A 144,179-nucleotide genomic window follows, 5' to 3' on the forward strand; every position below is an offset into this window, starting at 1 on the left:
TCGGCGAAGGAGGAAAGAGGCGAAGCAGTGACGACACATACTGGTGCTGCGTCGATAAGCATGGCAACAGTGGACCCCTCCAGCAGCAGAAGTGGCTCTGACGTCGTGTTGTAGGCGGTCAGACTGGCGCAGCCGCGTGAGAAGCGCACTAGACAAGAAGCGATGGCGATTCTCCGAAAAATGCAGCGCTGAGAAGGGGAAACCACTGCGTCGCCGTCGATATTGTCGCTAGATCTAATGGTGAGAATACAGGCTTGGCCGGGTGGAAGAACAAAATCTGCCGCTGTGACAAGGTGGGGCGGCGAGGAAGCGGCAGCATCACGGAGCTCGGTGTCCGTAATATGTATAAGTGGTTGTCCGCACGAAATGACAGCAGATGCAGCTGACAGGAAATCCCAGCCTAAGATGATCGGATGAGCTCACGACGGAAGCACAGCAAACTGTATATGATGGCGAATTCCGTCGATGAGGACACGTGCAGTACACTGTTTGGTAGGGCAAATCAGACTGTCATTGGCGCCACATAAGACCGGACCAACATACGGAGTTTGCACTTTTCGTAGACGGTAGCATAATGCGCGATGAATAACAGAAATGGCGGCGCCAGTGTCAATAAGAGCGTCGACAGAAACACCTTCCACATAACAGCGAGTAAATTAGCAGGGCGAACAGGAGGAATTGGGACAGTTCGCAAACAAGCAGTTTCTCCTCCAAAAACTGCAGCGTCTAGTTTTCCGGATGGTTGTCGAAAGTGGAGGCAGGACGCAGAGGCGAGGAAGTACGGCGGAACGGAGACGGGGAACGACGACGGGGTGAGCGAGAAGACCGGGACATGTTTTGGGACAACGGAGGTTAGGGCGAGCGACGTGACGAGGATATATAGGGTCCTGGAACGTAGGCGTCCGATCTGGGCACATAGTCTCTCTCATAGGCGGAATAGCCACGTCGTTCATCATGCTGGCGCCGGCGGCAGAAACGAGAGATGTGACCACGTATGCCACAGTAGAAACATACTGGGCGGGAAGGGCGCCAGGTAGAGTCGCATGGTTGCATGGGGGCCTTCGCTGCCATCGAGGCCAGGTGGTCGCAGACAACTGTGGCAGGTGCAGACGCAACTGGGACCGCAGGCCGCGAAGGAATCTCGGCGTAAGTAGGTGCACAAACAGGCGCAGGGGACCGGGCATGTGTGACACTTGGCATGGATACCAGTTCTTTGATGATCTCGCGCAAATTGGGCGGATGAGCGCGCTGAGACGCAATGGCGGTGTTGGCTGGGCTATGGCCGTGAAGCTCCCCTCGCACAATGATGCGGATGAGCGCTCGCAACTCGTCGTTGTCGGTAAGGTGAGCGTCGCAAGAGGCGCGTGGAAGACGAAAGGCGCAGATCGTGGCAAGGCGTTGTCATGTCGTGATGATCTCAGTAACCGAAGTGGGGCTCTAGACTACAAGAGCGTTAAAGGCAACGGAGTTGATGCCCTTCAGGATATGGCGAATACGTTCCCCTTCGGGCATGTCACTCCGAGCGCGACGGCAGAGAGCCAGAACGTCTTCAATGTAAGAGGTATAGGACTCCTCGCCTCCCTGGATGCGGGTAGCGAGCTCCTTTTTCGCTACTTCGGAGCGCCCAGCAGATGTGCCAAATATCTGTCGCAGCTGCGCAGTAAATGCTGGCCAATCAGGGAAGTCACGCTCATGGTTGAAAAACCAAGTTTGGGCGACCTGCCTGAGGTAGAAGGCAACGTTGCGGAGCTTGTTTGACTCTTCCCAATGGTTGCAAGCGCTCACCCTGTCGTACTGGTCAAGCCAGTCTTCCACGTCTTCCCTGGGAAGGCCAGAAAAAACCTGAGGGTCGCGTTGCGGTGCGGTGACGGACCAAATAGGCCCAGCAGGCGGAGCTGAGGTGGTAGCAGCAGTGGATGCGGTGGTTTGTGCCATGACTTGTGTTGGCGAGCACAACCGTCGCCCAGAGCGGAGCTCCAGGGGTGACCGGTAGAGCAAGAGGACGGGGATATCAACGCACGCTCCACCCCTTGTGAGACGACGCCCGGGACGAAGGCAGAGCTCTTATGACACGCAGCGCAAGACAGCCCACGAACACCAACCAACCCGACAAAATGATGATTATGAGGATGGGTATATACACATGAAGACGATGATGAACTGCACAGTTAGCGCTCACAATATTTATATATATAATTATAAGATATATAATCAGTCGCCCTTCTCCATGCGCCCTTGTTTAATGGTCTGTAAGGGTTATCACAATCAAACATGCAGATCCAGCATAGTGTTGAAATCTAAATGCGGCGAAGGTTGTCCGAGTTGGTGAGGTTGCACACTAGAAAACCACACGAGCACTGCATCATTGCTTGTAGCGGTTAGCTCTCTGGGTCAAAGATGAAGGCAACGTGTGATGTGTGTCAAGAAAAAAAATGTTGCTGAGAGGATGAGATGAGAGGTTTTGGAGGAAATAGCAGCTCCGTGCAGTGCTGCTGTGAAGTCTTCACCGTGTGTCACTGGGTAGCGGTCGGGGACGATGGCGTCAAACACTGGTAGTTATCGTTCAAGTGCTAGTCACCTGCAGTCTTCTTGAGTAACATGTGCAATGGACGTGCTCATGGGCTGGAAAATGGATGCACGATTCCTAGTAGGAGCACGTGCTCAAATTCATAGCAGGCAATCTTGAGCTGGTCCGTAGCTAGGCAACATGAGTGAGCATATGTAGAAGCTACAGTAGTGGCAGGCGTATGCACAGAGAAATACATAACATAACATTCATACTGCTTGTGTCACAGTGGCGCGTCCATTCTGGGACATTAGCCAAGAATGAGTGCATACCCTTCATCACATACCCTTCGCTGAAGTTGTCTACTATGCCAGACAATAGCCAGCAGCAGATTGTCTATTTGTGTATATACCCAGTGACCCATGTTTTCATGAATATATATTGCAAGAACACGACGACAAATGTCATGCCCCGGGGAAGCGGCAAAGAAAGTGTCATCAAAAAAACTCGAAACAATGAAAGAGGATGATGAGTAGGGAGCTAATGGTGCAATTAATACGTTTTTGACTGGTACAGTCAAAAACGTATTCAAGCAAAGGAAAAACAAGAGTTGTGAAAAATTTGGCAGAGGTTGAAAACCCACATTACTTATAATTTTTATACAAACAGTGGGTTCACTTATATGGAAAACTATAACAGCGATCTATAGCTATCATGCCTTGTGTAAACCAGCTCCATATTATGCCTGCAGATTTCTTAATAGTACTATGCTACTATGGCCTCTGCTGCCCTCGACTACATTCTCCTCCCCTTGGCACACATTCTGTTAAAATAAGAGTGCCAATTATCTGCTCTTTCCATTGCATGACCTGTCCAACTCCACTTCTGTTACTCTCAACCAGTATGTTGGCTACACTCATTTGCTATCTAATATTGCCGCATCGGTATTCGTGTACAAGTGCGCCCTGGCGCCGACAAAGACGACGACCAGGCTGCTCGAGATTCCGGAAGGCATCTAGAGAAGAAGAAGAGATTCTTGTTGTTGGCGCCTCTCTGGTTACTTCTCCCGTGTACGGGAGAAGTAACACAATTCGGCGATCGCCCCCAGAGCAAGCTGGTGATTCCTGTGCTGTGCCTCGGCTGCTGGCTGCGATCCCCTGTGCCCCTGTGCCCGTGCTGTTCGAGTCGTGTTGCGGGGAATTGGTCAAGTATCGGGCGGCTTTTTTTCTTTAGCTTTGTTTAGTACTTTTCTCTTATTGTGTAATTAATCTGATTGTGAGTTCCTAATGTCTCTTTCTTCTCCCGGCCAGAGGTCTTTCCTTTGGACGGCTTCACTTCCCAATAATGATATTCCCATAGAGGCTTTCTTGCGAAGTGGTATTCACAGCGTTCCAGTGGCCCTAGTGCCGACCAATGGGGGATACATCCGCGTGAAAAATCCAAAGGTGACTCAAGAAGAGCTGCGGAAAGCAACCCCGCACTTATAAAGCATAACCGATGTTCGACAGTTTGGCAGAGGGGGCATTCTATGCGGTTCGCCGGACCAGACCTGTGTCTCCGACCTTCTGCAGTGTCAAATGTTTGCGAATCACCCGGTGAGGCATTTTATTCCTCCTCATCTAGCTTGCGTTAAGGGGCTAGTTCGTGGAGTCGATGCGAGTCTGTGTGCTTCCGAGGTCCTGGAGATGTTCTCCCCGGCAGGTGCCGTATCAGTCTACCGATGTTCACGCGTTTCTGATAACCAAAGAGTCCCCACAGAGTCGGTCATTGTCACCTTTGCAGGCACAACTAGGCCATCAGAGATCAAGGCGTGGCCCTTATACAGGGTGGAAGCACTTTCTCCCCGCCCAGTGCAATGCGTTCAGTGTTGACCATATGGCCACAGTATTAAGGGATGTAGATCTGATGTTCGGTGCCGCATTTGCGGAGAAGGCTACGATGGAAAAACGTGTTCCTCTCAGAGTGAACGATGCTGTTTGTGTGAAGGTTCCCACCCTGCGGACTGTACGAAATGCCCTGCGAGAGACCAAGAGCTTGAAATTATGCAAATTATAGAAAGGAAACGGTGTTCGCGTCGTGAAGCTCATGCTCTTGCCTTAGAGAAATCATGTGGTTATGCTGAAGCTGCTGCTCGTCACTCCAAAGCTATGGATGCATCTCTTGGTGATGTTGTAACTGCAGCTGTAGAGAAGGCTATGGCAAAAGCCCTTGACAGTTTATTTACGAATCTTTCAGAGACAATTGGGCAAGTTTTCACTTCTCAGTTGTCGCAACTTTTGCATGTTAATGCGCATCCAAATGTTCCTTCTGAAATCGCAGTTTCTGATGAAAATATAAAGAAACACCAATCAGCAGAGGCCTCGCCTCGCAGTACTGATGACACCGCAGCTCCCGCAACTCCTGTCGAACCTGAGGGCTTTAACACTCACGAGACTGGTTCAGATACCACTGAGAGCATGGATTTAGATGCTCGAACGTGTAAAAGTCGTGCTTCTCCAAACTCCCCGAGAGCAACTACCCTCCATAAACTAAAAGCTAAGAAGAGTCAAAATGACAGGTTAACAAAGGATGATTTCCTAAAGGATAACATTCTACAGACGGCAGTAAATACTGCCGGAATATCGTCAACATAGGAAGCTTGAAAGTGCTGCAGTGGAACTGTCGTTCCATTTTTACTGCAGCCGCTGATCTGTTATATCTCTGTGAAGAACTTTCTCCTGATTTGATTATTTTGCAAGAAACTTGGTTATCCACAGAAAAGAGTTTTCATTTAAAGAATTATCGCAGTTTTCGTCTAGATCGCCCTTCTCGTAGAGGGGGATTAGCATTTTTCATCTCAACAAAAATTTGTCATAGAGCTAAGATTATTCACCAGTCATTCTCTGCTGAAAGTGAGATTCTAGCATTGGATTGAACGCTTCCTGGATGCGCTCCATTTTCGATAGTCAATGTTTATTTTCCTACAGGAGTTCTCAATGCCGTGCTTGCAGCCTGCAGAAAGGATCTAATCATAGCTGGTGACCACGTATCATGGAGTTATCGGTCCGACTCTTGTGGTAAGAGATTGTTGGATTGGCTTTCGCCAAATAATCTTAACTGTGTAAATTCGAGAACCCCAACTTATGTATCCGGCAAATCACGTTCGGTGTTAGACCTAACTTTTTCCAGTTCGGGTTGTGCAATTTTCTCCTGGTCTACTATCACGTCGGCCACAAATAGCGACCATCTTCCAATAATTTTTGAGGTCATGCGACCAATTAATTTAGTCGAAAAGCATGTCCGCACCTTTGTTAACTATAGTAAATTTCAAGATTCACTGCGATCAGCTTTAAATAAACAGGTTGGTCTAAATGATGAAGTTAAGGCAGTTAATTTGTGTCAAGTGATAAGTGACAGTTACAAAAAATCCAGCTTCAGTATGCAGTCAACTAAAGGGGGTACTTATTCACCATGGTGGAATCCGGACTGTGAACGCGAATATAGAAGAAGAAAGGCAGCCTGGAGAAAGTTACTGTATAATCAATGTCCACGTAATTGGAATGACTATAAATTTGTTGCAACTACATTCAGACAAACAGTTGACCAACCGAAAGAAAATTATAACACTTCTTCTTCTTTCTGGGGTTTTACGTGACAAAACCAGTTCTGATTATGAGGCACGCCGTAGTGGAGGGCTCCGGGTTAATTTTGACCACCTGGGGTTCTTTAACGTGCACTACAACCCAAGCACACGGGCGTTTTTGCATTTCGCCTCCATCGAAATGCGGCCGCCGGGGCCGGGATTCGATCCCGCAACCTTGTGCTCAGCAGCGCAACGCCTTAGCTGACTGAAAAATTATAACACTAAACATTACAGTTACCTATCGCAGTCTAGTAATAAAAAAGCCCTATTTGGGTTTCTACGGTCTAAAAAGATTGTTTCAGCCTAAATAAATGTAGAGTCTGTTAGCTTAACTTCCAGTGAATTGGTACAATCACTGGATGAGATTGCAAAAGGCTTAGAGCGTCGATTCACATCACTTCGCCCCTATCATATACCGGCGCCTGAAACAGCTAATGATTACATAGCAGTCACATTAGAAGAATTAATGAGAGTGGTAAACATGCCCAGGTCCTGATGGCATAACTACAGCAATGATAAAACTATTATTCGAATTATCACCCCAGGATTTGCTTAATCTTATAAATTTCTCGATTAAAAATGCATGGATTCATCCAGACTGGAAGGTTGCCAAAATAATTCCACTACTCAAAAAACCGGGTGATGGATATACAATAGATAAGATTAGACCTATTTCTCTGACCTCAAATCTCGTAAAGTTAATCGAGAGAGTTCTGTATGGTCACATCGATAGGTGGATAGGCGAGAACCAAATATTAAGTGATTCTTAAATAGGATTCAGGCCCGGCTGCTCAATTTGGTGTGCTCATGTTGACTTGGAGAGTCGAATTCAACTCGCTCGCCGCAACAACCAGTACGCTGCCTTAGTCACAATAGACATTGCGAAGGCGTACGACAGTGTCGATCACAGTATCTTAATCAACAGACTCGAAAGTGTGAGTCTCCCACAGTACATAATTGCATGGATTCAAAATTTCCTAAGCGGACGCACATTTTATTGCTATCAAAACGGTGTGTCTTCTCGCATTTACAAACAGACAAGGGGCGTTCCTCAAGGTGTAGTACTTTCCCCCGTATTATTTAATATTTTACTAAATCACATCCTGACACATCATGACGTACAGGTATACGTACACGCTGATGATATCGCATTTTTCTCAGTATCAAATGATATTCATAGCTTATATAAAACTTTGCAATTTTATTTGAATCAGATTGAAATTTGGCTAAAAGGAATACAAATGTCGCTAAATGTCAGCAAAAGTGCAATCATTGTTTTCCCTTAACTTTTCCTATCCGAATAACACTGTCGTATGGCCAGGAGATTATTCCACAGGTGCAATCTTTAAAATATCTGGGAATTATTTACACAGAAAAGCTTAATTGGAAGACACACATAGAATACTTTGCATCTAAAGGAGCACGCGCAGTTGGTTTATTACGACGAGTCAGCAGCAATCGTTTTGGAATGCGCAGAGAGACCTTGCTGATGATTTACTGTATGTATGTCCGCCCCATTCTAGAGTTTGGATGCGTGTTATTTTCTGGAGGTCCTATTTATAAATTACGCCCTCTGGTTCTTTCAGAACGCGAATCACTACGTCTATGTCTCGGCCTTCCAAAATATGTAGCGAATAATATTCTTTATCATGAAACTCACCTGCCTTCTCTTCAAACTCGTTTTCGTATACTGACAGTCCAAACGTTACTGAACATATATGCTTCTCCCCAGAGACGCTCCCTCTATATGTTTATTAGAGAACCTGCTGCATTCTTTGAGAATCAATGGTCCAGACTGCATTGTCCCCAGGTAGTTTTTGTGCAGAAACTATTAGAGCCATTAGAAATATCAATCCGTGATGTGGATTTTCAAAATTTCCCTACTGCGACAGTAAGCGTTGAATTCGATGATATATTTCCTAATAACGCTAAACTCCTGCCTATTCGATACCTAAAAAGTTTGCTAGATGACCACCTCGAGAACCTCCAAATAAATGCAGTAATAGCCACAGATGCTTCTGTCAGTGAAGAGAAGGCAGGTGTGGGTATTTTTTCGGCATCCTTAAATTGGTCTTTCTCCCTTCGACTACCCGACTTTACGCCAATATTTCAGGCGGAGTTATTAGCGATCATCCTAGCTCTGCGAAAACTTCCTACATCTATTACTTCAGCCGTAATCTTAACCGACTCCTTGTCTGTTTGCTCCGCGTTATCATTGCCCAATTCATCTATCATTCTCCGTGAATTTCATTCATCCATCCCCCAACATTTACGCCTTATCCATCTGGTATGGGTGCCTGGGCACGTGGGGCTCACTTTAAACGAATCTGCAGACGCACTAGCAGCGGCATCTCTTAACGGCCCGGTACTGAGGATCCTAAGACCTTCGGCATACGTCACTTCTGCGAGATTTAAAAAATTTCTGTCCAAGAAGAACAGGCCAAATCATGTGTACTCAATAACACCGATTTTCAGCACCTTAGGTTTCGTTGGCACAGCAGATGGTGTTCAACAAGAAAACTTGAGGTGTCGTTTACTAGAATGCGTTGCCGAATACCAAGGTTTAATTTCTATACCCATAGGTCTGGTTTGGCGCCTTCCCCTCAATGCTTTTATTGCAATGAATCCGAAACTATGGATCATTTCTTTATAGAGTGTCGTAGGTTCACCCTGCATAGAAAACGACTTCTAGAAGGTCCCCTTCGCCAACTTGGATTGAACATTACGTTACCTATCATTCTATCTCTGGGGGCGTCGGCACTAGGACAGTGTAATAGGAACGTATGCGATGCCATATTTAATTTTGTAATGGAAACAAAGAGACTGCCATGCTAATTTTTTTTTCACAAGACAACAAAAATATTTGCTTCAAATTTTAAGATGCTATGGCATGAAAATTAATATTAACGATTATAATTCATTGATTATCTCATTCTTAAGTAATAAAATCCCATTTAGGTATCCTTCATTTTTCTTCCCACTGCCGCCCGATTCATGGCCAATCTCCCGTAGTGGGTTGTGCTATATCTACAGGCACCAAACCAAACCAAACCAAACCGAGTACGGCGCGGTGCTTCTATAATAAAGCTCCTGAGCTTTGTGGATCGCGACACTGGTGGAGGTGCTGGGTACCGTCGCCTCATGATCGACACTCCTACGAGCAGCCCTGCATCTAGCCCCACAAGACACCCACGCGTCGAGACGCCTGTTCACCGTACGAGTCGCCACCTGCAAGGTTTGAGCCCCGAATTTGGCGTCTTGCAAACATCGTCTTCATCAACGGCCGCCACCCCAGCTCCAGCAATGGCACTTCCAAGCAGCCCAACTCAGGTAACAGTTCAAAACCTTCGGATTCCTGAACCATTTCACGGTGATGCGCATGAAGATGCGGTGAACTGGCTGGAGAAATATGAACGGGTAGCGCGATCGAATCACTGGCGCCCCGACCAGAAGCTTTTCAATGTCTATTTCGCACTCGAAGACGTGGTTTGAAAACCGTGAGGGAAGTCTGACAACGTGGGAGGACTTTTCGCGTCAGTTTCTCGACACATTCGGGGACACAAATTGACGTGAAAACGCACTGCGCCTTCTCGATACGCGCATCCAAAAGCCAAACGAAGGTGTCGCCATGTTTGCCGAAGACATGGTGCGTGGTACATCACGTGGTATCAACAGTACGATCGTCTGATTGCCGGGGCACCGACAGGAGCCGCAGCACTGGTTACGGACGATGAAACCTGCTTGCGCCAGTTGATACGCCAGATTGTGCGCGAGGAAATTGCGAAGGAGAACGCTAGGCTCGCACCGCCGCACGAGTTCCCGGTTGCCTCCGTCGCTGAAGTGGTACGACAGGAACTCCGACAGGTGCTTGCCCCTTCCAAGCCTCGTATCGAGCTGTCATACCAGACGAATCGATACAGCTACACAAACGCGGTCCGCCGTCCGTCGCCGTCTGAGCCACCGTACCAGCCGAATACATACAGCCATACAGACGCTGTCTACCGTCCCTTGTCTTCCCTGCCGGCGCCACAATACCGTCAACGGCCTCCGGTCACAGCCTGGGCCCAACGGGAACCTGTCAGACGGCCCCAGCTCCGTAGGACCGATATATGACGCACTGAAGATCGGCGACCATAGTGCTACAATTGTGGAGAACCAGGACACATCTATCGTTTCTTCCCTCATCGCCCAGTTGGCTACCAGTGTGGCCCATATGCCACTACGCGTCTCCTGGCTGATGAAAACCGTGCCCCCTTCGACGACAGCCGCACTGGCCGGCAAGTGAGCTCTTCGAATCTCCGGTCGCGCTCACCGTTTCCAGCACGTTTCGCCTCGCCGAACAGCCGCACCTTTGCTGACGTCGTGAGAGGTCGTTCTTCCAGCCCATGGCGGGTAAACTGAAGGCAGCGACCCCAAAGGGGGAAGGTTTCAGGTCCTCAAATTGCCGAAAATCCCCCCTTGTTGCGAGAAAGGAAGACGCCGATCAAAACGTAAATAATGCCGACAAAACTGTGACTGGCGACCTCGCTGTTACGATTGACGGGCACGAAGTGACGGCCTTAGTAGACACTGGCGCGGACTTTTCAATTATGAGCGAGAAGCTGGCAGACAAACTCAAGAAAGTCAGGACAAAATGGACGGGCTCTTATATTCGGAATGCTGGCGGCCAGATTATGACTCCTACAGGCAAATGTACTACAAGGCTCACGAGCGGGAAAGCAGCTTTTGTCGCCACATTCGTGATTCTGCCGGACTTCTTAAGGCAGTATGGCGCCGTTGTCAACATACGCGATGGCGTAGTAACGTTTTCCCCTGCTAACGACACGATCAATGGAACAGAGCGACAGCGCCGCACCTTACGTATTATCGACGAGGACGTCTGCATACCGCCACTGTCTTGCAGCCTCGTTTCCGTCAGTTGTGGCATACAGCTCACCGAAGAAGCGGTCGCGGAACATGCAACCGCCCTTCTCTTCCGCCAAGGAGTCACCATCGCCCGTGGCATCATCTCCTTAGTCAACGGGCGTACAGAGGTTCTATTATCAAATTTCACAAACGAATGTCGGTATATCAGTAAAGGCACCGCTGTCGCGTATCTCGATGAAATCGACCACACTGAAGAATGTTTTGCTATGCAAGGAGAAGCCAAGGCTCCTACAACGCCATGCACACCCGCCGTCGACATTGGACTGAGCTTAACACCTGCAGATCGCCACTGGCTTATGGAACTGCTTGAACAGTTTAAGGACTGCTTCTCGTCTACGTCGCGAGTTGGTCAAACGCCGCTGACAAAGCATCGCATCATCACGGAGGAGACAGCAAGACCTATCCGACAGAACCCGTATCGTGTAGCTCAGAAAGAACGCGAGGCGATACAGCAACAGGTTGAAAAGATGCTACAGGATGATGTCATCCAGCCGTCGAACAGCCCATGGGCATCACCTGTGGTGCTTGTCAAAAACAAAGATGGTCGCTTGCGGTTCTGCATTGATTATCACAAGCTGAATCATGTTACAAAGAAAGATGTGTAACCGCTGCCGCGGATTGACGACTCTTTATTCAGGCTACGGCATGCGCGCTACTTCTCTATGGACCTTAACAGTGGATGCTGGCAAATAGAGGTAGACGAGCGTGATCGAGAGAAGACAGCATTCGTGACGCCTGATGGGCTTTATGAATTCAAGGTTCTGCCTTTTGGCTTATGCTCGGCCCCAGCCACGTTTCAAAGGCTCATGGTACTGTCTTATCCGGTCTGAAGTGGAAGACATGCCTGGTGTACCTCGACGATGTGATTGTTTTTTCCGCCACGTTCGAAGAACATCTAAAGCGGCTGCTGTCAGTTCTTCAAGCCATACGGTCCGCGGGGCTCACATTGAAACCTGAAAAATGTCACTTCGGGTTTGAAGAGCTTCAGTTTCTAGGTCATGGGGTTAGTCAAGAAGGAGTTAAGCCTGACCCCGATAAAACTGCAGCAGTCGCAAAGTTCCCTCGGCCTACGGATAAGAAGCCGGTCAGACTCTTCATGGGTCTCTGCGCTTATTACCGACGATTTATTGCCAATTTTGCGCATCTCGCCTCTCCACTCACCCGCCCCACAAAAGGCGACGTTGCGTTTGTATGGGGAGAGGAGCAAGAAGCGGCATTCAACGAGTTACGGCAGCGTCTACAAACTCCGCCAGTACTCGCTCACTTTGACGAGGATGCGTCAACAGCGACCCACACCGATGCCAGCAACGTGGGCCTTGGAGCTGTCCTTGTTCAGTGGCAAGACGGTGCCGAGAGAGTAGTTGCTTATGCAAGTCGAACATTGTCACGTGCCGAGTCCAACTACTCAACCACGGAGAAGGAATGTCTGGCCGTCGTATGGGCAGTCACGAAGTTTCGCCCGTATTTATACGGTCGGGCCTTTCAAGTAGTAAGCGACCATCATTCGCTTTGCTGGATGACCAGTACGGACGTTTGGCACGCTGGAGCTTACGGCTTCAAGAGTACGATATGACGTGGTGTACAAATCGGGAAGACAGCACCTCGATGCCGACTGCCTCTCCAGATCCCCTATTGAATCACCGAGCGCAGATGCGGATGAATGCGCAGGCTTTTTAGAGATTGTTGATGCGGCCGCCATCTCTCGGCAACAGCAAGCCGACCGAGAGCTCAACACCTTGATCGAGTTCTTGGAAGGGCGAGCTACGAAGGTGTCGAGATTATTTTAACGGAGTCTATCTTCATTCTGTTTGCGCGATGGCATTCTTGATAGGAAGAACTTCTCTCCAACAGGGAAGAGCCATCTGCTAGTAGTTCCCGAAGTTCTCCGCCGCGAAATCTTGCAAGCCTGCCACAACGAAGCCACCTCGGGCCACCTTGGTTACACGCGAACACTAGCACGAATCAAACAAAACTACTACTGGCTTAGGCTCGCAGAAGAGGTGAAGCACTACGTGAGGACATGCCTTGAGTGTCAGCAACGCAAAGCACCACCGACTAAACCCGCTGGGCTATTGCACCCCGTTCCAATACCGGAAACGCCGTTTGCTCAAATTGGCATAGACCTCCTGGGCCCCTTTCCACTATCTGACAGCGGCAACAGATGGGTCATAGTCGCGACGGACTATCTAACCCGATATGCGGAAACCAAGGCAACTCCGAGCGGCACGGCAGCTGAAGTAGCACGATTCTTTATCGAGAACATTGTCCTCAGACACGGTGCTCCAGCGATCATCATAACCGACAAAGGAGCCGCATTCACAGCTGAGCTTCTGCGCATTGTGCTCACGCTGAGTGGCACAGCCCATAGGAAGACGACGGCCTATCATCCACAAACAAATGGGCTTACCGAGCGCCTCAACAAGACCATCGCAGACATGCTTTGCATGTATGTCGATGTGGAGCACAAGAACTGGGACACAATCTTGCCATACGTCACATTCGCATACAATACAACATACCAAGAAACAACGAAAATGACGCCGTTCGCTCTGGTCCATGGTCGAGAAGTCACTACAATGCTTGTCGCTATGCTGCCTCATGACTGCAATGGTTCAGATGCAGATGCCGCAAATTTCAATGAACGCGCCGAGGAAGCACGACAGCTCGCCCGCGTCAGGATAACTAGTCAGCAAGAACGCGACGCACGACGCTACAATCTCCGCCACCAATTTGCCGCTTATACGCCCGGGGAAAGAGTGTGGATTTGGTCTCCCGTCCGACGCCGAGGGCTCTCGGAGAAACTTCAACGCCGGTACTCCGGACCATACAAGGTTCTACGCCGTATTAGCGACGTGACCTACGAGGTGGTTGGTGATGGTTCATGCTGCTCGAAACGCCGTCAACGGGTGCCTGAGGTAGTGCACGTAGTGCGCATGAAGCCATATCATTCAGAGTGAAGTGGACACCGCCAAGCTGTCAACTACGAGTCTTTCCGCCACGATCTGATCAGCATCGGGACGATGCTCGCTCTGGAGGGAGGGTAATGCCGCGTCGGTATTCGTGCACAAGTGCGCCCTGGCGCTGACAAAGACGACGACCAGGCTGCTCAAGATTCCGGAAGGCATCTAGAGAAGAAGAAGAGATTCTTGTTGGCGCCTCTCTGGTTCCTTCTCCCGAGTACGGCGCGGTGCTTCTATAATAAAGCTCCCGAGCTTTGTGCATCGCGACAATATGTACTGTACAGTTCTTTTGTCAATGTTATACGTGCCACAGTCTAATCCACCATGCATTGCACGGTCCTCTTCGTTTTCAAGTTTCTTTGTTATCCACCAAGTTTCAGCCCTGCAGCTTAGTGCTGGTAGAATGCACTGATTGTATAGTTTTCTCTTCTAGGATAACCGTAAACTGAGCTAGGCATTCCAACTCGGTCTTATTTGGTGTTGTCCTCATAATCCAGGTCCCATTGACTACTCGGCCCAGGCAAGCATACTTCTGCAACAGGTTGGGGAGGCTGTTTACCAACCAAAAAAGGCCAATAAAGGATTATGGCACCAAAAATTGAAAGATGGCCATTTGAAAAAGCACATGGCTGCATGAGACGCACAAGCAGACAGGCTTCCGAACATCAGATGTGTCAGCAACTGTGTCCAGCAACATCAAAAGATGCTTTGATGTGCTGGTCTGGGTCCCACCTTCATAGTTGACGTCACCAGAGGACGCCACTTGGCAAGGAGGCACCACTGTTGACAACAAGGACTAGCACCGGGCTTCCCATCTGGCCTTGTCTATAGCAGACGGATAAGCCGCAGGAGTACACAAGACATATCGGAAAGCATGGCATGTTAAACATCGCAGATTCCTCCGGGTGAATATGGCCAATTCAATTTAACAGTACTCGTACTGTAACCATATTCACTATAGCATGCTCTGTTCCAGCTATCAGTTTTGAAGATTCATATAATAGTGCTGCTCCTGTAACCATTTATAACATAATGTAAAAATAATTATTTATTGTGTTTCCTCTGTATACATGAGTGTGCCTCTTGTGTCACGCAGAACTTGGGCAAGGGTGTCAAGCAGAAGGCAACAGTTGCTGCTACTAGTTTTAGGGGATGCCACTGTTGCGGGATAGCTCTATGGGAAGGCGCTGACCAGCATTGTGGAATGGATTCTTTAGGTGTGTTCGATTAAGTTTGTCTCATGCTTGCGCTTGGTTTTAATCATCTATAATATTTTGGTACAGTATAAAAACTGTTGAGGCCTTCGTAAGAATGTGTTATATAATGGTGCTATGGCTGCTGTGTGGCCCAAGTGCAACATAACGGCCATTCGTCTGGTACCACTGGTTTCTTTGCGACTTAATTAGAACAGCACAGTGCAGCCCAGTTAAAAAATTCTCAGCATGCTACATGTGGCAAAGGATCCAGATAAAGGCTGTGTGAAAAGTTTTTGACATGTTGGCCTCACTTTACCGATGAAGATCACGAAAAGACGATGAAGCTAATAATAGTGCTTTCAGCTGCTCTTATGTCTTCACGACCTATCCACAGTACTCTTGAAAGTAAATAACAAACAAAAGTACGCAAAGCCAGGAAAGTGGCGTCACCTTTTACGTTGTAACAAAAATAGAAGCAGATAAATGCAAAGGATTACAGGAACCTCCAAAAGTAAGGTCACCGCATTTGTGTGATGGCGGCGAGCCGCAACACATTGTTGTGTGCTCTGAAGGCCTTCGAAACAACGCTGAACCTAGTGTAAGAGTTAAATAAGATGAAAATGGAGCACTGGCCCTGCACAATGCTGGGACAGGTGCAAATAATGAAGTGATTTCCATTTTTTGTTTCCCACTTGAGCTTTCCCAAGGCTGCTCTGCACTTCTGATATGTATCGTTCTATACACGTTGCGCACAAAATTCGTGCAGTGACAAAATTCATCATGAGTGAAGGGTGCCCTTCAGAATTAGACTTTATTACTCCCTACAAAAAGCTACACTAGGTAACTTGACTGAGTCTGGGGCTTCCGGCTACATGGTATATATAGTGAAAGTACAATCCACGACCGTAAACCTCGGTTACCCCGTCTGCCAGTAACGTTGTCCGTAGACGGCCGACGCGTCATGTGCCGCAAATTCGCGAAAGTGATCGTGAATGCTGCTCATTCCTTCGCAGCGTATAACCACGTCCACCATCGCGCGCGTTTTCTGGCATCTTTTGCCGGCAGTTAGTTTAAGCACTACCTTCTCTTAAAGCGTACGTTCATCAACCCTTCAAGCGCGGCGGATATTTTCCGTGTGGCTTGTTATCGGGAGGCGCCAATTATGTGTTGAGTAAAAGCACGGACGTAATCTGGCAAATATCCGCGCACCCACAGACATGCCCTCAGTCGTCAGCGGATGAAACACCATATTGCGAGTGCTGTTTCTCCGCAGCACATATTCTCAAGCTGCAATGCGTACTACAGAGAGTAACTGAAAGCACACGAGTTGCACATGAATCCGAACACCTGTTACCTTAATCCCGCCACCATGTTTCAGCGATTCCCGGTACAAGATTTGCGTACAGTCCTCACCGGATGAAATACAATATTGCGAGTGCAGTTTATCCACGGCGCATATTCTGACGCGGCAAAACGTACGACGGTGAGTAACTGAAACCACGCGAGTTGCACATGAATCTGAACCCCTGTTATCTTAATCACGCCACCATGTTTCAACGATTCCCGGTACACCAAAGTTGAGCGAGAATATATTTAAGGGCTCACGCTCGCGTTGTCGCATTTCATTCGTTGATGACTGTAGGAAGAACTCGCGTACGCAGCCCAACAAGCTAATCACCGCGACACGAACATGCCGGACGCCATTTGCGAGCCGGATGTTTACATCACGTGGCTTACATGATGATGATGATTTATTGGCATCCCCTTTGAAACGGGGCGGCGACAAATAGTCACCTAGTCTCCTTGATTTAATCAGGTATACTATACATGTTCTTTATCTAGCATTTTTGTATACCTCTCATTATTTTTCTTTTTCAAAAATTTACCTTGTACCGCTGCCTATGATTTTAAGAGATCAGGTCGTATCCATCTTTTCCCTGCTTTTTTTCCACCAGTACTCTAATCGTCTCTTGCTGATCTCTACGGCTGATCTGTTTATGTTTCCTTCCACTTTAAACCCAAACGCTTCTGGGAGTTGCACGTTACCTACGGTTCTCGCTGGGTGGATCCCGTCGCATTCCATTAGGATGTGCTGAGTGGTCTCTGGATCTTTACTGCAGCATACACATATCTCATCTAGTTCCGAATATTTGTTCCGATATGTTTTCGTCCTTAGGCAACCGACTCGAGCCTCAAATAGCAAGGCACTGCCCTTTGTGTTATCGTACAGATTTTACCTTCTAATTTCTTTCTTCTCATTGTTGTAAATCTCCATTCTTTGCATCCAATTCACGGTCTCTATTTCTCTCACTTTCTTTCTGATGACCCCTGGTTGTCTATTTACAGTTTCGATTATCCTGTACTTGGTTGCCAACTTCCTTGACCTCTTCCTCCATTCTGTGTCCACGCTTTTCATGTAGAGATACTTGTGCACTTTAGCCGCCCATTTATTTTCATCCATGTATCCGAATGGATTACATTCGAGCGCATACAGCGCCGCCTTCTGTCGTATTTTGATTGGCTGCGCCAAATCGGGCGGCTTGTCCGCGCAGCAGAATTGGTCATAGTTACTTTTTCCAAAGGCAGCAAGTGTATATCTGGATTTCATGCGTCGCTTGCTCCTTTATTTGCCGAGTGCGGTGAGGTGGCCAAAGTCATGCAATGTGGAGAAGCTGTCACTAAGGCACTGATATAGTAGAGGCTAGCGCAGATAAATATGGTTATAACAGCGAGCCGTGTACTGCATCGCCACAGCTTGGCAGCTTCTGTGTGTGACGAGTGCACACATAAGTGCTTCTGAAATTGGTACTGTCGTATGCAATATTTGATAAAGGCTTTTCCTTTCTCATTCATGTTTGCTGGCATGTACAAGCGTTGTTAGGTGCCCTTACTGTACTTTCTGCAGCAAGGTATTCTAAGAAAAGCTACCCCTGGCACATAGAATTATTTTGTTTGTTGTGAAGCAGCCATCTACCATTGTTCAATTATTCAAACTTGTTTATTTTGTAATCAGGTAATCCTCAAGTGCCCCAGATATAGTGGGTCGAACATGCACCTGTTGCTGGTGTTGCAGTGGTTCTAGCTCTTGCAAGCATGGGGAATGTTTTTCCTTCGTAGTTATGGTTCAAGTACAAGATGGCGGACCTCTATGCAGGTGTGCTTCCGCGAGGGGCATGTACAGTAACCCTAATCCTATACAAATTGGGCGCACTAACTTGTTTTCCATTTGCTTTGCGCACTTTCAATGCAGTGTGACAATGCCTAGAACTGAGTGGAGAACAGTGGCTTGCGTGTGATCTGTGCATGGAATATTGCATGAATTTTGCCAATCAATTGGACTTCAGAGAGCACCATGCCAATGCCAATGGAAGTCAACGGCATACCCTGGTGCAAGGGGGGCGACAATGGCGCATGATGTCTACACTAACAGCAAAAGACAGACGAGCAAACGATCCTCCCCAGCATGAAGACAACATTGTTCTGCGTGGCATTCAAGCCAGCTGGTCTGCATGCAACCCAACTGCATTAGACAAAGACATCTGGATGTCAACCGTAGCTAAAAGATCGACGAAGGGTAGAAGAATGCATGCTCTCTATACTGCTCAGAGCCAGGCAGGCCATGTCCAACATATTCTCTGACAGACTCTACATGATGATTGCAGCTACTCACGCAGCCCAACCTGACCTAATAAAACTTCCAACACTTACCATAACCACTTACAACGGGCAACAAGCTATTTGCATCCGCCAACTCGCACAACTTTGATGCTATTTGATTTGTAGGATTCTCTTGAAGTCAATGCGTACCAGAAAAGGCATGTCTCGAGGGGTAGTGCGTAATATGCAAGTAGAAACAGCTGAATCGCTAGTGAAAGAATTGGACTCTGAAGGAGCCAAGATACTAGCAGCATGCCCAGTGGGCGAAAGCCTAATGGCACTGCTCGCTTTACTGACACCTGTGTCACCGTACGTACCCAGAATATTGGCGTGCTTTAGATGTCGTGGTACCGGTTACAAGCATGACATATGCATGCGCCCACCTGTCTGCACAAAATGGGGCACAGAACACAAACCAGAAGACTGCCCCACCGCGGCTCCTCGTTGTGGGTGTACAGTGAAGATGGAAACCTTACAACGGACCCAAAATGCCCCGAAAAGGTTTGTCGTAAAAAAGAACTGAAGAAGCACATGAAGCAACGGCCGTGTAGTTGATCGCAGCACAGTCGTTCTCCAGCTCCCACAAATGCGAATATGCCCGACAAGAGTCAAGTGATTATGCTACACAACAGACAGAAAAAGCTGTTCACACAAGCAGAACACTTCTGTGACCTTTGCATCAACAATGAAGAGCTATATGCAAACGGCGCCTGGATAATCAAAATAGAAACGTGGCCACCATAGTACATCGAGACATCGCACTGAAACGTTGACTGAATCTGTCAAGGAACGGAGATTGACCGTACTGCAACAAACGGAGCAGCTGGACAAGCTGCTTACTGCATACCTCCTTGCGCTTGAAGATGACCAGCATGGGAAGAAGTGGACCACAAGCTGCAGGAGAAAGCCAGAGAGGATGGGGAAGCCGGCAGCGCCTGCAAGTCTGCTTCAGTGGTGCCCCAACGAAGTGAAACACAGTAAGAAGCCGCAAAAGAAGAGGCTGCACCAGTCAACAGCTACCATTCACTGAGGGCTGTGCTCCCTGGAGTCAAACTATGCACAAGGAAATGACAAAGAAGCCATGTTAATTTTTTGTGCCCAGCTCGAACAGGTTCTCGTAGAACAAGGCAATATAGCTAGAACTTCACATTCAACACTAGTAGCAATGCCAGCATCAACAACAGACGGTGGCAGTGTACATGGACCAGCATGGCTACCATTCACTGAGGGCTGTGCTCCCTGGAGTCAAACTATGCACAAGGAAATGCCAAAGAAGCCATGTCACTTTTCTGTGCCCAGCTCGAACAGGTTCTCGTAGAACAAGGCAATATAGCTAGAACTTCACATTCAACACTAGTAGCAATGCCAGCATCAACAACAGACGGTGGCAGTGTACATGGACCAGCATGGCAAGCTCCTCCAAATCCTCATTAAATAATCGGAGTCGTCTTTGCTCAAGAATCCTTTTCCGAGATTCTGAAAGACTGCGAAATCCACAACCCCAACAATCCCCTACTGCTAGCCTCACACAATCGTTCCATGCCGGCCGCTACTCCAGACCGTGTGCAACGGAAGCTGTAGCTTGAGCGCTAGTGCGACCGAATTAGATCAGCTATTGCGGCGAGAGGGCCAACCCGTCGTCCTGCTGCTCCGGAAAACTGAGGCAGAACGCCAAACATACAAGGGTACAAAGGCTAACTCCAAGCGACTATAAAGCATCGGGCATGGTGAGTAGTCGCGCCAATTGGGCAGGCTCAAACGGCCATCTTGTTTGCGTAGACGCTCCGCATATATACCTGAACATTATTCTATACTGCACCTCTTATCAGAAAGTTGTGGCAGTGTGCTGCAGGCTAAGGCATTGGAAGGAAGCCATTTTGGAATCGGTCTACCTCCGTCCCAAAACCAACCGCCACACTCGAGGTGACTTCACTTGGCATCGACATCTGCGAATTCGCTTTCCCCAACACAGAATACTCAGTGGAGGTGACTTCAATGCACATCACACACATTGTGGATAAAAAGACGCATGACCGAGAGGATGCCACCTTGACGAAGCAGACACTACAGACCTTATATTAGCAAACGACACCAACTATCCCAACTGCCACACCCACCACTCAAACCAGAAGGACAATACCTTGGACCAATCTCACTCACACCGAGAGCGTGGAAATTATTTGAACGAATGTGCCTCGCGAGCGGGGCTGAACTACCATCTGAAAAAGAAAAGACTATTTCCACCTGTGCCAGATTGGTTTCTGACCTAACTTTGACACGTGCGACAATAACCTCTTTCTGCATCAAAGCATTGCCAATACCAGCCGCTGCGGAGGAAAGACACCTGGTATCCTAGTCAGTTGAGCCAAGAAAGATGTTCAACACAGTCTGCGACGGGGCGGTACTGGTGGCCATTCGTGAAGCCTGCCCAGGTATTAGGGGTGCCAGTGTTGTCAAAGCATTCTTATGCAACTGGACGTTTGAAATATGAAGTGGCAGTAAACAGCCAAATACTTCTACCAACTGCACAGGCGGAAATGCATGTAAAGCACGGACCAGCACACTTGATTGCAGGAGTGGTTTGCTGCAGATGGAGGTAAGGTGACTTAACAGTTGCTGATGACATATACCAAGTGCAAGTATGTGCACTATGTATATACCAGTTAGGCCAAAACAAATGCATTTTCTCCAAACCAACATCAACAGCTCAACATTTTTTTATCTGCCACTCATGCAAAGGGTTGTATAAAGATGCATAGGCAAATTATACGAGATACAGCTGTACAGCATCATTTTTGTTCTGTTGGTAAATTCTTGCTCCTTGACCTCATTCGAGATCAGTAACTGTAGCACAAAAGTAATGGAGCACTAGCAGAAGAACAATGACATCTAGTGTGCTCATCACAATTCTTGTGTGTGTGCTATCTTCTTTACAGCAATAGCTGCTATGGGCAATAGCTGCAATAGCTGCTAAGGCCTTGGTTATTTTGATGTCTGCTGGCGTTGTCGCTGGAATTCCCAAATTTCTTTCGAGAAAATTGCAAATAAAGAAAATTCCCATTGTGTCATGAGGCTTCGAACTTTCAACCAAAAGATTGGCAGTCCGCAATTGTATATTTCAGCCACTTTGCTGAAGCTATAGCCACGGTGAATGCTGATCCTGGAGACCGCAATGTAGCCAACAGGTGCCATGATTGGCTAACACCTGCTCAATATCTGTGTACTGCATATAGAGCTGGCATTCATGCCTTCAGGTCGTGGCACATCACCTTCCCACTTGTGGAGGGAGTCCTATGTTAAATTTTCTTACACGTAACGAAAATGATTGGGCGCATCTGCTTTGTCTTTATTAATTTTATTCTAGTGCTTGGCTTTTCATGTTTACTGGATGGGGCTGCTGATGTCTTGTTTTCCTCAATGACAACCTGTGGCCTAGTAACCGGGTAGCCCAAATATAGATTTCAGAGAAGCCAAACAAATTCGGCAGTAAGAAGTTAAAGGGTTGTTTTGGTAGAGACCAGTGGCTAAATCCTGATATGAAAGAGGAGGAACAAAAGCCGAGTCTTTTCATTTCATCACTAGGAGGCACAACTTCCACAAACAAATATGACTCGCACTTATTTTATTTCGAAAGGAGATTACTCACTTGCATTGGTAAGTGTTCACTTTATTAAACACTACATGAAGCAGGCATTAAATTTCACCACCTATTGCTTCACTGTTGCGCATAATGAGTGAAACTGCAATTTTTTTGAAGCCACAACTTGCCCAAATTTTTTTAGCAGTAGGATGTTTGCAGCAGTACTATTAAGGTGCTTAAATACTCGTGAATAGCATTCTTCTTTCTGGAGTTTTACGTGCCAAAACCAGTTCTGATTATGAGGCGCGCCGTAGTGGGGGGCTCCGGATAAATTTTGACCATCCTGAGGTTCTTTAACGTGCACTACAACGCAAGCACACGGGTGTTTTTGCATTTCGCCTCGATCGAAATCCAGCGATCTGGTGCTCAGCAGCGCGACGCTCTAGCTGACTGAGCCACCGCGGCGTGTACTCGTGAATAGCAGTAGAGAATAAAAAATAAAGTACGAAAGCAGTGACTTTTTGTGTGTAGACTACGCGTACACCTGCTGTTGTGATGGCCATTTTTCCCGTCTGCTAAACCATTTTAAACAAGAGAAGCTTATACACAATTATTGTGCAAGATCAGAGCACAACTAAACCAGAGGTACCCTAGTAAGCAAGATAGGTTTATTTGATTCCATTTTCTGCAGCCCTGCTATCAGGCTTGCTATCTGACGGGACAGTCCGACAATTTTAATCAGAGCGAAACCTCTTTGGGTTCTTTGTTCTTGGTTACGGAATCAGCCCATTGCATTTTAAGTCATGTCTTACATGTTTTATGCTTTTGTTTTTTGTTGCAGTTTTTTTATGGGGATGTCAACGCTGTGTCTTTTATACCATGTCAAGTATGTGGCTCCATAATGCGTTCTTGGATGGAGTCTTGCCCTTTCACTCTGTACGCTATAATGTTAGTGTTTTGTGTCCAAGGCCATTTTACAATTGAATGGCATTGTGGCATTTTGTTGAGTTATGCCTTTGTCACCTAAGCTTGAAAGTTTGCTACCCACTGCTGCTGGCGTACTTGCACTTGTGTGACATTTTTTTTTCAATAAAAGAAAGTAAATCACGTATCCTGTGCACTGCTTGTCATCTTTTTGCATTACAATTTGTTAGCTATTTTTGCGCTTTTGTTGCATTTCAGATTAGGAATGGCTATCATAGTTGACATCATTTAACCATTTTGTACACAATATGGATATGTACAGCTGCAGCGGAAAAATATTAGCATAAGTGACCGATCACCCGAGCAGATAAATTGCGGTACAGGACGCTGTTGTTCCCTAGCACGCCTAAAACGAGTGCCAGGCTCTTTGATACATGAATTATCTGGCACTTTAGAAAGCATTGTGCACAGGAACAAGAGTGCCGCATACTAGAGCACTGCACGGGCCGATTTTTTCAGCCCGGGCCCGGCCCGGGCCCGTTTTTACGTTGGGCGGCCCGCCCGAGCCGGATCGAAACATTTATGGCGAGACCCGGGTCCGGCCCGAGCCCGGAATTAATCTATGTTACCCGCCCGGCCCGGCCCGCCACCTCTTTACCTTAGGCCCGAGCCCGGCCCGAGCCCGACTCGAAACTGGCCCGAACCCGGCCCGAGAGCGAAAAATAATGTTTTTCAGAGTTGAGACGCCCGAGAATAACTCGCTGCACGTTACATGCACACCACCAGAAAGCCCGAGCCCGGCCCGGGCCCGCGTCAAAAAACCCGAGCCCGGCCCGGGCCGGACTCAAAAAGCACACGCCGTGCCCGAGCCCGGCCCGAGCCCGTGAAAAAACTGTGCTACCCGGCCCGGCCCACGGGCTGGGCCGGGCTCGGGCTTTTGGGTAAGCCCGAGCCCGTGCAGTGCTCTACCGCATACTGCAATTTCCCTGCTCCAGTCATCGGTCACTTGTGCTAATCTTTTTTCGCTGCAGCTGTGCATAATATACATGGTAAGGATAAATATATTAATAGAAGTTGAGAATTTCAGAATAGTGCATCTTTGCATGCTGTCACAGCCTTGAATTGTGGCTATGAGCTACCAGAGCTGCAAGTAGCACTGCTTGTGCAAAATATAGTAGTAGTACATCATTGTTCTTATCTGCATTTGTAGAGCTCCAATTTCTGTAAACAACACGCGTCTGGTGGAAGAGTGGTTTGCACTTGCAGTTATGCTAATATTATTAGCATGTTAGTACAGGCAGTCGTTTTTACAGTAGCCTGTTTGCTCAGTGTAGAAGCCGCCGCAAGATGTCAGAATCTCATACACAACTTCGGTTTCACAGGAGACACAATGTCTGGCACGTAGTTTCTCACAGGCATCGTCTTCGGGGCAAGTTGGTTTACTCACTTGCAAAGGGAGAACCAAGTTTGTTGGATACGAAGTAAACCACCTGTTCACTAAGTGGTCTTCTTAGCTTTGTGTGATATATGCGGTTTGCTTCATGTCAGGCAGCGGTCTTTTGCTTCTGAAACTCACTCAGGATAGCTTTCAGCAAGTCGGACAGGAATAACTCTGGCAAACCAGATGTTAATCGTTGCACTTATGATGTGAAGCTTCACACAGTATGTAAGGACATAAATAAAGGAGGGTGTCCCTCAAGGCCTCGTAGCAGATGTCATGAGGTTGGAGCAACATGATGTATAGAACATCTTTGATCGCAGGTTATAGGTTCAGGAGGTGTTGCCATTGTTGAAGTGTAGCACACAGTCAAGAAAACGTAGATATCTATGAGCAGCATTTTGGCGAAGGAGAGGCTGGGGAAACTAAAGGTAAGCCTGTTGAACATCCGGTTTACTCTGTTGTTGGCTTCATCAGGCGAAGTGTGAAACAAGAGAAGGAAGTCATCAACGCATTAGAAGGTTTTGACATACAGACGCCATGCTAAGGTTATCAGGCAGCACTCTGTCATAACAAAGTAACAGGTCTTAGTTCGCAGGACTATGCACGACCAAATACGTATGGCCTCTGTTTGGACAAATAATGGCTCATTGTGACTAAAGTGGATGGAGTGGACATAAAAAAATGCAGCTCCAATAATCTGGTTTCACTGGTATCAACAGTGTTTTGTAAGTGTGCATCGCCATGCTCCCCAATGCCTTCGTGGGTGATATCAGCGAGGACCAGCTTGAGGTAAGGAGTAATACAGTCGAACCCAGATATATCGAACTTGAAGGGGATCACAAAAAGTTCCGATATATAATGAATTCGATATATATAAAATAAAAATTTTATACAGAAACTTTCAAGGGGATTTTACTGCTGTTTTATATACACAATATTCAATATACACTGTGTTGATCTTTAAGATTTATGGAGTAGTTAAAAATAATCTGTAGCAGGTAGCATAATTCTTATCGTTGAGCTGGGTTATTCAAAGAGGCGGACATTAGCAGCACGAGAAATCGACACACATATTCTACTAATTAACAAAAATTGACTAATGAACTTCTTAGTAAATTACTTTACGACACATATTGCAATTTACGAATTGTAAGCGGTGAATTTGCAAGACGTATCCACTTGAAATGAATTTCCAGGATGACACCAGTTTAGAGATATTATTTCCCAAAGTGTGGGACGAAATACAAGGTGTTTCCAGTTACTTTTGTGCTTCAATGTATAAAACAGCATTTCGCTAAGAAAGAAAGTGGAGCAACAGTGCATTTTTGTGGCGAGTTTGGTGGCGCTTATCTCCAAACAGGTGTCATTCTGGAAATTCATTCCAAGTGGATACGCCAGACAAGCTCACCGGCTACAATTCGTAAATTGCCATGTGTCGCAAAGTAGTTACCTAAGAAGTGAATTAGTGATTTTTTAATTAGTTGATTATGTGTTTCGATTTCTCGTACTGCTTATGTCCGCCTCATTGAATTACCCAGCTCAATGATTAGAATTATGCTACCTGCCCCAGGACATTTCTCAAAATTCCGTAAAACTTAAAAATGAGCACCCTGTATGTGGGTTCAATATATCCGGGTTCGGCTGTGGAAGTCTTTATGAGCTAAAAATGCCTGCCTCCATAGAAAGCACATTGCGTCCAAAAAACTGGGCACTACACAGGTGCCCTGGAGAAGGAACAGATTGTTGATAAGTACCAACCTCTGAAACAATCCCCTCAAAGGGGGAATCATCTCTGTGCATCCATAAAGAGGACAGATAGGCAAAGCCCACTTCTTCGCACATCTTGAATGTTTTCTTAGCCTTTGCTGGGTGCAAGCCTTCTGCCGTCCAAAAGTTGTCATTGAGAGCACTGGTCTTTTGGTGGCAATACAGTTCAGAAACAATTGTAACAAACCTCCCTTCCTAGTTGGTCTGGAGACTCATGGTGTTTTATGGAGTAACACCATGAGACTACAAGCATGGTCACACGATGCCTCCAAGCCCAGCCCTTATTCGTTTTTCACTCTTTTCTGTTAGGAACAACCGTGAGATCTGATACGAACAAGTGCAAGTTCGGCACTCATGCGGTTATTGTGCTGCAAGCATAACAAAAATAAGTACTAAAACAGAAAAGACAAGGGAAAGCACCATTTAACACTTAGTATTGCTGCAGCCCACACCTTTCGTTTTATCTGGTTGTGCTATATTTTTTTGCTATAGACAGGCAGGAACCTCTCCTGTGCAGAGCTTGCTGCACAGAAAAGACAAGGGAAAGCACCATTTAACACTTAGTATTGCTGCAGCCCACACCTTTCGTTTTATCTGGTTGTGCTATATTTTTTGCTATAGACAGGCAGGAACATCTCCTGTGCAGAGCTTGCTGCACAGAGCATAGGTGATGTTTCCAAGCTCAATCAGTGTCTGCTTTTTATATACACCATGTGCTGGCTCAAAGAGTCTCGAAACACGTCAATGGAAGCTTCTAGGAGAAAAAGTGCGTGAAAAAAAAAAAGAACCTGTGCTGTAAATATCTTGGCAACCTCTTGTCCCCTTAATAAAATTTGTACTTTCATATTAACTTCAGCCCTCTAGTTTAGAGTGAGTATCTGTGCACTTATGAACAACGAATCAATTCCTAAACCGCATGTGCAGTCCAGCCAGAAGCATGTGCATGAATTGGCATTGTGCTCTTGCATTCAAAGTGAGTAATTGTTTCATAATGGCGAATGTGCTTTAGTAGGATTCACCATGATACGAATTTGTAATGTGGTGAAACATATTACTACAAAGAATTGTCATGCAATGAACCTTACCACGAGTGCAGATGCACTTACAAATTCTATTACAATTTAAAATAATAAGCATTGTGTAACCCTATGTAGCAGACGTATCCTTTCCATTCTTAGTATGCTTCACTGCATGATGTTTAGTTCCATCCACCCCACTATTGATGCGCTTCACCACATCACACAACTGTAGTGCGGTGTAACAAGCTACAAAAGTTCGCATGGGTATCAGAAACGTTGCACAATTTGACTGCCTAAAGTTAGTGTCTCGCAGTAGACCAATGTTTCGCGGCGAAGTCCAAGCAATCTGCTCTATGTCCCTGGACATAACAATGTTCCTTAATTATACACTCGCGCGCCCGCGTATTCTGTCACATTATGCATACAGGGACGACATACTATGCCAGGTGATAGCAGCCCCCTCCCACTTTTAGTATGCTTCACCGCGTAACTCAAATGTACTGCGGCGAAGCGGCAGTACATCTGTGCTGAGTAAATAAACACAATAAATGGCTCTTTTACAACAGTACGGAAATTAACATGCACCATGCATCAGTCTATACCAAACGGAAGAGCGCTAAAGTAGCTGACACACGCGGCGTAGCCCACATATCAGTCGTAAAGTGTTTTTATGGTCGTTTTAGGGTCGTTTTATGTGCAGTTCAAAATTTGAGACATACATAAAAATATGTTTATATACTAACGTTCTTACTCCCTTCGTAATAAGACTGCCAGAACTTCCACAAAAGAAAGTAATTTAGAACACACAAATGCAAGAGACATATGTCTCGTTTTCAACTCGATCGTCATGCAAATGACATCTAGAACGGAAGAACGTGAACAAGCTATGTATTAGCGTCGTAAACATCATACTAGGCCAGGAACTCACCGCAATCCCGCTACAGCCATCAATCATACCAAAACAGGAGCACATGTCCGTGAACGCGAAGCGAGCCCCGAAGCCACTATACTGCTCCACCAACCCCGCTGCATGTCTGCAATATATACTCGTCTCAAGAAGAACAGCGCAGAAACCAGACATTTCACGTTGAACAGCGCCCGGTCGACGCAATCACCGTTAAGGGACTTGTAGGATGCAGCACATCGCTCGAATTCCGTCAAGCAAATGCACATAACAAAGCAACAACACAGCGCCGTTAACACTGTCGCCGGGGCGCTACTCCACTTGAATATTTCGATCGTCAGCACCACCGAATTCTTCAGAAATGCAGGTCTCACACCACCACAGTTCACCGAGACCAAAAGCTGCTATGCCACACCAGCACTACTGCAGGGCTTTTGCTAAGAAACACTAACCCACTGCTGATACATCACACAACCAGCGTTGAACAACGAGCGATCGGCGTGGGCCAGAGATCCAACGCGCCACGGCGTCACTTGGAGCCACCATCGCGCCTTCTCAAAAGTCCCTAAATGATCGTGTCCCTAGGCACCTAGGTTCAGGTCACGTGAGGGATTTTTGTGCGACATTTAGACGCACGCCTCTTCCTTTTCCCCAGGGCCACCAGCGCCCTTGCCCTCAACGCCCATACTACGCTGCTGCTGCTATTTACCTCCTCCTTCCCAGCGCAGCCGTTGCCCTTTCCGTCAACGCCCACCCGCGCCACCGCTGACATTTCCCTCCTGCTGCCCAGCGCTGCCGTTGCCTTTTCCCTCAACGCGAGGGGCAGTATGGGAACTCTTCCACAGCTGGTCGGAGCCAGCTGTCGAAGAAGACGACGAACGCGCGAGTAGTGGCACGAGCGCGAGGCAAGCACGAGGCGAGCTCACTCACTTTTATTGCGATAGCAGTTATATGGACACTTTTACCGGATTTCTGCCGTCGCCGTCGCCGTGAGGTTCCGTATAGATTCCAAGGGCGACAAAATCGTCGCCGCGCTACGTATGCGCGAGCATACGTAGCGCGCTATCACGGAGGGCGAACTATCACGCGCGCTATCACGGAGGGCGAACTATCACGGAGAGCGAACGCACGGCGGAAAGCAAACGCGACCGTCGCACGAAACGCCGTGGGAGTATGGGAGGGAGGGAGGCGGGGCGGCGCTGTGCTCCGGCATCAAAGGCGTATCTTGCCACTCAATCTCCCACGCGAAAGCAACAAAGCGGGAAGGCAGCGCGGGAGGGAGCGGGGGGGGGGGGGGGCACTTCTACTCTGCCAACAACCGCGCTCGTACTTTGCCCAGCTGTGTCGCTCGCCCGCACCGTCTCTTATCTCCACACGGCTCTGACCTTTGTATGCGCTGTGCATTCGCCGCTCAGTTTCCGTTGAAGCGATAGAGCGCGCGAGCCTTTGCCCGCTGCAGCGTTTTGACAGTCGTTGTCTGCGGTCATTCAGTGTGATCTATTTATGTTTGCTTGTGCGCGCTGACACCACGATTGTTAATTCAGTTAGTAAGCGAATGTGTCCAAGTTTATGTAGCCGATAAAACCACTATCCCTACTCCGAATAGCCCTCTACTAATTTGCTATCGCAATCGATGCTTCGCCTGTCGGGCGAAACTGCGACATTTTTTCTATGCTCAACTCACAGCGACCTTGAAACATAGAGATTTTAAGGCTTTCACCTTAAAAAATGTCTATAGCCTCTTCTGTGACATTCTAGCACCAAATTCAACGCAGTCGATACGCAGCATTGAAGGAAAGACAGAAGAACTGCGAAGGACAGGGGGACATATTAAGTTCATCTATTTACTGTTTAAGTTGATCAAGATTAGGCTGTACACTGGGGCACATGACATGAGACAACAAGCCTTGCGCGCCCTGCGCGCCTCTGCTTGGTCCGTAGTAGAAGGTTTTGGTGCGGGCTGATGTGTTGCATGTTGCCGCCGATAGGATGCGCGGGAAGACGTGCTGTGGTGTCCCTGGTTTTTTCAGGTTTCGGTAAGAGGCAACCGATGACACCCCGAGGGGGAACTCAGTTAATAAGGCGCGAAGGCGCTCGCGCGAACATCGGCGTGCTTGACAAAAGGGACGTCCCTTAGTTCGCAAGATACCGCCGGCGGAACGAGTGATGCATGGCCAGCGCCGGGAGGTCCAAGTGTTCATGAGAAAAAATAAGTACAGTAACTTCGCGACACCATGCACATCCCTACGGAAAATAGCTAAGCTTGTGAGTGAGCTAGCTTTACTTCTACATGCCTGTACCACTGGTCATCACGAAAAATACTTTTGAAGAATGCTGGTGGCCATATTTTTGCGACAGGGCCATCACCCTGTAAGCGAGGGGTGATGCAGAAATCTGAGGGGATAGTCAGGACATCCGGACATCCCCCCTGTATCCGCACGTGGATACATTTCTTCAAGACAAGGCAAAACCTTTAAAAAAATACGTTTCCGGTGTTAAAATATAGGATTTATTAAAATCGTAAATTTTTCACAGTTTTCTGTATCGCAAGCAGTTTGTATATGCTGCAGCGTTCTTAAAATACTTGGTAATGTAAGTTTCGAGATATTCAGTTTCTATAAGGGCTGAGTAGTTGGCCCCGAGATGTGCCAAGCATTCTAAATCGGCCTTAAGAAGTTCTACTCTGGTCACTCCTAAGTTGATGTCCATGTTCGCGTATGTCTTCTTCAGGTTACATATCTGTAAAGCAAAAGAGAACAAAAGAGATCAAAACCACCGCAGTAGCCCAGCGGCTGTGGGGTTGCACTGCTAAGCTAAAGGTAGCGGATTTGATCCTGGCCGCGGCGGCAGCATTTCAAATACGGCGGAATGCAGAAATGCTTGCAGCTTGCTTAGGTGCATGTTAAAGAACAACAGGCGGCAAAAAATATTTCAGGGTCCCAAGCTACCCATAGAGTGTTCCTGATATTTAGACTCTGTCGTGGTTCGGGCACCTATAACGCTAGAATTTCATTATTTAAGGAAAACAGCAGAGTAGTTCGGCCTTCACAAGAAGTAAGGGAACCTTTGTTCCGTTTATTCACAATTCAATCTGCCAAAATGAAACCTTACGCCCAGAAATTCACTTTCCCTTAGCCCTTATTTCTTTGTCCCTTTGAACAATACAGAAATATTTTCATGAGTAACTACAGTTATAATTATCTGGGTGTAAGTCTGGGAACTACCTAGAGAACGTTGCACACATGTAAGCGTAATATGACAAAAGGTGGATGCCACCTCGCATCTGGAAAATGTCCAAAAATTCCTGAAAGAAAAAGAACTCAAGATGAAAATACATTGTTTTAGAAACTGGTAGTCTCATATCAGTGCATTAATATTAAAAAGTCATTTGTCCTAGCAGCATGAGAACGTTTATAAACTTTTTGCTTGAAAACGGAAACTGAGCGCCTGAGGACCACAACAAACCTCAGCTGTTAACGTATTACCACGTTTTACAGTATGCGCCACGCAAGCGAATCCATCTTCTCTATTTCGACGTTGTTATTACTCCTAGTAGCGCCCCCTTGTCCTTGACGCGCGCATTCTAGAACAGAAGCCATCAGCTACAATAAGCAAGCTATACATGTTAGCTTAAACGCTCGCAAAACCTTCATCACCACTTTTCAAGAGCGGCAGGCACACGCGGGGGAAAGAAATCATGAAAGGTTCACCTTTTATGTTTAAAAAACAAAACAAAAAAAACAAATAAAAACGCCCTGATACCATGTGCCACCAATCACAGTTTTTGGCAAGCGCGACCGAACAGCTAAGGTGTTAAGCTTCGTTTTGGAGCATCGATGACGTGGTCAGGAAAGCGCACGCCACGAGGCGTGATCATCCCGTCGAAGGACGAATGCGAAGATACCGGGAGCAGCGTCATAATACGTCAACAGCATGTGTTTCTTGAAGTGGGGCGAAATTCACAAAGCTAAACATTCTGTGTATGCGGTTCGTTGCCGCGAAGTGGTGAACGCCATACTATAACAACTTTCAGAAGTGATGGCACGATCGGTAGCGATAAGATTTGTCGCCTCGTTATCACTGTCATTCCTCGTGTGCTATACTGCGTGTGAGACGTTTTGCCAGCTGCGATTCGCCGTGATGACCGCGACGTTCTAGCTGTGTTCTTTCTGCTACGAAGTGTGTTCACAAAATAGAAATCGTGATATATACGTGCGATGTGTCGCAGCGGTACTAGGCGTAAAAGTGCTCGTTTTACGCCATGTGCGTGTGCTCAGAAGTCAAGAGTGGGTAAGTGTTGCCGCTCGCATTTTTTTTAGTACCCCGATAGAGAGAGCCCTATCACACCGGCCTTTTCTGCTTCGTACGTACATGTATCATTTGTTTCGAAAGTTGTTACCGCACATTGAAGATGTTTCTACCGGTGAGGTGAACTTACGATACATCTTAAAAGTTGCATACTTCAAGACACACAGCACTGTCGTGAAATCTGAACACGCCTGAGAGCACTATTGCCATGAACGCAAATTTCTGGCAGCCTTGATTTCTATCATGTGGACAATGGTTTGGATAGCAGGAATTTCTAGATTGCGCGAAATAGCTCCATATTTTGCGTTGCAAGCGGATAGCGTACCCAAGAATCCTAACTGCTTGGTTCTTGCTGGTGACCAAGCACAGAGTCCGTTTGTGCAGACAGCAGTGCCATGGTATATATATTATGGTAAGAACTGTAGGCTTCCTTCTGATTCTGTACAAATTTACGTTTTCTCACAAAAGCAATACCCATGTAAAAATAAGCGAGTAAGACAACAAAGGTATGGTGATATATGATATTCTGTTGCAGCCAGAAGAATCGCATTTGCCAACAGTTCTTCCTCACTGGCTAGCCACGATCACGTTACTTTTGCAGGCGGAAAAAGCTCAATGAAAATTCGCGGTTACTTTGTACATCCACCCTATTTGTATCAGTGGTACGTGTCATCTGTTTTGGCACGAGCCTTCAATTGAATGCGAACAACATTTATCACAAATACCAACATTATCTGCCTGGCAAGTGCTTTATTTACTATGATCTTGCTCATTTTGCCGACAGTCATTACCAAATGATGTGCCTTAAACTGACTTCTGCCTGCAAAGTATGTCCATTATGTCCGGTGCACTTGCATCAAGCTGTAAGTGTACTGCTACTAATAATTCGTGACTGTAGGATGTGGGACGCTATACGCGACCATCTCGCTGATCTTTATTTTGCACCGGCCACGGTTCGACTCATTAACTGAACCGTTTTCAGCGGCGCTACCAGATTACGGAAAGAGGCGCGTCGCCTATTGTCATTCTTTAGCATGTTCATGGCCCCAGTGCATTGCGCCCGAGAATTCAGCTACTATCACAATATAAAGGGTGCCTTTTGGCTGTCATGAGAAGATTCTGAACACAAATTTTCACAAATATGTCAGCATTAGTTATGTGACCGAAGCCAGTAAATTAGGATGAACTGCTGGCAAAAATTTCGTGTGGCTTTGCCTGTAGAATGTTTGCTCCGTATATCATCTTAGCCACATTGTTTTGGTCAATGTGCTGAAGTTTTTCTTTTGACACAAATTTGCTAACCAGCCTGATAAAAGATTGTCAAACCATCAACATTAGGCACACACACATGGACATGTCCTTATTTTATCATATTCTGGAAATGATACCCAAGCCAAGCTTAGATTAGCAACTTCAGCTTAACTTGTGCACGCAGTGGATTTGCTGAATGTGAGAAAAAAGATGCAGTTTCGCCCGAAAAGCGAAGCATCAATGGCGATAGCAAATGTACTAGTAGAGAGCTATAGGAGTAAGGATAGCAGTTGTATTGGCTGCATAAACTTGGAAGCATTTGCTTGCTAACTGAAATAGCAAACGTGGTGTCAGCGCGGACAAGCAAACATGAATACATCACACTCGGTGACAACAGACAACCACTGTCAAAACGCTGGCGTGAGCAAGCGCGCCTGCAGCAGCGACCGAAGGTTTGTGTGGTCTATCGCTTCAACGGAAACTGAGCGGCGAAAGCACAACGCATTCAAAGGTAAGAGCCGAGTGGAGATCGCTTTGAAGATACGGTGCGCGCGACAGCCCTCAGCCGCGCAAAGTACAAGTACGCAGTTGCTGCTGGTGGAGTAGAAGCCGCGCCCCCTCCCTAGAGCGCTGCCTTGCCGCTTTCCTCCTTTCGCTTGCGAGATTGAGTTGCCAGTTCCCCTTGCACGTGGTCGCAAGATACGCATTTGGCGTCGCAGCTAAACGTCGCCTCCCCTCCCTCCCTCCCATCCCCCCACGGCCTTTTGCACGACGGAAGAAGTCGCGTTTGCTCTCCGCCATGCGTTCGCTCTCCGTGAAAGCGCGGGTCCCTCGCGCGCTTTCACTCGCACATGCAGCATACGGCCCGCGGCGACGATTTTATCGCCGTTGGACTTTATACGGAACCTCATGGTGATGACGATGGCAACGGCAGAAATGCAGTTGGAGTGTCCGCATACCGACCTGATTGCGCATTAACCACTGCATTGGTGCTACAAGGCAAACACAAGGGTACCTTCTGAGTCGCTTTATGCGTCCACACGACTCCAATTACAATATGATGTGACAACATGCGGGGGATGTAACGAGGTTCCAATCCGTTTTCATGTGCAGGTTCACCTCCACGCGCGCGGACTCATACCTACCTGATTGCGTATGAACCACTGTACTGACGCTACAAGGCAAACATAGGCGTGCCTTGAGTGACGCTTTATGTGTCCACATGTCCACGGCTCCAGACGGGAGGCTGACGCGACGCGACAACGCCGGCAAGACACTGTAGTTCTGGAACGCGAAGCTTACGCGCATCGTGCACGCCGTGAGGATTCCGCAGTGCCAGGGACTCCGGAACGTTTTTGGGAGAGGGGGGAGGGGCAAGTATTGTCGTCTTTGTATGTTGTTTATTATTTTTTTCTCAATATTTTTCAATTCCTATTTATTTAAATTGAATTTTATTATTTTATTAATTAGTCTAGTTTTAATTGCAGGAATTATTAATGTTTTACTTCATTTTAGCCGTATTAAATTTTATATATTTGCATCCTCGCTTATTCTGCATTGGTATACACTTTAAAAATGGTTGGAAATTTCCGAAGTACTGAAAACCTGCTCAGACCACGCAAATGACAAAACGGGTTCGAAAGCTGAGAAAAATCATTTTTAATATTTATGCATTCGCTCCCGAAGTGAAGCAAATGTGAACTGACAAAAGTACTTAAATGCGATACAAGTAGACAAGAAAGTAGGCACTAGGTACGGAGCTATTATCGCAGATTGACGAGCTTCTTGGCTGGCGTGACAAGAGGGCGTTGGACAGAATAGTTTGTCGAAGGAGGCCGAACGTCGTTGTTTCTTCTGCCGTTCTAGACAAGAACTTTTTCATAACGGCATCCAAGTGCAGTTCCGCAGCTCTCATCTGGCTACAGCAATTGCCGCGGCCAGCAAACATATTTTCCTTCCGTTTTATTATTCTTTTTGAATAAACCACTTACATACATTCTAACAACTGGCCAGAAATCTATGATTGTCCCGGATGCCTAGCTGTAATAGCTGAAGAGTTATATTATCAGGAATTAGTTGACCGGCTAACTATAGTTGACATTATTCACATGTTTTCTGATGTCCGCCATGCACAGGTACTATTGTGCTGCAGAAGCCATCACGATATCTCTAAAAGCCTATATTTAAAAATGTTGGTTGAAACAGCCGATTTAGAGTTCGTCTATAAATCGGCATGTATGTGACAGAATTGTTGGTGAAATAAATAAAATAAACCAATGAATGAGTAACTAATAGGCAGAAAGAGTTGAAAAAAAAACAAGAGGAAATGTAAAATAAAAAGAAAAGAGAGCTTTTAACAAAAGAAAGAGAAGAAGAAAACGTTGAACTTCAGGATACGCTATTGTACCTGACTAATAGGTTTCCGTTCAGCAGAGTTATACCGAAGGCTGGCTGCCGTTGAGCTAAGATTGGGGCAGGTAGGCTTGGTCAATGATCTGGCTGATTTTTTTACTAGTATTTCAAGGGCTTGATATGTACGCTGGTGTTTGATTACTGCAGGTTTTTATTCTGTGGTGCTTGGAAATTTGTGTGTCAGGAGTAGTTTTTCTTTTCTTGTTAGGGGGAAGTCTATGAGTTGGTCATCGATCTTTTGTGCAGGTTTTCCGCATTTGCAAGAGTTGTGGTCAGATTTGTTGGATCTTAATGTGTCCTTTGGAAATATACGGTGTCCGGTGATTGCCTGACTTGTGTATTATTTTGTAGGGAAGTGTGGTGGCATGAGGGAAAGCCTTCTTATTCCATTGATGTGTTGTTGTTCCCTCTCCGTGTGTAAGTAAATTTTCCGCCAATTTTTGTGCATCTATTTGCGTAATTGTGTTTTAATGAAGAGTGTGGTTACTGGTATGTTGAGTGCCGTGCCTTAAGTTGTGGCTTCTTAACCGGCCATCGTGCCACCGTTGTACGCCCAGTTGATCATCGAACTTCTGGAAAGCATTGGACCCCACAACCACCAGTTTGAAAATTGAACTGTAGCTATTGTCAGAAAATCTAATTTCAGCGTAAATGGTCAGAAAGTGGAGGGGGGGTGGGGGGGGGGACTTACAAGAACATCCCGTGACATTTGGTGGAGGTGCTGGGTAACGTCTTCCCAGACCTGGAGCTCCGCAGCCGTACTTTGCCATCTGCGGCCACAATGGCCGACGACGCCGGCCCTTCGCAATCCGCTCCCCCCCCCCCCCCCCCGGCTGTCGTGTGTTCTGGTGCGGTACGTCAGCGCGACCCTGCCATCTTCAGTGGCTCCGACGATCACGACGTGGAGGACTGGCTTGTAGAGTATGACCGCGTTAGCGCGCATAACAAGTGGGCTGACCGCGACAAGCTGACCAACGCCATCTTTTATCTGACCGATGTGGCAAATCTGTGGTTTAGAAACCACGAAGCCGAGTTTACAACCTGGTCAGCTTTCACCGAGACCCTCAGTTCGGTCTTCGGCCGTCCCGCTGTGCGCTGACTCCGTGCTGAACACCGTTTGCGTGGTCGCGCTTAACAAAGCGGTGAAACCTTCACGAGCTACATTGAGGACGTCATCGACCTCTGTAAGCGCGTGAATGTGTTAACGACCGAAGCCGATAAGATAAGGCATATTATGAAAGGCATAGACGACGATGCCTTCCATATGCTCGTGGCCAAGAACCCTACGACAGTTGCACAAGTAATTGAGCGCTGTCAAAGCTTCGACGAGCTGCGCAAGCAGCGCCTTTCCGCCCGTCGCACGAGTTTGCAATCCGCGGACCTCTCGGCCTTGGAGCCCGGATGCCTTAGCGCTGATCACTCCGGCTTGCTGCCACATATTCAGCAATACATTCGGGAAGAAGTGGCTCGCCAGCTATCTCTTCTGGCGTGTGTTGCTGAGCCTGCTTCCACGCTAGAACCGTCGCTCCGTCGTGTGATCCAAGCACAAGTTTCTGAGGCGCTCCCACCTTCCTTTCCGCCGCCACCTGTGACTACACCTCTGACTTACGCTGCCGCTCTCAAACGATCTCCTCCGCGACCGATGCCTACTACTTCCAGACCCGCCGCTAATTTCTACTCGTCGCCACTTCCGGTACGCCCGGTTCACGTGCCCTTATCGCCTTCCGGACCTTCCCTTAACCCTTGGCGTACTCCGAATAACCGCCCTATCTGTTTCGCATGCGGTATTCCGGGACATGTTGCGCGTTTCTGTCGCCGCCGTGGACTTTATTTTCGTCGTGACGCGCCGAACCTCGGCTACCTTCCACCAAGAGCCTTCGCATCGTTCTATCCCTGATTCCTCGGACTCGTATTCTCGTCGCGCCGCCTTCAACTTTCGTCGGTCTCCTTCCGCTCGCCGCCGTTCCCTTTCACCCATGCTTCGCCGTTCCAGCTCTGGTCAGGAGGAAAATTGACAGCCGCAGTTCCCGAGGCAAGAACTGCGCCATCGTCAAAATTTTCAAGGCCTCATCTCTCTCCTCCTAACGAAATCGCAGTATTTGTCGAAAGCGTCGCGACAACAGCTATTGTCGATACAGGGGCTGCCGTTTCTGTCATAAGTGAAGACCTCTGCCATAAACTCAAGAAAGTGACGATTCCTGTACCAGATATTTTCTCTACGTACGGCAAGCTCGCAGCAAGTCAAGCCTTCAGCCGTATGTACCACTCGTGTTATGATTCAGGATGAACTATATATTGTAGAGTATATATATACAATAGAGTATATTGGTGGAGGCGTGGAGCAGAGGTAGAATACCCGGCTTCAAATCTGAAGGTCGTAAGTTCGAATCCTATTCCAGCCCACCACATTTTCAGGCATGGAGTGGTGCCTGACACCGGCAAGAAAAAAAAATTATTGCCGAGAGCTAGTGGGGCTATACTAGTTCAGGTGCAACCAAACTAGGAAGGCCCACTAAGCTTCATCAAAGTCACTCCCTCACCAGAACAGGAATTGGCCTCCCTGGTGCAGTATTCGGCCACTACCTCCCTCATGACTCCGACAAAGACAGGGGTAATTGGAGATCGCAGGGAGAGGCCTTCGTCCTGCAGTGGACATAAAATAGGCTGATGATGATGATGATATATTGTAGAATTCGTCGTTCTATGCCGTGATTCGCAATGACGTTATTCTAGGTTGGGACTTCCTTTCGGCCTTTGCAACGCGCCTGCAACTTCCGAGAGAATGATGGACGCTATTCTCAGGGGTCTTAAATGGCGCACACGCCTTTGCTACTTAGACGACATTGTGGTCTTTTCTACCGATTTCGATACGCATCTCGCCCGCCTTGAGCAAGTTCTTGCCTGTCTCACGTCACCTGGGTTGCAACTCAATTTGAAAAAAAAAATGCCATTTTGGTGCCCGTAAGCTTACGATCCTAGGCCACGTCGCGTCGAAAGAGGGAATTCTACCTGACCCTGCCAAACTTCGTGCCGTTGCTGAGCACCCCAAGCCCACTACTCTAAAGGAGCTACGGAGCCTCATCGGTTTGTCTTCCTATTTCCGGCGTTTCATCCGTAATTTTGCCTCGATCATCGCTCCCTTGACGCATCATCTTAATGGCGCGTCAGACCTGTCGGCTTGGAACTCTGAGTGTGACGACTCATTTCTGAGGCTCCGCCGGCTCCTCACGTCCCCTCCAGTACTGCGGCACTTCGACCCCAATGCGCCTTCTGAGATACATACGGATGCTAGCGGTGTTGGACTTGGCGCCATTCTCGCCCAACGCAAAGATGGCTTTGACAAGTACGTTGCCGCATATGCCAGCCGCAACCTAACGAAGGCAGAATCAAACTATTCTGTGACGGAAAAAGAATGTTTGGCGATTGTTTGGGCAATCGGCAAATTTCGTACTTGCCTCTACGGCCGTCAGTTTGACGTTGTCACTGATCACCATGCCTTATGCTGGTTATCGTCCTTGAAAGATCCCAGTGGCCGCCTCGCTCGTTGGGCCTTACGGCTTCAAGAGTATGACATACGTGTCATTTATGGCTCTGGACGCAAACATTCAGATGCCGACGCCCTATCCCGTTCTCCGATACCTCCTGCCTCTGTTTGCTCCTTAACTCCCACCTGCGATTTGTCAGCTCTTAGCTTCAACGACATGCCGGCCGAGCAGCGTGAAGACCCCTGGATCTCTCTACTGCTGGACTTCCTGTCTTACAGCTCATCTGCGTCTCTCCCACGCGCTAAGCACACCACTTTGCCATCCGCGACGACCTTTTGTATCGACGGAATTACTTCACCGACGGCCGTCGATGGCTGCTCGTTATTCCCCGTCATCTGCGCTCGCACATCTGCGCCGCTTTCCACGATGGCCCCCAATGTGGCCACGCCGGCGTCTTCAAAACGTATTCCCGTCTTCGTCTTCGATTCTACTGGCGAGGCATGTACAGATTCGTTCGCCAGTACATCCGTTCACGCGCTACGTGTCAACGCCGCAAGACACCTCCTCAGAGTTCTGCAGGTCCCCTGCAACCTTTACCCTGCCCTGCTCGACCATTCGACCGTGTTGGAATTCATCTTTACGGCCCCCTTCCAAGCACTCTGGACGGTAACCTGTGGATCATTGTTGCCGTAGACCACCTCACACGGTACGCCGAAACATCGGCGCTGCCGGCGTCCACCGCGAAAAACGTCGCTTGCTTCCTTCTTCGCCACCTCATTCTGCGACACGGCGCTCCACGTGAATTATTAAGCGACCGTTGGCGCGTCTTTCTCTCCAATGTCATCGCAGCCCTGCTAAAGGAGTGCAACATCGGTCATCGCACCGCTTCCGCCTACCATCCACAAACTAACGGCATGACGGAACGTTTCAATCGTACGCTTGGCGACATGATTGCGATGTATGTGTCTGGCGATCACTCCAATTGGGACCGGGTTCTTCCTTTTGTCACTTACGCCTATAATTCTGCCCCGCATACTACCACCGGCTTCTCTCCTTTCTTTCTTCTCTGTGGCCGAGAACCTTGCCTGCCTCTTGGACACCATTCTCACCTACCGTCCTGACGCTTCTGAAGTGACACCTGTTTCAGAAGCGGCTGCTTATGCTGAAGAATGTCGCCAACTAGCCCGCTCGTTCACCACCCAAGATCAGTGGCGTCAAAAATCACGCCATGACGCATCCGCTCCTAGTGCCCGATATTCCCCCGGAATGCTTGTTTGGCTTCGGGTGCCGGCTACTTCCCACGGCCAATCCACTAAGTTTTTGGCCAACTACCACGGCCCCTACCGCGTACTGCAGCAAGCATCACCCGTGAACTATGTCATCGAGCCGCTCGCGCCGTCTTCGGATCGCCGTTGCCGAGGGCGCCATAGTTCACGTAGCACGGCTAAAACCGTATTACGACCCGCCGATGCTGTCTTTTCCCTAGGTCGCCAGGATGGCTTCTTTCTGTGCGAGGGGTGATTGTATTGTGGATTATCGGTGCCGGCACGGTGAAGTGTGAAAGAGGAAGTTGACGGAACTAGTAATGCGTGCTCGATCGGGTGTCCGGCTGAGACTGCTCCGTCTTCTTGTACTTCGGTCAGACGCCCTGCGGACTTAAAAGAACATCCCGTTAATATATATATATATATATATATATATATATATATATATATATATAGTGTAGCGAAGATGAATGCCCGGCGCTGCAGCCACATCGCCACTCATCCGGGAAGCGCGACTTCGAGATTGCCTGAGCTGCCCTGGTTGACACACGCTGCGAACGCTGCCCGCTGCTCTCTTGTCCTGCGTTCGCATTAGATTCAGGTGGAGGTGCTGCGGTTTCCCTCAACCTGGAATTACGCACCCGAACTCTGCCGTCCTTTATGCCTGACGACCCGAGCCCGACATCCCCACCGGTTACTCCAGCCATCGTATGTGCCGGTGCCCAGCGTCAGCGGGATCCTGACATCTTCAGCGGCACTGATGAAAAAGACGTTGAAGATTGGCTGGAATCGTATGAACGCGCCAGCAACACTAACAAATGGGACGACACGCACAAGCTCAACAACGCGATGTTCTATCTATCGGGCGTCGCCAAGCTGTGGTTTCGAAACCACGAAGCCGACCTCCGCACGTGTGCTCGCTTCAAAACCGGCATCGCAGACGTTTAAGGTCGCCCTGGCGTGCGCAAGCTTCGCGCTGAACAACGCCTGTGCATGCCGATCCCAGCAAACTGGTGAAACATTCACCAGCTACATAGAGGACATCGTCGACCTCTGCCGGCGTGTCAACCCGACGATGGCGGAGGTGGACAAGGTACGTCACATCATGAAGAGCATTTCCGACGATGCCTTTCATATGCTGCTGTCCAAAAGTCCTGACACACTTTCTCAGGTCATTGAGCTTTGCCAGAGTTTCGACGAGCTCTGCAGGCAGCGTCTTCTCACACGGCACCCACCTGTGTCCGGTGAAAGCCTCGCGAGCGTGGCCAAGGCTCCTGACATGGACTCTCGAGCTCGCGCTTCCCGGATGGCTGGCGATGTGGCTGCAGCACCGGGTATTCGTCTTGACTACATTCACCCCCCCATCGGAAAAGGAGCCACCCTGGTGACTCATGGTGAACATAGAATCATGGGGTCGTAATACGGCTTCAGGCATTGTATGTGGACGGTTTCACGAGCACGACAACGTTGGTCCATAGGTGGCGTGACAGGCTCCACAATATAGTTCACAGGTGATGTCTGCGCTACAACACGGTAGGGTCCTTGATATTTGGATGCAAGCTGGGACGAGAGGCCAGCAGGAACGGCTGGAACCCAAAGCCACACAAGGGAGTCCGGAAGAAAGTGACAATGCGGGTGATCATCGTCACGTCGAGATTTTTGTTGCCATTGGTCGACGGCTGTAAAGGAACGGGTGAGTTGACGGCATTCCTCGGCGCGGCGGGCAACTTCAGAGATGGGCGTAGATTCGGATGAATCCAGTCTGTACGGATGAATGGTGTCGAGGGTAGTCGAAGGTTCGCGGCCATACAAGAGGAAGAATGGGGAAAAGTTTGTGGTCGCCTGTGGTGCAGTGTTGTACGCGAACGTGATGAATGGCAGAATGAGGTCCCAATCAGTGTGATCAGAGGCGACGAACTTGGAGAGCATGTCGCCAAGGGCGCGGTTCAATCTTTCCGTCAGACCATTAGTTTGAGGATGGTGGGCGGTGGTGGTACGATGAACGATGAGACATTGAGTAAGGAGCGCGTTTACGACTTCGGAGAGGAACACACGTCCTCTATCACTCACAAGTTCGCGAGGTGCACCGTGACGGAGAATAAAGTTTTTCAGTAGGAAGGCTGCGATATCACGAGCTGTGGCAGCAGGCAGAGCGGCTGTTTCTGCGTAGCGCGTCAAGTGGTCGATGGCGACCGACTATCCAGCGGTTTCCGGAAGCCGTGCTCGCAAGGGGTCCATACAGGTCAATCCCAATGCGATCGAAGGGCCTGGCAGGAAACGGGATTGGCTGGGGTGGATCAGAGACATGCTGAGCAGGAACCTTGCGGCGTTGGCACTGAGGGCACGACCAAATGTACTTGCACACAAAGGTGTACATGCCACGCCAATAAAACCTCGAGCGAAGCCGGGTGTACGTCTTGAAGACACCCACGTGTGCACACTGCGGGTCAGTGTGGAAGGCATAACTGTTACCGAAGACGTTACAATTCCACCGCACTCTTCTGCCCTAGCCACAGTGTCATGCAACATTGTTGCTGATGCCAGCGCACTTTTTACGCCATCCGCCATTTTCGCCCGTCGCAAATGTTCCCCGCTGCCTTTCGCTCTTTTGGACGTTCATTCCGGCGTCAGCAGACTGCTCGTCTCGAACCGATTGTCCTGTCCTCTCACTTTGCTTCGTGGGGAGTGCGTTGGCCGCGTCCAGTGTGTCGACCCTGCTGCCATCATTGACATGCCAACAGGTTCCATCGCCACTCACGAGGTCGCCGGAATGACCTGTAACCCCGCGCAGGAGCCGACTTCGCCCGATGTTCTACATAGCTCCATCGCCGACACGTTGACTGTTTCCCAACGCGCCTAGCTTCTACGACTTCTCGACAACTTCCGTTCGTCTTTCGACTGCCAGCATGTTCCCTTAGGCCGCGCGTCAACTGTTTGTCATCGCATCGACACGGGTACCAGTGCGCCACCACGACAAAGACCATACCGTGTATCCGTGACAGAGCGCCGTGTTATCGATGATCAAGTAGCTGACATGCTCACGCGCGGCGTCATTCAGCCTTCGGATAGCCCTGGGCATCTCCCGTTGTTCTTGTTAAGAAGAAGGATGAATCGATTCGATTCTGTGTCGATTACCGTCGTCTTAACAAAATAACTCGTAAAGATGTTTACCCTCTTCCGAGAATTGATGACGCCCTTGACTGTCGCCAAGGCGCGGAGTTCTTCTCTTCTATTGACTTACGTAGCGGCTATTGGCAAGTCCCCATGGCATCCGAAGACCAACCTAAAACGGCCTTTGTAACGCCAGATGGCCTATATGAATTTCGTGTCATGCCGTTCAGGCTTTGCAACGCCCCAGCAACATTTGAGCGTATGATGGACAACCTTTTCGTGGTCTCATGTGGAAAACGTGCCTGTGCTACTTAGATGATGTGGTTATCTTTTGCCCGGTTTTCCCACCCATCTCTGTAGGCTGGAGGAAGTGTTACAGTGCCTAACTGCCGCCGGCCTTCAACTCAGCCTGAAGAAATGCCACTTTGGCGCAAGTCAGCTCACCATCCTTGGCCATGTCGTGTCGAAACACGGTATTCTTCCTGACGGCGCCAAGCTCCTTGCAGTTGCTGATTTTCCCAAACCTTCCACCGTACGAGAACTTCGCAGCTTCCTTGGCCTCTGCTCTTACTTTCGCCGCTTCCATTCGGAATTTTGCGTCCATCCCCGCTCCCTTGAATCAGCTTCTACGGAGCGACCTGAACAATTACGCCTGCTCCCCTGCCTGTGACGATGCCTTCCAAGAGTTGTGTCGTCTATTAACATCGCCGCCGATACTGCGTCACTTCGACCCGAGTGCTCCGATCGAAGTACACACCGATGCCAGCGGTGTTGGGATCGGCGCTGTGCTCGCGCAGCGCATATCTGGGTTCGATGAGCACGCCGTTGCATACGCAAGCCGCACCCTCACCAAAGCAGAGACGAATTATTCCGTTACGGAGAACGAATGTTTGGCCATAATCTGGGCATTTGGTAAATTTCGACCCTACCTCTATGGCCGTCCCTTTGATGTAATTACAGACCACCATGCACTTCGTTGGCTGCCCACATTGAACGACCCCTCAGGTCGATTAGCTCGCTGGGCTTTGCGGTTGCAAGATTTCGACATGCGCGTTGTCTACAGATCTGGCCGCCGCCACACCGACGCCGACGCGCTTTCCCGTTCGCCCGTGTCAACCGAAAGCGATGCCTGCCTCTCTGCCATTGACCAAGTACTTTCGTTCCCAGCAGGCTGCGACATGGCTTCTGAGCAACGCAAGGATGCCTGGATTAGTGCTCTTATCCGCTTCCTTTCCAACCCGTCGACTGTTTCTCCACCTTCTCGAGCTTTGCGCCGTCAAGCTTCGCACTTCGAAATGCGGGATGGGACTTCTCTATCGCCGCAATTACGTCTCTGACGCCCGCAAGTGATTGCTCGTCATACCGCGACATCTTCGTGGTGAAATATGTTGTGTAGTGAAGACGAATGCCCGGCGCTGCAGCCACATCGCCAGTCATCCGGGAAGCGCGAGCTCGAGATTGCCTGAGCTGCTCTGGTTGAGACACGCTGTGAACGCTGCCCGCTGCTCTCTTGTCCTGTGTTCGCATTAGAATATATATTGTTCCAGGAAGAAAGCAGGCGCACGAGCGTAGAAGAATGTTTATTTACAAGCGAAGTATATGGCGTTCCGGCAGCGGCCAGAGTCTTCGTCTTCCTCTCAGTTAGTGTTCCCTTCTTTCCCTTCACCGCAACATCACCCTCCCGGGGGGGGGGGGGGGGGGGGTTAGCTCCGTCCCGGTGCAGGTTATAGAGCGTCGCTTAATGGGGGGACATAGGTCTTGAACCTGGCGACGTGAACAACATCGCTGGTGACATTGGCAGGCACTGAAGGCTGACCGACAGGGGCGATCTCGTATCTCACGTCGGACAGTTTTCGTAAGATCTGGTATGGACCAGAATAATGGGAAAGTAGTTTTTCCGACTAGCCGACGCGACGTGAAGGCGTCCAGAGAAGGACAAGGGAACCAGATGAAAAATGGTGGTCTCGGTGCCGAAGGTCGTAGCGTCGCTTTTGAGAAGCTTGCGAGACTGTGAGGCGATGACGGGCGACCTCTCGCGCCTGGGCGGCTAAGGCAATAGCATCGGGAGCATAACCAGTGCTGGGTGATTGTACTGCGGAAGGTAGTGACGTGTCGAAGGGCAAGGTTTGGTCGCGGCCATGCAAAAGGTAAAATGGGGAGAATCCGGCAGTATTGTGACGGGACTAGTTGTATGCGAAAGTGATGTATGGTAAAGCGACGTCCCAGCCGCGGTGATCATCCGAAACGTACATGGCCAGCATTTCAGTTAGTGTGTGGTTGAGTCGTTCGGTGAGGCCGTTCGTTTGAGGGTGGTATGCGGTAGCAAGCTGGTGTTCTGTAGAACAGGAGCGGAGCAGATCATCGACGACCTTCGAGAGAAAGTAGCTGCCGCGACCCGTGAGTAACTGGCGAGGGGCACCGTGGTGCAGGATGACGTCGTATAGTAAGAAGTCTGCGACATCTGTAGCGCACCTGATTGGCATCGCTCGTGTAATGGCATATCTCGTGGCATAATCTATTGCTACAGCAATCCATTTTTTCCCTTTCATGGAAATTGGAAAGGGGCCAAGGAGGTCGAGGCCCACACGGAAGAAGGGCTTTGTAAGGATATCAATTGGTTAAATCAAACCAGCAGGAGGCATAGCAGGCGTATGCCGGCGCTGACACAGGTCTCAAGAAGTGACATAACGGCGCACAGAGCGATAAATGCCGGGCCAGAGAAGTGGCGCCGCAGGCGGCCGTAAGTACGAGTGATGCCCAGATGTCCAGAAGTAGGAGCGTCGTGAAGTTGCTGGAGCACGGCCAGTCGAAGGTGCTTTGGAACGCCTAGGAGCAGCTCCGGGCCGTCAGGACGAACACTATGACGGTATAAAGTTCCATCGGGCAAGGTGAACATCCGCAGAGACGGGTCATTAGGCGAGGAGCTTAGGCGCTCCATAAGTGTTCGAAGAACAGGATCTTGGCGTTGCTCGTCGCCAATATGGAGAAAGCCGGAGAGGGACAGAATACTGATGTCCGAGTCTGCATCGGTATCGTCTGGTTGATCCACGGGATTGCGGGACAGGCAGTCAGCGTCTTTATGCAGGCGCCCTGACTTATACATAATAGAAAATGTATATTCTTGTAGACGCAATGCCCAACGTGCAAGTCAAAGAGGAGAGCCAGCAGAGGGCGTGATGATCGGTTACGACGCAGAAGCTCCGACCGAAAAGGTACGGCCGAAATTTCGCGACCGCCCATACGAGCGCGAGACATTCCCTCTCAGTGATGGAGTAATTTCGCTCGGGCGTGGAAAGAAGGCGGCTGGCGTAAGCGATGACACGGTCGTGGCCCTGTTGACGTTGAGCGAGGACAGCGCCGATGCCATAACCACTCGCGTCAGTTCGTACTTCAGTGGGCGCAGAAGGGTCAAAGTGCGACAGAATCGGGGAAGTTCTAAGCCGCTCGATCAGGGTAGAGAAGGCTTGCTCCTGCAGTGGTCCCCAAGAGAAAGAGACATCTTTCTTAAGAAGGTCAGTGAGAGGGCGAGCGATGTCGGCAAATTTTTTCAGAAATCGCCGGAAATAGGAGCATGAGCCCAGAAAACTACGGACATCGTTTGTTGAACAAGGTACAGGAAAATTTCGCACGGCGTGGACTTTCTGTGGATCAGGTTGGATTCCGGCGGCGTTTACGAGATGGCCGAGCATGGTAATTTCACGGACGACCGAAATGGCACTTGGAGGAGTTTAGCTGAAGGCCAGCCCTGCGAAACACGGAGAGTATGGTCGTGAGGCACCTCAGGTGGCTCTCAAAGTTGACGAAAACACAATCACATCGTCGAATTAACAGAGGCATGTAGACCACTTTAAGCCGCGCAGGAGAGAGTCCATCATGCGCTCGAATGTAGCTGGTGCATTGCATAATCCAAAGGGCGTGACTTTAAATTGGTACAGACCGTCCGGTGTGACGAAGGCGGTTTTCTCACGGTCTATCTCGTCGACGCTAATCTGCCAATAGCCGGAGTGGAGGTCAATTGATGAAAAGTATTGGGATCCGTGAAGGCAGTCAAGAGCGTCGTCAATGCGAGGCAGGGGATAAACATCCTTCTTTGTTATCTTGTTGAGGTGACGGTAGTCATCGCAGAATCCCTACGAGTAGTCTTTTTTCTTTACTAAGACAACCGGTGATGCCCACGGGCTACTGGAAGGTTCAGTGATGTCCTTGTCCATCATCTTGTAGACCTCTTTCTAGATTATGGCCATTTCTGTGGCGTAGACACGATATGGCCGCCTATGAATGGGGCTGGCGTCACCGGTGTTGATGCGATGCGTGACAACAGATGTCTGACCAAGTGGACGGTCGTCCAAATCAAAGATATCACGATAAGATGACAGGAGGTGACGAAGAGCTGTTCTTTGCTCGGAAGGAAGGTCAGGGGCGATCATCTTACAAACATCGTCCGCAGGCGTCGAGCACGAAGGAATGGGTGACAAAGGTGCGTTGGTACTCAAGAAGGACTCGGAGGCCAAAGAAGAAATCTCAAATTTTTCCAAAAGGAGTGATAAGTGCGATGGCAATACCGTGTGGCAGCACATGCGTCGAAGATACAAAATTGAGGATGGGCACCCGAGCGCAGCTTTCGAGGATCCGGGATTAAGGTGCTCGGTAGGGCTATATGGCGTGACAAAACCACGTCAATAAGCGGCGAAACGACGTACTCGCCATCAGGTACGGGAGGACAGGGCGTCAGGAGGACATTTGTAGGCGCCTGTGGAGACAGCCTTGCAAACTCAGCAGAACATAAGCGAGGTGAAGCACAAGTTGTTGCGTCTGCGTCGGCAGGAAGCGGCAGATCCAGCTGTACAACACCTGCGGAGCAGTCAATTTGGGCAGAGTGTTTTGAAAGGAAGTCGAGGCCGAGAATTAGGTCGTGTGGACAGTGCTCAAGGACGATAAATAATACAACGTTATAATGGCCCGCAATGGTCACACGTGCTGTGCACATTCCAAGAACAGGTGAAGTACTCCCATCGGCGACTCGCACAGTGCACGGTACGGCGGGCGTCAGAACCTTTTTCAGCCTTCGGTGGAGAGCAGCGCTCATAACTGAAAGCTGCGCTCCTGTGTCAACGAGAGATGTAACAGGAACACCATCAACTTCAATATCCAGTAGCTTTCCACGTGTAGGCAGGGTCAACAGAGGATTTGTGGGCCGTGTTGGAGTTGCAGCTTCACCTCCGGGAACTGCACCGCCTAGTTTCCTGAAGGGAAGCGACCGGTTGCAGATGGGGATGAAGAGCGGTGAACGAGAAGCGAACGGGACCGACGGCCTTGCGGAGACGGGGAGGGGCTGGATCTTGGTGGAGCAGTGTTGGTGTTGATGTTCCTAGGCGGCGTGTAGGGCGAGAAAGTGCGATTGTCTGGTACTTGGCGATAGTGACTCGGAGACGACCACCGAGGAGACGACGACCAGTGGTTACGGCAATGACGGGCGATGTGTCCAATACCGGAACAATTAAAACGGATAGGTCTGTCATCCGCTGTGCGCCAGTCAGCGGGGTTGCGGCGGAGTGGCGGAAAGCTTTGCGTCTGGGAGTGAGCGGTCGGAGAAATCTGGTAGGTATTCGTATGGCGGACTGAACAGAGAGACGGAACGCCCAAACTCGCTATTTCCTCCCGAACGACCGCTTGTACACTCTAAAAACAAAGAGAGTTCCGGGAACTCTCTTTGGGGGAGTATCTGCTTGTCCCATATTTCACTCCCTTTTCAGGAGTAAAACGCCTCCATCTCGGAGAGAGTACAGCAACTCCCCCGGACAGAATATTAGTACTCCTCCTCAACAGAGTGCTAGAACTCCTTCCGGAGTACGAATACTCCACCCCACAAGAGTATTAGTACTCACTCGAAAAGAGTGCTTCTACTCCCCCAAACAGAGTGCTTGTACTCCCTCAAACATGACTGCTTCTACTCCCTCAAACAGAGTGCTTCTACTCCCCCAAACAGAGTGCTTGTAGTCCTCCTAACAGTGTGTCTGTACTCCTTCAGACAGAGTGCTGGTACTCCTCCCAGTTGTGTGAAAGCACTCGCTATGCAGTGCCATGGTCACATCAGAGGCGATTCACAACACTTACATGTCGGGGATATTTGATTCCTTTATAAGGAGCTCCTGCACTTATGCTTGGTGAATTGGATTTGATGTTTAGTCGCCGAGTCACTCGAATGAAACACATTTTTCTCAAAAGGTCAACATTTTATTGATCAAACAGTCACAAGGCAAACTGAGTAAAATTTGGAAAAACATACAGATACACTTAAAATCCGATTACACGGATTTTCATCAACTTTACAACACATCTTGCAATAATACGTAAACATTTTCTTTAAAATTTCATCGCCAATGCAGTGAGAAATATTTTTTTATTTTCAATTGGCAACATTTAAAAAAATGAAAGTATACAATGTAAAATCAAACAAATAACAAACATGCGCAAACTCGCGAAGTATTGGCACTACGATTGAAGAGAAAGATGCACCACATTACTGGTCAGAAAACGCATTTCAAGCACTAAACTCGTGTACTTATATACCGTAGGTTATCAGATGAGCAGCTAAGCATGAGGCTGGTAAAGTAATTTGTGCAGGAAAAGTTTTTTCATGCGCAAATTACTTTCAAGACAGCAGCTCATTTGATAACATCCTATGTAGCGTATGGAGGCTCCTGACAGAGTATACAGTATATTTAGAAATGTGTTGTATATTGTCGTGTAAAGCCGCACCGTCTAGTTTTGGTTATAATATTTCACATAGTTATTCATGCATGGGCTGCACCCCCTTTTTTCTAAACGCGCATCTTTCCGTGGTTGTCCAACACTATCTCCGCTCTGTGTCAAGGCAGTACAGTGGCGTATCATTTCTCCCATTCGGTTGGATCTAAAGCTGGTAGTCTTTTGGCAGAAAGCTCGACTTCACTCTTGGCATCCTCATGCAAGTAATTTCCTGGTGCTCTCGGGATCGTGCCATCGCGCTTTCCCACGCACTGTATTTCGTAGACAGTTATTGCCACAGGGCACTGACACATTTCACAACTGTTGTGGTATTCTTGTTGTCTATTGTATAATTTTCTTTCTCATAAGACATCACGTGATAGTTTGTTCATTTGGTACAGGTGCATATTCTAATGATCTGATCAGGGAAGTGGGGATTTTTGCTTGTAAATCAATCCTTTCCATTTCATTACTAACACATGGCACATGTTTGTAGCCAAACACAAAGGAGCAATGCGAGGAAGCAAAGGCCACACCAGCAAAGAACACCACTTCACACATTTATCTTCATTCTAGCAGTGCCAATTTGGTATCAATGATGACAATGGAGGCTGGCTGGTACATCTTGCTTTGCGATTTTTTTTCCTGCTGAATGCTTCCATAATTCCGTAAGCTACTTGGTCGTGATACAGGCTAAAGCATATGCACCATCTCCTGCTGCATTAGTGCACTGTCAAATGCGAGTACTTTGCTGCCCTAATAGCTCATTGGTGTTCATTGCGGCACTTGTTAAAATACCTTATGGTCTGCCCAGTGCAGATGCGAAAGGAATCTGACACATGTCACACGTGCATGAAAAAAAATTCGAAACTTTCATCTTTGTGTGACATACTGTCTTTTGAAAGTTTTCATGCCATTTAGTTACATGGTACACCCAGTATACCCACATTTTAGTTTTCTCGTTCAAATTGCATGGCAACACATTTTGATGCCTTCCAGTGCGCTCCTCTGCATCATGTGGAGTCATGCTGAGCTGGCTCCTTGACACCATTTTCTCCTTGCAGCTGCCTTCTTGAGTTTTATAAAACGGGTGCCTGAAAAACATTGTGCGCGCAAATTAACACGAGGAAATATTGTGAAACCATCTAAAACAGTCAACGAAAAAGGTCATGGCACTAATAAGCCTTAGCACTAAGTATTTGCACAGTAATGAAAGTGAAACATATAAATGACTGTAATAGTCAACTTCCAAACCAATTTCAATTTTTTGACTTGAGGAAATAAAAAAGAAAAGTGGCCGTTAGGCCTCAGTCCAGCACCAGTGTTACAAAAATTCTGAAAAATAAAATATTGGTAATTGTTGGCACAGTTCCTAAACGCATCCCCTCCTCTAGGGGAGAAAGCAGTGGTGGCATTGTCTACATCTCATTTCTGACGTTATGAACTAATATAATTCCTGAAGAGAATTTCGGCTCTCTGGCTTATCTAAAACAAAATAAATCAGCCGCCAATGTAAAGGGAACATAGCTAGTGGAATGAAGAAAAGTATAGAGACTACACTCGGCATACACAAGTGGCCAACAATAACGCAATGTAGTGCTAGAAGAATGACGGGGCATGACATGAGAAGGAGGCAAACCACCTTTAAAGAAACCCGTTAAACTTATGAGACTGAATTCTGTACGCTCTGCTTATGCTGCACTTGAAGTTGATTACGATATGAAGTACTCAAATCTGCAGTCATTTAACTGAACAGTGAAGCATGCAGTTTTATGTAACCTACTGAAAAGCAAAGAGTGCAAAGCTGTATGACGAATTCAGATGTGTCACAAACACCACTTGTGACACATCCTAGGCACGTGCCCACTGTGCCCCCCCCCCTCTGGTTATGACACTGCTCAAGCCATAACTTGAGGATCATATTTGCAGTAGGCATGACAATATGGTTATCTAGTTCAATGGATATTACTGGGTGTGATTATAAGAAGGGGTAGCAAGGCCTGTTATGCCAAGCTTACCCACATCTCTTGCTGCAGTTTGAAATCTAGCATTTTACATTCTTGAAGGCATGTAAAAGCTTCAATTAGACCAACGTTATTAGTTTATTAGACCAACTTATAGTTTGTGCATGCATGACAAACGACTGGTAAACTGCAAGGTAACATTTTACTTTGATATTTCATTTCTCCGCGAAAAATAACAAGATGGTAAATATATTTCAATCTGCCCTACAATAGCAAGATGCACAGCTTACGCTTGGATCCCACAGAGCCGTCCATACAACATAATTTTTAAGTGCCAACTCATACTAGCAAATGCACAGGCATATCGAAAACACTAAACGTGGAGACCGAGCCAATAGCAATAATGTAGAACTTCCCTGCCAGGGTAATCCTAGAACAGTAGCCATTGTATTCCATTCCAGTGCATAACTCGCCGCCTGACCAGTCACCGAGTCGATACGCAACGCGCCTGTTCACATTTGCACCGCGCTCGGAAACCGCAACACGAGACACAAAATCAGACATAAAATCACACCAATTTTATACATTGGCAAAAAAAGGTGTCTTATTAAGTCCAAAGCAACAATTCGCAATGCTTTAACAAGTTTAACATTACGCGTCAAACTGACCTCACGCAGCGTGCAGCTGTATGCCTGCGGCAACTTTCTAACAGGCGCTAGCGCTGCACGTAACTTCACTGGCCGCAGGTTACCCATGGGCGAAACACACTGTCAAGCGCGCGCCTTAATATAACGAAAGCATGCCGCGCACAAGCTGACGCCGTTTGTTATGTAACTCCTTAGTTAAACATCGCTCCGCACACCGTAGACTGCGAAACTGAATAAGTTTAAACACATAAAACACACGCTAAGCACGCTCGGCATTGGCACGGAATCATGGGCTGGTGAAGAAACATTTTTATGCGACGCCGCGCCTCACTTATTATTAAACACACCGTGCTTCACTGAGCGTTTACGATTTTAAAAGCTCTTAAGGATTGCGGCAAGTGATAAAATCATATGCAGTCACCGCGACGACTGGCTTTTTCTATTGACATCCAATGACGCAGTACGCATACCAAGTCCGTTGGCAATCGCGGCGGCTTAACAGGCTTAACTTCGCGATCACTGCCTGGCGATAGCATGTCATATACGCAGAATGTGCCACGTAAATTAGAAATCACTTACCGTGGAGTATTTGTTGTTCAATCCAACGAACGATGAACGACTGTCCTCTTTTCGTGGCGGTAAAACGTGGCTGACACAAGAGTTTTCGTGGATGGCCTTGGCGCACGCCGCCTGCCCGGGCCTGCCCGCTGAACGGATCGCATTTCTCCGGCGCTGTGCTGCTCCGCGATGTTGTGCAGGCGCACGGTGGGGCGACTCCGAAACAAAAAGTAGTGCGTTGATCTCCGCACCAGTTTGCGCGCTGGATGCCTCTTCTCTTACAAGAAAAACGATGCGCTCTTTGCTCTGCCTGCGTGAGCGATACATCTCCATGTTCCCGACCAGCCTCATGCAGTTTAAGCAGCAGTATATGCTACGTTTTGCTCTCTGTTGCCGCGAGAGTGGAACGGGCATTCTACTCTCTCTCAGATGAGCAGAGTAGAAATAACATTTCACTCTCTCGATGCGGATAGAGTGAACAATGCATTTCACTCTCCCCGACATTTTCCGAGAGTAAAACAATGCCTTGAAGAGTAAATCGGCCCCTTCACTCCTGCGATACTCTCCCTATTTTTTAGAGTGTATAAGCGAGAGAGCGGGCACGCTTTCCCGACAGTCGGAACGAATTGGAGCCGGAGCCATGGCCTCAAGCTCACGGCGAACAATATGCCATATATCTTCCGGTCCTGTCGGCTGAACGAACCGCGGTGGGTCTTCGCACGAAGATGTCGCGGCGCTGTTGGGCAATCTGTCGAAATTTTGAGGGACGCGGCGGCGGTGCTCCGAACAAGCCTTTCGCTTGTTCGGAGCGCCGGCACTCCTTTATAATTGCATCCACAGTGGCACAATCCTTACACATCAGGAGATTGAAGGCGCCGTCTGCAATACCTTTTAGTATGTAAAAAATCTTGTCCGCCTCGGTCATGTTGTTATCAGCCTTGCGGCAGAGAGCCAGCACATCCTGTATGTACACGACATAGGATTCTGGGGACGTCTGAGCGTGGCATGCAAGTTCTTTTTTTTTTTTTTTTTTGCTGCCAAATGACGACCGACAGGTCTGCCAAGCAGGTCTCGAATTTTTTTCTTTGCAGACAGCCCAGCTTGTTAGGTCAGCTTCATGCGTGTGGTACCATTGCTTCGCAGTTCCTCGCAGATAAAACATCAGGTTTGCTAGCATCATTGTTGGATCCCACCTGTTGTTGTGGCACACTCGCTCGTACATCGCAAGCCAGTCCTCGACGTCGGCGTTGTCCGTGCCACAAAATGTGCCCGGGTCCCGCGGATGAGTGAGGATGACTGTTGGCATGGACTGCTGAGGTGTTGTCGGTTGTGTCGGTTGATCTGCCATTGTGGCGGCAGGTCAATGACGTCCGCTGCGAAGTTCCATGATTGTACCCGTACCTTCCACCAAATGTTGCAGGAAGAAAGCAGGCCCACGAGTGTAGAAGAATGTATATTTACAAGCGAAGTATATGGCGTTCAGGCAGCGGCCAGAGTCTTCGTCTCCCTCTCGTTAGTGTTCCCTTCTTCTGTCCCTTCACGACGGGAATTCAGGGCGCAGGCTCCTTTCCCAAGCGTATCACCTCTGAAGGAAGCCGAACGCCAGGCCGGGGTACGCTTGTACCCTTTTGAACCAGTGGGTGCCCGGCGGCGGTGGGAATCGAACCGACAGCCTCCCGCAGCCGAGGCGGGCGTTCTACCACTAGGCCACGGCTGCGGTATGTAGAAACAATATATAGAAACGTCGCAAGGACCGTCACGGTGTTTTGCCTCACCACATCCTGTTCATGGCAATGAAAGTGCTCCGATTTAGAGTCAGTCGCGGCCTAGCCGTCACGTTTCGCTTCAACGATGCCACCGACAAAATCACACGCCAAATGCTTGAAGACGAACACTTCATACAGGATACCATTGACCAAGACATGGGCTTTATGAAGGGCGTTGCCAACACGGTCCACTACTGGCTGCAGCAAAAGAAAGATCTGTTTGCTATGATACGCCAGCTTAGCAATCCGACCGCATTCCTTACCCTGTCGACTTCAGAGATGCATTGTCCGTGATTACTCGCTCCTGCTTGAGTGGTTGCGCCAGCAAGATCCTACGTTAGAAGTGCATGTGTCGGAAATGACATCCAGCTACCGTGCTCAGCTCGTCAACAGTGACCCTGTGGTGTACGCCATTTACTTTAACGAGCTCATGTGCGTCATTCTAAACCTCCTGTGTAGCCGCACTTACTCGCCTTTCACACCTTACCACGTCGTGGACTACTTCAAGCGCATTGAATTCTTCGCACCGGGGTAGTCCGCACGCACACATCTTACTTTGGTTAGACAACGCACCATGTGAAGCCATCTCCTCGGACATACCAGAAACGATGCGCCTCGCAACGCACCTCGTGTCCCTCGATACCTGTGTTGCCGCGCATGCGCAATCAAGTCCACCAACGTACGTACACCTGCTACAAGAGCGAAAATTCTCGTTGCCGTTTTGGCGCTCCTTTCTGCCCCACTGACAACACCATGATGGTGCTTCCCTATCCGCCCACATAAGACGATGCCGAAGCCACGCGGCGCGTACCACTCAACGAACGCTGCTTGCAGATGCACGCCGCTCTGGAAAGCACACACTACGACAGCATCGGCCAAATCCTCGACCACCATGCCGTCACTACCGAGGAACAACACGTCTCCGTGCGCCGCACTGGCAGGACGCGCCCGACCTTGTTTATCCAACGAACACGGCAGCAATAGTGGATCAACGTATTCAATGTGTGAGTCGCCTCCATGCTCCATTCAAACATGGACCTTCAGATCATCCTTGACGCCTACTCGTGTGCTGCTTGTAGCAAAATAACGACGGGGATTAGACCCGGACGCGGACGCCTGACTCATTCGTCATCTGGTAGCAACTGAGCGAGCAGCGCCCATGGCAGCTGCGCGTGCTCGGCGCACTTTCTTTATTTGTAACACTGCTTATGTCGTGTATTACGTAAATAAGTCCAATCGCGGGGTTTCAGACCTGCACAAAGTCGTGTCGTACATTTTGACAGACACTTCAAGCATCCTTTATAGCCAGGCGCTTCGGTTACTCGGCGTTAAGATGCTCAAGTCTGTTGAGATAAGCGCTCAGGAAGCTGTGTGGACACTTCTCCGACAGGAGATGTCCGAGTCCAGTAGACGGATCACCTACATTGCCACATGTCTTCCGGAATTGCGCACGCGCGTTCGCAAAACGCGCGCTCAGGTGGAAGCAGCTGGCCTCGACGCCGCGTTAACAGATGTATGTAAATTCGGGGCGTTGCGCAGGTATGATGACCACCCAGACAACTTGAAAGACGTGTGCTTGGCAGACATAAAGGCGCATTACAACATGCATACCTACCAAAAGCGCCGCGACCCAGCCATCATTCGTTACTGCTGCTACTCCCTCGACGAGCCACTCAACTATAAGCGGGAAGCGGTCACCCTATTCCTTCCTTTCCGCCGGGAAGTAGGCATTTTGGATGGCAATGCTTTTGAGCACATGTACACTGACAACATGGACGCCTTGCTGCGCAAAAGATCTGAGTACGATAGTAAGTTCGGCATCCACCACGTGCGACATATGTGCCTCCAAATGTGCACTGACAGCGCCCATAGTAGTGATCTACACACTACAGCTGACCCACGCCACGTTCCTTTGGTCGATCTAAACGACGACGAAGATTTGCACGGAGCACCTGATACTAACTCTATAGCGGCAAAAGGTCGTTGCGCCGCCATTTGCACACGTCCGGACATGATGACCGGTGACGCCTACAGGGAAATAATGCAGCTCGCCAACAACCATCAGTTCGAAGTGGTTCGCGAGGTGATTCTCCGCCTAACGACACCGACTTCCGATGCACTCAGAATCTTCTTGACTGCTGTTGCCGGTTGTGGCAACACCTTCGTTCTGCGCCTAATTATTGACGCCTACAACCGCTACACTAACACCACCTCCACCTGCACGCACAACGCGTACGTTGCGTGCGCCACAACAGGCAAGGCAGCGGTTTCCATCGGTGGACTCACCATGCACGCCGCCTTCAAGCTCAATATGCGTGCCGGTGGGGGCCTGCGCGACGGAGACCTCAACTCCTTCCGTACAGCATCCACAAACGTCAAGTTCGTCATTGTGGACGATTGCAGTATGATGAGCAGCGACACTCTCGCACGTGTCGACGACCGCCTGCGACAGATCACTGGCAATTACAACGACCCTTTCGGCGGCTTAGACTTCATCATGCGTGGTGACTTGCACCAGCTGCCCTCCGTCCGCGCGAGCGAGGTGTACAAACCGTACAAACGCAGAAAAACACGCAACAACATCTTCAACACCCACGTCACTCGGCATCCACCTCTCCTACTTCTCGCTTGTTAAAGTCGCCCGACAGAACGACGCCATATTCTTCGCCGCACTCTCAAAGGTCGGTGATGGTCGTGCGCTCTAAAAGAAAGAAGTCGACATGTTTCAGGTCCGCTTCGTTTCGAAACAGGGGGCAAACTCCCGCTCTCCTCACGCCGTCAGGCTATTCTACTCCAACAAGAATGCCGAGGCGCACACCACGCAGGACGCCGTCAAGACGTTCACGATATTCACGAGGCTAATGCAGACGACGCCATCATCGGCTACCGCACCAATCCTGACTTGTGAGAGCGCAAAGCGTCGGCTACACTCGCTTACCACTGCTGAGGTTGGTAACCTCGCGCGAAAACTCGTACTACACTTAGGAAAGCCCTACATGCTTACTTTTAGCATTGACGTGTCCGCGGCCGCTTGGTTAATGTGGCGGTGGGTCATCTCAAGTAAGTGCAGTTCAACGAAATGGGCCTCCCAAAATGTCTTTGGCTCTACTTTGACTGCCGAACAACTGGAAACATTGTTGGCCTGAAGTCCAATGCGATTTGTCGAGTTGCTGGTTCAGTCGTACCTGTCGATTCCGTTCCAATAGAGCTGCATACTGCCACTGTGACTTTGTACATAAAACGGGTGTGTCTTGCCGTCGCAAGCAGTTCGCCGTGATGCAAGCAAGCGCTGTGACAATACATAAGTCGCAGGGCGGAACGTACAGTGAGGTGGTATACAATTACCATAAGCGCCATCCCCAGAAACTAATTTACGTTGCGTTGAGTGCAGCCACCACTCTGCATAGACTCTACTTAACCAACGCAGAGGATTACTTCACCTAGTACCACTGTAGAGACAGCCAGTATCGGGCCTTGTCGGGCGAGTTTCATCGGTTACAAAACCATCAACTGAATATGACCGCCACCAAGTGCTTTGCCGTCCTCCAGTCACCGCATAGCTTAGCGCTATTCAACGCCAACGTGCGCTCCTTGCCTGCGCACGCCTTCGATGTCTCACAGGACCACGTCATCCGCGAGGTACCACTACTATGCTTATCGTAAACGCGGCCAGACGCTGCCATGGACTTGCCGGGCTCTAAGTGCGTTAGCCTCCAAAAACGACACGAGAGCCGAGCTGCAGGAGTCGCCGTTCACGCGCACTTCGACGGAACCACGCTTTCATCGCGGAGCCTTACCTACAAACTCAACACGCCGCCCCAGATGAGTTGCGGTGATGCGTATGCCGTTCAAACATCGCAAGGCTTCATCATCGCAGCAGTCTACCTATCATCAGGAACCTCGCGGTCCGACGTCACCGTCTTCTTTCTCCGTAACTTCCATGTGGTGGGCCTCGAGAATGCGTCGGTCATCATTACTGAAGACTTCAATGTCAATCTGCTTCGCCGTGAAAACAAGTGGCTTCTCGCGTTCCTTGATGCCGAACTTAGACTTCGCCTCCCTGTAGGACGTCACACAGCCTACTACATGCAACAACACCTGTTTGGATCTTGTGTTCGGAAAGGGTGTTGCATCGCGAGTGCACTGCGTGACATTTCCCATTTAAGCGACCCCAAGCCGGTTCTCGTGGTCGTCGAGTGAACTGTGTGCAACCTGTATTTCACATGTGTTTAGATCATAAGGACTATAGTTCGTGCTATTCAATTGCATGCCTCATTAAATACATCATTTACTTGTTCTCACATGTTCATTGCATTCCTGTCATTCTAAGCACATTCCAGCGAGCGGCCTATCGCATATGTGCCTCGCACAACCACTGTTGCAGGCTGTGGGATCTGCTGCGCGCGCGTTGACGGCCTCACCAGTCCGGTAACGAGCCGACACCGCTGCTCGCCTTCTGCCTTTATGTGCGCTCTCTTCACCCGCGCCGTATAGTCGAGCCTATCATATGTTCCTTGTCCGACGCGCGCCCCACACGCAATGCTGCCCGGATCGGCAATGCAGCACGTACACGTGTATATAGCCCTTCACACCTGCACGCGCTGCCCACGGAAGGCCCTTCTCGTCAACACCCCTGTTTCACACGCGCTCTGTTGTGTGAAACATCAATCTTCATATCGATCTGCCTACGCCGTAGCACACCTGCTTACGTACTAAGCTCACGCTTACTACAAGTCATATTGCTACCAAAACCGCTCACCTTACTTTGTATGACATTGCTATGTGTTGCTATCGCATTCATTGTTTCGCCCTTGCAGCAGGACTATGACATTTTTTTTTTCATTCCATCGCTCTTTGCACGGTCCTTAACTTGTTCTCGAGCTCTTTTGTTAACCTCCAAGTTTCTGCCCCGTATGTGAGCACCGGTAGGATGCAATAGTTGTACACATTTCTTTTAAATTACAGTATAAGCTTCCTGTCAGGATTTGACAATTCCTGCCGTGTGCACCCAAGCCCAATTTTATTCTTGTGTAAATTTCCTTCTCATGATCAGGGTCCTTGTGAGTAATAAACCTAGAAAACCGTGCTCCTTTACAGATTCTAGAGGCTGACTGGCGATCCTGAATTCTTGTGCTCATTCCAGGCTATCGAACGTTACCTTTGTCTTCTGCATATTAATCTTCAGCCCCACTCTTACACTTTCTCGGTTAATGTTCTTAATCAGTTGTTGTACTTTGTCCCCAGTGTTGCTGCACAGGACAATGTCATCTGCAAACCGAAGGATGCTCAGACATGCGCCGTTGATTTTCACTCCTAAGCCATCTTAGTCTAATGGCTTGAATATTTCTAAGCATGCAGTGAATTTCATGGGAGAGATTGTGTCTTGTTGTCTAACCCCTTTCTTGATAGGTAACTTTCTACTTTTCTTGTTGAGAACCAAGGTAGCTGTGGAATCTTTATAGATATTTGCCAAGATATTCACGTATGCCTCCAGTATTCCTTGATTACGCAATACCTCTATGACTGCTGCTATCTCTACTGAATCAAATGCCTTTTCATAATCTATGAAAGCCATATAGAGAGGTTGATTCTACTCCGCAGATTTCTCGATTACCTGATTGATGACATGAATGTGATCCATTGTAGATGATTCCTTCCTGAACCCAGCCTGTTCTCTTGGTTGACTGAAGTCGTGTTGTCCTGACTCTACTGGAGATTATCTTATGGAATAGTTTATACAATATTGAAAGCAAGCTAATGGGTGTATAGTTCTTTAGTTTTTTAACATCTCCCTTCGTGGGTGCGGCCGGCGGCTTCGTCGCCTCCTTGAGAGGGAGCAAAGGAGCTTCTCAAGACCTTCATTAAAGTGTTTTGTCGGTCTGTCTGTCTCCCTTCTTATGGATTATTATAATGTTGGTATTGACACGTATACATGTTTATCTTTCACCGGTGGCCGCTTTCCACCGGCTAACAAATGTTAAACGTTATCGCTCGGCGCAGGACGCGCCTGTATCGGAAGTTTCTAGAACGTTATCGATGCTTCTTTCCGTTGCCTGTTTTCACCGACGCTTATGTTATCTGATTGTATAAGTGACGCGAATTCTCTAGAACTTTCTGGAAGACACGCGCGTACCAGGGATTATTCTGGAACCTTCAATGGCTCAGGTATAAAAGCCGACGCGTTTTGCCGCTGATCAGGGGTGCGATCTTGTACGCGTTCCAAAATGGAACGGAGGCGGTCCGTTCCATCGAGCCGCACACGATTGGTCAATTAGAACCGTGAGCCGCACATGATTGGTCAATTTGAACAGTGACGATCAAATTGACCAATCGTGTGCGGCTCGATGGAACGGACCGCCTCCGTTCCATTTTGGAACGCGTACAAGATCGCCCCCTAGATTTTCGACGATCGCCGACTGTGTTCGCCGCTATCGTTGTGCTTTGAGTGTACCTTGATTTTGTGGGCACAGGTTCGCCCAATAAACAACCAGTCTCGTCGTACACAGTTTTACGACTGTTTTCTTCAGCGTCACTACTACGTGACATCTGGTGGAGGTGCTAGTGCGTTCATGCAGTGAACGCCCCCGCAAAGCCGCGATCCAAGCCCGAAACCGGAGGACAACGCCAACGTCACCAAGGACCAGCGAGTTAGCCGTAGGCAGCAAGGACTTCTGCCGGAGTACGGACTTCTTCCCGAGAAGACTACAGCGATCAAGGCCAAGTCAACGACCTCAATGGCAGCCCCAGCGTCACCCATCCTGCTGCAACAACCTCGGGAGCCCCCGACCTTCCGTGGATCATCGGCTGAAGACCCTGAAACCTGGCTGGAGACATACGAGCGGACCGCGACGTTCAATAAATGGAGCGACGACGACAAGCTACGCCATGTCTATTTTTCGTTGGATGACGCTGCTCGGACCTGGTTTGAGAACAGAGAGACCACTCTGGTTACGTGGGACCTTTTTCTTGAAAACTTCGTGAGGACCTTCACGAGTGTCGTACGAAAGGAGAGGGCAGAGGTTCTCTTAGAAACCAGAGTGCAATTGCCGAACGAGAACATCGCGATCTTCACGGAGGAGATGACTCGCCTCTTCCGCCACGCCGACCCCGACATGTCTGAAGAAAAGAAAGTTCGGTTCTTGATGCGGGGTGTGAAGGACCAACTATTCGCCGGATTGATGCGCAACCCGCCCAAGACTGTCGCCGAATTTCTTTCCGAGGCTACAACGATCGAGAAGACGCTTGAAATGCGCGTCAGGCAATACAACCGCCGTGCCCTGACCAAGTACGCCGACGCTCAAGCGCTAGGTACCGACGACCTGCGCGAGACCATCAGAGCGGTCGTTCGCGAGGAGCTGCATAAGCTCTTTCCCAGGTCGCAGCCTCACGTGGCATCTATCGCCGACGTCGTCAAAGACGAAGTTCAGCGCTCACTTGGAGTTCCCGATGTGCAGCCACAATCGCCGCAACATCAGCCGGAAGCGCTGACCTACGCCGCCGTCGCCCGTCGTCAAGGCCCCCCTACGCGCTCCCGCCAGGGCCCCGTAACGCCGCAGTTCCGTCGTCCACCGCCGCCGCCGCCAGCACGCCCGCCCGTCGCCCAGGGCAGCTACCAGAGGAAGACGGACATTTGGCGCGCCCCCGACCACCGCCCGCTCTGCTATCACTGCGGGGAAGCCGGCCATGTCTACCGCCGATGCCCATACCGCGAAATGGGCCTACGAGGGTTCCCCGTCAACGCGCCGCGTCCCGATCGAGGTGAACGACCGCGCCACATCGCCGACTACCTCGCCGGAGCCCAGTGGCAACCACGACGATCCTCACGCTCGCCGTCACCAGGCCGCTACATCTCGCCGCATCGCCGTCAGTACAACGGTCCCACCCGGGGCCGATCTCCCAGCCCTTACCCGGGAAACTAAAGGCAGCAACCGATGGAGGTGCGGTTGCTGTACGACGCAATGCCGAAGATCCTCCGACGCTGCCGACGACGACGATTCGCGATTCATCACGACGAGATATCAGCACGCCGCCTAGCAACAGCCTTGACAGCACTTCGCCGCCGAAAGAAGACCTTCCGACGCGACGTAGCAGCAGCAGAGCAAGCCGACGCAGCCGTGATCCGACGCCACGAATTAACCGCAACGCCAGACGCCGGTCTACCGATCTAGACGTGCTCATTGATGGCCATAACGTCACCGCTCTCGTCGACACTGGAGCCGACTATTCCGTCTTCAGTGGCCCGTTCGCCGCCAAGTTGAAGAAGGTGAAGACAGCCTGACAAGGACCCGATATCCGGACAGCGGGAGGCCACCTAATAACGCCGACTGGAATTTGCACAGCGCGAGTCACGGTAAACAACCGCACTTACCCGGCGAGCTTCGTAATCCTGCAGCACTGCTCCAGGGATGTCATCCTAGGCATGGACTTTCTAAATCAACACGGTGCAGTCATCGACTTAAGGTCCAAGTCGATAACGCTTTCAACGCACAACGCGATACCACCGGATACAAGCATAAATTACCATGCCTTGAATGTGCTTGACGAACAAGTCACCGTTCCGCCTCGCTCCAGCGTAATGATTTCCGTCGGTACCGAAGTGCCTGCAGACATGGGCGTCATCGAGGGCGATCATCACTTACTGCTCGACCGTGAAATTTGCGTCGCTAGAGGCATAGCTGAGCTACGTGCAGGGAAAGCAAGGGTGATGCTCACGAACTTCAGCCCCGAATACAAGCACATTAACAAAGGCACCACGGTCGCCTACATCGACGAAATAGTACAAGCCAGCAGTGCGTTCGCCTTCACGGATTCCAGTGCACCTGCAACGACGACTATAGTACCTGAACCTACTTTCGACGTCAATCAGAACCTTCCCAGGCACAAGAAAGAACAACTAAAGGCTCTGCTCCTGCAATACGAGGACTGCTTCTCGTCGTCGTCAAAAGTTCGACAAACCCCTGTCGCCAAGCACCGCATCATAACCGACGAAAATGTCCGGCCACTCCGTCAGAGCCCGTACCGAGTTTCGGCGCGCGAACGCGAGGCCATAAGGCAACAAGTCGATGAAATGCTACGCGACGACATCATCCAGCCGTCCAAGAGTCCGTGGGCGTCCCCCGTGGTGTTAGTGAAGAAGAAGGATGGAACCCTACGTTTCTGCGTCGATTATCGTCGCCTCAACAAAATCACGAAGAAGGACGTATACCCCCTCCCACGGATTGACGACGCCTTGGATCGACTCTACAACGCAAAGTATTTTTCGTCGATGGACCTCAAAACCGGCTACTGGCAAATCGAAGTCGACGAGAGGGACCGGGAGAAGACTGCGTTTATAACACCAGACGGACTGTTCGAGTTCAAGGTCATGCCGTTTGGTCTTTGCTCGGCGCCTGCCACTTTCCAACGTGTCATGGATACAGTACTGGCAGGCTTGAAGTGGCAGACTTGCCTCGTCTATTTGGACGACGTCGTTGTGTTTGCCTCAAGCTTCGAGGAACACCTCCGGCGCCTTGAAACAGTTCTTCAAGCAATCAAGACCTCCGGACTCACGTTGAAGCCAGAAAAGTGCCGCTTCGCATATGAGGAGCTCTTGTTTTTGGGCCACGTCATCAACAAGTCTGGAGTGCGCCCCAACCCTCAGAAAACTGCGGCCATCTCCAACTTTCCTCCACCCGCTGACAAGAAGGCAGTGCGTAGATTTCTTGGACTGCGCGCCTATTACAGGCGCTTCGTCAGGAATTTTTCACGGATCGCTGAGCCACTGACGTATCTCACGAAGGCCGATGTCGAGTTCAAGTGGGAGACGCCGCAATTCGAAGCATTTGAAGAACTGAAGCGACGCCTGCAATCGCCGCCAATACTTGCGCATTTCGACGAAAATGCCGATACCGAAGTCCACACCGACGCAAGCAGCGTAGGACTCGGCGCCGTGCTTGTGCAGAGGACTGACGGACTAGAAAGGGTTTTAAGTTACGCTAGCCGGTCGCTATCGAAGGCGGAAGCAAATTATTCCACAACAGAAAAGGAGTGCCTCGCCATCATCTGGGCTACATCAAAGTTTCGCCCCTACCTCTATGGCAGGCCCTTTAAAGTTGTAAGCGACCACCACGCCTTGTGTTGGCTAGCTAACTTGAAAGATCCTTCAGGTCGCCTCGCACGATGGAGCCTGAGACTTCAAGCATTCGACATCACCGTCGTTTACAAATCCGGGCGAAAGCGCGCTGACGCCGATTGTTTGTCTCGCGCCCCCGTCGAACCGCCGCCACAAGACGACCAGGATGACGACACTTTCTTGGGACCCATCAGTGCCGACGAATTCGCCGAACAACAGCGAGCCGACCCGGAACTAAGGAGCCTTGTAGACTACCTGGAAGGCAAGACCGTCATTGTGCCGAAGGCGTTCAGGCGAGGATTGGCGTCGTTCTTCTTGCAAAACTAAATTCTCCTAAAGAAGAACTTCTCGCCTCTCCGAGCCAACTACCTCCTCGTGGTACCCTCAGCATTGCGTCCAGAGGTTCTGCAAGCTCTCCATGACGACCCAACGGCTGGACATCTCGGTTTTTCCCGCACTCTCGCGAGGATACAAGAAAAATACTACTGGCCTCGCCTCTCTGCTGACGTCGCCCATTACGTAAGGACATGCCGAGACTGTCAGCGACGCAAAACACCGCCGACAAGGCCAGCCGGGCTTCTACAGCCGATCGAGCCACCTCGCCGACCGTTCCAGCAGATCGGGATGGACTTACTGGGGCCTTTTCCGACGTCGACGTCCGGGAATAAATGGATCATCGTAGCTACGGACTACCTCACCCGCTACGCCGAAACAAAAGCCTTGCCCAAAGGCAGTGCCGACGAGGTAGCCCGATTCTTCGTTGAGAACATCCTCCTGCGTCACGGTGCCCCGGAAGTCCTCATCACCGACAGAGGTACGGCCTTCACGGCTGAACTAACTCAAGCCATCCTGCGATAAAGCCAGACAAGCCATCGCCGCACCACCGCCTACCACCCGCAGACGAATGGCCTCACCGAGCGCCTAAATAAGACCATCGCCGACATGCTGGCAATGTACGTCGACGTCGAACACAAGACGTGGGATGCCATCCTTCCGTACGTGACCTTCGCATACAACACGGCCGTGCAAGAAACGACGCACATGGCGCCGTTCAACCTGGTCTACGGAAGGAACCCGGCAACGACGCTTGACGCCATTGCTACCGGACGTCGCTGACGAAGAAGGTCGACAGCTCGCCCGCCTGCGCATCAAGAACCAGCAGAGAACCGACAGCCGACACTACAATCTTCGACGACGCTACGTCGAGTACCAGCCCGGAGACCGTGTTTGGGTCTGGACTCCGATACGCCGACGAGGACTTAGCGAGAAACTCTTATGTCGCTATTTCGGACCATATAAGATCATCCGACGTATTGGCGCACTGGACTATGAGGTCGTGCCAGACGGCATTTCGCAATCACAGCGGCGCCGCGCACGACCCGAAGTCATCCATGTGGTGCGTCTTAAGCCTTTCTACGCCCGCTGACGAACTTAGGTACTTTGTTACTTTATTGTTTTTTTCTTTATTACGCGTGGTTTTGTTTACGCTTTCACATTTGTAGCATCGGGACGATGCTTTTTAAGGGGAGGGTATTGACACGTATACATGTTTATCTTTCACCGGTGGCCGCTTTCCACCGGCTAACAAATGTTAAACGTTATCGCTCGGCGCAGGACGCGCCTGTATCGGAAGTTTCTAGAACGTTATCGATGATTCTTTCCGTTGCCTGTTTTCACCGACGCTTATGTTATCTGATTGTATGAGTGACGCGAATTCTCTAGAACTTTCTGGAAGACACGCGCGTACCAGGGATTATTCTGGAACCTTCGATGACTCAGGTATAAAAGCCGACGCGTTTTGCCGCTGATCAGATTTTCGACGATCGCCGACTGTGTTCGCCGCTATCGTTGTGCTTTGAGTGTACCTTGATTTTGTGGGCACAGGTTCGCCCAATAAACAACCAGTCTCGTCGTACACAGTTTTACGACTGTTTTCTTCAGCGTCACTACTACGTGACAGTATTCTTCCAGTTGTCTGGTACACTTCAAGTCCTGAGGCATTGCGTATAAAGTGCGGCAAGCATTTCAAGCATGATGTCTCCTCCCTCTGATTAAATCGACTGTTATTCCAACTTCTCCTTCCACTTTCCCCCGGGTCATGAATTACAAGGCCCTTAAGCTTCATCGCCATTTATGGGCATTGCTCTGGACATTGTACAGGTCAGCGTAGAATTCTTCCGCAGCTGTTACTATATCGTCGGCATTTCTGATGACATTACTCTGCTTTTCTTTCGACGACAGTCCAACATCCTACAGCCACGAATGATTAGTAGCTGTACGCCTACAGCTAGATGCAAGTGAACCGGAGAAACAAATAATGGACATACTTTGCCGGCGCAAGTCAGTTTAACGCACATTATTTGGTAATGAATGTCGGCAGAATAAGCAAAAGGATAGCAAATAAAGCACTTGCCAGGCAGGTAATACTGGTACTTGTGATAAATGTTCGCATTCAACTGAAGGCTCGTGCCAGAACCGGTGACACGAACCACAGAATGAAATGGGGTGGTTGTACAAAGTAACCACAAATATTAGTTGAGCTTTTTCTTCCTATATTAGTAACGTGACCATGGCTAGCCAGTCAGGAAGAACTATCGGCAAATGCGATTCTTCTGGCTGCTAGCAGCATATCACATATCACCATATCTTTGTTGTCTTACTTGTTTATTTACACCTGCATATTGCTCTTTGTCAGAAAACGTAAATTTGTACAGAATCAGCCGGAAGAATCCAGTTCTTATCTATAATATATTCATCTACCATGTTACTTGTGTGTGCACAAATGGACTGTCAGCTTGGTCCCCAACAAGAACAAAGCAGTTAGGATTCTTGTGTGTGCAAGCCGCTTGCAACACAAGATACAGAGTTACTTACTTCGCGCAATCTACAAATTCCTGCTAATCACACCATTGTTCAACGGGCACCACCACTGACAATTACCTCCACCTCCCCAGGGCTGTTGTTGCCCTTTCCCTCCGCGCTGCTACTGTGCCGCCGTTGCCCTTTCCCTCAACTCTCCGACTGCGTTCCGTCGCTCTTTCTGAGAACCCTCCTCCGGCGCACCTGTTTCCCTTTCGTGGCGCCCTGTGTTTTTCAGTACCTCGACAACGCGACCTTGAAGGATGGAGATCTAAGGTTTTCGCCCTAAAATTACTCATGTGAAACACAGTCTATATCTCACGCATCAGCTACATCCAATACTTAATTGTTCTTCTCTAGCGGATTGAATATTAAAGTGACAGAGTTATAGGCCCCGTGTTGCAGAAAAGTGACAAGGGGCCTTTTACAAAAATCATTTTATGTGGTTTTAAGTGCCGAAATCACGATCTGATTATGACGCACGCCGTAGTGGGGGACTCCAGAAAATTTCAACCACCTGGGGTTCTTTAACGTGCACCTAAATCTAAGTGGCGGTTGCGCGGAGGCGTAGAGCAGAGGTAGAATCATCATCATCATCATCATCATCATCATCATCATCAGCCTATATTTTATGTCCACTGCAGGACGAAGGCCTCTCCCTGCGATCTCCAATTACCCCTGTCTTGCGCTAGCGTATTCTAACTTGCGCCTGCAAATTTCCTAACTTCATCATCCCATCTGGTTTTCTGCCGACCTCGACTGCGCTTCTTTCTCTTGGTATCCATTCTGTAACCCTAATGGTCCACCGGTTATCCATCCTACGCATTACATGGCCTGACCAGCTCCATTTCTTCCGCTTAATGTCAACTAGAAGAGGTAGAATGCCCTGCTTCAAATCTGAAGGTCGTAAGTTCGAATCCTACTCCAGTCCACCCCATTTTGAGGCATGGAGTGGTGCCTGATACCGGCAAGAAAAAAAGAATCTATTGCCGAGAGCTAGTGGGGCTATACTAGTGCAGGTGCAATCAAACTAGGAAGGCCCACTAAGCTTCATCAAAGTCACTCCCTCACCAGAACAGGAATTGGCCTCCCTGATGCAGAATTCGGCCACTACCTCCCTCATGACTCCGACAATTAACCCATGACCCGCAGTCCCCAGTGGCTGCGGAGCACCTGACGAAGGCGGCGGTCAGACCTGCTACGCGGCAGAGGGTGCTAAGAATCTCTGGGTCCGGACAGGCCGCCAATGGAAACTGAACCTCGCAACGTTCAACACGCGCACCCTCTCGAGTGAGGCTAGCTTCACAGGACTATTTGAAGAATTAACAGGCATTGCCTGGAATATTATTGGCCTGAGTGAAGTTTGAAGAACTGGTGAGGCTTACCCAGTGCTAACTAAGGGCCACGTCCTCTGCTACAGAGGTCTTCCAGATAAGAGAGAATTCGGGGTAGGATTTCTAGTCCACAACAACATAGCGGGCAACATTGATGAATTCTACAGCATTAATGAGAGGGTAGCAGTCGTCGTAATAAAGCTGAATAGGAGGTACAAAATGAAGGTAGTACAAGCCTACGCCCCCACTTCTAGTCACGATGATGGAACAGTTTTATGAAGATGTTGAATAAGCAATGGGAAAGGCGCAAACTCAGTATACTGTAGTCATGGGCGACATCAATGCAAAAGTGGGGAAAAAGCAGGTTGGTGAGCAAGCAATTGGCAACTACGGCATCGATTCTAGGAATGCAAGAGGAGAGATGTTAGTAGAAATCGCGGTAAGGAATAGGCTCCGCATAATGAATACCTTCTTCAGGAAGCGCAGCAACAGGAAGTGGACCTGGTAAAGCCCTAATGAAGAAACAAGGAATGAAATAGATTCCATACTTTCTGCCGATGCAAGCATAGTGCAGGATGTAGAAGTGTTAGGTAAGGCAAAGTGCAGTGACCAAAGGTTAGTGAGCTCTAGGATTTCTCTCAATTTGAAGAGAGAAAGAGTGAAATTAGTCAAGAGGAAACAGGCCAACCTAGACGCAGTAAGGGTGAAAGCAGACCAATTCAGGCTAGTGCTCGCCAACAAATATGCAGCTTTAGAAAAAGAGGATAAAGACAACATAGAGGTAGTGAATGAAACCGTAACTAGGTTGATCACAGAAGCAGCAATTGAAGTGGGAGGTAAGGCACCAAGGTGTCCAGTAGGTAAACTCTCCCAAGAAACAAAGGACCTAATAAAGAAACGAAAAAAAAAACATGAAAATGTCCAACTCAAGAGATCAGATAGAATTCGCTGAACTGTCAAAACTGATCAACAAGAAGAAAGTAAGGGATATTCGAAACTATAACGTGGGAAAGATTGAGGAAGCCGTAAAATATCGACGCAGCATTAAATCAGTAAGAAGAAAGGTGGGCATAGGACAAGGCAAGATGTATGGACTGAAAGATAAGGATGGTATCAGCATCAGCAATTTAGATGACATAGTAAAAGCAGCGGAAGAATTCTATACTGACCTGTACAGTGCCCAAAACAGCCAAGCTACTTTCATTCGAAATAGTGATGAATCCGGTACAGAGGCTCCTTTTATGACTTGCGATGAAGTTAGAAGGGCCTTGAAAGACATGACCAGGGGAAAAGCTGCTGGAGAAGATGGAATAACAGTAGATTTAATCAAAGATGGAGGAGATATCATGCTTGAAAAGCTTGCGGCCCTTTATACACAATGTCTGACAACTTCAGGTGTACCAGAGAGCTGGAAGAACGCCAAAATTATACTAATCCATAAGAAGGGAGACGTTAAGGAATTAAAGAATTATAGACCCATTATCTTGCTTTCAGTATTGTATAAAATATTCACCAAGATACTTTCCAATAGAATCAGGGCAACACTTGACTTTAGTCAACCAAGAGAACAGGCTGGGTTCAGGAAGGAATCATCTACAATGGATCACATTCATGTCATCAATCAGGTAATCGAGAAATCTGCGGAGTAGAATCAACCTCTCTATATGGCTTTCATAGATTATGAAAAGACATTTGATTCAGTAGAGCTACCAACAGTCATAGAGGCATTGCGTAATCAAGGAGTACAGGAGGCATACGTGAATATCTTAGCAAACACATTCAAGGATTCCACAGCTACCTTGGTTCTCCACAACAAAAGTAGAAAGTTACCTATCAATAAAGGGGTCAGGCAAGGAGACGCAATCTCTCCAATGCTATTCACTGCATGCTTAGAAGAAGTAGTCAAGCTCTTAGACTGGAAAGGCTTAGGAGTGAGGATCAACAGCGAATATCTCAGCAACCTTCGGATGCAGATGACATTGTCCTATTCAGCAACAATGGAGACGAATTACAGCAAATGATTGAGGACCTTAACCGAGAAAGTGTAAGAATTGGGTTGAAGATGAATATGCACAAGACAAAGATAATGTTCAATAGCTTGGCAGGGGAACAATAATTCAGGATCGCCAGTCAGCCTCTAGAGTCTGTAAAGGAGTACGTTTATCTAGGTCAATTACTCACACGGGACCCTGATCACGTGAAAGAAGTTTACAGAAGAATAAAATTGGGTTGGAGAGCGTACGGCAGGCATTGCCAAATCCTGACTGGGAGCTTACCACTGTTGTTGAAAAGAAAAGTGTACAATCATTGCATTCTACCGGTATTAACATAGGGGCAGAAACTTGGAGGTTAACAAAGAAGCTCGAGTTCAAGTTAAGGACCGCACAAGGAGCGATGGAATGAAAAATCTTAGGACTAACCTTAAGAGACCGAAAGAGAGCGGTGTGGATCAGAAAACAAATGGGGATAGCCGATATTCTAGTTGACATTAAGCGGAAAAAATTGAGCTGGGCAGGCCATGTAATGCGTAGGATGGATAACCGGTGGACCATTAGGGTTACAGAATGGATACGAAGAGAAAGGAAGCGCAGTCGAGGTCGGCAGAAAACCAGATGGGATGATGAAGTTAGAAAATTTGCAGGCACAAGTTAGAATATGCTAGCGCAATACAGGGGTAATTGGAGGTCGCAGGGAGAGGCGTTCGTCCTGCAGTGGACATAACATATAGGCTGATGATGATGATGATGAAATCTAAGTACAAGGGTGTTTTCGCATTTCGCCCCCATCGAAATGCGGCCGCCGTGGCCGGGATTCGATCCCGCGACCTCGAGCTTAGCCGCCCAATACCATAGCCACTAAGCAACCACGGCGGGTAGGGGCCCTTTCCCTAGCGGCATTGACCGCTAGAGAAAATCATCCTGTATATATTTAGGTATATTCCACGCCTTGCTATATGACATGGGGTTATATTGCCACACCAATCTATCACTAAGGTTGCTCATGCTTGTCTCGAATTCTACACAAAGTTATTCCTCAGAATTTTGAGAATGACAGCCCACAAACAAATGTCATGACAAAAAAATAGGGGCAGCTTCATGCTAGTGGTGCGAAGACTGGGCAAACAGCAAAGCTGGCAACTCCACCTAGCTTTTTTTCGGTTCGGCCAAGTTCTTGCGAGCTTATGCTTCGCGACTAGGCCACATTTTGCGCAAGATCACCCCGGAATCATCGACAGCCCAAGGAGCAACGAACAATCTGTCATTCAAGTAGCTGGACGCTCAAACGCTTCCGCTCGGTTTCGCGGGCTCGTAACTCCGGATCTTCTGCGAATCGCCGACGTTTCGCCGCCGCTTCGGCGGCGCGGTACTAGGGATCGGTCCGAAGTCGTCTCACTCGTTCTCGAGAAGCGGCGTGGCGTCTTTCGCGCCGCGCTTCCTCTCTTCGGAGTGACGCTCTTCTTTGGCCGTCCCATTTTCGCGGCGATGTGCTCGGCGTGGAGACGGCGGGGCTTTTGTGTCGCAGCGGCGGTGACGCGGAGCTACATCTCCCGTGATCGGCGCAGTGACGTGACGGCTTAGCGCCGCCTCTCCGCAGCCGGGGCCATCACTCAGCACTGCGCGGTGACGTCAGGGCTCGGCAAAGCTCAGGCGAAGCAGCGTGGCGCGTGCGATGACATCACGGCTCACGTAGCTGTGGCGAGTTTCGGCGAGTTTCGGCGAGTTTCGGCGCGGTCGGCGCAGCTGGGGCGAAGCGTTGCTAGGCGAGGCATGGTGACGTCATCGCCACGCAGAGGTCTTGCGGCGTACACTCGACAGACCATCCTTGAGGAGGAGGAGGGAACACTTTATTTTCATCGGATGTAGAGTTATTATTGCGATAGCAATTATATGGACACTTCAACCGGATTTCTGCCGTCGGCGTCGCCGTCGCCGTCGCCGTGAGGTTCCGTATAGATAAAATCTTCGCCGCGCGCCGTATGCCCCAGAGGCAGCGTGCGGGGACGCGCGCTATCACAGAGAGCGAACGCACTCATTCTCCCACGCGCAAGCAAGGAAGCGGAAAGCCAGCGCCGGCACTTCTCAGCCAACAACCGCGCTCGTCGCTCGTCCGCACAGTCTCTTAGGGCTCTGTTATACTCCGGCGTTCACAACGCGCGCGCGCGCCGGCGTTCGTTTCGTCGCGTCACGTCGGCGATGCCCCGCCAGGCGCAAATCCGCCTGCCCTATAGTCCAACGCGCCGCGGCCCGACGCAGCGAACGCAGCCAAAGCAGCGCATGCTCAGTAGAGCAGAGCGCCGCGTGGAAAGAAACGCGGACGCGGTGAAGTCTGGGTAACGTCGTCGGCGCGAAATGCAGAATGCTGCATTTCGCGCCGGCTGCCGCCGGACCGCGCCGACGGACGCTGGTTGCGTCGGTCGCGCCTCGCGTCAGACTATAGAGTGCTCGCGTTTTGCTAGCGTAGCGTCGCTGTGCCCAGCGTGCGCGCGCGTCGACGTTACGTCGGAGTATAACAGAGCCCTTATCTCTCCCACGCGCAAGCAAGGAAGCGGGAAGCCAGCGCCGGAAGGAGCGGGGGGGGGGGGGGGGGGGGGGCGCACTTCTACGCTGCCAACAACCGCGCTCGTCGTTCGTTCGACCGCACCGTCTCTTATCTCCACACGGCTCTGACCTTTATGCGCATTCGCCGCTCAGTTTCCGTTGAAGCGATAGACCGCACGTACCTTCGCCCGCTCCTGCGGCGTATATATCCGCTCGCTGCCAGCGTTTTGACGGTCGTTGTCTGCAGTCATTCAGTGTGATCTATTCATGTTTGTGCGCGCTCACACCACGCTTCTTCAATCAGTTAGTAATAGTCGGGCCACATTTTCCAACGCACGCTACACATGCAATGCTGCCCGGGTCGGCAGTGCAGCGCTACAGGTGTGTCCCTTCGCACGCGCTGCCCACGGGAAGCGCTTCTCATCAACACCACCGTTTCACACGCGCCTTCTCGTGGTCATCGAGTCTCTCTTCATGTCGGTCTACTTACGCCGCAGCACACCTGCTTACTTAATCAGCTCATGTTTACTACAATTCATATTGCTACCAAAGCCGCTCACCTTACTTCGTTTTGAACAGGTCAGACTGCAGGATGTGACGGTCATAAATACTATAAATTTTATTAAAATCTTGATGTCATCGGCATATGTGCTCCATTCCATACGTATCAGTCAGCGCTGTAGAAGCTAAGAGACTTCTTGCAGTGGCATCATTCGCACTTCGATATAAATAGTTGGATGTTATTTGACCGAAATTGTGCGGAACTGTTAACAGCGAAGCTGTTAAGCCAACCGCAGTTCGTGGTGCGTATCAAGAAACTACCAAGAAAATGAAATACTTTCTTGCTGAGGCGCGATTCGAACCCGCGTACCGACGGTCCCAAGGCGAGCGTCGTAACCACTAGGCTATACAGCCCGGCTTGCAGAGCATGCATTTATGGGAACCATACGATTGCTTTCGGGCGTCGTCGTCTTCGTCTACAGCTGGCGCGTTCGTGCGCTCGTGCTCTGCGAGGTGAAGGTTTTACGCGTTAGAGCGAGAAGAGAGACGCATTCACGGAGGGGGGGGGGGGGGGGGGGGGGGGGTCTACTGGAACATGGTGTCGTCATTGAAGGCTGTGTCGGTGTTGCAAGTTGCGCTATACAAAAGCGCAGTGACGGCCGTAAGTCCGAGACGCGCGAAAAGAAATCATCATCATGAGTAAGAAGATGAAAATTTCGCGTGAACTTCCAGAAAATGCTGGCCTACTATCGTCAAGCTTCACTATTTCAAGCGTTGCGCGCAGAGTGCAAGGTTAAGCGCTTATATATTATAATATAATGCTCAGTATTGAATAACTGAGAAGCACATTCTGGAATACTGCTGCTATGCGTTGTTTTAGATTCGTTTTTTATTTTTGTTTTATTTAGTTTTTATTTTCGGTTATGTTGCAACCCGTCGCGCGGAAGCACTCACATCGCGCGAGTGATCGCTGTTTGGCGCGCAGCGAAGCATGGACGGAACGCGTGGTTGATAACTGATAACTTGGCCGAACTACTTCCGTAGCTTCCACAGCGTTGAACTGCTATGTATGGAACGTTGTATAGAAGGAAATTATTCTGAACTGAGGGAAAAAAATCAAAGTAAACAAAGGGGTATTCTTAATAGTAATCCTGGAGGGACGCTGCCATTTGTAATGCACAAACAGGAATGTGGTCAGTGGCATTTAACATAATATAATATATTAATATTATAGTAACATATTTACGGGACAGTGGGGGACAGTGTTTCTATTCTTTTTCAGTTGTGATCAAGGCCCATTGAATTCACATACTACTACTCTATTAATATTAATAATAATTAGCTTTCCGTTGTTGTCTTAGTTTCACATGTTGTTCAGACCAATGATTAAAGACATGCTGTAAATTACATTTTTGTGACTTATTCATTTGGGCGGAACACAATGTTAGCGCGCTTTCTGGAATGTACTGCGAAGTTCGTCACCCTGTTTGGCGAGAAGGTATGAGCGGCCTCAGTGATCATTGACATCTCCTTTGATATGGGGCCGCGTCGAATATCCTGGCAGACGTTTTCAGCCTTTACTACATCTATCACCATTTAGCTTATATGATGTCCGATCTCGAAGTAAATTTCCGAATATAAAACCTTCACCACTACAGTGGGTCTTCTTTTGCGTGCCGGTCTCTAAGATGAACGCCTGCCTAAAGCACAACTACTGAGTAAAATTTTGTAGAGGTCAATGATTATAAACCAGTGCCTCGTGACGCCGAGCGATGCGGCTTGAGCTGTTGAAACGAGTCTCATTCTTTCTCGTCATCTTCCCTGTGTCGGCAGCGGAACCGAAGTGCCCCCTTCCGTCTTGCGACGAGTACGAAGAATGGGCCAGGTCCGAGCGGAGCCGCAACCGTAAGTGTGCCTCGGCGCTCTATGGATTTGCAAACATGGGCCGCTAAGCTAGCAGCCGCCACACAACAGTGGCGCCTCGTAAGAGAAATATCCGCAACTGTTATATATGATGAAAGGAACTGAATATAGCTCGGATTAATATGCGAGTGATAAAAAAACTTGATAGGCATGCTTGGGGTTGGAGCCAAACACGTTTAGGGTGTTAGCGTAAAGGCAAAAAAAAAAACGAGAAAATTGTCCCATCTGTTATTTTACGCTTTTACTCTTTACGCAACTGTTGGAAACCCATATATGAGTATGTGCATCGTAGGTGATCTCGGCTTCTATTTCTGACGTAAACTGCTCTTAACGTCTCTTAATGGCTGATATGACAGCACAGGAACAAAGTCAGCAACTCATACAAGACAGCGCCTCATTCGTATTTACCAAAATACAAGTGAACAATACAATTGTCAGGGAACCCGTACTTTAAATACTATAGAGAACTGCTGAAAAAGTGATCGCAAGAACGCATAACGGGGCGAGCTTACTCCTGTATTTGTCGTGATCGGGATTGTCGAGGGAACGTCGCTATCGCATTAAAGCAGGTTTTAATGTTTCATACAGAGCATGATTGGGCAAACCATAAAAGTGCCTGGGGGTGCTATCTTTTCCCGGCACCCAATAAGCGGCATTAATTCATACCAAGTCAAATGCAAGCCGACACTTACATTGCTAGCATTCTGGGTTGTCTTCTACTAGGGCTAAAGTCGGGAGCAAACTCCTACCTTCAATTAATCGAAGTATATTTGCATCCGGTAAAAAGAACGTTGTAAGCTGTGAACTACTTTTGAACTTAGAATTTAGTTTTACGTTCAGTGAGCTTGTCGGAGAGCAACAGTGTGTTCAGGAGCAAAGCAGCTCGACACTTGACATTGCCATTGTTTCGAACAGTTAAGCAGCTGAAAATACCGTCAAAACGACATTTCAGATTAAGAGCCCACTGGCACCGAATACCGTGAATTGCATTAGCAGTTAGTCGATTATTAAATAGTTTTTAAAAACAGATCAATATCACAAATCACCTGGAAGTATTAGATGACTTCTCTCTGAAACCATTACAATCGTTGAACATTTACGGCAATGTTTGAAAAAATGGTAACGTACTGTGAGGACAATATAATTCTGGAAAATAAATCGTACAAAGCAAATGACAACCATGCATTATACGTAGCTTCATTCACCTTAAAAGGAAAACGCGGATGCGGAAAGAGAAATATGGACGCAATTTGTCGACTTTTCCACGAGCGCGAAGTTGAAATTAAAAGCGCACGCAATGCATTTTTAGAACCACATCAACGATCTTCGTGCTTCGTGAGCCACAATAGTACCGAAGATACATGTCGCCACCTAAAAACCCGGTCCTATAGAACGAAGTTGAGTGTCTTAGCTAAACTGCTGATGTGACAGCACATGGAGGAATTTTGAACTTATGCTGCAAGTAGACGTTAAAAAGTCGCCAGCCCCCGGTGACAATTGAAATATGTTCCCGAGACGCCATGCGGAGATTGACCTCTTCCAGAATGAAATATTACAGCCCCACTTCAGACGGCCGCGATGGATTGGCTTCGCTGAATGGTTATTTCAAACATTGCCGCTGCAAGCATATGGGCCTCATTATTACATTAAGCCTTCAACATGGGGTTAAAGATCGGACCGCGTCAGAATAACTGAAAAGGCCTGTATAAATTATAAATTAGATTATAAATCTAAAGCGATAAATCTATTCTGCGACCAATTCTTCATTATCGCAGTATTGTCGCAGAACTGCATCTACGGTATGTAATGAAATGTGCAAGTGTATGCACATTCAAACACTCGAAAGCCGCACATACATAGCTTCATTTCCGCTGACATGCTTATACCGTCTTTATCAGGACTTTATCATTGCTATGAAGAAACAGCAAATCCCTAGAGCCACTATGCAGTAGAAACATGGGGCATGTTACCGCTCAAGCGCATTCTGTAGATATATTCATGGCGAAATTAATTGGTTATTTGGAAGATTAATTGGTTTATTTGGAATAGCATGCGCGAACAAAATTCCAGTGATAGGAGCCAATTTCTCTAGTCCCATTAGATGTCTGATTACCATACCAGTACAATACCATACCACTATGTACCAGTACATACCACTACATACCAGTACATTGCCATACTAGTACAATTTAAAACACCCGTGTACTGAGATTTAGGTGCACGTTAAAGAACCCCAGGTGGTCTAAATTTCCGGAGTCCCTCACTACGGCGTGCCTCATAATCAGATCGTGGTTTTGGCACGTAAAACCCCATAATTTATTAATTTTATTTTTAATTTATTCTACTGTTTCTTGCTGTTTCCATGTTTTATTGCATGATTGTTCACTTGATAACGGCGTACTTGTTTTATATAAGTTTTGTATTCGTTTCTAAGGGTGAATTTTCAGTATATTTTTATTTGTTAAAAAATTATGGGGTTTTACGTGCCAAAACCACGAACTGATTATGAGGCACGCTGTAGTGGGGGACTCCGGAAATTTAGACCACCTGGGGTTCTTTAACGTGCACCTAAATCTAAGTACACCGGTGTTTTCGCATTTCGCCCCCATCGAAATGCAGCCGCCGTGGCCGGGATTCGATCGCGCGACCTCGTGAGTAGCAGCCCAACACCATAGCCACTAAGCAACCACGGCGGGCATTTTTATTTGATCATAATGCAGGCCCATGACGGCCAAGCAGGAGTGGGTACATGGACAGATTTTGACCTAAACACAATGTAATTATAAAAGAAATGAATACATTTTGGATGCGTTTATTTTTTTTGACAAAGGAATCAATGATATCAACGCACAGCGATGTTTGGTAGACTATTGGAAGGACCACTGACGGAAAAAGCGAGTATTTGTGGTCTTTAATTAGACCTAAAGGGTTAGCGAATTCTTTTAATCTTGTGAAATCATGAACAATTACAGATACTAAAGTCACACAACAGCAATTCTGGATTCCGGGCGTCTCGGCCGTTATTTGAAAAATTGTTCCAATATATTCAGGGGAAACTGAAGTGGCCGGTAATGAAAATTTTGACCTAGAGTTGGCATTCTTGGAAAGATAGTATTGCATCAGTTCGCTGCAATAAGGCGAGACGTTTGGAGGGCTGTGCACATCTTCTATAAACCTTTTCACGGAGATTTGATGGGCGCCGCCATGTTAGATGACGTGGTGAAGCGTCCATTGATTGTCTTAGCTACCTCCGTGGTCTCCGCATTTACAATACATGTGCATGACACTCATGTTACGACTCATCAAAACTGTTTCGGCGGATATCGTAAACGGTGGACCCGGCCGCGGCGTCCACGTTTCGAGGGGGCCGAAATGCGAAAACGCCCGTGTTCCGTGCATTGGGGCGCGTTAAAGATCCCCAAGCGGTCAAAATTAATACAGAGTCCCCGCACAATGGCGTGCCTCGTAATGAAATTGTGGGTTCTGGCAGGTAAAACCCCACATTTTAATTAAATTCCTAAATGGTGATTGGGTGGATGGCACGAAGTATTGGCCACAGCTTTAGAGATGTAAGCGCTTGCACAACCCATTACGCAACCGCTTACATCTCCTCTAAAGCTGTGGCCAATGCTTCGTGTCGTCCACCCAATCACCATTTAGGAATTGAATTTTTTTACAAACGGCGCGATCAGCGTATACTTGCTTTTCCTATATGAAGCGGGGATATAGAAATGTATTCGTCGTAAAAAGTTTCCGTTTGTGAAATAAATCAGAATCGTGGTGTTTTGCTCTTTCTTCTTAATCTGGCAAATGCTTTGAAGCATGGCCTGTCATGTTGGCGAGTCGGTAACTTTCCTCAATGCGGTCGGTATCTGAACGTCTTTTCTCCCTAATAACTCGCAAAACTTCCAAGCATTTATGCGTAGAGCGAGGTCACAGGAATACAGCACCTGCGCATGCGTGCTGCAGTAACGTCAAGAAAGTAACAACATTGTGCCGAACAGTTTCAAATTTCCGAATAGACGTGTCGCTAATGCAGTCCCCTCCTATTTCATTAATATGGAAAGCCTCCAACAATACGCTTTTTTCATTGCGTTGTGGCGCCACTTTAGCGGGCTCAGTGGGAACAAAAATACCTTACAGGCCTTTGGGGAGGTATTGAGTGTAATTCACATAAAATGTTTGACATTTATTGCTGTTTCTGACGAAGTACAGCGCAAACTCCGCGTCGTCGGTAGGTAGGTAGGTACAACTTTATTCGACATAAGGTGTCGTTAAAGGGGGGAGGTAGTCTGTCAGGTGGTGCCTGCCAGCCACCTCCCCGGCTCTGTCCACGGCCCGGAGCTGATCCTCCAGGCTGGTCCCGGCGAGGATATTATTTCATGCCGGGGATGAGAGAGCGGCCATGAGAGAGTGGGGGAGGGTCCTTCCGGCAGTCCCAGATAATGTGGCGATCTCTCCACTCGGTACTGTTGGCGTCGAAACTACGCCAACAATACGAGTTCGCGTCCGCGTCGATTATGCTGCAGGCTACCGGCGGTATTGCATACGCGCGCGTGCTCTGCTCCACAAAACACCGACGCCGTGCAAAAATCACCGACGATTGCGATACTCCCCATGCACCCCATGCATGGGGTGCATGCACCCCATGCACCCCATCCAGATGGTAAACCAGCGAAGCCGAAATATGCGGCGCCGGTGTTTATAAATGGGTTAAACCGACGGTTAAATAGTCTTACTCAATTATTGGTTTCGTATTCGGGTAGCTCGGCCGCACGAGCCGCCGGATCGGCCTGACAATACCGCTTGCGCTCCGCATCGCGGGCTCGATCTGCTGCCGAGGCGTTGGCGTGACGCGGACGAGATCTCTCCATGCACTCCTGCTCTCGGCGGCTCATATACCTGCATATCCGATGCGGGTATGCACGACACGTGAATCGTGACGTAACTGACGAACATGTGATATTCTTGATGTCATGACCTATCGGTCACGTTAGCCATACATTCGTACTCTTTCAAACAATTTTGGTATATACCAAGTGAACGGTACCCGAGTATCCACCGCCGAAAATTGTTCTGCGCGTCATTTTGTCCGCGGACGCGATCCCCCAGAACCTAGCCATATACAGCTTCATTGAAATAAAATTTCAGCGCACATCTACACGTGTTTTAATTTCGCGATCTATTGGCTGGCGTGGACAGTCTGCTTCGTGCGGCGCGTTGCAAACTGAGCGAAGTGTGACGCGATTTCCTCGCTAATCGGCAGATTACAACAGGCAGCGTGTTAGTAACGTGGATGCGATTCACAGCAGCCGCCGCAGACAAACCTTCGCTCATGCAGCGCTTTGTTGCCACATATGGTGTCGTGAGACTCGCTCGCCGCAAGCTATCGGTGAACAGACGACGGGGTGGTGCTTTGCCGGCATCTCGTAGCGGTCGTCACAAGTATTGCACGGCATTACACCTTCTCACGCTACGCTCCGCTTTCGCTTTCATCTTTCGCTGGGCTCTTTCTGTCGGTGATGCCGAGGGATAACGCTGATGCTTGCCGCAGGCATGGGCCCCCAAGAGTTGCGCTCTAAAATGAACGCCGTCGGGGTGCCGCGGGACGCGAAGAGGCATGCTGCATGCATAAAGCGGTGTGCGTCGGCCTTCCCGGCGTAACCGAGCCAACGAGCACAGCGAATTATGAGGGAACGCGACGCGCAGTGGGTGGCAGCGGGAGATGAAAAAAGCGGCAAGAGCGAGGAGGCACGAGAAGGAAAGTGGGAGAGGAGGGTGCAGCGGAGCCATAAGGCGGCGAGCGGAGGAGTATATGGCGAAAGTGTGAGAAGAAAAGCGTAGTGCAGCGACGATAGCGCCACAGTAGAGCGCGTCGTCTAGGGCGTCGCCTGGGAGGTCTGTCGGCGGCGGCTTATGTGAATCGCGCCCACGCATCACCCACGTGCTCGCCCAACGCGCTCGCTCTCGCTTTCTCCAGGTTAGCGAGGCAGTCGCGCCACCCTTCGCTCCGTTTGCCACGTGCCGCAAGAGACCGATTGTCAGCGCCAGGCAATGTACGCGAAGTGAAAGGCCCTTTCATCCGGGCTGTGGCAGCAGTGCATGACCCTAGAAAACTTCCGGTCATGCATTTTTGAGCCTTTAATGAAGCAAAAAATCCTTCTAGTTGATCTTAGCAGTAAAACTTGCTTATCAAAAACTCTGCAGCAAAACTTGTGCCAGCAGGAGAGTTCCACAGAGTTATAGGCTTTTGTAACTTATTTGCTTAAGTTCTCTTTAGTGAACACAAAGGGCCTATAGAGCTGCGCTCAAATTTCGCTTTAGGGTGTATCGTAATCGTCAAGTGAATTTTTTTGTGCATTTGACAGCCGCTGTAATTCTCGTATTGTGTGACTGAGCGGTTTCTGGGCAGGGCACGGATGCTGAAAACTCTTGGCGTGAATTGACAGCCGCAAGTAGTCGAAATGTGGGGGTGGGCTTTTGCGCAGCTATGAGCCGACAAAACCAGTCACCATGCGATTGGCCGCTGAACGAATACATCGCACCGTAACAAAATTGTCAGTGCGCCTACGCTTGTATTCATATTCCTATTCAGGCGTGCTCAATATGAATCCAAGCATGGTTCGTAAGTTCAAATGCAAAAACTTGAGCACTCGCCAGCTGCTATGATCAAGTTCAAGCCGGGGTCGCTTGCGTTTGGTATAGAGGGTAGGCGTACCGTGCAAAGTTTAATAAAAACTGATTTCGTAGCTCAGTTTTGACAAAAGCGCTCACAGCTCTTTAAGGGGGCGATACTGCGCGCAGTGTACTTATAGGACACTAAAACGACTCATTTGTTTACATCAAGACGTCTACGGCGTGCGCTCAATGTTCGCTTCAAGTACAGTGGAAACCGTGCATCGTTGAAGCGAAATAATGACGTAAGGCTCAAAACACAAGCTCAAGCTCATGTGCTCAAGTTTGCGCACTTGAGAAGCGTTGCATCGCACTGAGGCGAGCAGGCATGAGCGTCCCGGGCCCTTCGATATCGGGGACTAGGTGGTTGCGATATAGATTTCGCGGGGGAGGGGTTGCTGCTGATTTGATAGCTGGTTCTCACTTTTCGTGCTCTCCATTAAGCATATAGTTTGTGTGTTCAATAGCGTATTTGCTAGTGTAAGCTCTGCGCACATAATCGCTCATTTAGAAAACACGTGGCTTTAAAGCAAAAACGCCGACGCCTGTCGTATACTCTCGGGGCAACTGAGCGAGATAGCTGTTTGCTCTGTAGTCCTGAAGGGGCAATCACTTATTATTGCCTGTTTGGCGCCTTGTGACCTGTTCGGTAACCAATAAATTTGCCGGCACAATATACACATCGGTCTACTACATTACGTAGTCCTATTTCGTTCAAGGAAGCGCCGGCAAGTGCGACAAAAAGCTTTCGATCCAGAACGGTGATGACCTGGTGCTAGCACCGCACCATGTCCCCATTTCCCACTTGTTCCCGCATCGTATTATGCTAACAGTTGGTCGCACAAAATAAATAGGGCCAGGAAGGACTGAACTATATAAGTAGTGCCCTTCGCCCTGCCTACTTACCCCGTTCAGGTCCACCGGTAGTGAATGTATGTACACGTCGGCTCTGCTAGGGTTGATGACGCTCCACTGAATGAGATCAGGGCCTCAAACTCGACGTCGAAACCCGCCGAGGTAGCTCGTCATCTAAGGCGTTGCGCTGCTGAGCTCGAGATCGCGGGATGGAATCGCGGCCGCGGCGGCCGCATTTCGATGGAGGCGAAATGCAAAAACGCCCGTGTGCTTGCGTTGTAGGGCACGTTAAAGAAGTCCAGGTGGTCAAAATTAATCCGGAGCCCTCCACTACGGCGTGCCTCATAATCAGAACTGGTTTTGGCACGCAAAACCCCAGGAAGAACAACTCGACGTCGACGGCTGGCAAGGGCTGGACATTAGGGTTCAATAGCGGCATTTTATATACACCGCCAGTCGCACATTTTACGCAAGGTCTGGTGCGCTTCTTCTGGCATCTGGATTTGTCAACGCGACTGATTCGTGGACACAGCGGACTAAACTTGCGTGGCGCCGAGCAAACTGGCACATCGTACCCTATTTGCGAAAGTTTGTGGCATAAATTGTGGACGCACGGCACCACAGCAGGCTTGCGTCCTTCGAGGAAGCTGGTAACATTTGCTTGGTGCCCTTTATCATTTGTAGGAGGGTATTTCAGACCGTGGGTAGCCGGCTGAAAAAAGCCTCGCCGGCTGGTTATCAACACTAGCCTGCATGGCGTGAGGGTATGACTGCATATAAGCGCGGATTCAGGACATAGGGTTGCTATTCTCCTTTTAACCAACTTAAATGCTCAATGTATGGCAGGTTTTTCTGCGCACGTGGGCTGTACTGCCAAGAGACATTATTATTGCCGAAAGATAATCTAAAAACTGGAAAGAGCCGTGGGAAAGGATTTTTACGCCATGCGTAAACGACACACCCTTTCCATGTTGACGAAAAGCGGTTAAGTAATAGTCAAGGGTAAAATATTGAGGAGGGGGTGCCCTTTATCTTTTGCAGGAGGTAGGTTGGCACAAGAATTGTTAGAGGCTTTTCATATTAGAAAAAGAAGCATGACCTGCATTCGCGATCAGTCTATTTACTTATATTCGGAAACGAGTTACAACTGTTCGACAGAATGCTGTGACATTTTTAACGGAACTGCTGTGAATGAGGAACTTGCTCAGAACATTTACGCCCGTTCACTCTGTACATACAACTGCATACGTCTTCCCTCTATCAATACAGATTCTGCAGCGTCAAAGGAGCACAGTGGGTTAGCGAACACCGAGTCATATTTCCGATAGCTGGGCCTGGATGATCGCGTGAAACGAAACAGAACCTCAGCTTTTCGAAGTCGTACAAGATAGCGGCGCTGGTCACCGCGTAGCGAGGCACCAGCTGCAATGGTTTCGTATTCGTGGGCTTTCGCCGAGACGTGCAGCACGCCGTCGAAAGCGCCATCTCGTTCCTCTAGAGCAAACTGACCAAAGCGTAACTATTGACTTACGCGGGCGATGTCGTGTCAGTGATGCGCTGCCTACCTGGTGGCTCGGGTTATGGGTTGGAGTCCCACTGCGTACTACCAAAATAAATAAAATACAGTGACGTGGCTTGATACGCCTCATGCGAAACTGTCGGCAAATATATCCGTCGCGTTGTCGATAAGGAAACACGCCGGGTTGATACTCCGAAGAGGCTTTGCAAGAGTCATGGTGGTTGGGCCAAGGCGTGACACCCAGAAATGTGCAATCCCACATCATCCGTCTAGGCGGAAAGCGTGCATGGGATACTCCACCGGGATTTGTTTCCCAAAAGGAACGTTTTCAATTTGAGCTTCTGCCTACGTGGGCGACGTCTCAGTGACGCGACTGCCTACCTGGTGGCTCGGTTTATAGTTTATGGGGAAGCTGGTAACATTTGCTTTGTGCCCTTTATCATTTGGGGGAGGGTATTTCAGACCGTGGGTAGCCGGCTGAAATAAGCCTCGCCAGCTGGTTATCAACACTAGCCTGCATGGCGTGAGGGTATGACTGCAAAAGCGCGGATTCAGGACATAGGGTTGCTATTCTCCTTTTAACCAACTTAAATGCTCAATGTATGGCAGGTTTTTCGGCGCACGTGGGCTGTACTGCCAAGAGACATGGTTATTGCCGAAAGATAATCTAAAAACTGGAAAGAGCCGTGGGAAAGGATTTTTACGCCATGCGTAAACCACACACCCTTTCCATGTTGACGAAAAGCGGTTAAGTAATAGTCAAGGGTAAAATATAGTCTCTACTACAGTGGTCACTTTACAATTGGTTCGGAGTGCTAACGTTGTGCGTTAGAGATGACAACGGCTGTAGTGTTAGTGTGCTTTTCCACGACAATTACACCGCACACTAGATTCACCGCTCGAAAGGTACCTGCATATTATGCAAGTCGCGGGTACCGTGCGGCCAATGTGTCGCCATCACTTTGAACAGCTCCGCCGTCAGCGAGGCAGCCTGAATGAAATGATTCGCTAGTGGAACTTGCTCAGAACATTTACGACTGTTGTGGGCCTGGTACGGCGCTCCAGAAACTGGCAGCAGCCTTAGAAGGCCACATAGTGCTTAGCCAACGTAACGGGCCATTTCTGTTCCAAGAGCAGGATGTTAACATATTTGTAACGGTTTTAGAGCAAAGTCGTAATGAAAATTTAGTCGAATCTTTCAAAAATACGTGTTGCGTTGACGATCTCTACGTGAGCGCAATCCAGTGCCTGTAATGGAAGGTACCCTTGCATAAACCCACTGTCTTTTACGCACTGCATTCCGTTAGCGACCACAAAAAAATCGTTATGTGCTATTAATGCTTACAGACAACGGCTTAGTTGTTTATGTGCATTGGGCCTCTTAGTTTTCAAAACAATACGTGACATGGATGATAGTGCAATAAGTCCGTATATAACCTATGTAGACTCCTGACCTGGATGTGGATCTTACAGAAAAATGTTTTTATCTCTTTTTTTTTCGGGTTCTTAGGTGTCAGTAAAAGATGAGTCGGAATGAATTTGGTTGGTGAATTTATTCACAAAGTTTATTATTCCGAAGCAACAATGTAGCTACGAGAGCGACCACAGTGTATATACCAGCTGACCAACGTTGACAACTTGGGGTTTCTTGACGTGGCCGAAGTACACGAGCACTGGGTTCTGCTTCTCGTACATGGCGAGGGTATATCAGGAGTCTATGTGCTCATACCGATTAGTGTGCCACGACATGACGTGTAACAGGAGCAAATTAAAACGCCAGCTAATTTTAGGCACTACTAGCCTACAAACCAGGATGTCACGTGCTCGCGCGAAACGTGCGCGTGTGTCCCACATTCGCTAAAACACATTGCAGTATCCCACGGTGGTTAATGCTGCTGGTCTTGAGTGGACGAACAGTGCGATTTGAACCACTGCCAGTCTTGAAGCCTCGTCGTAGAAACGAACAATCATGGGGGAAACATTCAAGCACATAAATTGCAGTGGTTTTTTGTTACCATGCGTGGCTGAGATTTCGTCTCTGCCAGTGGCGCAGATCAGAAGTATTAAGGCGCGGCAAGTCGTACAGATACTGCGCAACTATAGCGTGCGGACACTGCGGTGCAAGTATTAAGGTGCATGAAATTAGATGTAACCATCGACGGTTTGGATCGATAATAAGGCATCCTACTCTGCAGAAAATAGTTTGTCGGAAAAGTCTACTTAAATGTGGACAATGTTCATATTCGCTCGCGTGGCAGGACACAGCTGAGATGAGTGCTCCCGATAAAACGTGCCCCCGCACCGCGCCGCGTAGTCACCTCCCTTAGGCCGCCTCGCCCTGTGCGCAACGACGCCCACGTGCGAATGTGTGAAAAAAAAAGTTTAACGACATCGCAACTGGAAAGCATTTAATTAGCAGCCGGTCAAAGAATGGCCTAGCAACGCCTGACTTGGTAAAGAAAATTGCAAAAAAAATATTCCCTTGTTGGCGCAGTCAAACCGTCTAACCGTCTTTTTTTTTTTCACCTAAGCACCAGAGAAACAGAGATAGAACATTTTTCTACAGGATCCACGTCCAGGGCCGTGCTCTATATAGGTTATATATGGACTTATTGCACTATCATTCATGTCACGTATTGTGTTAAAAACTAACAGGCTCAAAGCACACGAATAACTGAGCCGTTGTCTGCGGGCATTACTATAAAAAGAGAAAAGTATCTTTTTTTTTTTTTTTTGCTGTCGCAAGCGGAATGCAGTGCCTAATAGTAAAACATTGTCGTGCCTTCTCAAAGGCGAGCAGAAATACTTAGCGCGCTGAACTGAAATCAGGCCACGTTCAGTACACAAGGGTGGAATTCAAGCACAGCATTGTCCGATTTTTTTCTTTTCTTTGCCACCAGCGAGTGAAACAGGTAAAACAAGGCACTTCACGTAGCCATTGTAGCGCAAATGAAGACTGAACAGAAAGAACTCAAAGCCGGACAGCACGGGCGCTACTCACCACTGATTTAACAAGATTATAAAATGTCTGCAGTGTGACTAACGGAACTTTTGACACTGTATCGGAGTTACATGCTCAAAGTAAGATTCCGTACAACGGGAAAGTGGGCCTCTAGAAGTAACCTGATAACAACCAGATAACCAGTAACACTCCACTCTCGTTATTCTTCCAGCTCTTGTGGACATGCGGTGCCTCGTGGTGTGGTTCGGTTTCACACCGCGCGACGGATGTAAGTATTTCCGTAAAATTTGTAAACAATACGCGTAAAACTGCGAAAGGCTCGGCCTTCATGAAACTTACAATTTCCTTTCACTGCATTTTTTAACTGTATAGAGCATGCTCGTGTACTGCACCGGTATCGTCATATGAAGCTAGACAGCCGGGCGCTGCTTAAAGGCGCTTGTAAGCGTCGTGGCGATGGCGCACCACCCCCGCAGCCATAAACAACTCCGCGCGCATGCCGTTAACGGACCTTCGTGAGTGCTGAACACCAGACATACGGACACGTGATCCGACCCGCCGTGCCAAACGTCGTCCAGTGCGCGATCTCCCTTTCTCTTTACTTTCTTTACTGCTTTCCTTTCGCACTAAGCCCGCGCACCGTACTGCTGTCTGCCCCTTTCCCCTCTTTTCTCCTCTCTCTAAAGCTCTCGCCACATGCGCTGTGAGGAGTGCGCCCGCTCAAAAATCTTTTAGAGAGAAAATAAACGAGGCCTTGTTACAGGAAAGACGGTATGTCCGTCTCGTTCCCCACGGCTCTACACGCTCAAAATGTAGCATGGGTGCGTTCAGTATGCTATGGTAGGTGGTTATTTGCGGCACTAGGGGTGCCTTACCGCCATGCTTTTCTATTTTCTAAGCGACATTTTATATATGCGTCGCTGCTGGTGGTTGCGCACAATCGCAACCACTCGGGAATCGTGGCTACTTTCCAGATGCTGTTTAGACAGTTTAGCCGCTCGATTTGGATCGATTAAAAAAGGCAACCTACTCTGCAGAAGCTAGTCTACCGGAAAAGTCTACTCAAAAGTGGACAATGCTCATATTCCCTCGCGTGGCGGTGCACAGCTGAAGCGAGTGCGACAAGGGCCTAAATTTCGGCGGCTATATTTGGAAAACCAGGCGCACGTTAAGGCGCCCATCAGTCGCCGTTAAGGCGCACGTGAAGGCGCACATCAGGCGCACGTTAAGAATGCATGCTGCGCCACTACAGCAAGGCGGGAACCTTGAGCAGTTCGTGGTTTTGACTTCACAGCCATGTTTAGTTCTCGGTGACTCACACCACACCGGATGATTTCGGTTTAAATTTGAGCCCCCTGGGTCCAAGTTGTGCGTCTTTAGCATAAGCAGGCGTCATCTCATACCCATTACTTCAGAAATTTAGCTTGGTGCCATGGCTAGCCGCCGCAGCAGGCACTCACCTGCATCGAGTTTCTCGAAGCCGATTTTTTGCCGCAACTTGCCCTTTTCGCAAAGATAAGCTTCGTTTAGTCTAAGCTTCATCATTAAACGTAACTATAGTCATAATATTGTTCTCGAGTAACATGCGTATCCGTAGGTGCCCGACTTATTTTTCCTGCTATATAACGTGAAAACTTGGTTGGTTAAAAAGTAAATTGTGAGCGCATAGACGTAGCGCTGAAAATTGGTGTGTCCGGATTTATGCTGAGCAGTGCAGGAGCGTTCAGCACGAGGGAGCTCCTTCCCAAATTCACAAAGAACACATTGCAGTATTTCACTACTCTTGCCTAATTATCCTGCTGGTCTAAAGTGGACGAACAGTGCAGTTTAGAACTACTGTCGAGCTTTTAGCGTAACTAGCTGGCAGGAGCAGCGCGCACGGCCGAGTAAGCACCGTTCGTGTATTTGAGCGTTCTTGAGGCGGCTAATAATTATTTCACATGAATGAGCTATAGTCCTTTCACTAAAACGTCAAGTGACTATTTTAAAGCCTAGCTATAAAAATGGATTGATGGGACAACCATTAAATCGCATGACGGCTAGCAGTGGTTGCTTTGTTGCCCCTGCGTGTCTGTCGGTTTCGTCGCCTGCCAGCCGCGCAGGTCGTAAATATTAACGCGCGTCAAGTCGTAGGAATACTGCGCACCTATTCCGCGCGGACACTTAGATGTAACCTTCGATCCTCGTGCAAGTTCAACATTTATGCTTAAAAAACAACGGAAGTACACCATGCGTTGCGGAATTCTTTAAGCAACTATTAAAAAAAGTGGACGAGAAAAGGAACCGAGGGGCCCGATTATTATAAATCGCATAAGAAGCCAACAAACAATGACACCAAGGAGTATACATCGAGAAATTCTAATTGAATTAAAGAAATTATAAATTAATGGAAATGAAAATGGATCAAAAAACAACTAGCCGCTGGTGGGGAGCAATCCCATGTCTTCGCATTACGCGTGCTATGTCTTACCATTGAGGTACCGCGGCGCAGTTTTCCCATCCACATTATGTGGTATTTATAAAAAAAGTGGGTGACACCAAATTTACCAGACCCTACATCCATTAAATTGCAAGATCATGACGAGCTCAAGGTGACACATCTCCATGCCACGCAAAGAATGTCTTTCTCATTTGCATTCATCTGACCTGCCGCTGCCGTGGAAACGATAATTCCCTGGGAAATCTGAAATGAGGCATCTATGACTACGTTATTTTCGTAGCTTTCGCCGCGTTTCCTGCAGGTAATTGATGGAGTACAAAATATCGCGCAAGACGAAGACCGGGGCACATTTTTCCTGTGTGCTTAACTTGATATGGCTGTGGGTACTAACTTTTTTGTAAATGTGTAAATTAAGTTTCCACTTTTCTACAGGGTTCCCGCGGACATCACCCGTACCAGGTGAGTCAACTCTCTTGTGACGGAAAACTCGGGTCTGTCCGATTTCATGGACAGGAAAAAGGAGCAAAAATAACGGAATCATGCAGTCGGGAAAAATAAATTTCAAGGGAAAGTAAGATTTCTTTGTATACACTAGAGCAGTACAATAAAGTTGTTACCACAGTAAAGTTGTTACCAACCAACCAAACTAGAGCAGTAGCACGGCAAACTTCTTGTTTACAGAGTTTTGCCGACTGTTGTATATGAATGAAGTGAACTTGAAATTTATTGATGGTCGGGGCACTGGGCGCATTTCGCATTCGTGTCATCTCGACGTTACTGCGAGACTTATGACGACGTTAACAGCTCGACGATGGCAGTGTTGCGCGCGAATTCGTTCAGAGCTTTCTGTGAACACGCAAGCCAAGCCCGTTCAGTGCTGCAAGGTTACTGGCTCGTTGCACGCATGTGACTGTGGTTGTAGTTCCGACCGATCGCCCATGGACAAACATTCCGCTCCTCCGGCTGTCCGTTTAGCGCACGCGCGCAATCTCTGGCCCAACCGCGATGAGCCGTGTTCCCGTGAGCTGCTAGCGATGGCCTGGAGTCGTCAGCTGTCGTTTACCACATTGACCATTTGGCGTGAATTTAATGCAGATCTACTCGTGGAGTCAAAAATGTCGCAATTTCACCCAAAAGGCGAAGCATCAATTACGATAGCAAATTAGTAGAGAGCTATACGAAGTAAGGATAGTAATTTTATCAGCTGTATAAACTTGGACATGCAGCCGCACCAGCAACGCGCAGAACTGTTGACGACGCCGTCGGTGTTTTTGCCCGCGTTCGCACCGAATGCGCGCGGCGTTGGTGACTGTTGCCGGTGCCTCTGGGGGCGGCTCGGAGGTTTTCGACGAGATCAGAACAGGACACTCGTCGAGCAGCGTCGGAACGTTTTTATATAATTACGCATTTGGTGCCGCAGCTAAACGTCCCCCCCCCCCCCCCCCCCCCCGGTGTTTCAGTGCCACGGAAGAAGGCGCATTTGCTCTCTATAAATGGTGGTTGTAGAGGAGGAAGAGACGCCTAATTCTGCAGTCCTTCAGGGAGCACGGCGCAGAACGCGCGTTTGCTCACCGCCGTGCATTCGCTCCCCGTGAAAGCGCGCGTCTCTTCACTCGCGCGTACAGCACACGGCGCGCGGCAACGATGTCATCGCCGTTGGACGTCATACGGAACCTCACGGTGACGGCAATGGCGGCGGCGCCGGAGAGTCCATATAATTGCTATCGCAATAAAAATAACTTCCCTGATTAATGCGAGGCTACGAGTATGATCTGAGCGGTGCGACTCTTTTCACGGTCACAATTGTTGCGACATTGCGCGCTGATCTTGACCTAAATCTTGGCTGAGGCGTCGTTATGGGGATGTCAAAACAATGAAATTCGAAAAACTGACGCGCGAGCCTATATTGAAATTGGCATTCAAGTTGCCCAAGGGCGTTTGCTTGCACGCAGACTGCTCTTGCAGGTGAAGTGTGCATAGGTAGGGTTTGCCGGAAAAATCCACACATTGCTTTCTGACTGGTTTTCACAATGGTAGCGCAAGGTGGCTGCTCGACAAAAGACAGGCCAACCACTCCTATTTGTATTTTGTATGTACGGAAAACTCATATGTAAGGCATCTCGCTGTTCAAGTCTGTCCGACTTTACGGACTAGGAAGGAGAGCCAAAATGTTAAAATAATCATGTAGTGAGGATAACAGAATGTGTGCAGGCGTATCCATGGAAGCTTAATTGATCCACATTTGGAGACATTCTTTTCAATTAAATAAAATGCCTCCAAGGTCAACTGAGGCTCAGTGATGGTTCGCTACCGCATGCAGTACCATGCGCGACAAAATGTGCGTGGATTTCTTGGTAACAGCGTGCTTCCTAAAACGCGGAAGTCGCAGATGGACGGACGGATGGCGTTGCCTCGACCTACAACAGTTCCGCTGTTAAAATCGAATATAAACGGGTTTGAAGGGCTATTACAACTTCATTGATACTCGGCGAAATTCTCGGAATATACTGCATGACCTGAAGTTGCTGCGGCTGAGCCCTATCCCCGTTAGTTCCAGCTTTCGGTTATCGCAAAAGACTTAGCCACTGCACAAGCACTGCCAAAATTTATCTCCGTCATTTTGCTGCTTCATAGCATATGCACAATTTATGGGGCTCAGTGAGCTGCTGTTTCCGTGCAGGCTACTCCGACCAGACGAGTACAGCTCTGATGACGGTGAGCACCGCGAAAGGTCAGTGGAATGTTTCTATATGTTTTGTGTTAACTGTGACATTTACGTTAGCGTATTCTTTGCTGTTCACTCTGAAAACTATAGTGGCAGAAACAGTGAAAAATGTATTACCATAACGCTTCGCGCACTTCATTTTGCTGCTTTGTAGCCTATGCACAATTTATGGGATTCAGTGAGCTGTTGTTTTACAGGCTCCTCCACCACCATGGCCAGAACTTCCCCATTGAGCACCAGCACCACAAGAGGTCAGTGAGACGTTTTCTCTGTGTTAGCTATGAAAGTTGTATGAGCGTATATCTTGCTGTCGACTATAAAAATCATAGTAGCATCAACAGCGCAATATTTATTATCGCATATGTGCAAGTTCCGAAATTCAGTGAGCTGGCGTTGTCGTACAGGTTCAGCCTCCAAGACCACAACAGCTCTAACAACTTTGAGCACCACGAAAGGTCAGTGGGATGTTTTTTCCTAGCGCTAGCTACGAAACAACCACTAATTGCACCAATATTCATTAAGTATTAGTCTATTGTTTGCTGTCCGCTCTAAAAACCACAAATACTTCACCGTATTGCACCGATCGTGTGCATTGTGGCATATTAGCCACATGCACTCAAAGTTGCACTAATTTTCAAGGCTATGAGGCTATTACTGTTACTATTACTATTACGTGTGTGATTATTTAATGAACCTACAATTGAAATTCATTGTAGTGCTCTGCCAAGTTCCGTGTACGTACGGTAATGAAGGAAAATTATGTGACTACACTGACGCACCAACCACGTCGGGCCAAGCCCTAAGTGGAGCCACAGATAGACGCTGGAATGTGGGGCCTCTTAATATCAAGGCACTAACACGGGTTGGCTGGCCTTCTGCAATAAATGTTTGTTCTTAGGTAGATTGCCTCCGAGGTTACTAATTGCCCCTAACATTTATAGACCAGCGCCACACCTTCCGATGAGCTGTCAACACGTCAAGCGAAGGACGCCACGCGAGGTGACAGAAACAGTTAAGGCGTATTCTACCGATCCTGTGCTTTGTGGCACATTAGCTACAGGTACTCATGTCAATTGGTCACGTCTTTTCGAATAACACGCTCTTGAGGCACTGTAGACATACATTTCCAACAATAACCGTTATCGCCTGCGCTTTCTAAAACACTTCATGCAATGCGCGACCTGCGAGTACTGTGGCTGTATGGAAATGCGGGTTAACTAATTGTTGCTGTATGGAGGTAAGCCACAAAGGAACTAAAAGCTTTCGGCCACGTCAGTACTACTTTGTCAAGCACAATATATTTGGGAGCGTTAGCATGGCTTTTAACTAGAAGAAATCTACCCGGACAAAATTTTAGTGCGAGGGGAAAAGCGTGTTGACTACAGGAAAGCGCTTGATAAATCTTAACCACAACATTTTACCGTTGTAAAATAGCTTATAATCTCAAATTCTGGAATTAGGCTATTATCCACATAACATCCGTAAGTACACACACCTTTAGCGTTAATTGCACGATTTTATGTGTGGGTGTCACCTGTGATACAATGCACACCGAAGGCTTGATATAAACATGAGACGCACTGAAGGCTTTCACGAGGTCAGGTCAATGGCTTAATTATAGTACGATAACTGCAAGCTTGAGTTGCAACTTTCCAGTGAAAGTTAAAAATTTTCCCGGAGTACTACGGAATTAGTACTCCGCAAGTGGCATTTTAAATTATTACTCTTCTGCATCTTCGCAGTTACGTGGGGGTATCAAGTAACTAACCCGCTAATGTGAACTGCTTCGTGACTTCTTGTTGCAAGCTTAACCGGCTTTGTTTTCTGTCTTGCAGCAACTCCAAAAAAGACACCTGTGCCAGGTTGGTGCGCTTATTGCAACTATTCTAATACCTACAAGTTTTGAGTTGCAACTATAGTGAGTGCAGTTGACGAATTCTTGCCGAACGTGTTCATTAGTTCGTGCGCTGTATTATAAATTGTTTCTTTTCGATATCATCGCAGCACATTTTCTTGTTGACATCCTAGCTGTTTGAAAAGGTCCTTTACGCTATTCATGAATGTCGGCGGTAATTGCGTAGACAAGCTGGCGCTGAAATAGAGTGAGCCTTGAGTGAACGAAGGCAATTCCACACGGCCTCTTTATCTATATACTTTAGTACGCAGCCACTCTCTGTACACAAGCACTATTCCGGATCTGCGCTTTCCGAATCTGTGGCGTGCAGGGAAGAGCTTCTTTTGGACTATTTCGAGTAATAGGGTTGGCGGGCTGCATTTGGGAGCTGCTTGGCGATATGGCCAGGATACACATTAATATTCCTACTTTCACGTGAGCCACATTATCTTTCAGGCATCTGCACTTTACCGGCGAGCACAACAGAAAAATCATCGTCGGAGAAAGGTCAGTGGACCATTTTTATTTTTCTTGAGAATAGGAAGGCAGCGGAGGATGTGATTATTTTGTTTTGTTTAAAAATGGCTTTAAGAGACGGGAAAGTCTTGTGCCTTCTGCATCATCGCTGTTACGTGGAGATATCCGGCGACTAACGCGCTAATATGAACTGCTTCGCAATTTCTTGTAAGCTTAACCTGTTTTTTTTTTTTTCGTTCTCCTGCAGTGACTACAAGACATACACCTGCGCAAGGTTGGTGGAGTTATTTCAGCTATTCTAGTACCTACAAATTTTGAGTTGCAACTTCTGACTGCAGTTGCCAAATTCTTTTTACTCAAGCACGACACTGGCGTATACGCGCACCGTCTTAGTGTTCCGCCACTTACGCGATGAGCGGGTATTTGTCTCGTGGTAATATGTAGGCCTGCTTAATGGACGCACATAAACATTACAGCCTTTTTTATCACAATATAAAATCGAGTGCCGTTTTTCACGAGCGTCTAGGCTGCTTTGGTTTCCCATACAAGCAAGGAAATTGGACGACCATGGCACCGGTTCTATATAGTCTAGTTAGTACGTCACTAGAGGCGAGTGCTCATGGCTGCGTTTTATTCCAGATTTTTTTTTTGCGAGCGAATTGATTCTAAATATTCCGAGGAGAGGGTAAAGCGGCAGCAGCGGTAAGAAACGTTAAAACTATAAACATTAAAATAGAGGCGTAATATTTCTAACGGAAACGAGGCTTTTTACACCGTTCAGAATTTGCAGCATACCGCTGCAGACATACGTTATAGGTACATAACATGGACCAACAGAGGATTTAGCATTAAGCTTCGGTACCAAAGAAAATGTTTTCGAAAGCTAGAAATCGGCAGTTATGGTGAAAAGGGAATAACTCTTGTGTCAACTAGGTTGTCTTGATTCAATACTGAGCGGAATTGTGCTAGTTTGCTGTTTTGATTGTATCCTTGACAATATAGCCATCCACCTCGAGCATTTATGTGCGTGTCGTTTCTAGTAGCAACACAAACTATCAAGCTTATTTTTCAAGATGTTAAGCAGTTAATGGTTCCACTATTTCGCCTTAGTTTCGGGTAAAAGAGATGCAATGTGGGGACTTGAATAAACAGCATTGGCTGAGATGTTCACAACAGCGTATGCTATCCGCGGGCTATGTTTTTCAGCAAGCCCGAGGGGTACTTCAGCACTGCTTTATGCTTTTTTTTTTTATAAGAACCTTGACAATTTTATGCCATTCTCTCCTTGTTTTGCGCCGTGCGCTAATCGCCATCATGAGTGTATTGCATCAACTTGCCTCTGCTAAAGGGAAGCTAAAGAGGTTTTAGAAGTCTGACACGGTAGAATTCTACAATTGCAGTTCGCGATTATGCGCCCCCCTGAAGCGCCTATCATCGCGGCGACAGAGCGCGAGGATCGCGTGCAGGAAAAAGTTTCTTTTGGACTCAAGACTCGTTTATTTAGAGTAGTAGGTTTGGCGGGTTGTCTTAAGCTTCGTAGATTGCCATCGTTGACTCATTTGCTCTTTTCGTTCGCTTTTTGTCGTAACACCTTTTGCCCAAGCACCCCACTTACGTATACGCGCACCGTCTTGGTGTTCCACTTCGTTTTCTTCTAACCAAACGCTGCATTTGGCCTCACGCTCCTCACGGATCTCAGGCGCAAACAATAATGCACGAGAGTCATACAAAAAAAAAAAAAAACGGCAGATCCCACGCCCTGTAGGAATCGATGTTTTGCGAAGAAGTGTGCGGGGAGCCTACCAAGTTAACAAAGCGACCATGAGAGCACCAAGATGTAGGCAGTTTTTCCATGACCTACATGACACGCATGTCACGACATATAGCCACTCTTACAGTGGACGTCATGAGTCCTCGGGAATCCCTTCAGCATCACCTAGGAGACATTAAGGCAAAATCCTTAGCCATCATGCCTATGACTTCAACCATTGACCTTTAGCCTTTCCCTTCACTTAGTACCACATCCTAACGCATTCCATTGGTTTTTGAGTGTTAATCTTCTTTCGCCGAGTCATTCTCATTTTTGCTGAGTCATGGTCATGAATATGACTTCTAGAATAATCCTTTAGTGTTTCTTTCACTTAGTACCCATGTCAGAACACATTTCAGTATGTTCGGAGCGTTAATGTTTTCTCGCTGAGTCATTGTCATTTTTGCCAAGTCATGCTCATGACTATGACCTCTGCCATCATCCTTTAGTGTTTCCTTCACTTAGTACCAACATCAGAACTCATTTCAGTGGTTCTTGAGTGCTAATCTTTTTGTTCTAAGTTGTCATTTTTGCCGAGTCATACTCATGACTGACTTTTGCCATCATACTTTAGCGTTTCCTTCACTTAGTACCCAAGTCGAAACCCATTTAAGTGGTTTGTGAGTATTCTTCTGCTCTCGCTGAGTCATTGTCATTTTTGCTGAGTTATGCTCATGACTGTGGCTTCCACCACCATCCTTTAATGTTACATTCACTTGGTACCCACGTCCGAACCCATTTCAGTGTTTCTTTCCCGTCGGAGTGGCTCAGTCAGCTAAGGCGTTGCGCTGCTGAGCACGAGATCGCGGGATCGAATCCCGGCCGCGGCGGCCGGATTTCGATGTAGGAGAAATGCAAAAACGCCCGTGTGCTTGCCTTGTAGTGCACGTTAAAGAACCCCAGGCGATCAAAATTATTCCGGAGCCCTCCACTACGGCGTGCCTCATAATCAGAACTGGTTTTGGCACGTAAAACCCCAGAAAGAAGAAAGAACATTTCAGTGGTTTTTCAGTGTTCATATTTTTTGCTGGGAGTCATTGTCATTTTTAGTCAGTCAACGTCATGACTATGGCTTCTCCCACCACCATTTAGTGTTTCCTTCACTTAGTACCCACGTGTAAACCCATTTCAGTGGTTTTTGAGTGGTAATCTTTTTTTTTGCAGAGTCATTTTTACAGAGTCATGCTCATGATAAGACTTTTCACCATCATCCTTTAGTGTTTTCTTCCCTTAGTACCGACGTCCGAATCCCTTACAGTGGTTTTTGAGTGTTAATGTTTTTTCGCTGAGTCATTGTCATTTCTGGCGGCTTTTTCATGACCGACATGACACGCATGTTCATATGTCCTATCATTTATGTTCATAATGCACTGTTGTCATGCTATGCAAATTTTGATACCTACCAAGTTAACAAAACGGCCATGACAGCACCAAGACGTTGGCAGCTGTTTCATGACCTACATGACACACATGTCATGATATTCATGTTATGACCTATCACTTATGTTCATCATACACTGTTGTCAGACTATGCCAATTTTGGTAAATAGCAAGTTAACGAAACGACCAGTAGAGGACAAAGACGTAGGCGACTAGATTGATATAGATACTGTCAAAGTGGGAAATATTCGCCAAGAAATGCTTTGCATTTAAAAAAAACAGTATGTAGATATTTATCGTTTAAAAAGATGGACTTCCATACTAAATGGATCGATCAGCCTTTAAATAATTCTTCAAAACCCTTTATTTGTACTATCTCTACCAGCACTGTAATAAAAGGTAACATGGTTTGACAACCTGTCCTGGTGACTTAGTAGCTATGGTGTTGCACTGCTAACCACGAGGTTGTAGGATGAAATGCAAAAGAAAAAAATGCTGGCTCTTTCGTAATCGAGAGTATAAAGATAAAATGGCTACCGGAAAATCGGAATTGTGCCACGACGAAGGCCTGAAAGCTTACTGAGCCACCATGCAGCTGTTTTGAACTGAACCTCGTTGAAAGTCTCATCTCGGCCAAACAAGCATCCGTGGCGCGCGGGACGCTGCCGGCCTAGTTACGCAGCGTGGCGCCATCTCTCGAAGGAGGTGGCGCATAACCCGCGCCGTGGATCTCACGGACAGCTGGCATTGAAAAGAACACAGGCAACCCTGTCTCTGCATCAAAAAATGACAATCAAGTGTATGGTGCACTGCATCTGCCATTTGAGCGTCACTATGGCAAATAACAAATATAAACGTCAGCATACTAGAAGTTACAGCTTGAGCGATATTCTCAACAAAAATTAGGAAGAAATAGGAAGCAATTTTTTGCAACTTGTTTGGGCAGTAACTAGCGTATGTAGTACGGTCCAGTACAAGCGGTTGGGGGCTAGAGACCACATTCTCGTCCGAGTTCCGGGTTAACGGCTCAAGGTGCATTGTGTATACGTCACAGACCAAAATGGTCATATATAAGCTGGTGTACACTACCACACATTTTGGCCTGCCTCATCATTTTGTTGTTCTGGCACGTAAAACCCGAAAATTCCTTCATTTTTCCTTCAGCTCCATTTTTTCCTTTTAATGCAAATTAGTATATTGGCTATCCCCATTTGCTCTGATCCACACCGCTTTCTTCCTGTCTCTTAAGGTTACGCCCAACATTTCTCGTTCCACTGCTCTATATTTTGTTCCAACTGCTTTATAGACTCTAGAGGTGACTGGCGATTCTGAATTCCTGTTTTCTTGCCCGGCTATTGAACATTATCTTTGTCTTCTGCATATTAATCTTCAACCCCATCTTATACGTTCTCGGTTAAGGTTCTCAATCTTTTTTTGTAATTCGTTCCTATTAGATATTTTTGGCGTTGCACTGCTAACCACGAGGTTGCAGGATAATATTCCCATTGTTGCTGAACAGGACAATGTCGTCTGCAAACCGAAGGTTGCTTGAATACTCCGTCTAAACATGCAGTGAATAGCATTGTAGAGATTGTCTCCTTGCCTGACCACTTTCTTGATAGGCAACTTTCTACTTTTCTTGTGGAGCACCAAGGCAGCTGTGGAATCTTCGTAGATATATGTCAAGATATTCGCGTATGCCTCCTTTATTCCTTGATTACGCAATGCCTCTCTGACTGCTGGTATCTGCACTGAATCGCATACCGGCATGCTCGGGAAATCAATGCCCACTTACCGCCACAAGAACTTGCTCATTGAGGAGGCAAACGTTCAGCCTGTCCAGGGAAGAAGTAAACAAACTTTTTGTGGGGAAACGGTTGAAGAGCCAGGGCTAGGTGTGGAAGATATGGATGTCTAGCTAATTAGATTTTTCTTGTACCGCACGGAAAAAGGCCGGCGCGGCTGCTTCAAATTCATACTGCATAACGAGGGCCTGTCGGAACTAGTCCTGAAGCAGTTTTATTTGAATAATATATTATAAGCCTCGCGTCGCGTCCCTCCATATGTTAATCGCGAAGGCGGCTTTCATAGATGGTAGGAACAAGAGGTGACTGCAAAATCCGCAAGCGCGACAAGCTCGGATGTTGCATCGCGCCTGTTCTCAGCATCTGAGAACTCGGCATTGTCGGTGTGCCATCAGTGACTCTTAACTCGTACTACATGAGGCAGCTTGTCAGCAATATTGCTAATAAGTGCACTTTTTTATTAATTTTCTTCAATGCTCATGAATATTCCAAATCTGATGCAAGGTCCCTTTTCTTCCAACAGTACTGCCGAGCACAAAAGCCACCATTTTGACACCACCACCAAGTAAGTGCCTTTTTCCTGTTTTATTGCTTTTTGGTTGAGTGCTTACGAAAGTTCGAATGCCGAGTAGGAGGGATGAAAACTAAACCCAGTCAACAAAACGTTTTCTCACAAACAACCTAAACTTGGTTAAACTAGTTGGAAGCAAAAATTACTAGTTCTGGCGTAGTTTCGTTCTTATAGTGTATCACAGCTTGTGTGAAAGAAACCTTTCGTAGATGGTGTGAACAAGGGGCAATCCCAACATAATCCGCAAGCGCGATAACCCGCGATGTTCAATCGCTCCAGTTAAGATTGTCTACAGGCTGTACGCTGCATATGTTGATTCTCTCTGGTCAGCATCTGGGCACTACGCATTGTTGAAGGTGTGCAATCAATGACTCATTTTACTAGCGCCGACGTAGTCGTCTTGGCAGCTTGCCTGCAATATTGCTCATATATGCGGACTTTTGTTTTATATTTGAGATTTCTTAGTGCGCGTGACTACAATCTGATGCATAGCACATTTTCTTCCAACAGCAGAGCCAACAGTGCCGCCAAGCATTTCGACAGCTCCGCCATGTGAGTGGCTTTTTTTGGTGTAGTATATGCGGTGATTAGATGGCCCAACAGCAGGCGTGAAAAATTAAAACCTAGTGAACAAAAGCGTCCGAAGTCACAAATAAAGATAACATTTACACACAACGAATAACTTATACAAACAAACCTGACTGAAAATTGTTGGAAGCAGAAATTACCCCATAGGAACTAGTTCTAGAGCAGTTTTCTTCGGATACTGTATCCCAGCCTCGTGTTGAGTAGCTGTTTTCATCGCGAAGAAAGCATTCGTACATGCTGCAAACAAGGGGCGATCCCAACGTAATCCAAAAGCGCGACAAATCTGATGTTGGATCCCGCCTGTTAACTTGTGTATAGGCTGCATGGTGCATATGTTGATTGGTTCCTAAGCATCTGAGCACGTTGCATTGCCGAAGGTATGCAATCAGCCACTCTTGCTAATACCACTGACGTACATGACGGTACCTTTCTTTGTTAGGGATCAGGAACAATTGAAGCATACAAAAAATGATTAGAGAGAATACTCGAAGGGATATATATATAGGGGATAGTCGGGGTAGGCCATCTGAAATTCGGGGATGGGTGGACTTTTTTATTAGTTTTTTCAACACACATGAATATTCCAAATCTGATGCGAGGTCCTTTTTCTTCCAACAGTACTGTCGAGCACAAAAGCAACGATTTTGACAAGACCTCCAAGTAAGTGCCTTTTTCCTGTTTTATTGCTTTTTGGTTGAGTGCTTACGAAAGTTCGAATGCCGAGTAGGAGGGATGAAAACTAAACCCAATCAACAAAACCTTTTGTGACAAACAACCTAAACTTGGTTAAACTAGTTGGAAGCAAAAATTACTAGTTCTGGCGTAGTTTCGTTCCTATAGTGTATCACAGCTTGTGTGAAAGAAAGCTTTCGTAGATGGTGTGAACAAGGGGCGATCCCAACACAATCCGCAAGCGCGATAACCCGCGATGTTCAATCGCTCCAGTTAAGATTGTCTATAGGCCGTACGCTGCATATGTTGATTCTCTCTGGTCAGCATCTGGGCACTACGCATTGTTGAAGGTGTGCAATCAAATACTCATTTTACTAGCGCCGACGTAGTCGACTTGGCAGCTTGCCTGCAATATTGCTCATATATGCGGACTTTTGTTTTATATTTGAGATTTCTTAGTGCGCGTGACTACAATCTGATGCATAGCACATTTTCTTCCAACAGCAGAGTCAACAGTGCCGCCAAGCATTTCGACGGCTCCGCCATGTGAGTGGCTTTTTTTGGTGTAGTATATGCGGTGATTAGATGGCCCAACAGCAGGCGTGAAAATTTAAAACCTAATGAACAAAAGCATCCAAGTCACAAATAAAGATTATATTTGCACACAACGAATAACTTATACAAACAAACCTGACTGAAAATTGTTGGAAGCAGAAATTACCCCATAGGAACTAGTTCTAGAGCAGTTTTCTTCGGATACTGTATCCCAGCCTCGTGTTGAGTAGCTGTTTTCATCGCGAAGAAAGCATTCGTACATGCTGCAAACAAGGGGCGATCCCAACGTAATCCAAAAGCGCGACAAATCGGATGTTGGATCCCGCCTGTTAACTTGTGTATAGGCTGCATGGTGCACATGTTGATTGGTTCCTAAGCATCTGAGCACGTTGCATTGCCGAAGGTATGCAATCAGCCACTCTTGCTAATACCACTGACGTACATGACGGTACCTTTCTTTGTTAGGGATCAGGAACAATTGAAGCATACAAAAAATGATTAGAGAGAATACTCGAAGGGATATATAGGGGATAGTCGGGGTAGGCCATCTGAAATTCGGGGATGGGTGGACTTTAAATGATTAGAGAGAATACTCGAAGGGATATATAGGGGATAGTCGGGGTAGGCCATCTGAAATTCGGGGATGGGTGGACCTTTTTATTAGTTTTTTCAACACACATGAATATTCCAAATCTGATGCGAGGTCCTTTTTCTTCCAACAGTACTGCCGAGCACAAAAGCAACGCTTTTGACACCACCTCCAAGTAAGTGCCTTTTTCCTGTTTTATTGCTTTTTGGTTGAGTGCTTACGAAAGTTCGAATGCCGAGTAGGAGGGATGAAAACTAAACCCAATCAACAAAACCTTTTCTGACAAACAACCTAAACTTGGTTAAACTAGTTGGAAGCAAAAATTACTAGTTCTGGCGTAGTTTCGTTCCTATAGCGAATCACAGCTTGTGTGAAAGAAAGCTTTCGTAGATGGTGTGAACAAGGGGCGATCCCGACACAATCCGCAAGCGCGATAACCCGCGATGTTCAATCGCTCCAGTTAAGATTGTCTATAGGCTGTACGCTGCATATGTTGATTCTCTCTGGTCAGCATCTCGGGCACTACGCATTGTTGAAGGTGTGCAATCAATGACTCATTTTACTAGCGCCGACGTAGTCGACTTGGCAGCTTGCCTGCAATATTGCTCATATATGCGGACTTTTGTTTTATATTTGAGATTTCTTAGTGCGCGTGACTACAATCTGATGCATAGCACATTTTCTTCCAACAGCAGAGTCAACAGTGCCGCCAAGCATTTCGACGGCTCCGCCATGTGAGTGGCTTTTTTTGGTGTAGTATATGCGGTGATTAGATGGCCCAACAGCAGGCGTGAAAATTTAAAACCTAATGAACAAAAGCATCCAAGTCACAAATAAAGATTATATTTGCACACAACGAATAACTTATACAAACAAACCTGACTGAAAATTGTTGGAAGCAGAAATTACCCCATAGGAACTAGTTCTAGAGCAGTTTTCTTCGGATACTGTATCCCAGCCTCGTGTTGAGTAGCTGTTTTCATCGCGAAGAAAGCATTCGTACATGCTGCAAACAAGAGGCGATCCCAACGTAATCCAAAAGCGCGACAAATCGGATGTTGGATCCCGCCTGTTAACTTGTGTATAGGCTGCATGGTGCACATGTTGATTGGTTCCTAAGCATCTGAGCACGTTGCATTGCCGAAGGTATGCCATCGGCCACTCTTGCTACACTGACTTAGATGACGGTAGCTTTCTTTGTTAGGGATCAGGAACAATTGAAGCATACAAAAAATGATTAGAGAGAATACTCGAAGGGATTCTCGAAGGGAATACTCGAAGGCGATAGTCGGCGTAGGCCATCTGAAATTCGGGGATGGGTGGACTTTTTTTTATTAGTTTTCTTCAATGCTCATGAATATTCCAAATCTGATGCGAGGTCCTTCTTCTTCCAACAGTACTGCCGAGCACAAAAGCCACCATTTCGACACCACCACCAAGTAAGTGCCTTTTTTCCTGTTTTATTGCTTTTTGGTTGAGTGCTCACGAAAGTTCGAATGCCGAGTAGGAGGGATGAAAACTAAACACAATCAACAAAACGTTTTCTCACAAACAACTGAAAATTGGTTAAACTAGTTGGAAGCAAAAGTTACTAGTTCTGGAGTAGTTTCCTTCGTGTAGTGTATTACAGCTTGTGTTAAAGAAAGCTTTCGTAGATGGTGTGAACAAGGGGCGACCCCAACATAATCCGCAAGCTCAACAACTCGCGATGTTCAAAGTTTGTGGGTAGCTGAAAATGAAATTTTGGGGTGGGCAAACTTAAATTTGGAAGTGGGCAAACTTTATTTTTGGGTGGGCCGACCTAAAATTTTGGGGTGGGCCAATTTAAAATTTGGGGTGGACCAACTTGAAATTTGGGGTAGGTGAACTTGAAATTTGGGGGTGGGCCAACTTGAAAAAAATGACGGGGTGGGCCAATTGGAGAAGTATTGTGTGGGTCAACTGAAATTTGGCAGTGGGTCCACTTAGGTTAAATGGTGTGCTAACTTAAGTTAATGGTGGGCCAACTTAAGTTAAAGTGTGGGCCAATTTGAATTTGGGGGTGACCCAACTTTGCCTTTTTCTTGCTATTTAGCTGAGTACAACATAAGGTGGTTCGAAGGCCCAGCACAAGAATTGAAAAACCTAGGGAACAAATGCATACAAGTTGTGCAAATATTCATTTTCACAGAATGAATACCTTATAAAACAACCTGATAAAGAAAAACCTGAAAGCAAAAATTAGCCGGTAGGAATTAGTTTTTGGAGCAGTTTGCTTCCGATATTGCATCATAGCCTCGTGTTGAGCAGCTGCATGTTTTAATCGCACAGAAAGCTTCCCTAGGTAGTGCCAACAACGGGCGATCCCAAGATAATCCGCAAGCGCAACAAACTCTGGAAGTTCGATCGCGCTTGTTACACTTTCAATCGGCAGCATGGTGGATACATTTATTCGCTCTGATAAGCATCTGAGCACTCTATATTGTCTAAGGTAGTACACGTAGTACACTTCGCAGGTTGTAGGCAGTATTTCCTATACAGGGTGTCCCAGCTATCACGCAGCACGATTTGAAAAGGGAATGACGTTACGCGAAGCAAACCTAGTGTGTATTCTTTCCAGTGCAGTGGAATTCCAGTGCCCGTAATTTTTTCGTTACTGATATTTAATTAGGTAATTGTAATTAGTTATCTAACTCGACCAACTACTGTCCTAATTATCAAGTGTCAATGAGAATTGTAGAGCAACATGAAAAGCCCCCGATACAGTTTTCTGTTGCATAATACGTGCTACACAAATGTATTTTTCTGAGTGTCACAGATGCCCGCGAATACACGCAAAGCGCGATCGAGCGGCCAGTCTCGCGGCAATTCTGCGTGTATTCGCCGGCTTTTTTTCACACTCGGAAAAACACATTTATGTAGCACGTATTGAGCAACAGAAAGCTATATGGGGTGTTTTTCATGCTGCTCTACAATTTCCTCATTGACACTTTGATAATTTGGACAGTAGTTCTCGAGTTAGACCATTAGTTGCAATTGCCTAATTAAATATCAGTAACGAAAAGTTACTGGCGGCTACTCCACTGTAATGGAAACAATACGCACTAGGTTTGCTTCGCGTAACGCCGTTCCTCTTTTTTTAAATAGTGCTGCGTGATAGCTGAAACACCCTGTATATGCAGGAGTTCTATCTTTTTTATATTTGAGTTTTCTTAGCGCAAGTAATATACCAATTCCGATGCATAGCACATTTTCTTCCAACAGCGCTACCAACAAGCATTTCGACAGCGCGGCCTTGTGAGTGCCTTTTTCTTTTTCATGCTTTTTGTTGCAGTACATACGGTGGTTCGAAGACTCGGGAGGAGCGGTGAAAAATTAAAACAAAAGTTACAAAAAGTGTACTGGTTGTACAAATAAATACAGCAAACACTCAATTAACCTGATTGAAAACATTTGGAAACAAAAATTACCCATATTTCTGTAACAGATTTCGTTCGACACTGTATCATAGCTACGTGTTTAATCATAGCCTCGTTTTTTAATCGCCAAGAAAGCTTTCGTTGACGGTGCGAGGAATTGCGATCCCAATGAAATACAAAATTGCGACAAACACTGATGTTGGATCTAATAGTTGCCTATTGGCAGCATGGTGCGTAGTTTTTTTCGCTCTGGCAAGCATTTGAGCAATCAGCGACTCGTCTTATAACACCGACGTAGTACACTTGGCACCTTGTCGGTAATATAGACTATATTTTGCAGCTGTATTCGAGTTTTTCATACTCAAGCATTCTTTGGCGAGTACCTCAGGAAAATCTCTCTGACGCGAGAAAATTGTAATACCCCGTAGGAACCAATTCTCTGAGCAGTTTTGTTTTGCAACTGTATCACAGGCTTGTGTGATCGCGAGAAACCTTCCGTAGATGGTACGAACAAGGGGCAATCCCAATGCCAGCCGCGATTGCGACCTCTGATGTTGCATCGTGAATGTTTCACTATTCGATAGGGAGCATGGTGCATACGTTGATTCGCTGTGATAAACGTATGAGCGCTCTCTCTTTGTAGAAGTCACCATCACCGATACCCGGTAATAGCGCCGGTGCAATGTATTTGGCAGTTTCCGGATAATATTGCCAATATATGCACTGGTTTTATATTTACGTTTTTTAGGGCAGGACAATATCCGTCTCTTATGCAACATATTTTCTTGCAGCAGTACCCACGAGCCCAACAAGCATGTCGACACTGCCTGGTTAGTGGATTTCTTTTTCGCGCGATAGCGTTAAGGGTCCTGTGTGCAGAAAATCCAGCGTCGGCATCCCGTGTCCGGCACCGTAGCGGGTGTTGGCGTCCAGTGAGCAATAATCTATACGAAACTAAATACGTCTTCTATCACTTTAATTGCTCACTTTGTCGAGAATGAGAGCCCACAAAGAAATATCACGAAACAAAACAACGGCAGCACATGCCCTTTTGTGAAATATTAACAGTGAGAAACTATAACAGAAGATTGGCCCTCGCAAGAGACCGCGTTTCTACCCGAAAGCTCGCCTTCGGACATGCGGTTCGCCACCAGTAGTTTTCCCGGTAGACAATTAGGGACAGAGGGTGCGGGAAAATTAAACAAGAAAAAGTGAATTTTTGGTTTCTCACCTTCCTGGAATGTTCAGGCCTTTCTAAACAATACTTAGCGCCCCACATGTTTCTCCGCATTTGAGCCAAAGGAGCCACGTTTTCGAAACCAGGTGACGAGTGGCCGGACTCCCTTTCTTTGGACCTTTCTTTAGAACTAGGCTCATTTGACACAGGAGCCCTTTTTACACCATGCCATATACCATGCCATATAGCCAATTCAAAGTTCACTCACCCAGACCTGCTCAAGTCACAAAGTTAACACAAAACGATACATGCCTTATTAAACGGCAATTCCACACAGCGAAATATCTCAAAGCAGTGCGTTGTATTCGTTGATCGTTCGCGGAAAAATATTTTGATTAGATTATTACGAACGAAATATGATCCCAGGTCGTCATTATGATTGTCTTGTCTTCCGTGAAAAATTGGGAGAATGAAGCAAGGAAAGGGAACTTGAGGCTCGCTATATCCCTGAACCGTTTTAAGGGTGGAATATTCTAACTAGCTAGTTGTGATAGAAGCGAATAAAGATGTTTTTTAACGAAAGATTTTTGTCAAATGTAAGTGACAGGAAACAAGAGAGGTAAAAGATAGGACGACAGTTTTTCGTAAAAGATATGCATCAACTTGCCCAACATTAAACTGTGCTAAAGGTTCTTGTAGTCATTTTTGATCTTTCGAACCATTTGCAGTTATACTTACCGTATGGTTCGAACCCGAGTATCAGTATATTAGATGTTGAATAAAATTATTGTAGGCAAGAAGTTAATCTGATATGGTAGGTACTTCAGTTTATGCTAATAAATCTTAATTTTGTGAATATGAGAATATGACTAGCCCACGAGAGTCACTTAACAATCGTGGCTTCCAAATAGATTGGCTGACTTCCATCTGCTATGCAACCCATATTTTCTTCCGACAGTACCCATGACCATAACAAGCAAGGCCACCCCAGTTTCAGGTTTGTGGCTTTTCTTTCTTGCATTTTATAAAATACATATGGCGGTTACAAGACCAAGCAGTAGGGACAAAAATTGTCATTCACCTCGAGGGGCACAAGGAAAAGCTAGCATCGCCTCAATGCTAAAGAGACAGCGGAGCATTATCGATTAGCTATTGATTGGTTATCATAGGTTATAGCAAGGCATTGACCACGTATTTGGGCTAGGTTAAGCAGTACCACGTCATCCCCAGCATTTTCCGAAAATTATTGATGTATTATCGATTAGCTATTGATTGGTTATCGATAATCTATTGCAATGTATTGGCCACATATTTGGGCTAGGCTAAGCATTACAACATCATCCCCACCATTTTCTAGAATTTATTGATTACTGATCGATTAGCTATTGATAGGCTATTTATTGGTTATCGATGACTCACTAAACTTAAGTAGTCCCAACCATGCTTAGCTAGACTTGGCCAGGCTCAGCTTCGCTAGTTCACAGGGGTGTGTGCCATTGCACTGCCGCCAGGATCAGGCTACCGAGTTTTGTTACACGCCGCAACGCCAAGCTTAAAAGCTCCGCTGTTAAAAGTAACCCCAACGCGTACGCTCAAGAGCTCTGCAAATACGCAAAGGAGTATGGCATTATCAACCATGAAGTTAACACAAACGACAGATGTCTCATTAAAAATGTTAAAGCTGCGAAATGATATCTAAAGGCATTGCATTTTGTTCGTTGATGGTTGGCGGGGAAAAATACTTTCATTAGGATATCAGTGAATTAGGATGCTAGGTCGTGGTTACGACTGTCTTGCTTGCCGTGAAGGTGGGAGAAAGATATTTCAGGGGGTTTATATTAAACTGCCGCTTGCGAAGCAAGGAAGCAAACCTTGACGCTAGCGATAACTTTCAACCGTTTTAAGACTGGAATATTGTAACTAGGTAGTCATGACGAAAGCAAATAAATATTGTTATTTTTAACGAGATCTGTGGCGAAATGTAAGTGACCGGAAACACAAGAGGGACTGGATAGGATGCCAGTTTTGTCGTTAACTATGAACCGACTTGCCCAACATTATCGTTTGTTATAGGCGTTTGGGTAACTGCACTGCACTCGGTCGAACCATTTCCAGCTTCTAAGTGTACTTACCGTACGGTTCGAAGCCGAGCATCAGTATTCTAGATGTGGTTGAATTATGCTAATCAATCCGAATTTTGTGAATATGAGATTAGCAAACGTCACATTATGGCTAGTCCCCGAGAGTCGCTTAACAATCGTAGCTTCCAATAGATTGGAACACCAAAACCTCAATGTACTTATCGCGAATGTTAATTTCTATCGAACGGGTGTTGCACAAATCAGACAGAATTCAAGTTCTTGTGCAAGCACAATTGGCCTGGCAGTCAATTCCTTAACTGCACAAATTAATAGTGGAGGGGTCCACTTGCAAGGTTCGCGGCAATATTGCGATTAGATGTTGTTTTATATTTGCGTTTTTTTATGGCACGAGAATATCCATATTTCATGCAACACATATTTTCTTCCCAACAGTGCCCGTGAGCATAACAAGCAAGGCGACCCCCGCGCCAGGTTAGTGGCTTTTTCTTTTTGTCACCGGATATTTCCTAGTATTGATAAAAAATCTGTTTAGTGTACATAAACTACTGGTGTCTCTAATCAATAAGGCAGCGTTTCATAAAATACACATGGCGGTTGGAATACCAAGCAGGAGGGACAAAAAATGACATATGACTTGTACGCTTTTCTTCAGTAAATAAATCGTACATCTGCGCTCAAAGAAAAACAAACGTGATCGAAGCTTCAAAGCAAAAAATTACACGTGCACAAAGAAAAAAAATTACACCATCTTCCCGAGGGGAACCATGGGCTGATGCGGAGCATAGCGGTCGTTATAACGGCATTAATTACGTTATTACGGTGTTATTAACGTTGTTGTTAACTTGGTGTTATTACGTTTTTATTACGTGTTAACTTGCGTTGGTCACCATCACATCGCGTGAACGCCGTGCTGCTGCTCGACGTTCTCGAACAGACGCTGCTTCACGTTGCCGAAGCTCAGGATCCGCTGCTCGACGTTCACGAACCAACGCGGCTTCACGTTCTCGAAGGTCGAGTTCCGCCGCTCGCTTCGTACGTTTACGATGAACTTCACGGTCCCGAACCTCAGGTTCTGCTGCTCGACGTTCACGAACCAACGCGGCTTCCCGTTCTCGAAGCTCAGGATCCGCTGCTCGATGTTGACGTTTCGAAGCGGCTTCGCGTTCTCGAAGTGTGGAATCCGCTGCTCGACGCTGACGTTTCGAAGCGGCTTCCCGTTGACGAACTGAATCTGGATCCGCTGCGCGTCGCCGACGTTTACGTTCTGCGTCGCGAGCTCTTCTCTGCGCAGCCTTGTCTTCAGAGGTGCTCGCGGTTCTGTTAATGAACTGGCTGCTGCTGTTTGAAGATGTGCCAGACAGTTCGTTGACAGATTTGTGAGCGTCCATTCAGCGCATCGGACGGCGCAGCGTGACTAAACCGAAACAGCAACTGAGGCAGCGGCGCATGCACCGGGTTTATATAAGCAGCTGGCGCGGAGAGGAGGAGGAGGAGAGAGAGACGCGCATGCGCGCCCTATCGCACAGGTGGCGGATGAAGACACGGAGGGAGAAGCGCGTTATCGAACAGATGGCGTGGAGAGGGGGAGAGGAGGAGAGAGGCGTTATCGCACAGCTGGCGTGGAGAGAATGAGGAGAGGTGCGGACGGACGCCGACGCCAACGACGCCGGGGGACAGGCCGCCGCTATAAGATGCTCCGCATCTAAAACGCCTAACCTTCCACTCGGCCGCGCAACGCTTCAAACAGCGAAGCTGGGCGATCGTATACCCGCCGTGGTTGCTCAGTGGCTATGGTGTTGGGCTGCTGAGCACAAGGTCGCGGGATCGAATCCCGGCCACGGCGGCCGCATTTCGATAGGGGCGAAATGCGAAAACACCCGTGTACTTAGTCCCCCACTACGGCGTGCCTCATAATCAGAACTGGTTTTGGCACGTAAAACCCCATAATTATTATATTATGGGCGATCGTAGATCAGCATTTTCGGGAAGTGCGCGCAAACTTTTCATCTTATTACTCATGATTTTTTTTTCGCACGTCTCGGACTCACGGCCGTCACTGCGCGTTGCATAGCGCAGCTTGAAACACCGACGCCGCGTTCGAATGCCGACACCGCGTTCCAGGAGACCCGCTCCGTGAATGAGTCTCTCTTGCTCTCATTGCGCGCAAAATCTCTTCACCTCGCAGAACTCTAGTAGACAGCGTTGCATGTAGGCTCCCTAAGCACGAGCGTTCGAACGCGCCAGCTGTGGAACTAGACGACGACGCTGGTTCGCATAAATGCATGTTCTGCAGGCGTATATCCTATTGGTTACGACGCTCGCATTGGGACCGGGGGTACGCGGGCTCGAATCCCGTCTCGGCCTGAACGAGTACGTTACGAGATCTGTGGTGAAATGTAAGTGACCGAAAACACAAGAGGGACTGGATAGGATGTCAGTTCTGTCGTTACAGCTATGAACCGACTTGCCCAACATTCTCGTTTGTTATAGGCGTTTGGGTAACTGCACTGCACTCGGTCGAACCATTTCCAGCTTATAAGTGTACTTACCATACGGTTCGAACCATATGGTACGATTTATTTACTGAAGAAAAGCGTACAAGTTATGTCATTTTTTGTCCCTCCTGCTTGGTATTCCAACCACCATGTCTATTTTATGAAACGCTGCCTTATTGATTAGAGACACCAGTAGTTTATGTACATTGAACAGATTTTTTATCAATACTCGGAAATATCCGGCAAGAGCTCTATAATAGTACGTAAAGGAGTATGGCGTTATCAACCGTGAAGTTAACGCAAGACGATACACGTCTTTTTGAAAATCAGGATTTCCCCGTTGCAAAATATCATCTGAAGGCAGTGCATTGTATTCGTTGAAGGTTCGCGGGAAAAAATGCATAGTTATGAGCGAAGTATGAGAGAGGTGATAACTCTAAACCGTTTTAATAGCGGAATATTGTGACTAGCTAATTGTGATGAAAGCGAATAAAGATTGCTACATTTACCGGTAGATTTGTGGTGAACTGTAAGTGACAGGAAACACAAGAGGAACAGGATACGATGCCAGTTCTTTCGTTAAAGCTATAGACCGACTTGCCCAACAACATACTCTGATTACGTTTGTTATAGGCGTTTTGGGTGAACTGCACTGCACTCGTTCGAACTATTTCCACCTTATAAGTGTACTTACCATACGGTTTGAAGCAGAGCATCAATATTGTAGACGTGGTTGAATAGAAGGGTTGTAGGCAAGAAGTCGAGATGGTGCGTTCCTTTACTTTATGTGTGATTTTCAGATGAGGAAACGTCACATTATGTTTAGCCCGCGAGAGTCAATAATTGTGGCTTAGAATTATAATGGTTTACTTGAATGAATGGATGGTTTGTTATCCTAAACCTGAATGGACTTATCGCGAATGTTTATTTCCATCGAACTGGTGTTCCACCAATCGGACAGAATTTAAGTTTTTCTGCCAGCACTCTTTGCCCTTCACACATTTAATTGGTTGTTAAAGAATTGTCTTAATTGCAAGGAGGTAATAGTAGAGGTGCCGACTTGGAAGTTTCGGGGAAATATTGCCAATAGATGCAGTTTTATATTTTTTTTTTATGGCAAGAGAATGTCCATCGCTTATGCAACACATATTTTCTTCCCAACAGTACCCATGAGCGCAACAAGCAAGGCGACCCCGGTGTCTGGTTAGTGGCGATTTTTTTTTTAATACATATGGTGGTTGGAAGACCAAGCAGGAGGGACAAAAATTATCTACTAATCAGCTCGAGGCACACAAAGAAAACGTAACCTCAACGCGTAGGCTCAAGAGCTCTGCAAGTAAGCAAAGGAGTATGGCGTCATCAACCATGAAGTTAACACAGAACGACACATTTCTTTTTGGAAAGGCTTTTCAATAATGGTGGGTCGATGTTGACAAGGAATAAAACAAGCTGTGCGTGAGGTATTAACGAAATTCTTTTTTTATTTGAAAAGTCCATGTATGCCATTATGTATGAAATATAACATTCAATTCAATTTAGCTTTATTCAACATCTCTCGGATATTTGGAGCACAGAAAAAAAGCCTGAAAAGGCTTGACTGGGTCCGTGCACCAGGGCATGGCATACAGTGGTATAGCTGCGGCACCAAATGCCTATTTATATAAAAACGTTGCGAGGCGAGAAGGTGGTAAATACTTCCAACGCTGCTCGACGAGACTCGACGAGTGTCCCGTTCTGAACTCGTCGAAAACCTCTGAGCCACCCCCAGAGGCACCGGCAACAGTCATTTTTTGTCCCTCCTGCTTGGTATTCGAACCACCATGTGTATTTTATGAAACGCTGCCTTATTGATTATAGACACCAGTAGTTTATGTACACTGAACAGATTTTTTATCAATACTCGGAAATATCTGGCAAGAGCTCTATAAGTACGTAAAGGAGTATGGTGTTATCAACCGTGAAGTTAACGCAAAACGATGTTAAGCGATGGTTGTTAAAGAATTGTCTTAATTGCAAGAAGGTAATAGTAGAGGTGCCGACTTGGAAGTTTCGGGGAAATATTGCACCAACGCCGCGCGCGTTCGGTGCGAACGCGGGCCAAACGCCGACGGCTTCAACAGTTCTGCGCGTTGCTGGTGCTGCTGCATGTCATAAGCTCCATACATGTACACAAGAAAATCAATATGCAGAAAGCGCAAAAACTTCAGGAAACTATACAGGAATGCAAACAGTGGGCAAATATGTGCATACAGAAATTCCATAAAATATACAAAATATTGCGAAAAATAAACTGAATGGAATAAATCGAGAAACACAATGTTTCAACAAAGCGTAATACATCGAAGAGATACGTAGAAATTACATCTGTGCCATTTTTGGCCAACTCATTTAACAAGTTAGGTAATGTGTACATTAGCATTTGCTTACCATAGGTCGTGCGACATTTGTCAACTTTCCATGTTTCGGGATAGCGTGTGTGGTATGTAGGGGAATTTTTTGTCAACCTCGCCAGTGATCTCGGTAGGTAATTTTTCTTAATTGTTTCCAGCTTATGTTGCCGAAGTAATACATACATTGTACGTTAACAATCTTTTTGAACATGTCCTCTGTGTGTGTGAAGTAAGGAGCTTTAAAAACCAGGTGTAATGCACGCTTCTGAAGTGACAGAAGTTTCTTTATATTTTATTTTGTTGTTGTTCCCCAAACTAGTGCACAGCAGTTTAGCGTGGAAGAAAATAGAGCATTCTACACATTATTAACCGAAAGAAGGAACGTAGAGCAATGTCAACGCATGAGAACAATTACTTTGGACAGCTTTTTTAACAGGTAATTAATGTGAGCATCCCAGGACAATTTTAAAATGCTTGGCGTAATTTTCTGAAATAATGTCGTGGGATGCTCACATTAATTACCAGTCGAAAAAAGTTGTCCAAATTACTTTGTCTCATGCGTCGACATTGCTCTATTTGAGAAAATTACGCCAAGCGTTTTAAAACTCTCTATTTCAATATCGTTTAGCAATAGTTGGTGGAGTTCGCAGAATTTGTTTCTTGGGTGAACCAAAACGGCCTTAGTTTTACTAATGTTTAGCTTTAATTCATTATTTGTAGTCCATAAGTGAATGCGATGAAGTGTTTCGTTTGCGCGAAAAGACAGGCACGCGACATCCGAGCCGGCAAAAAATATGCTAATATCGTCAGCGTATAATAATGCTTGACCATATGATCAATGTTCACAATATCATTAATGTAAAAAACAAACGAGAAAAGGACCCAAGATGCTTCCCTGTGGAACACCTAAATTAGCTGGCTTGACTGAAGAAGAGTGACGAATTATGACAAACTGCGAGCGAAGAAATGGTAGGTACGAAGAAATAAGTGACAGAGCTTTCCCTTGAATGCCATAGTGCTCCAATTTTTTAAGGAGTATGTTGTGAATATGATTTTGTGAAATCAAGAGACTCCAAGGACCAAGCTCCACATGTTTTGAAAGGCGACTTTCAAAACATTTCAACTATTAGTGCTTTTTGCGTGAGCAGTGCCAGCTCGGTAGATTTTATCTTTTCTGAAGCCGTACTTCGAGTCAGTTAACATGTTGTAGCGATCAGTAAATAAAATTAAACGCGTTAAAATTATTTTTTCACGACCCTTTTTTTTTAAAAAAAGACTGGCAGAATTCAAATTGGACGATAGTTCGTAAGGTCGTTCTTATCTTTTTTTTCTTCATCTTTTTCTATCTTTTTTGTCCTTATCGTTTTTCTTATCTTTTTTGGGGCATTGCATTTTACGAGGAAAGACTGCACATGAAAGGCAATGGTTAATTATTTGGGTTAAGCAATGCGCGATCAAATTAATAACGAATTTTACGGGTTTTATCTGCAGATTGATCATATCGGTGGCCGTACTGTTATTTAAACTAGTGTAGGTTGTAATAAATTCTGATTCAGACACTGGCCGCAGAAGAATTGTATGCTCGCAGTGCGGTTGCCTGTAAGACAGGCTGTCGCCTCCAGACGATAATGGGAGATTAGAGAGAAATGAATCATTAAATGCATTTGTTCGTTCCACTCAAAATTTCCACGTTGTCTTTCGATATCCTTGTGATAGGTTCAGTACTTCTGCCAAATATCATATTTAATTTGCGCCACATTTCCCCAGAACGTTGACTCGAAGAAATTGGGTGGTTAATTTGTTTTTAGTAGCACGAAGTTCTTTAGTAACATGATTTGTATGTTTTTTGAAGGCACTAAGCGCATCAGGTCATCTAGTTTGAATGTTTTGTACAGCTGTTCTCGTTTTCTTATTAGATGCAAAAGGTCAGTCGTTATCCATGGCTTACGAGCTTTCTTCGGTCTGTTAAATGTTTTTTTGTGGAAAGCATGAAAGCTGTAAACTTTCTAAGAATCTGTCGTAAGCGATTTCCATATCAAGTTCCCTCAGAACGTCATCCTAGCTTACACGTGAGATAGTGACGAAAAGTGGTGAATTGTAGATCTATAAGAAGCCTGTCCTACTGCTGTAGAATGAATAATTTTATAAGAGTCATTTACAGAAATAAATATTGGAAGATGGTCGCTGAGGCAGTAGTTAATGACACCAGAGTGCACGCGGTGCAAATCAATATTTGTAATGAAGAGATCGAGCAGCGTTTCTGTGGTTCTTTCCAGCCTCGTCGGGGAAGTTTTTAAATTTTGACAATTGTGTATATCTAAAAGAGGCTCAAAAGGCAGCTTTATTAGGATTATGTGCTAGTAAATTAATATTGAAATCGCCGCCTAAACTTATATGTATGATAATTTACAAATTCCAGGAGTGAATCTAAAAAGCTAGAAAAGCAGGAAACGTCACCGCGAGGTGGGCGATAGCAGACACAGAATAAAGATTTCCGTGATTTCAGAACAAGTGTTCATAGTAATTCACACTGCACTTCCTTTCAGACTAAAATATACACGCATCCGCCACGCTTCTCATAGCGGTTTACAAAGTAAGACTTATATCTTTGCATTTCAAACACATCCTCTTCACAAGTAAACCACGTTTCCGTAAACATCACAATATCAAACACAATTTTAACTTCGCTAAAGAAACATTCAATGTCGTCGTACTTATTGCGACCAGAACTCAAATTAAAATGGATACAGTTACAAGATTGCTGAAATTCAGTTGCTTTTAGGGCACTTAGCTACATTAGTTCTGCAACTTCTTTTGTCGACGAAGGCATCACAGACGAGAAAAACAACTCTTGCTTTAGTACCGTCTCGATAAAAACAGATTGACCAGAGAGAGAGAGAGAGAGATAAACGAAGAGGGAAATGTAGGGAGGTTAACCAAGGACCTGCCCGGTTGGCTACCCTACACTTGGGGAGGGGAAAGGGGAAGAATAGATAAGGAGAGAAAGGGTAAAATTAAATTCAGTCATTCGCAGAGACAGCCAAAGAAGAATCTCCGCTGTCACAAGCGTTCGTACAATCCAGTACTCTTCACGAACTGCAGAAGGGCTTTTGTGGCCTTTTGCATGTAAGGATGCATAGGCCATGGCCCAAGAATCTTTTCTTCCGAAAGCGTTCTGTCATCTAACAGGTTGAGTTTAGCTTGGAGAATACGTCGTTCAGTGTCAAAAGATGGACAGTGACACAGAAGGTGCTCGAGAGTCTCGTCGCAACCGCACAAATTGCACGCCGCACTGTTGGCCATCCCTGTTAGGAACGAATAGGCGTTGGTAAATGCGACGCCCAGCCACATGCGACACAGTAAAGTTGTTTCACGACGGGAGAGTCCACGTGGTAGGCGAAGTCGCAAGTTAGGGTCAAGAGAGCAAACGTGAGTTGGTGAAACCCGGTGAATTCCATCGCAGAAGTGTCATATTGTAGCGATGCACAAAGCTCAGGATCTTTATTATAGAAGCAACCAGAGAGGCGCCAGAGAAGCGGAACCAGAGAGGCGCCGAAAAGGAACCAGAGAGGCGCCAACAAGAATCTCTTCTTCTCTAGATGCCTTCCGGAATCTCGAGCAGCCCGGTCGTCGTCTTTGTCGGTGCCAGGGCGCACTTGTGCTCGAATACCGACGCGGCATTACCCTCCCTCCAGAGCGAGCATCGTCCCGATGCTGATCAGATCATGGCGGAAAGACTCGTAGTTGATAGCTTGGCGGTGTCCACTTCACTCTGAATGATATGGCTTCATGTGCACTACGTGCACTACCTCAGGCACCTGTTGACGGCGTTTCGAGCAGCATGAACCATCGCCAATCACCTCGTAGGTCACGTCGCTAATACGGCGTAGAACCTTGTATGGTCCGAAGTACCGGCGTAGAAGTTTCTCTGAGAGCCCTCGGCGTCGGACGGGAGACCAAATCCACACTCTTTCCCCGGGCGTATAAGCGGCAAATTGGTGGCGGAGATTGTAGCGTCGTGCGTCGCGTTCTTGCTGACTAGTTATCCTGACGGGGCGAGCTGTCGTGCTTCCTCGGCGCGATCAGTGAAATCTGCGGCATCTGCAACTGAACCATTGCAGTCATGAGGCAGCATAGCGTCAAGCATTGTAGTGACTTCTCGACCATCGACTAGAGCCAACGGCGTCATTTTCGTTATTTCTTGGCGTGCCGTAGTGTATGCGAATGTGACGTATGGTAAGATTGTGTCCCAGTTCTTGTGCTCCACATCGACATACATGCAAAGCATGCCTGCGATGGTCTTGTTGAGCCGCTCGGTAAGCCCATTTGTTTGTGGATGATGGGCCGTCATCTTCCTATGGGCTGTGCCACTCAGCGTGAGCACAATGCGCAGAAGCTCAGCTGTGAATGCGGCTCCTTTGTCGGTTATGATGATCGCTGGAGCACCGTGTCTGAGGAGAATGTTCTCGAAGAATAGTGCTGCTTCAGCTTTCGGGTAAGATAGGTTTCCGCATATCGGGTAAGATAGTCCGTCGCGACTATGACCCATCTGTTGCCGCTGTCAGATAGTGGAAAGGGACCCAGGAGGTCTATGCCAATTTGAGCAAACGGCGTTTCCGGTACTGGAACGGGGTGCAATAGCCCAGCGGGTATAGTCGGTGGTGATTTGCGTTGCTGACACTCAAGGCATGTCCTCACGTAGTGCTTCACCTCTTCTGCGAGCCTAGGCCAGTAGTAGTTTTGTTTGATTCGTGCTAGTGTTCGCGTGTAACCAAGGTGGCCCGAGATGGCTTCGTTGTGGTAGGCTTGCAAGATTTCGCGGCGGAGAACTTCGGGAACTACTAGCACATGGCTCTTCCCTCTTGGAAAGAAGTTCTTCCTAAAGAGAACGCCATCGGGCAAACAGAATGAAGGTAGACTCCGTGAAAATCTCGACACCTTCGTAGCTCGCCCTTCCAAGAACTCGATCAAGGTGTTGAGCTCTCGGTCGGCTTGCTGTTGCCGAGAGATGGCGGCCGCATCAACAATCCCTAAAAAGCCTGCGCCTTCATTCGCATCTGTGCTCGGTGATTCAATAGTCGGCATCGAGGTGCTGTCTTCCCGATTTGTACACCACTGTCATATCGTACTCTTGAAGCTGTAAGCTCCAGCGTGCCAAACGTCTGTACGGGTCTTTCATATTGGTCAGCCAGCAAAGCGAATGATGGTCGCTTACTACTTGAAAGGCGTGACCGTATAAATACGTACGAAACTTCATGACTGCCCATACGACGGCCACACATTCCTTCTCCGTGGTTGAGTAGTTGGACTCGGCACGTGACAATGTTCGACTAGCATAAGCGACTACTCTCTCGGCACCGTCTTGCCACTGAAGTTTGTCTGCCAGCGGCTCGCTCATAATTGAAATGTCCGCGCCAGTGTCTACTAAGGCCGTCACTTCGTGCCCGTCAATCGTAACAGCGAGGTCGGCAGTCAGTTTTGTCGGCATTTACATTTTTATCGGCGTCTTCCTTTCTCAACAACAAGGGGGGATTTTCAGCAATTTGAGGACTTGCAACCTTCCCCCTTGAGGTCGCTGCTTTCAGTTTCCCCGCTGTGGGCTGGGAGAACCTCTCACGACGACAGCAAAAGTGCGGCTGTTCGGCGAGGCAAAACGTGCTGGAGACGGTGAGCGCGACCGGAGATTCGAAGAGCTCACTTGCCGGCCAAGTGCAGCTGTCGTCGAAGGGGACGCGGTTTTCATCAACCAGGCGACGCGTAGTGGCATATGGGCCGCCCTGGTAGCCAGCTGGGCGTTGATGGCAGAAACGATAGATGTGTCCTGGTTCTCCACAATTGTAGCACAATGGTCGTGCTTCAGTGCGCCATATATCGGTCCTACGGAGCTGGGGCCGTCTGACAGGTTCCCGTTGGGCCCAGGCTGTGATCGGAGGCCGTTTACGGTATTGTGGCGCCGGCAGGGAAGACAAGGGACGGTAAACAGCGTCTGTATGACTGTATGTGTTCGGCTGGTGCGGCGGCTCAGACGGCGACGGACGGCGGACCGCGTCTGCGTAGCTGTATGGATTCGGCTGGTATGACAGCTCGGTACGAGGCTCGGAAGGGGCAAGCACCTGTCGGAGTTCCTGTCGTACCACTTCAGCGACGCAGGCAACCGGGAACTCGTGCGGCGGTGCGAGCCTAGCGTTCTCTTTCGCAATTTCCTGGCGCACAATCTGGCGTATCAACTGGCGCAAGCAGGTTTCATCGTCCGTAACCAGTGCTGCGGTTCCTGTCGGTGCCCCGACAATCAGACGATCGTTCTGTTGGTACCGCTGCTGCAGCGCCCGCTCGATTGCTGTGGCCTCTTTAATGAACTCGTTCACTGTTGTCGGCGGATTGCGCACATGGCCAGCGAACAGCTGCTCCTTGACACCACGCATGAGATGGCTGAGCTTTTTAGCCTCCGGCATGGTGGGATCTGCGCGGCGAAACAAACGCGCCATGTCTTCGGCAAACATGGCGACACCTTCATTTGGCTTTTGGATGCGCGTATCTAGAAGGCGCAGTGCGTTTTCACGTCGATTTGTGTCCCCGAATGTGTCGAGAAACCAACGCGAATAGTCCTCCCACGTTGTCAGACTTCTCTCGCGGTTTTCAAACCACGTCTTTGCACTTTTTTTCGAGTGCGAAATAGACGTTGGAAAGCTTCTGGTCTGGGCGCCAGTAATTCGATCTCGCTACCGGTTCATATTTCTTTAGCAAGTCCCCCGCATCTTCATGCGCGTCACCGTGAAATGGTTCAGGAATTCGAAGATTTGAACTGTTACCTGAGTTGGGCTGCTTGGAAGTGCCATTGCTGGAGCTGGGGTGGTGGCCGTTGATGAATACGATGTTTGCAAGACGCCAAATTCGGGGCTAAAACCTTGCAGGCGGCGGCTCGTGCGGTGAACAGGCGTCTCGACGCGTGGGTGTCTTGTGGGGCTAGATGCAGGGCTGCTCGTAGGAGTGCCGATTATGAGGCGACGGTACCCAGCAACTCCACCAGTGTCGCGATGCACAAAGCTCAGGAGCTTTATTATAGAAGCATCGTGCCGTACTCGGGAGAAGTAACCAGAGAGGCGCCAACAACAAGAATCTCTTATTCTTCTCTAGATGCCTTCATGAATCTCGAGCAGCCCGGTCGTCGTCTTTGTCGGCGCCAGGTCGCACTTGTGCTCGAATACCGACGCGGCAATATGGCGAGCAATCGATTGAAGTTGCCGCGCAGCATCCGTTGTTGAGAGTGGTATAGGAACCAGCTGATGTGATGTGATGAGCCGAGCGTGCTGCTTCATCTGCGCTGTCATTGCCTTTTTTTTTCTTTTTTTTCTTTTTTTTTAGGAGGTCCCACTGACAGTTTTTACTTTGGGACCTCTGATTGTTCAATCACAATGCAAAACGAATGTATATAACAAATGTATATATTTTGAATAAACTTCAAACTTCAAACTTCAAACAATTCCGCAATGGCTCGGCAACCATTGAAATACAATATCGTGTCCTTCTTCCAGAGCGTGATGATGAGCGTGCCTAATTTCGTGCACTAGCTGCTCGTGTAACGGTTGTCGTAGGGAAAATTGCAGAGTTTGTAGAGCTGCTTTAGAATCACTAAAAATGACCCAACGACTTAGAGGCTGCACCTTGAAGAGCCCCAAGTTCTGCTGTTGTAGATGTGGTGTTGTGCGAGTATTTAAATTGCAAAGTGACGGCGTCCGATGGAATAACTACTGCTCCGGTAGAGCTGTTGGAAATGGTGGAACCGTCCGTGTAATTGTTATGCGGTCAAAATACTCGTTGATGACAAGCAGAGGCAATTGCTTCAGGGCTAGTGTTGAGAAGTTTGCCTTTTTGCTAATTCTAGGAACTGAGAGGCACACGTGAATTTGCCGGCTGCACCACAATGCCGATGTTGGGAGTTTCGCAGGCTTGAAGCCAGATGGTATGGAGGCATGATGCCTTGTCACAATACTACAGAATGCAGCCTGTGGTCTTCGCAATGGCAAATCGGCTAAATTATGGGATGGTAGCCGTGAAATGTGTCGAATGTGCGCTCTTAGCGTCTCACCGACGATACGAGTTGTGATCGGGTGCTCCTGTGCAATAATTGTTGCAGCTGTCGATGAACATCTCGGGAGGCCAAGACATGTCCGAAGTGCTTAGGCTTGTACGCTCTGTAGTGCAAGGATATTATTCTTGCATGTGTTGGACAAGACAGAAAGACTGTATCGCAGGAATCCGAGAAAAAGTGCCGTGTATAGCTGTAACCTGGATTGACCAGGATGCCTTAGCCACTATTACCGCGCATGAATGACCGCGCCATGTCTGCCAATTCATGAAAAAGGTTATCAGCATTCTCGTCACCAAAATGATAGCTAACATCGCACTAGATCTGACTTATAATGCAGTGACCATCCCATTTCATTAATTATATACTAAATATCGGCAGCATGGGTGCTATGCAGGATGCGCCGAGGTTCTCGTTCGAGTTTGCTCGATGGCAGTCAGTGAACGAAGACAGTAAGGGACGTGCAAAAGCAGCAGGCAAAAAGAAGTGTCGAGATAACGCCGCGCAGGACAACATGAGCGCACCCTGCGCGGCACAATGCTTCCGTGCTTCAAACCGCGCCCTCGAACCGTTAACCTCCATCCGCTATACTATCTATGCAGATGACATAACCATCTGGTCTTATCTAGGTTCGCCGGGATACATACAAGACAGCCTACAGGACGCCTTTGCTACCGCTTCGGCTGCCGCCAAAACAATCGGGCTTTCTTGCTCACCCGCTAGGTCTGCTCTCCTCCTCGTCCACCATCCGCGATGGCAACCCCCTCCCCTGGCACTACTACTGGATCGTCATCCCATTCCTCTAGTAAAATCCAACAAATTCTCGGTCTCCACATCCAAGCCGATGGTGGAGCCTCTTCCGCAATCCGGCACATTCTCCAGCAAGGGGAACAAATTCTACACCTTATGCGTCGAGTCACTAACCGTGTTAGGGGCCTTCGCGAATCTGAACTACTTCGTCTTCGTGACGCACTCCTTCTATCTCGCTCTTGCTAGATCCCGCACTTGCTGAACTACATGCGATAGTAGCTGCTTGCCGCTATTTTCCCCCCAACAATCCGCACCTTCCTATCATTTTCACAGACTCCATGGCCGCCTGTCGCTCCTTATTACTCGGGGAACTTCCTCCCCCTCTGGCACACATTCTCCAAAGTAGTCCGAGTACACAAGTTGAAATCGTGTGGGTACCTGGCCACGCGGGACTGTCGGGGAACGAACGGGCTAAACGGCTCGCTTGTGACTCTTCTCCAGGCTCCCGACTTCCCCGGGCCAAGCTCACATGATTCCCGACTTCATCCCATTTCTCTTCTGCCCTATCGACTCTCCTGCCGTACGTTTCTACCTTTACAACTCTATCTCGCGCACACGGCGTCCTCATCCGACAAGCCCAGACGGGCTCTCTTCTTTCTCCCACACGTATACATCTCCTTCGCGCATTCGCGGAAGAGCCACCTCCGCGATGTCACAGGTGTAGGGGTCATCCCAATGGCTCTCACATACTGTGGTCCTGCCCTCCTCCTCACGCTTCCACCCCCAACATCCACCAACCTATCCCCCACCACTATGGCTGCTTGGTTGACTCTCGCAGCATCACTGCTGGCTCAGTGGTACCTGGCTACCTTCATTGCTGAAGCGATGAAAGGCGTGCCCGGCGGGACCCTGGACTGAGGGACCCTCTCCACAACTGCTACTCTTACTTTTTATTTTAATAAAGTGTACCATCATCATCCGTGCTTCAAGCACAGAAGACTGCGCGACAAAACGCGCCAGCGCCGCGTATTGTTATCAACGTATTATCGCAATTTAGCAATACCGTCGCAGTCCCGCTGTCTATCTGGAAACTTGCCGTGAGCCGCTTGCCCCGCCTTTCTCGGGCGCGTCAAGGGCGTTCCTCCCCTTTCGGGCATTATCTTTCTATCCTCCGTCGAATGTGAACAGGGCACATGCGCTGCATTCTTGCACCTACTTTCCCTCAATCGAATACTTTAAAATACAACAAATAAAATAACGAACATTTTAAGAAATAAAATGTTCGTTATATAGTGGTGACAGTGAGGCAAAAGCTTACAAGCGGATACATACTAGTGGGTCGCACGCACGAGGCAGTTATACGGTGAGCAGTCGCCAGGGGCGCTGCAGTGCTATGTTCGATAAAGTCAGTAATGACAATGATCTGTCTATTCCCTGTCTATTCCCTGTCTATTAGGGGAATGGCAATGGAGCGCTGCGGCATGGCTGTTCACCGCAGGTGCTTCACTTATGCGGATATTAAGGACGCCGCTTTACCGACTTAAACGACGCTCTAGCCAGAGACGAGAGCAACGGCTGTCGCTGCAAAATGGCTGCGCGGTATTCTAGAGTCCGTAGTGACGCAGCACAGTGAAAATGCACCAGTTTATCTGCGTGCGCGAAACCTCCGCGATGCATTGCGAAGAAGAGTGTGCTGCCTAGCGACGCAATTCATCGCTTGTCATCGCTTGCCCAATGAAGGTACCTCAGCGTGCGCATGTACGCAGAATATAGTTTGTTGTTCACTCCAATGTGCTTGCCGATTGCTTCTGCTGCTGAGCTAACAGTGATCGCAGATGGATATCGTAACGACAGAGCAGCAATCGCATTTTGGCGGGTGAGGGCTTTTGTGCGCAGTAAGGAAATTAGGCTTCGAACGCAGGAAGGTGTTGCAACTGTTTAGTGTGCCCTGCTTGTGATGAAGAAATGCCATCGCACTGGGTTTAGAAAAGCGAGCGTTACTCGACGCTGACCGTTCGCAACACTGCGGCTCTGATACACCACCGATGACAGAGCAGCCATCTCAAACGACAGCTGCGATACGTTGTTGTTGGAAAATACTACGCACTGCTCAGGATCGTCTTCCACCACAGCACATCGACGCTTTGCAAGCAGTTACAGTGGCGTGCCGATAATTTTTTTATGTGTGCTACGTCGCCGCAATACAGACAATGAACCGTGTTGTGGGGTAATCACAGCCTCAGAAGATATATGCATCAGCCAGCGAAAGTCGACGCTTTGTGCTTGGTAGTGGTGCTCAGTACATACATCACCGATGACAGGGCGATGTGCAGGTTTTATTTCGGCGGTCAAGATTGTTGATGCCTCTCAGTTCCGCACCACGTCGCTATTGCCGAAACATAACTTGGGCGTGGCCCACCCGTGGTGGACGCGCGCACAAGTTACATGCCTCGCGCGGTGCGTGACCTATGGTTTTGATTGACAGAAGAAATCGTGCCCAACTAGTACATCGCGAAAAGCCCTCGAATTGAACTCGCGAACATGGCGGCGCGGCAGCAGCGGCCTGTCATCGCATCCAGCGGCACCAAGCGTCAATATGACCATCTGGACCCGTTCACCTACATGACCGACGTAGTTTCAGCGTCATTTTTGCCTTTGCAAAACGTCAGTGCGCTGGCTGTGTGACGAGGCATAGTATGACATGCTTGTCATACTATGCCTATTTTTGTACCTACGAAGTTAACGAAACGACCATGAGAGCACCAAGACATAGACGGTTAGATAGATGATCGACGCATTTAAAATTCTAGTGGGGTCAAATCACACGATCTTGGTGGCCTATCCATGTCACCTCTGCGAGAGATATCCATACTACCCTCAGATCGTTCATGCGGAATGTGCATCGTCACGTCCACTGTGTGGCACGTAGCGCCGTGCTGCTGGAGCCACATGTCGTCTACGTCCATATCGCTCAATTTGGGCCAAAAGAAATCGGTTATCACCGTTATATAGAGCTCGCTATTGGCGGTGATGGCCTGACCAACGTCGTTTTCAAAAAAGTACGGACCAATGACACCGCTGGCCCAAAATCCGCACCCAACAGTAACTTTTAGTGGATACATTGCCACCTGGTTATCCTCGTGTGGGTTGGCATCGTCCCATATACGGAAATCTTGCTTGTTCACATAGCCATTCATCCAAAAATGAGCCTCATCGTTTATTAACATTTTCGGCCAAAATTGGGGTCCTCCAAATGCTCCGAAGCACAGTCAGCGAAAAAACTGCGTTGTCGGTGGTCATTGAGCTCCTGGGTTTTTGTGCACGGCGAGGAGTTGACTTCCTCGGATTCTCCTACGCACTTTCAGGGACCGCTGGGGTGTTCTCGGCCGATCTGGCGTTCTTTTGACGTATGGGTTGACGTACCGGTCGTCTCGAATTTGGCCAACATACCTTGGAGAGTCGACTTTGAAGTGCCACCACGTCTGCCGTAAAATGGGCGCTCCGCGCGCAGCGTTTTCCCTAACGAACAGTCATTTTGTCATTTGGACGTGCTGCCCAATCGTGTAGCGCACCATGGTGAGTTGGCATCAGTGACTGAATAATAAACAACAGATTAGACAGACGCCACCAAAACATGGCCGGCACAGGTTGCCACCATCGATCGACCCGTCCTAATTGAAAAACCCGTGTCATGTGAAGGTAGTGCGTCGTATTCGTGGATGGTTCACGGAAAAAAAATATTTCGATTAGGCTATTATGAGCGAAGTGCGATGTCAGGTCGTGGTTATGACTGTCTTGTCTGCCTTGAAAAAATTGAAAAAGATGTTTCGAGATGTTTAATATATAAACTGCGGAAAGCATAGCACGTCAGTTTTCACAGCACAAGCTATGCACAAACATGCCCAACATTGTACTCTGCTAAAGATTGTTATAGGCATTTCAGATGAATTGCACTGCACTCCTTCAAACCATTTCCAGCTTAACCATACTTAACCATACGGTTAAGTATACTTAACCATACGGTTCGAAACTGAGCATCAGTATATCAGATGTGGTTGAATAATAGGGTTGTAGGCAAGAAGTTTATCTGAGATGGTGCGTTCTTCAGCTTATGCTAATCTGAATTTTGTGATTAGATGAGCAAACGTAGCAATATAGCTAGCCCACGAGATTCGCTTAATAAGTCTTCCAATTGATTCAATTAGTTGAAATAGTTGACTTGAATGAATGGATTGTTTTTAGGGCACGTGCACCTAAACCTCAATGGACTTATCGCGAATGTTTATTTGCATCGAACGGGTGTTGCTCCAATCAGAGACAGAACTTAAGTTGTTCTGCAGCTACCATTTGCCCTTCACACATTAAATTGGTCGGTAACATTACTGCAAAAAGTTAATAATGGAGGCGTCGACTTGGAAGCGTCTGGTCATATTGCCAATATATGCAGTTGTTTTATAGTTATATGGACACTTCAAGCAGATTTCTGCCGTCGGCGTCGCCGCCGTGAGGTTCCGTATGAAGTCCAAGGGCGATAAAATCGTAGCCGCGCGCCGTATGTCCGAGTGAAAGCGCGCGGGGGACGCGCGCTTACACGGAGAGCGAACGCACGGCGGAGAGCAAATGCGACTTCTTCCGGTGCGCGAAAGGGAGTATAGGAGGGAGAGAGGGGAGCGACTCTGTGCTCTGGCACCAAACGCGTATCTCGCAACCGGGCGCAAGGGTAACTGGCGGCGCAATATCCAACGCGAAAGGATGAATGCGGGAAGGCAGCACGGGAGGGAGGGGGGGTGTCTTCTACTCTTCTAACAGCTGCGTGCTTTGCGCCGGTGGGGGCTGTCGCGCACCGTATCTTGAAAGCAATCTCCAGACCGCTCTGACCTTTGCTTGCGCTGTGCTTTCGGCCACTCAGTTTCCGTTGAAGCGATAGACCACTCGCTGCGGCGGCCGCACTTGTTCACGCCACTGTTTTGACAGTGGTTGTCTGCGGTCATCGAGTGCGATCTATTCATTTTTGCTTGTGCGCGCTGACACCACGCTTCTTAATTCAGTTAGTAAGCGAATGTGTCCAAGTTTATGCAGCCGATAAAACTGCTATCCCTACTCCGTATAGCTCTCTACTAATTTGCTATCGCAATTTATGCTTCGCTTTTCGGGCGAAACGGCAACATTTTGTTTAGGGCACGAGAATATCGGTCTCTTATGCAACACATATTTTATTCCAACAGCACCCATGAGCTCAACAAGCAAGTCGACCACAGTGCCAGGTTAGTGGCTTTCTTTTTTTCTAAAATACATATTTTTAAATACATATGGCGGTTGGAAGACCAAGCAGGAAGGATAAAAAATGTATGAATTGTGCGCTTTTATTCACTGAACAAATCGTACACTTTCGCTAAATAAAAACAGTCGAAACGGGATTGAAACATCAAATCCAAAAAATTTACTTGTGCATTCAAGCACAAGGAAAAAGCAACCTCAACGTGCGCTAAACACAAAACGATACATGTTTTATTGAAAATCAGGAATTTCACGCTGCGAAATATCATATGAAGGCAGTGTGCTGTATTCGTTTATGGTTGGCGTAAAAAAGTTTTAATGTTATGAGCGAAGTAGGATGCCAGGTCGTGGTTTTGACTGTGTTGTCTGCCGTAACAAAGTTGATGATGTTTCAGGGGGTTTATATTAAACTGCCCTTAATAGAGCAAGGAAAAGGAACTCGAGGCTGATAATCTCTGAACCGCTTTAAGACTGGAATACTGCAACTAGCTAGTTGTGATGAAAGCGAATGAAGATTGTAATTTTTAACGATAGATTTGTGGCGAAGTGTAAGTGGCAGGAAACACAAGACGGGCACGATAGGACGCCAGTTCTTTCGTTGAAGCAATGGACTGACTTGTCCAACAATTTCGTCGGTTAACGATGGTTATAGTAGTTTTAGATGAATTGCGCTACACTCCTTCGAACCATTTCACGCTTATAAGTATACTGACCTTGCGGTTCGAAGCCGAGCGAGCATCAGTATTCTAGATGCTAATCAACCCGAATTTAGTGAATTATTCGATGATCAAACTTCATATTATGGCTAGACTACAAGAGTCAATAATCGTGGCTTCCAATAAGTTATATTGGTTGATAGGACAGAATTTAAGCTGTTCTACAAGCACTATTGCCCCTTCGGGCAATTTATTGGTAGGTAAAGGATTCTTTCAACTCCAAAAGGAGTATAGGTGTCGACTGATGAAGCGATGTCATTGATAATCAAATAGGACAGGGAGCGGTCGCCTTCAGTTGTGATGTGAAATGCAGATGTGAAATGGCCCTATAGAAGCCATGCACTCACTACTCTGGAACTGCTGGCGTTACTTGCCTGGTGTGTGAATCTTGCAAGCTTCTGGTAGTAGACTCTTGCGACACAACGCTTGATGATGAAACGTTTTATTAATAGGAACGGAGGAGGGGAGGTAGGGGATGGGTGGTCGGATCCACGGAGTAAAATAAGACAGGAGCGCCGACTCCCCTCATCTGGAAGGGACACATTCTGAAACTCCTGTTCCTGCTTCACAGAGTGTTCGCCAGATGGCGCTACGAATGAGGAAAAACTCTGCAGCGGAGAAGCGGGCCCAACAAACCGAAGGAGCAAAGGCGCGGGGGACTCTCTCGCGGCACCTGCTTGTCAGCTGCTCCGCGCACGCCCTGACGCCTGTAGCGCGCATAGCTCTTGCGGTTCACGGAGCGACGTTAGCAGGAGAAAAAAGTCATGTATCACTTTATTTATTTTATACAAGCCAAATGCAGGGCATTTGTCAGGTGGCCTGCATGGAACGTTACAAGGCACAGGAACAGAAAATAACCAAATTACGGAAACTAAGACGGAAAGAAAAACTATAGCAAACGGTAAGGCTTTATAATGGCAGTTCGGGCGGTCTCAAGCAATGACAGACGACAGCGAAAAGAAGCTTTTATGCAAAAGCTGACGTTTATCACTATTTATCTGAGCACGCATGAAGTGCTAAGATGCTTCGCTTGCTTCTTTGTTTCTCGCGGTGCTTTTCGTGTCGCCCGGTTCTCTTGCGAACAGAATCGCCACATTCTCATTAAACATAATTGGGAATTCCTGCCAGTGTTTCCTGCTCATTATTCCACAAGAGAAGCTCTGATTATGTGTCTGCATAACTAGGGGAATCATCTCGAAGGCGAGGCGGAGAATTTACAGGGTAGCCAGCCGGTATTTACACTGGCTAACCTCCTTGTCTTTCTTTCCCTTTCTTTCTCTCTCTCTACATTACGGCATGTCTCTGGACAAAAAAAGGCACCTGCACTGTGTGTAGTTGTAGACAAATTTAAATTGAGCTCCTCTCGTCCTTCCGCATTAGCGTCTTCTGGTTCCTCCTGGCATTCAGCATCATTGAGCTACGCCAGGCTTCCCTAAACAAATTGAAGGAACGGCTCCACTTCGAAGTCGAGGCACTTTCTTTACATCTAGTAGGACATCACCTTTGTCTTTGCTGAAGTAACTATCAAGAATAAGCTGCTTCTGGAAGTGTCGCAAACATACTTTGTCCATTGCCATCATGTAAATCAGAACAAAGCAAGAACTCTAGCACCAGTTTTCAGTTTCATAAAAGCTTTGCGATGCATATTTGACGGGCCGAACAAACACGTAAACAATCACTCCATCAATGAGTTCCTTTTTTTTTGTGGAGCGGCGCGAAATTTCCGCATAATATCAAACCTAGAAAGCATTCGTGTACTATTTACGCGTTATTACATACCAATACAATGAGTACACTTAATTTTTACATACTAGCTGTTGTCTTCGTAAGAAATTGTCGCATATGCTAGCAGCCCGCTACAGAAGAGCAGGCGCACACATTCGAACGTCGCCCAGCCACCCGCCGAGTAGCAGACCAACAGGGTATAAAAGCGCCACCTACGGCCACCGGTTGAACGAAATTGGGCGGAAGCTGCTCCCATAGAAGCCGGACATCTGTGCAGGTCTGTAGTTCCAGTAGGTCGTGGGCACACCTACCCATCTAGCCACCGTAGCTACGGTGGCTAGCGCCGCCGTCGCCGCCGGTCTCCGCCACTCAGCGCATGCGCACATGGAAGCACGCTGCTGAGTGTTTTCCACGCGCCTCGACAGATGACGCTACACGATGTATAATTAGCGTTAGACGATTTCTCCCGAGCGAATGCGTTGCGTGGCGGCGCAGTCGGCGCTCCTGTATCTTACTCCGTGGTCGGATCCTTATTCCGGGATTCCGTTGGCTAAAGCCGCGTCCTTAGCTCTTTGCCCGATTCTATGCTCATCAACCCGAATTCTGTGAATATTAGATGAGCAAACTCCATATTATAGCTAGCCTACGAGGCTCAATAATCGTGGCTTCCAATAAGTTATATTGGTTGATCGGACAGAATTTAAGCTGTTCTTCAGCTTACCAGCCGTTTCCGGCGGGTAAGGTAGGATCGCATTCAGATAATTAATTAGGCTGTTGGAAGATCCACGCAAGATAGCTTCAATAGCTTCTTTTTAGGCACCCATATCAAGTGTTGTTGCGAAGTCTACGCAATGGTGACAAAGTTTGGTGATGGTAGACTGGCTTTTTCAAAAACGGCAGACAGGCCGGTAGTTTTCTGCATTCAGGCGATGACTTCCCTTAAGGACGGGAACTATGTGGCCCGTAGGCCAATCATCACGAATCATAGAGCGAAAGGCGAACAAGATATTTAAGACTTGTGGAATAAATTGAAGGCCACATGCAATGAAATTTCACTTGAGCTAAATTTACTATAAAGGCTTAGCATTAACTATCTATGTAACCTTGGCAAAACCGCAGGGTTTGTAGTTCCGTTGGCAAAAGAAAACTCTAATTTTGTTATTAGAGTTTTGAATAGCGCCGAAGCAGACGACGCGTGCACCTGGTGGATATGGTGAAAGTTTCAGAACCGTGTACAATTGCTGGGGCAGAATCTTGTACCGATTAGGAAAGCGAACGGTTCACTTTGCTTCGCGTAATTGGTCTGAATTGTTTGCATCACTGGCGGTCAGATACAACGGGGCGTGGCAGATCGCCATTCAGCAGACAAAGGCTGAACCCAGACATCTGCAGTGATAAGACTTGCAGAGTCGTGAAGGGAAGAGTGTAGAGATCTATATGGCTGCTCTTTTTGCTCGAGTGCTGCACTTTTGTTCTCGATTTTGCAGTGCTGTGTATGCCGTTAGCACGGTGATCTTCGATTTTTCATATAGAACCCATATTTCGATATATTTCAGTGGCATGCGAGCCATGTACCAGCTGATGACGAAGAGCAAAATAAAGGAAAACCTAATGGAACGTTCGCTGATTTTGGTGCCACATAATGAGGTTGTAGAGGGAGGGAAATAAGTGTACACACGCCACCGATCGAGCTTTTCTTCCCTCTGGTTGCTCCGCCTCCCTCCCTGAAGGCTTCCCGTTGCTATTAGTAACCTACGCGGATATATGCAGATGCAGATGTGAAATGGCCCTATAGGAGCCATTTCACGATTATTTTGCACTCGCTACTCTGGAACTGCTGGCGTTACTTGCCTGGTATGTGAATCTTGGAAGCTTCTGGTAGTACTCTTGCGACACAACGCTTGATGATGAAAGCGATTTGCTAATGGGAACGGTGGAGGGGAGGTAGGGGATGGTTGGTCGGATCCTTATTCCGGGATTCCGTTGGCTAAAGCCGCGTTCTTAGCTCTTTGCCCGAGGGCTTGCTGGTCCTCGAAGCTTAGCTTCACAGGGCTTCATCCCATTCTTCCTAAGTTGGCTGTTGTGTACGGTATGAGGCACTATTAGCCCGGCAAGCCCATACCGTGTGGTATAAACCTGCTTTTTGCCCGCAGAATTTACATTCGGCTGTAAAGGATTGCGGCTCGACAGCATGTAGCTTCACTGGATAATCATATGACAGGGTTTGCAATCTCCGCATATTGTTCTGCTTTATCTAATCCCTTGGGCGGAGCCGGGTACTTTCTCGCGATAAGCGCAAGTGCGGTAATACATCTGCATAGGTTACTAATTGCAATGGGAAGTTCGAGTCTTCAGGGAGGGAGGAAGAAGGGCCCCGGGGGAGAAAAGCTCGGGTGGTTGCATATGCACGCTCATTTCCCTCTACTACACCCTGACGACCTGGCACCCAAATCGGCTCATTGGACGAAGCGAAAACCCCAGATTGTTTCAGGATTTTGCAAGCTAGCGGTGCAATACTGCCCCGCATGTAATTTTTGTATGCACTTTGAGAGTCCGTACTGATTTATTCGGAATTAGGATTCGAAGCTGCCATGGCAATCGCCACCTCTTCCAACTCTGCAATTTCGCCGTGCCGAACAGTAAGTCTATTGACCGTCTCCCTTTGATGCACCACCGTTTTTCTGGAGACCCCTTCTACATAACCCGCAGTATCCACGAAGGCCCCTTCTAATTTAGTAAAGATACGGTCCATTTTCTCGGCTCTCGCCCTCCTCCTTGCTTGATGTTCTGGGTGCATGTGGGAGGAGCAGTGTCGCAAACTTGCTCCTGCACTCCTTCGGAATGTCTTGTCTTGCTGCCGTGTAGTAAGGGTAGGTGATATTGCGAGTCCTCCAGTACCTTGCGCCCAGTTTTCGTTCCTGCCAATCTGGCATATTGACCTAATAGGTGAACCTCATTTAGCTGATATGTTGTATTGTGCACCCCCAACTGCAGCAAGCGCTCTGCAGAGATTTTCACCGACTGTCCCAGTGCCTTCTTATATGGCATAGAAATGGTTAAATCACCCTTCCTCATCTGAAGGTAGAGCCACGTACACGATTCTGGTGAGTATAAGGGCTTGGACCGACCGAAGTGTCTTTCTCCATCATCCCTCCCCTCTCGTCTTACTGGTGATCACTCTCGTCTTATTGGTGATCACTCATCTCCCACGTGCAAGCAAGGCAGCAGGAAGCCAGCGCCGGAGGGAGCGGGGGGAGGGGGGGGGGCGCACTTCTACTCTGCCAACAACCGCGCTCGTCGCTCGTCCGCACCGTCTCTTATCTCCACACGGCTCTGACCTTTATGCGCCGTGCATTCGCCGCTCAGTTTCCGTTGAAGCGATAGACCGCACGTACCTTCGCCCGCTGCGGCGTATGCTTGCTGCCAGCGTTTTGACAGTCGTTGTCTGCAGTCATTCAGGGTGATCTATTCGTGATTGTGCGCGCTCACACCACGCTTGTTCATTCAGTTAGTAATAGTCGGGTCACATTTTCTAACGCACGCTACGCATGCAATGCTGCCCGGATCGGCAGTGCAGCGCTACAGGGTTGTCCCTTCGCACGCGCTGCCCACGGGAAGCGCTTCTCAACACCACCACCGTTTCACACGCGCCTTCTCGTGGTCATCGAGTCTCTCTTCATGTCGGTCTACTTATGCCGCAGCACACCTGCTTACTTAATCAGCTCATGTTTACTACAATTCATATTGCTACCAAAGCCGCTCACCTTACTTCGTATGACATTGCTGTGTTGCAATCGCATTCATTGCTTCGCCCTTAGGGCGAAACTGTGACTTTTTTTTTACAGCGTAAGCTGTTATGGGCTCATTCCAATAGCCGTTTCGGTTCGTATTGGTGTCCGCCGCCGCCGCCGTTGGGGACCGTAACCGCTATCGCCGGAAATTCGAAAAAAGTACCCGGTTCCCGCCGGGATCGAACCCTCGCCCGCTGAACTATCGGGCAGCGAAAAAAAAAACTATAAACGCAGGCGCAGATGATCCGAGCCTCCGGCAGTATGGTGGCGCCATCTAGTTAAGGCACCTGCAAACGCAGCGTGCGCCGGCGCAGACGACGAGGTGCCATTCCGACGAGGCGCGCAAATTGGTAAAATGATGACTGGAAAGATAGTTCGTCACGCGGCTAAAATATGGCACTGCGTCCATCCATGATTGCACGCATGTTCTCAACCGGCCGCCTAGCAGCGGCGCATTACGCTGCACATGGAGGAACGTGAAGCTTTCTTTCTTCATTTACTCCATCCAAGCGCTGCGCTCACGGCCGGTCGTGGCTGCGCTCGGGCTATAGTGTACTAGAATACGGTTGAGTGGGACGGGCGGCTGGGGTGGCGCATGCTTTGCAGTGAGGTGCCCGACGTGTAAAAATACTGTGGTGGCGCTGCGATAGAAGTGGATTGGGCCGCATCAAGGTCGCGCCGTTGAGAACTGCTGGCGATACTGCTCGACAGGGGCATTCGTACTACTTCGAGCGCTGGTATTTGCGTTCAGACCACTGAAATGGTGTTCATAATTGCGCATGACATGTATTTATGCCTTAAAAATAAATTACTTTCATGCTGTGCTTTATTTTTTTTTTTATTGCCGCTCGTTGATCTTTTTCGGTCTCGGGCCGGGTTCGGCCTGGTTTTGAGCCGCGCTCGGGCCTAAGGTAATTAATGATTTCAGCGCGGTGCAAGCGCGTTCGTGACTTGCTGATTCTTCAAAGGCAAATTGCTAAAACGATGACTAGAAAGGTAATTGGTCACGCGGCTTAAATATGGCACTGCGTTCATCTATGATTGCATACGCATGCTCTCAACCGGCCGCCTAGCAGTGGCGGGCCGCGCCGGGCAGGTAACGTAATGTCACGAGCTCTCGTAACAGAGCACAGAAAGAGCGCGAATGAATGACCACGGGAAGTTGTGGTAGAGAAGAAAGACGACGTGCGGCTGGCTGCTTTTGTACCGGGCTCGAAACAGGCTGTTACGATTGACATGTCACGCCCAGTGTCAAAAAGGATTACCATTGACGTACGACAGCCCGGTCGTTACGATTGACATGTGATGCCCCGTGCAGGGGGAATTATCGGAGGCCCATGCCTAAACCAACGGAGGATGAATGCCTGATTTGCTATGGTTGTCTCGAGTGATCCTCGATCTGGCGGGCGAGTCGCAGTGATTTATGGCCCCCTTTGTGTGTGTGTGCGCTCAGCAGGCGAGGGGTTCCGCCTTCCCCGACTTGTGTACCTCTGGGGCCTCGTGTCGCATTGTTTACCGGGCCTTTGCGTACGTGCACCCAGAGAGCGCCCAGAGAGTGAACGATGCACGACAGAAGCCTCAAGTCACCGCTATCAGAGGCAAGCCCCCGAAACGTCGCCTAGGAGAGCGGGAGCAGCTGCCGCACCCCCGACTGGACTACGTTGACGCGAGCGAAATCCCGCCTACGATGTTAGCGGGCCTATTTAAGCGGCCCCACCATGCATTTTCATTGATTTCTCTTCTTCTTTATCATTCATCAACCATGAAATAAACTGTACAAGTTTCGCACTAAGAAATCGTCTTGCCCCTGCCTGGTCGCCATGGTCTACCGAACGCCTGCCGACAATGCCACGCTACCCAGCAGTAACGCCGGTCGAGCTTGAAGGAACGGGCGTCGCAACATTGGTTGGCAGCTAATTGGATCGACAATGCTTCATCCTGGAAAGAAGGTCTCTGATAGCAACTTCGGACGATCGTCGCAGGATTATGATTGCAGGTGGTGAGTGCACGGCCTTTCTTCACTGAGATAACACCAGGCTTTTTGTAATTTTGGGGGAAGTATACAAAGGCAGTGATAGTAGTAACCGTTGACGAGTACGTCACGGTCATGTAAAAATGAAGAAATAGAAGCACTAGGGACAGCCATGAACCTGAAGGCGTTAAAGAAGCCGGAATTGCTAGAGTTGGCCAATGAGCTGAACATAGAAATTTCAGAGCGACAGAGAAAGCCAGAGATAATTGAGGCGATTGGGGCACTCGCGGCAGACGACGAGGAACTAGAACAATGCTTAATTAGCATTAAGAAAAAAGAAGACCGAGTAGCGCGTGATGCGCTCGAGAAACAGGAATGCGTAGCACGTGAGGCCAAAGAGGAACGCGAAAGACTTAATCTGCTGGAGATGAAGCGCATTGAGCTTTCGATTTTGAAGGCTCAGAATACCGGAAAAGCGACTCCCACCTCGTGAGAACGCGAGAAAAAAATGAAGGACTTGATGCAGTCATACCCAGTCGGGCAGGATGTGGGCCTCTTGGTGTACTTTCAGCGTACATGTGAGAAGGCTGGATTTCTGAGACTCGTGGCCGCAGCGTCTGCTGACGTTGCTGCCGTGTGAGGTTGCAGACGTGATAGCTCGCTTGGAAAAATAATCAGAAGACTATGACAAAGTCTAGTCTTCTGAAAAAGTACAAGTAGTGTTTTGGGCTGGAACAATTCTTCCGCCGACTACCTGAAAACACAAGGTATTGGGTACATGATAGGCCAGGCGTAGAGACAGTCGCAAGGGTGGCAGAGCTTGCTGAGGAATACGTATCGCGGCGATACCCGAAAGCAAAGAGACGCTCAGGAATGAGAATAGATTCAAATCCGACAAGCAGGAGTGTTGGTCAAGGTCGAGACCGTATAAAGGAAAGGAGACCACGGAGTCAGCGACCAGTAATGACAAGAATAGAGAGGGAAAGGAGGAGCCACCAGAACTCAAAGCTGCGCAACAAAAGAAAGCTTTCGAAGCTAGAAAGCCAGTTGTGTGCTTTAACTGCCAAAAGACAGGAGATATTGCCCTCGGTTGCAGAAATCCAAAAATTGCCTTTTTGTCAGTAAGAAACACCGACGACAATGACATTGTTATGACCGTACATTCAGGATCTCGTAGTGAATGACAAGCCTTGTCGCGTACTCCGGGACTCAGCCGCCACGATGGATGTCGTTCATCCCTGATACGTAGAACAGTCAGTTTACAGGAAAATCCGCTTAGATAAAGCAAGCAGCAGAGGCTGACAGTCTGTCTACCAGTAGCCAGAGTCCGCGTTGAGGGTCCTTTCGGAACACTTGGCACCGGAGCCGCCGTGTCAGCGCACCTTCCACCGCAATATCCATATTTGTTTTAAAAAAAATCCGACGAGTTGGTGCGCAGCAGGGGAGTCGTTTTCGGCGAAGGAATAACGCAAGCCCTAACCAGATCAAAGGCACGACAACTCGCGGTAAAGGTAGGATGCGCAAGCCCAGCACAGGAGGACAAAGCCTTACACAAGGGACCCTCGAAGAGCGCTAATGAGGTTACCAGTGAAAGCGAGGTCGTTGAAAGCGCGTCGGCTAAAGAACAGGCCACCGCGAGTCAGGAAGAGGCGGCAGTTTTGAGAGTGAACGGGGAACCTGTAGTATCTCGGGAAACGGAATGCAGGCGAAAGTTGCTAAACGTAACAACTTGTGCTTTGGTTATCGAGCAAGAAGGGGACCCCACTCTTCGGAACCTTAAGCACAACGGTGAGGCGGGGACTCCTAATAAAAACAAGTTCCTTAACATGCCAGAGGAAATGCCGCTTGACTTGGCGCCAGCAACGGAAGCGGGCGTAGGCGAAACCATAGATAACCTCGTACACCAAACCGAGCTCGACCTCCATCAGAAGGCGGAGCTGAGGTAACTCATGTATGAGTATAGAGATAAGGTTTTCGGACAAGCCATGACTGACGACCACCGTTGTCCATGCTATTGAATTAACCTCATCAGAGCCTGTGCGTTCAAAGGCGTATCGCGTTTGACCACGCCAGCGTGAGGTCATGGCTGCAGAATTAACAAAGATGGTTGGAGCTAGGCGTAATAGAACCGGGAGAGAGTGATTATACTTCACTTCTTATCTTAGTTGAGGTCCCCGGAAAGGAACCGCGCCCTTGTATTGATTACCGGAGGCTTAACCTGATCACGAAGGATCAAACCTATCCTATACGTCATATCGAAGAAAGGCTTGAGAAAGTGAGCAGCGCCAATTTTATCTCTACACTAGAATTAGTCAGGGGTTATTGGCAGGTACCGTTGACAGACCAGGCGAGTAGGTCTGCCGCATTTTGTTCTCCATTGGGAACGTTTCGACCAAAGGTCCTGAGCTTTGGATTGAAAAACGCTCCCTATTTCTCTAGCCTTATGGACCGGGTGTTGCGTGGTATGGAGAATTTTGCGCTGCCGTATCTCGATGATATCGCGATTTTTTCGGCATCATGGGCAGAACATCTCACGCATCTGCGAGCCGTACTGGCCCGGCTGCGTGAAGCTAACTTAACTGCCAAAGCGACAAAGTGCCAATTGGGACGTGCCGAAGTGGCCTACTTGGGTCATGTATCTGGGCCTAATTGGGACGTGCCGTAGTGGCCTACTTGGGCCGGCGGCGGTCAAGGCCGCCACCGTCCTTCCGAGGTCAAACTAGCTGCGATCGAAAGTTTTCCACAACCTCGCACTAAACGGGATATTCGTTCATTTCTCGGAGTAGCAGGATATTACCAAAGATATATTTCGCGTTACTCCGATGTTGCAAGCGCTCTGACAGATGGGCTGAGAAAAACAGAACCACAAACCATCCAGTGGGACGTAGCCAAGGAAAGGGCTTTTTGTACACCGAAGAAGGCTCTGACGAGTCAACCAATCTTAAGCGCGCCGGATTATTCTAAGCCGTTCATTGTTCAGTGCGATGCCAGTGATCGTGGAATGGGTGTGGTGATTTGTCAAAAGGGAGATAATGACGAGGGTCCTTTCGGAACACTTGACACCGAAGCCGCCATGTCAGCGCACCTTCCACCGCAATATCCATTTGTTTTCAAAAAAATTCGACGAGTTGGTGCGGAGCAGGGGAGTCGTTTTCGGCGAAGGAATAATGCAAGCCCTAACCAGATCAAAGGCACGACCACTCGCGGTAAACGTAGCTCTTTGCCCTGTACTCTTTGCCAGTAGGAAGCTCACTGGTCGTGAGGAAGCATACAGTGCTTCTGAAAAAGAATGTGCCTGCGTTGTGTGGGCGGTGCAGACGCTAGACATTGCGGGTTCGAGGTTCACCATCGAGACGGACCACTGTCCTCTTACGTGGCTGCAATCAATGTCCCCCCAAAACGGCCCTCTCTTGCGCTGGAGGAAATAGAACAATGCTTACTTAGAATTGCAATTTTTACATTCGCTACAAGAATGGAAAAGCAGATGGTCTGAGTCGTGGCCCCTAGTGTATCGCTAGCCTCATGTACACTCTGGTTTCCGTGTCATTTTTACATTGGTATTCATTTTCTTAGTTTCTTAATTATCGCGTAGTTGTAGGTGATTGTTAGCGGATTTAGTATTCACGTCCTAACGCTTTCGGGAAATGGCTGTTTTTAGTCTTTAGGGGGGAGGACGCGCGAAAGGGATGAGAAAGCAGTAGTAGTTTTTTTTTTTTTTTGTAAAGCCTGGTGGGTCTTGGGGGAGAGTGGCCTTGTGCTCGCTTGTTTGTGATTGTGGGTCCGGCACTGTTCTGAAGTGATTGCGTGTCTAAACAGGAGACGAAAACTGCGAGACCTGTTCGAAAGTCCTGTTTCACCGGACCGGACCAGGGAGAAAGGGCACACAAGAGCGCCCCGAGAACTGATGAACGACTCCAGGGAATCTACAAGCTACGAACCAAGGGTTCGTCACCACGGAGGGAAATTCTGCTGATGATACGCCGATCCCTCGCCCAGTGGCTGCTGGCCCCTACGCTTCGTCGTTACGATTGACATGTGACGCCCCGTGCAGGGGGAATTATCGGATTCCCATGCCTAAACCAACGGAGGATAAATCCCTGATTTGCTATGGTTGTCTCGAGTGATCCTCGATCTGGCGGGTGAGTCGCAGTGATTTATGGCCCCCTTTGTGTTTGTGTGCGCTCAGCAGTCGATGGGTTCCGCCTTTCCCGACTTGTGTACCACCGGGGCCTCGTGTCGCATTGGTTACAAGGCCTTTGCATACGTGCACCCAGGGAGCGCCCAGAGAGCGAACGATGCACGACAGAAGCCTCAAGTCACCGCTATCGGAGGAAAGCCCCCGAAACGTCGCCTAGGAGAGAGGGAGCAGCTGCCGCACCCCCGACTGGACTCAGTACCTATCACGTGACGTTGACGTGAGCGAAATCCCGCCTACGATGTTAGCGGGCCTATTTAAGCGGCCCCACCATGCATTTTCATTGGTTTCTCTTCTTCTTTATTCTTCATCAACCATGAAAAAGGAACCGGAAGTTTCACACTAAGAAATCGTATTGCCCCTGCCTGGTCGCCACGGTCTACCGAATGCCTGCAGCCTGCCGACAACGCCATGCTACCCAGCAGTAACACCGGTCGAGCTTGAAGAGACCGGCGTCGCAACAACGCCAACCGTTCCGATTTATCTGCCCTGCAGATTTAAATAAACGTTTCGCGGGTAACATTTGGTGGAGCTGTGCTGGGTACCTCCCACGAACGACAACGGAATCGTCCGTACTAGACCTTCGTAGAAGCCGCCGCCTTGCCGGACTTTTGCCATCGTCCACCATCATGCCTAGGGAGGAAGCTGCTCCCAGTACTGCATCGGCAGTACCAGCTCCGATTCAACACTACCGAGAGGTACACACGTTCTCCGCAAAGGCAGGAAATGATGTCGATGAGTGGCTCACCCATTATGAAAGGGTAAGCCAGTACAGTCATTGGAACGCCGCCTCCAAACTGTGGAACGTTTTCTTTTTTAGTGACACAGCGATGGTTTGGTATGACAACCATGCGGACGCGCTAACTATCTGGGCCTGTTTCGTTGACGAGATTGAAGTGTTTGGGCGATTTGGATGCTGAGAAGAAAAGAGCGGAATTAACGTTAGCTCAGAGGGCTCAGGTCCCCGGAGAGACTTGCGCCACATTAATCGAAGTTCTAAAGCTGCGTAAGACCCTCGAATGTCTGAAGAGGATAAGGTGGGACACCTTTTGAAGGGAATCGCGGAAGATGTATACAACTTTCTTTTCGGAAACAATAACTTGGAAACCGTATCAGATGTGATACGGCACTGCCGTACCTTCGAAACACTGAAGACTCATCGAATTGCCCCGATATTTCGACGGCTAGCTAACTTGACGACTGTAGCCAGTGTAGACACGAATTCTCAGACTTATCGTCCACCATTCGGGAGATTGTCCGTGAGGAACTCCTCCGACACGAAGAACAAGCACGTTATGCGTTATGT

The sequence above is a fragment of the Dermacentor silvarum genome, chromosome 8 (genome assembly GCF_013339745.2).
Source record: "Dermacentor silvarum isolate Dsil-2018 chromosome 8, BIME_Dsil_1.4, whole genome shotgun sequence".
NCBI lineage: Eukaryota > Metazoa > Arthropoda > Arachnida > Ixodida > Ixodidae > Dermacentor > Dermacentor silvarum.